Raw genomic sequence first — 144179 nt, 5'->3', positions numbered from 1 at the left:
TAGGCCTGGGTGTCCCTTTTGTTATATTCAAACTTTTTGATGGCACCAAAACGGTCGAACTCACGCTCCAACTGAGTAACGAAACGAATAAACAACAAACGAACCGAAACGACGTCACAAGGTGAGGGAGAAAAACAAACAAACTGTCAAAACGTCAAGAGGGGTAAGTCAGCGCTCGTAAAATATTTATGTAATTCGTCACCCACGAGGGGTATTTTCTTCAAAATGAAGAAGAAGACATGGTGCCCGATTTTCTGATGGCTTTGTACCGGACATTTCGGTCTATGTATTCGTCAATGGATCAATGCTCTTTTCTGATCGACGTGTAACATTGAAATGCATTAATGCAAGCAAAATAAAACATTTTCTGCGCCGTACCCAAAAAGTTTGCAATCAATTACGGCTCGTCTGGGTGGTAGGTCCTACCTGAAGTATTTGTAGATAGAGCACGGTATTCCTTCTAACATACGAATGGTGGTGTTCCAGAAAAGCTCGAATAGCTGGGATCATAAATTCCAGGAGTTTCCGGCTTGCTTGCAATCATCTCCTGCAGCCAAACACCATATGGTAAAGTCTTCGGCAGGATTTCCCAGTGAAGCAGCAACAACTTCTTGAATGTGTGATTCTGCAGTGGAAGTGCGAACCGGATGATTCGTCATCAGAAGGTTCGGTAGACGTTCCTCGTTCAACGGTATAGATATCGATCACATTTTACGGTCATCCGACAATTCTGCAACAAAAACATACTGCGTCAAAATAATTCTAATATTTATTTAACAGTAGGCACATATTTGGTCGAGTTTAAAAGAAATATTCATTTACCTACCTGGAAATGAAAAAACTTCCCCAATTTTTTGCCATCAAAAACACTCATGCAAACGAAAAAGACAGTCCACAACCTTGGAAATGACAACTGTTGTCAAACTGACGTGATTCGAATTGAGGGGCTTCTCAATGGTCGAGTGATTGTAATAATTGTAATCCGTCACTCCCCAGGGGTATATAGTGGTGCCCGGAAAAATGGCCACCCCTCCGTCTATGTATTCGTCAATGGTGCTACAGCGGAGTCAGCAACATCGAAGTGGAACGGACGCAATACGACACCCAACATCAGCAATATCCACCTGGACTACGTGACCACCGGAGGACCATCGTTGCTAGGCGTCAAGTCAGCAGTTTTAGGTACGAAGGCAGGGCACTTAGGCTTTGTATAGTATTCAATAAATCATTCCAGTTTCGACAGCGAAAGCGTGTAGTTCAGTTTAAAAAAATTTTAAAACCGAAATCCTCAGATTAGAAACTTAATTGGCGCAGTCGGCGCGGATAGTGAAAAAACTTGTACCGCAATCGAGCACCCGCGAGTGAACATCGTGGATTAGTGTCAAGTTCAGTGTCCGCAGAACCTTTAATTCAAAAACCAAATGTTGCGGCACTTGGCAACACGGCGTGATGGTTGGTGAATTGGGTGGACCAATTTGGTAGGTGAATTCATGGAAGGTAAAAATAAAAACAAACAAGATTGGAGGCTGTTGATTTATTACGGCGATGGGAAACTGGGAAACCTGAAAAGGAAATACAGTCAAACCTCCATGAGTCGATGTTCTATGACTCGATATCGACTCATGGAAGCAAATTATTCCATATCAAAAAATATTTTCTGGGTTACTATGATGGTACCTTCAAACAGTTCTCCACGGATTTCATATTCCTCATCTCGATTTGTCCTTGAGTCGATGGTCCCTTCAATATCGACTCATGGAGGTTTGACTGTAAATTGTTAATTAGAATTCGGATAAAGTGATTGAGTTGAATTAAATCGGTTGTTGCTAGTAAATTAGCGGAAGGTATTTTTAGAAAAGCTACTCGAAGGAGTGTATTATAAAGAAATGTGTATTTAGCTTACAAAATTAGAAGCGGAGTAGGAATAATTGGATTGTATTGGAAGGAGGAAAAAACTACTCATGTAAGTTGAAATGAAACACAAAATGGTTGACAATTATTAAAAACAGAATATTTTCGGTTTTGAGCTGCAACAACAAAGCTGCTACAAAAACAAGTTTTTTCGAGATCCGAACACCAAAAGTGATCTTTAAGGTGGTTATACAACAAAGCCACAAATCTGCCATCTTGGAAACCACGTGCTTTTTCTAGTGATTTTTCAAGAGCACGAATTGAGAGAACCAACGTGGGGATGAAAATCCAGATCGTTTGTTTACTCATGCTAAACAATCGACTTAATTTCACATTTACGAAAATTATTGCCGCTAGATTTAACTTTGATAATCAGTAGAAACGCGTGGTGAATTTGAATTCACCCATTACGCTGATGTATAATCCTTAAAATTTCAGAAGAAATAAATTAGTGATCTCTAAAGAACTCTACAAGAATGCCAACCGATCGACAACTGAACCAGAACTCATCTTAGATCACGAGCGAACATCGTGCAATCAAGGCGAGTTCTGTGCCGCTCTTCCGAACTGAACTCTTTTGAACTTCCCAACGGATTTTCAGTAGGAAAGTTGCGTATATATTAAATATCAATTTATGCTAATGAACAACATACATATTAATAACAAGATTATTCAGGCTGTGAACCATTCCACCGCTTCGTTTAACTTTTAGTTAAAATTTGACAGTTCGATGCTTATATCGCCGTGGTTAAAATAACCTCATCGAAACATGGTTAGATTTGACAGTCTGAAGTTAACCTTTGTTCATGAGAAAATTATGCCAAATCCATTTCGTTTCAAATAAGCATCAAAATCTGTCAAACCCAAATGGTTCGCTTCAGGAAAATTTTAACACGATGAGAAATAAACGCCCAAATGTCAAATTTTAACTAAAAGTTAAACGAATCGATGGAATGGTTCACAGCCTCAGAGCTTTGTAGTGGAATATCTTCACTTAGCATAAGACAAGAAGGTATTGCCGATTTCACCAATTTGAAGAGTTATGTGTAGATTGTGATTTGCGCTTCTTTTCTCACACTCACTTCTCATTTCAGGTTGATCGATTTTTGTTAAATACTGAAATTTACCCAATTATAACCCCCCAAGTAACCATTAAGGGTCTGTCTCAATTGGATAATTAAATTGAAATAAACTATAAAGTATTTCAATGTATCAAATAACCCCTCAACAAGTTACTGACAGATATCGAATCATTTTCATCGATGTCCTATTAGTTGGGTAGCACCAGCCATTCTTATAACGGGTGATTTTAATTTTCGAACTGTCACTTTTAAGTTTAATTTCCAAAATGAGACAGACCAAGCAGTTAAATCACTGTCGTTCTATAGTCGCATTAAAAATCCGTATCACATGCTAATAACCCCAAATTATACTCAAGTGCTGCTCGCTTTTGGCGAATTATTTGAGCTGATATAGTGCTGTTCCCCTATTACCTATTTTTCCGCCCTGCCAACAAATGTCAAAATATTTAGACGAGTTGGAAAGAAACGAAAAAATATGAAACGAAGAATATTTATTTATATCTTGATGTGTTCTTTCTTTTTTCTTCCCATTGAGGACTCGATGATTTTTTTGCTATTTATGTTTATCTCCGGGCTTGAACGCTAGAACACTTGGTGGAAGGATTTTTGGTTCAGTACCACTGAGTTTGCCATCATCCATCTCGAAATTGGTGGATCTTTTGAATAAGTGATAAAAACAGATGGTTTCCATCTGCCTTCATCCCAAGAGCAGGGAATGATGAAAAATAAATGTTGAAACCATTGAATCCGTAATTATGAAACTTTTTTGGGTTCATGGCGCCTATATAAAAAGTTCCTTCGGACTAATAAATAAAGCTTCAGAATAAATCAACAGAAGTATGAAACATTTATCCCAGGGGGGAAGACACTTGAATCATTTCTTAAATCATTCAAGAGATTTAAAAAAATCAAGAGATAAATGATTCGGCGGGTTATATCTTTTAAAATCTTTCTCGCCTGAAGATCGTTTTTTCAGTGTGGCGAGATTGTTTGGAAAAGAAAAAAAACAAATATAAACAACAGAGTTACTCTCGAAAAAGGTAGAAAGCGGCTGTCGTATTGTACCGGAACCAATTCTCCGGTGATGGTGACCCAGGAATGTCCCGTCGGATGCCTATCTGCACGAGGAAGCGCGGTAAGAAAATCTAAAATAACAGTTTGCACCAAAACGACCTTTGTTTTCAGGATGAACGACGATTCGTGGCGTATCTCTCCATCCTGTTTTTCCACGCTCCCCAAATCAGATTGCCCGGTCCGCCCACCTAAGCTCGCTCGCATTTATGTACCTGCCGGTCGGAAGACACCATTTTTCTAGGGTTCGTCCGGCATTCAACCAATCAAGCAACCTACTAATCAAAGAATCAAGCAATCAAACAAGGAACCAACCAATGAAACAAGCAGTCAAGCAATCAATCAACCAAAATAACCAAGCAATCAAGCAACCAACAAAACAAATTAATCACCAAAGACCAATCAATCTACCAGTAAGCTACCAATCAACCAATCTATCAAGCAAACAGCCAACTAATCACAACCAATCAAGCAAACCAACCAATCAAACATTCAACCAACTAACAAATCACAACCAATCAATCATCAAGCACAACCAACTAAATCATCAAGCAGCCAATATAACCAATGCTAAACTAACCAATCAACCAACCAACCAATACGCAACCAACCAATCAACCATTGAAGCAACCTACTCAATCAAGGTATGCAAACCAACTAATCAACCAAAACAAGCTAGCCACAAACCAATCAATCATTCAAGCAACCACAAATAACAATCTCAACCAACCAACCATCCAACCAATCAAGAAACCAACAACCAGCCCTCAAAATCAATCAACCAAAACCAACCATGACTAGGTAATCAAACCTAACGATCAGCAAGTAACCAATCAACCATCCAACCAATAAGCAAGTCTACCACCAACCAACCAACAATCAATCTATACCAAGCAAACCACAAAACAACCAATCCGTCAACCAGCCAACCAATCAATCAAACAACCATCCAACTAATCACCAACTGCAACCCACTAAGTCAAAGAAGAATCAACTAGAACAACAACAATCAAGCAACCAATCCACCTAATTAACCTTCAACCAAGCTAAAAATTCAAGCAACCAACCAGTCAACTAATCCAACAACCAACCAATTAAACAACCAATCAATCATCACAATCAACCAACTAATCAATCAAGCAGACAATCTACCAATCAACATCTTCAAACCTACCTAATCAAAGAATCAAGCAACCAACCAATCAATAAAGCAACAAAATGAAACAAGTTAACCAATAACCAATCAAATCAATCAACCAAAAACTGAAAACCAATCTAGTATATCATTCAAGCAACCACAAACAACTAATCGCAACAGCCAAACAACTCAAGCAATTATCCAACCAATCAAGCAACCAGCAATCAATCAACCAATCAAAACGACTATCAAGCCATTCAAGCAACCTACTAATAAAAAACCAACAATCAACTAATCAATCAAGCAACCAACCAATGAACAAGCAACCAAGCAAACAATGCAAAAATAACAAACCAATCAATCAATCATTCAAGCAACCACAAAACAACTAATCCATCAACCAACAAAGCAATCAATCAAGCAACCGATTTACCAATCGAGCAACCAACCATTCAAGCAGGCTACCAATCAACCATTCAACCAACTAAAAATTCAAGCTACCAACCAGTCAACTAATCAAGCAACCAATCAACCAATTAAACAACCAATCAATCATTCTCCAATCAACAACTAATCAGTCACAGACAATTTCCAATCAACAAATCAACCATTCAAGCAACCTACTAATCAAAGAATCAAGCAACCAACCAATCAATAAAGCAACCAACCAATGAAACAAGCAACCAAATAACCAATCAAGCAATCAATCAACCAAATAACCGACCAATCAAGCAACCAATCAATCTATATCATCTGCAACCACAAAACAACTAATCCATCAACCAACCAAGCAATCAATCAAGCAACCGATTTACCAATCGAGCAACCAACCATCTCAAGCACCAATCAATCAATTAAGCAACCAATCAATCATTCAAGCAACCAACCAACAATCAATCAACCAACCAAAGAACCAATCAACCAGTCAGCAAACCAATCGACCAGATAACTAATCATCCAATTAAGCAACCAACCAACATTCAACCAATCAAGCAACCATCCACAACTAACAAACAAAACATAACCATTCAAGCAAGCACCACTCAACCAATCAACCAATTACAACCAATCAATCATTCAAGCAACCAATCAACCAATCAATCAAGGTACAATCCAATCAACCAATCAAAATTCAACCAATCAACCAACCAACCAATCAAGCAACCAAATCCAACCCAACAATCAAACAAGCAATCAACTAACCAAATCAACGACAAATCCAACCAATCAATCTATATCATTCAAGCAACCACAAAACAACAATCCGTCAACCAGCCAAATCAATCAATCAAGCAACCATCCAACTAATCAACCAACTAAGCAACCTACCAATCAACTATTCAAGCAACCACTAATCAAAGAATCAAGCAACCAACCACCTAATCAACCAATCAAGCAACAACCAATCAACCATTCAACCAACTAAAATCAAGCAGCCAACAGTCAACTAATCCATCTAACAATCAAACAGCAACCATTCAAGCAAACTCACTAATCAAAGAATCAAGCAACCAACCAACAATCAAGCAACCAACCACCAATCACAATCAAGCATCCAACCAATCAAGCGAAAACCAACAATTTAAACAACAATCAATCATTCAAGCAATCAACCAACTAATCAATACAGACAATTTACCAATCAACCATCCAACCATTCAAGCCACCTACCAATCAAAGAATCAAGCAACCAACAATCAATAAAGCAACCAACCAATGAAACAAGCAACCAAATAACCAATCAACAATCGAACCAAATAACCAACCAACGAACTGATCAACCATTCAAGCAACCTACTAATCAAAGAATCAAGAATCAACCAACTAATCAATCAATTAAGCAACCAACAACCAACTAACAAATCAAGCAACCAACCAGTTAACCAATCAAGCAAGCTACCAATCAACCATTCAAGCAAGCTACCAATCAACAAACCAACACACCAATCAAGCAATCAAGTAACCAATCAATTAACCAATAAGCAATCTACTAATAAAAAATGCAACCAACCAATCAATCAAGCAACAATCCATCAACCAACCAATCAATCAACCAACCAACCAACCAATCAAGCAACCAACCATTCAAGGATACTAGCAATCAACCAACCAACCAATCAAGCAACCACTAAAACAACTAATCAACCAACCAATTAAGCAAGCAATCAGCATTCAAGCAACCAATTAACTAATCAACCAACTAAGTAACCAACCAACCAACCAATCAACATCCAAACAACCAACCAATCAATCAAGCAACCAATCAACCAACCAACTAATCAAGCAATCAACCAATCAAAGATCTTAGCAATCAATTAAACAAAAAACCAATCAATTAATTTGTCGAGCTGAGTCGATTAATGATAACAATATGGATTTTCGGGCCTTCTATCAAAAGTTCGTTTTGAAGTGATCTTAAAATTATGTATTTTAATTATTACGGCAGTGTAGGGCAACAAGGTCACCCAGTCATGCAAATTTATCTCCGTAAATATATCAATGATTTAGCGACAATATTATTTAATGTGGTATTTATTAAATTAGTTTAGTATCATATTTATCTCTATAACTCTCTTGCAGACTAGTGAACAACATTAATGATTTATAATATATTTAGACGTATATAATCGGAATATGTATTATAAACTGGTCATTTTCTTTTGTTTTAGTTTCATCCCTAAAACCGTACGCTGTAACTCTATCTTCTGTTTTGTGTTGAATTTGTTCAAGAGCACGTCTTTTCCTCGTTGGACTGCTCCCCGAACGCCATGAGTTGGATTCTATACTATCGAAATTCCCCAACTAGCAGATCGACCCAGACTGAAATCATTTTACCAGAGCTGTTGTTAACTGCCGCTGCTTACTTAAATAGCTCGATGCTGTCCGCTAACTTCGCTGTCTCGCGCTGTTTGTTTAACGCTAACCGATTTTTGTCTACCGTCTGGATCGATGTGCCCGCCTGGCTGTTGGCGGCTATAAAATCGTCCTTCTTGTGGATGTACGAATACGAATACTGAGGTGGGTTCCTAAATCGCACCAAGCGCCAACGAAAAATCACCCATTTCTTGCAAGTTTACGTGTAGCAGACCAATTGATCACATACCGTATCGGATATCCTTTCACCATATAACTGAGGATATGTATAGAACGAATTGATATGAAATCATGTCCATTTTATTCTACGAACAAAATATCACAAGTCAGTCAAAACGGCGCTTGGTGATTTCGCTGAACCCCGACCATATGTAGGTACAAGACACATTGTGTCTTTTGAACGCTCGGCACACGGCGTCCCAAAGACTCAGGTGTTCATTGGGAAAAGCGGTAAAAGCGTCACCGCGCCGACGCACACGCATTTTAATGCTTCGTGGGCATCGGTAAATGACTGGAATGCTTTGAAAATTAAAATTCAAACCAACCGAGTAATCGGATTATTACATATTCTTCATTTATGTTAGAAGTACAGGTCAGCTAATTTGAATTTATCCTTAGTAATTTTATTCAAGTTAATTTTGATATTAATTCAGTTTAACATTAAATAGTTATTAACCTGAATCACCTTTGATGGCAGACATGTTAAAAAGGTTTCAAAAGTCAGGTTTGTGGAATAAAATAATGAATTGAATCAAAATTTACGTTGATTCGTTTGGCGTCACCGAGAGCCTGTTCTAGACTTATTCTTCTTTCAAAGGTTATTTCATCCACGTATACCCACATTATTTATGTATAAGTGTTGAGCCCTGATGCTAAGATCATGAGCAGAACGGAGGTAGGCATAACTTCTAAATCAACCACCGCCATTAGCAAATAAGGATGATAGTGTTAATAAAACACGGAACACCTAGTCTAAGAGTATGAGCAGATTATTTGGGTAACATGTTGAACAGCTAATTTCTTCGCCTATTGTTGAACGACTTTCTTTCTTATGGGGTTCAACATTAGGCGAAAAATTCGTTCAACATTTCGAATACCTAGATAATTAGCACAATAAAATTTGGTGAAAAAATCGAAAATATCTACTTAAAATATACCTTCGAGGTGGTTGACGAATTTCTACCTTGGATCCTTGCAAAGGCTGATAATAGAGAGTGGGGCAGAATTCAGTTTTCAATCGATCATGGCCCTTATGAAGCAAGCTTCTGCATATCAAATCAGTGTCGATGATCTCATATACTCTTCCTTTATGTTACCCAGTGGATAAAATATTGAAATTATTGAGATTCGTTCTAGTAGATCCCTTATTGCAAGACAAGTGAGAAACGCACTTCACCACCGGTGGGTAGAGTATACCTTTATCCAACTATGTGCTTTAAGTATATATTAACACAAATAAGTTATAACATTTAATTGATGTTTAATGAGCACTAGTCGAGCCGGCAGACGTTGTCCATAGTAGGCGAAAATGCGCGTTGAGAAGTGCCTTTGCTAAATTTCCATACAAATCTTCATTTTAGTATTTCTGACATCAACTAACTAATGATTTTCTACAGAGGAAATATCATATAAACCGTGGAAACTATAACGAATGTAACTGCTGAAGGAATGAAGAAATCCATCCAGCCGTTTTCGAGTTATGCGATACGAACACAGACCATTTCATTTTTATTATATAGAAGATATATTACAGAATGTTTAAAGATTACGCAACTCTTAAAGGGGTAGGGGTTCTAAAATGTGCACTTTCATACGAAAAACCATTGTTTTTATATATACAAAAAACTAGAGGTAAAAATATATCAGGTTTCTGCGTACTATAAAAGGCATTTTCCTTAAAGAAAGTCCACCAATCACGTAACGTAAAATTTGCTATTTGATCACCTCTCCCTCTATCATCTATTTGTATGAATCCTCTAAAAATATATGGATCGTCACATCTGCACCTCCCAGCTAAACGTTACGTTGAATGTTCTTTTGAAGAAATGAATTATCATTATTATGAAATTGTGTTTCACTATGTTTAGGTGTACAACAAGTCCAATGCAATTTCATTATTTCCTTCGCTTTGATCGCCTTTGAAGTCCTTTTCAACAATGAATTACTAACTTATCCTAAAAACTTGGATAATTTGAATTCTGTCCTTTCTTTCTTGGAAGAAGTCTTATTTCGCCGGAGATACGGGTTTGACATCATAATTTGAACATTCATATGCTACACGGAAATAATTCTTTATATTGAATATATTTATCGCTTACATAAATTTTTGCAATTTAGCACCAAATATATGCAATTTGTACTTAACATAAATTCAATAACTGCATATTAGAGACCAACATACATTTTATTTGACTATAGATTATATTTGTACTTCGCTGGAGAGTGGTTATGTGTGCATTAATTAGAATCATGAATTAAATTAATGGATTTTTGCCAATAAAATGTGGAATTTTGTGTACTCTTTGCCCCACCGGTTCCTGCGTACTTTACCACAGTGCCAAAAATTATTTATAATGGTTTTGACTTTTGGGAAAACCAACCGGATTGTGTTCTGTACTGCAAAGTACTCTATACAATAGCTAATCGAATGGTATAATGTTCACCTGATTGAACGTATATATGGTAATGAAAACTAGTTGTGGAAACCCAATTATTTTTAGCAAAATGACCAAAAAGTTATCTAACTCCATATCTCCTTGTTGTTTATCCAAATCGTTTATCAATTACACATGATAATAGTTGGCCAGAATACCTGTCAAACTGATGCAGTACTGCTAGTTTATCTTTTTATTACTTCAAAAATTGAAAACGTACTTTACCCACGCGCACTCTGCCCTCTACTCTAATGTTAGTCGTGAAATTCGAAGGCATCATCTGTGGAAGTCGGGCCTATTGCAGAAAGAAAAATTCTAATTTTGCGGAGCAAAAGAAGAAGAACAGACCTAGTGTCGGAAACTTCAAAATGGCATGCACTGTAAAAGTGTTGATATTTCTTGATATTAAGATTATTCGAGAAATCTAAAATGTTTCTAACAATATAAATATCAAAATGCTTCAAACTATCATAAACTTGTTTAAAAATATGCGGCATGTAACACCTTTTAAAGTTGCATATTCCGTTGATTTTAATAATCATCTACATGAAAAATAAACCAAAAATTTTACCGTGCAACAAGTGATTTGACGTTTGCGGAACAGTTTCCGACAGTCGACCGTCGGACCCCGGTTCGAATTTTTCAATCTTCTCGCAATACTACGGCTTCAAAAGAAATAACATGGTCAAAATAGATTCACTCCCGAAATGCGTCATGTACCGAACGCTAATAAGACTGGTAGTCCTCACGGGACGAACTCGGACCATGCTCGAAGAGGAATTGCAGCACTCGGAGTGTTAGGACAACTTTGGCGGTGTGCAGAGGACGGTGTGCGGCTCGTCCAGTTCTACGCGAACCAGTATCCAGAAGGTAACCAAAGCCGGAAAGTACGTTGGACAGGGGCTGTTGCAAGAATGCCGGACAGCAACCGCAAAGATGGTGTTCGCTTCCGATCCGGCAGGCACACGAAGGCGTGGAAGCAGGAAGAGGTGGGCGGACCAGGTGTAGAATGAGCGGGCGTGTGGCGCAAACGTGGATGGAGATGTGGCCGGACCGTGTATTGTATGCGTCAAATTGTTGATTCAGTGTTATCTGTTTAGATGTTATCAAATAAATGAAATGAAAAAATTTTGAGCTTCGATATTCAGCTTTCACGTAAAATTAGAATTTTTTCTTTTCTCGCAATATTGCGAGTAAAAGAGAAAATTTAATTGCAGAGCTAAAGAAGAAGAAGTCGACTGAGTCAAACTTTTCAAATGGTATGCACTGTACGAAAAGTGTTGATATTTTGATATTAAGATTATTCGAGAAATCTAAATGTCAAATCATAATTATGACAAAATGTCAAACTACATAAAACTTGTTTAAAAAATATGTTCAACACCTTTAAGTGTATATTCCTTATTTAATAATAACATTATGAAAAATAACCAAAAAATTTTTATGAACAAGAACTAAACAGCTTTCAATATAGCGAATCAATCTCTCGCAAAATATATATAAAATAACAAAACACCTTGCATCATACACAACAAATTGGAAAATTTTGACAGATGTATTACGTATACACTGAAACGAAAGCATGGGCGGGATTTTACTGCGATCAAGCGAATAATAAAAAGATTTAAAAAAAATTCAAAAGATCCCGCATAATTAAAAAACGGTTTGTAATATTATTTACTATGGATATGAAATAAGGAAATTGTTAATATTTATATCATTGTCGATTTACAATGGTAGCTATATGATGATCTTGAACTAATATTATACAAAACTTCTAGTCTACGATGCCATGTGCAATAATTTCACAATATATTGTATTTTTACAATTTCTTATTTTCCATTCATTGGAGAAAAACGATGATAAAGTTTAAATGTCTTATAAGAGATAGTAACGATATGGATATTGCTATGATAATGTATCCTCTAAAGGCTTTCCATTATGCTGCCGTATGCTGCGATTACAAAAGACATTGAGAATCTATCTCTCCAATGATATACAAAGATAATCATTCAAGTTTTGAATCAGTGTGTGTTTGTTTTTACAATGCCTAAAGAATATATTTTCTGAGCAGCTGCATGTTTTTTTTTCAATGGAGTAAATGCTGGTTCAGGAGAACCAGCTAGTTTTGTTTAGTGTTGAATATAATATTTCTCGCACCGAAAAATTTAAAGGTGATAACGCAATTGCTTAAATGCAAATTTTACTAGCTCTTCCATATTTGACATCTTTTTACAGTTACCAATAGTTCCTGTCTTAACGCATTGCAGCTGACCTTCAACCTCGCTTGAAACCTTGGACAAAATTGATTTGATTATTTAAGCATGATTGTTCATCGTAAGTTTTGTTACATATATTATACCTACATATTGATAAGTGGTGTTTTTTCTTGCCTTTATTAAGTCAATGTGGATTTCTATCTGCACTCGGCTTTACGGATGCGGATTCCGGATGCCGGATGAATTTTGTCTCATCCCAATCCAATCGCTATGGATTCATCATTACACCATACACGAAGAGCTAAATAGTTAAATCTAATAAACTTCATAATACCAATACACACAAAAAAATCGTTGGTAAAATTAAAGAAACGTTAAAATTGAGAAAAAACTAAGTGATTTTCAGAAAGTATAGATTTTAAATCTACCAATAAAAATTGTCACCTCGATAACAACGTCAACAAGACCCGATTTTCAAAATAACATTTTCCTCTCAAAACTAAATGTGTGACATTAGAATCAACTAATGAGCTGTCAATAACGGAGTGTGCTTTAATGCAACAATTGGGATTTTTTCAATTTTACTTTACAAAGATTTATATATTCTAAATTAATATTATTTTCTTTTATTTAAGCCCTTTTTTATATTTGATAGAATGTTATTCATAATAGCAGCTGTTGGTTCTGTTGTTCCATGGAATCCCGCGCGCTGCACTGGAAACCGAGCTTTGCCGAACTGAGGTACCTGTCGAGAACCAGCAGCAGCAATTGCAATCGACCGACGACGAAACCACTATCTAAGGGATGAACTTATTTAGAATGAAAACACCCAGAAGTTCTGGACCGAAAATATATAAACCTCACTACTCCTGCACAACACACGGATTTGAAACACCATACCCGCCCGTCTATGGCAGCAAAATGCCTCTTCCTTTCGTGACCTGCAAAATAGTTTTATATCGCAATATATCGAAAAATTAATGAATAAAATTAAACTTACATGATTGTGATGTTGGAAATTATCTTTTCTTCTAAACTGTCACTGACAGATAGTCGTGAGCTGCCAGTTGCATTGTTTTATTCTGTAGTGTTCAAAAATGTGAAATGTTGAGGTTGATTTGATTATTCTCAACATTTTGTTCTGAGAAGTTTGACGTTAAAATCAGAACTTTGAACTGGAAAAATCTTCAAATCAATTAATTTTGCAATTCACTGAAAAGTTTTAGCCTTTAAAAATACCAAATTTCTCGTGTTCTTAAAATAAAATTAGAAAATGTTGGAATCCCAACTTTTTTCTCTGTATATACTATGATTGATAATACACATATGTGTTTTAAATAATAATAAGAAAATACCATTGCTCTTTCTACTAGTAGAAGATAGGGATACTGCTGAGTTTTTTCTTGTATCATTACATTGTATATATGGCAACTCATATTGTTTCCATATAGAACAAGGATTGTAACTGAACCATACCATACAATGTGGAGCAAAAATGTATTGAAAATAGCCTTTTTATATGGTAATTATAATAACGCCTATTACCCACGTTGTTGATTTTCCAACAGCATACCATATTTTGAAGACCATTTATGATGAGGTTGGTTTATCTTTAATATCAACAGTAATCAGAACAGTAGGGGTAATGTTATTTGTTGTCATGAATGATCTGACAAATGTTATGGTTATGGTTCAAGATTATGCGGATTTCAAATGATTGAAAAGATTCTGAAAAACTCGAAAATGAAAACGAATCAAATGATTCAAGTGTTCATCCTGATTTATCCGGTATTTTCCATGCAGTAGATTTAGTTTTCTATACAAATGTTAATCATTATTACTGCAAAGCATACATGGTGGCTTTAAAAGAATATCAGCTTCAAATTGAGTAACAGACATGTTGTAAAACTCCAGGTATTATTGTTATTGATTTCACCAAAACGCTGCAAATGATAGCTCTAAATTTGTTTCTTTATTCGGCTTGTATCACAGGGCTGATCAGCTTTCCATCAAAGCGTTATATACAGATATACAGCTTCTTTCACTGCCTGAAGTTTATACTGCCAATAAGCATTTGAAAACACATATAAGCTTATCAGCACTGAAAAGCTGATTTACGGTTTAAATAAGGCTATTAAGTGCTTAATGGTTAGCTGGGCCATTACTCGTTAGTCACATGTAAGCGTGTACACTAAATCGATTCCCGCCATGATTTGACGTCTGTTTGTTTTCAGATTGAGCACTCACACAAAATATTATACACGGAAAATCAAACTTTTGAGTGTATTGAGTGTGAGAAAAGATAACTATGAGAAAAAATCTCGTAAAACTCTTAAAGTGCAAAAGCGCAATATCCCGTTTAATTCCACCACTTGATTGTAACTTCCAAAATACGTATTTCGACCTCAACAGCAACCTTACTTGCAGTATATATACAACTGTGAACTGAGTCCACACACATTTTGATTCTTGAAACGTCGATATTCGTCGTTGTCAAAAGTGCATGATTTTTCAATAATTTTCTAATTCATGTACCTTATGAACTCTCGCTTAACTTTTCAAAAGGTCCTAAGTAACATTTTTTTCATGATTTAATTTGAATATTGCAATCAACATATTTCATGTTAATCTGTTGATTGCAATATTCAAATTAAATCATTAAAAAAATGTTACTTAGGACCTTTTGAAAAGTTAAGCGAGAACTCCATTATTTAAAGACAAATACAAGCAGACCCCACACGACGGAAAAAGTTTGACAAACTCTTGATTATTGAAGAAAAAGATTGATCGTGTGAGTGCGAACCCAAAATATTGAAGTAAATATTGAGGGAAATCAGAAAAGTTTGATATTCTTTTCAATATTTCCCCTCATCTCCCCCCGCAGTTTGCCCACAGGAGTCGATGACGGTTGAGTGTGTGCGTGTTTTGTGCGTTATACCGCTATTTGATTCATATTATTTCAAGAAAAAAATGAGTTTTTCTTCAGCTACGGCCATGCCGGCTAATCAGTGAAAATATTGAAGAAAAGTTTGATGAAAAGTTTGACGAAAAAAGTATTGTCAATATATGCCTCGTGTAAGGTCTGCTACAGACATTTTGCTGAGATTAATTCGCGAAGTCGAAGCAAAATTCTTCACACAAACAATGACAGTTCTTTATGGGTTTTTACAGTAGAGCAACAGAGAGGAGGAGATGGCGGCCATGTTTCACTCAAACTCTGACAGATAGCAATGGGATTTCCCATGGACTAAACCACGATGACGTCACGCGTCGATTTTCAGTAAGAAGAAAACCTCATCTGAGGGCAAAGTTTACAAAAAATGAACATCAACGTGAACATCCGGTGAACTAAAATCTCCGAATTCACTCAAATGTTCATCGGCCCGCAGCGGATGTCATTTTTTCGAGCGAAAAGAAGAAGAATCGTGGAAAAAGAAGACGCTCGTGGTTAAGTCCATTAGGTTCTGCAGCATGACGTCACGAATGAATTCGGTCCTCGTCAAATGAACTTTTTTGACAGTTCAGTAGTACTTTCCACTGACTCCGACAATTAGGTTCTGCAGCATGACGTCACGAATGAATTCGGTCCTCGTCGAATGAACTTTTTTGACAGTTCAGTAGTACTTTCCACTGACTCCGACAAGGATCGAGTTCGTGATTGGTTGGCTGCCCCCTAGTCCAACGCGAAGTACTACTAATCAGTCATCAGTTTGAGGTTAGATACAGACGCTGCAGAACCTAATGTTCGAGTTCGTGATTGGTTGGCTGCCCCCGAGTCCAACGCGAAGTACTACTAATCTGTCATCAGTTTGAGGTTAGATACAGATGCTGCAGAACCTAATAGGAGGGAAAAGCCAGAATTTGCTTCGACTTCGCGAATACAGACTTCTAAAAATTGTATTATGCTTCTCGAAACTTTATAGCATTTGGCTATTTCATCTCTGTCTCTCTCGATTGTGCGCCGCTAAGGTATTTGCCATATTGTGGTACCTTGATTACGGAAATGCAAAATATTTCATCACATATTACACATTGATTACCTTAATGGAATTATTACTACAGTATACTGATCCAAATGCAGTATAGTAGCAAATGTGAAAAAAATAAAAAGATCCCGTTTATTCTACACTGACAAAAATCCAATCATATCCATTATGTGTGGCACACATAAATTTTGACTATAGCATTTCCCACATAACGGCTATGTAAATTCGCATAGCATATATGTGGAAACACACATAACCGCTATTAACTAATAACCTTTATGTGGATTCTCCCATAGCGGGTGGTTATTAACGCACACATAAAATTTATTTGTAAATTTCTTTAGATTTTTGCCAATAAAAATGTGTGGATTTTTATTAGTGTACCAAAGCCTAACTATCCATCGAGGGACAATATTTAATATGTTGCATACCTTAAAAGCGAATGTGAAAAACCGCGCCAAAAGATCACATCTGTTTGACATTGCTTTGTTTACTTTTTGCATGGCGCACAACTCGGCGCACGGGAGCCGGCGCGTAACTGGCGCGCCAGGTTGCGGATTTAAGAAAAGAATCGCAATATCTGTCATCCCTGGTTTGATGGGCTTTCTGTCAAAAAGACCTGTCAAAGCGCGAGAGGTAGCATAAAAGCTCTTAATTTCGCATAATCCGAGCACTGTTGCTTGAATCAACGTGAAAAAGTAGTGTTCGAAGTTCAGTTCGTGAAAAAACTATAAAATAGCCCTAAAAACTTTCTATTTCCTTGTAAAACAAGAGAAATTATATTCCGATTACGCGGCTACTTTGGAATAGCGTGAAATTCTAACGTTCAAGGTGCAAATCGGTGTTGAAAATATCCTAAAAGTGGCCGAATTATCTTCCTCTTGTTCTTGTTCATAGGCGCCGAAGCTGTGTTTTTCTTCGTTCACCGAGGTTATGTTCGCGCGTTTTCATTACTGAAGGAAGGAGAAAGTTGCAACTGAAAAAAAAAACCAAAACAAAGGTGGTATCGATTGGGAAGTTTTGATTGTGAAGCGAGTCTTTTGGATCGACCATGTTTGGTCCCAAGCAGGGAGGATTCGGTCAGGCAAGTGCTGCCGGCGGCTTCGGCTCTTTCGGAACCAACACGGCGACGGCCAGTCCGTTCGGTCAGACGAACACCTTCGGAAAACCAGCGACGACGGGAACATTCGGGGCTGCAACCGCCTTTGGCCAGCAGGCCACACCTTCGCTATTCGGCCAAGCACAACCGGCCGGAGGAGGCCTATTCGGTGCCAACACTACTGCGGCGCCCGCCTTCGGGGCACCGGCCACCACCCAGTCGGGTTTCGGAGGTGAGTGACGTCATGGGGAGAAAAAAATTACTACGACGCAATAATTATGTCTTGATCGAGAAAATTCATGTTTACCTACCTGGGGGTGTTTTTTTGTGGCGAAAATGTCCAAAAGTTAAAGTACTATTCAAACCACAATAATTATTTTATTTTCAGCTTTTGGGCAGCCTCAGCAGCAAGCCACGTCTTTGTTTGGCACTCAAAATAACACAGCGCCGAATACGTCTTTGTTTGGAAGCAACAATAACAACTCCGCTTTTGGAGCGGCTAAACCGACTGGGTTCGGAGGATTTGGCCAACCAGCGGCCCAGACGTCGTTATTTGGCCAAGCAAGCACCAGTCAAACCACGACAGGAGGGTTTTTCGGACAACCAGCCCAAAGCGGGGGCTTGTTTGGAGCCCAGAAGCCTGCATTCGGAGCAGCTACTCCGATTGGTGCGGGAAATGGAACGGCGGTGGTCAAATATCAACAAACGGCCTCTACGGATACGTTGGTCAAAAATGGTCAAACGACAACCGTTCAGACTAAGCAGCACTGTATCACGTTTATGAAGGAGTATGAAAACAAGTCAGTTGAAGAACTGCGAATCGAGGACTATCAGGCCAATCGCAAAGGGCCGCAGGCTGGTGCGGCCGGAGGATTCTTTGGAGTGCAACCAGTGGCCACACCGTTTGGAACAGCTGCATCTCAACCGCAGTCATTGTTCGGGCAGAATACGACGTCTCAACCGAGTACGGGTTTATTTGGAAGCACGACCAATACGTTTGGACAGTCTACGGCACCGGCCTTCGGATCAACTCAAGCAACTGCCTTTGGTAAATCATTTGGAACCACGGCCACAACTACCAGCTTTGGATTCGGACAAACCAACACAAGTACTTTGGGAGGACTCACGGCCAATAAACCGGCATTTGGTGCATCGACAACCGGATTATTTGGTCAAACGGCACCTCCAGCTACTAATACTTTTGGTCAATCCACCTTTGGAGGTTTTGGAACGCAGAGTCAGACTCAGCCGACTGGAGGTTTATTCTCTGGAACTACTACGAGTACAGCTGGTGCTACTCCGTTTGGAGGTTTAGGAGCACAAACAACGCAACCTGGGTTCGGCTTTGGGTCAACCACGGCAACTAATACAACGGGAGGAAGTTTATTCGGCGCTAAACCAGCGAACACATTTGGTACGCTTCAGAGCTCGTTCGGACAAAATCCGACATCGACGGCCCCATCGTTTGGTGGATTTGGCACAACCACCAACACCGGAGGTTCTCTTTTTGGAAGCACATTCAACAAACAGGCAGCTCCGGGTTTTGGTATTAACACAGCCACCTCAACGGGAACCTTCGGAGGCGGTTTGAACTTTGCCGCAGGATCGGGATCTCTTTTCGGAAACACGGCCAATAAACCTGGCGGCATTGGCACTGGAACAGGTCTTTTTGGGAACACTTCCACTCTTGGAACAGGAACTGGTGCCTTCGGTTCTCTCGGCACCGGAGGTTTTGGTACAGGACTCGGTACTAACATGGGAATGGGAGTCGTTGGACAACCCACTCAAGCCGCGGTTCCCATCCACCAACAGATTCTAGCCATGGTCACGTCCCCGTATGGTGATAATCCTATTTTCAAAGACATAAAACCTCTGACCGGAGCCACGGCTGAATCACTTAAACCGACAAATCCAACAGCTCAGAAGGCAATACTCGAAGGTGCCAATCAACAGTTCAAAGTTTCCCCCAAAGTCGCCGGGAGTGGTGTTCGCGTGAAGCCCGTTGGGGCAGCCACTCTCTCGAAGAAGTCGTTATTCGAAGGACTCGAAGAGTATGACAGCACCTTAGAGGAATCTTTCTCGCTCAAACCAAACGCCAAACGTCTGATCATCAAACCGAAAGCTTCTACACCGACCATCACGATTCAAAATCGTGCAGGACAGCCAAACTCAATTAACGATTCCATCGTTAAAGAAGATCATGCCCCCAGAGAATCGTTTCACAACCAAATCCCGGTTCATCCGGTCGAGAGTAACAACCAGGACACGAGTCGCCGCGTTTCTTGGCTCCAGTCAAACGCTCTGGATAAGGTCCGACAGAACAATCGCCTCTCGGAAACGGTTCTGGAAACAACCATCAAAGAATTCGCCCCATCGTCTGCTGCGCAATCGCTCGTCAAAGAGAACACATCCATTGATTCCGGATCTTCACCGAGTGGATCGGGCGGCTCAATCGTCGGCCTGCAGCAACCGGCCAGTGGCGCTGGAGGTAAAGGCGAGGATGCTGGCCGAGCAGCTAGCAGTGGAAGTTCGCCGATCAACATGAACGATTCGCTGCTTTCGACGAGCAACCGGTCGTTCCTGAATGACACCACAGCCAATGCCACCGGAATAGGCGATCTTTCGCTGGCGTCCAACAGCATCCAGGAGGAGGCAGAACCGCACCCTACGGGAATCGTGTTGCGTCGTCCGGGGTAAGTTGATACTGTATCTGTTTATCATCATTCTTCGTTCGGTGCTTTCCCATTTCGCAGCCCTGCACATTTATTTTTCTCAACACTAGTTTTTGTCACTTACCCCTTTGCGTTTGACCCCCTCACATAAGAAAGGTTACATGGCACGTGAAATGTTGCGTAATATAAAGAACGTTGCGCGACATGAAAAATGTTACATTGCCTCTCCAACTTGATTCGATCCAATGGCTTTGTCATAAGGTCTGCCTTCTTGAGCTCCGTTGGCATGTAGCGGAGTTCGAAGATTTTCTGCTGCTGAAGATCCTTGGTGTAGGCGTACTTCGTGTCAATGTGTTTGGAGCTAGAGATGTCGTAAAATCCCGATTAATCGATTAGTAGCTAATGGATTACTCTCGATTCCTGTCGATTATTGAATCGATTGATCGTTGGATAATAATCGATTCAAAATTAATCGATTATTACAACGATGAATCGAATAATCGAAGAAATCAATTAATTTGCGACATCCTTATGATGTCGTGAAATTCTGATTAATCGATTAGTAACAAATCGATTACTCTCGATCTCTCTCGATTATTGAATCGATTAATCGTTAGGTAATGATCGATTCAAAATTAATCGATTATTACAACGATTAATCGATTAATCGAAGTAATCGATTAATTTACGACATCTCTATTTGGAGCGCCTTTTAAGATGCTCTGACTCAACGATTTTTATGCACGATTGATTATCTTCCCAGGCGATGATCGGATGGGGCGGAGCTTGTTTGATGTCGTTGAGCAACTTCCGGTACCACATTAACTGCTGACACCCATCAGCTAGCGCGATGAATTCGGCCTCCGTTGAGGACAGGGCGACACACGATTGTTTTCGTGTTCCCCAGTCGATGAGACCACCACCGAATTTCAGGAGAAACCCGGAATGAGATTTCCTATCGCCTTCGTCGCCGGCCCAGTCTGCGTCGACAAAGCATTCAGTTTCGCCAGATCCGGAACCCAGATGCAATCGATAGTCCTTCGTGGCCTTGAGGTATCGGAGAGTCCTCTTTGCTTCAATCCAGTCTCGATTGGTTGGCTTGGTGACATTTCTTCAAAGCAGTGAAACAGCCACGCAAATGTCCGGCCGTGTGTTCACCGCTACGTAGAGCAAACTGCGGTACGAAGCGTTTGTTTGTTGGGTAAAAGACCCAATAATGGAGGAGCTAAGCGCGTTCCAACACTAATATCTCGATTACTTTTATTCTATATTTCGTTTCCCTTACCTTGAGAGTGCATCCGAAAGCTCATTATTTCCTTTTTATTCAAAGCGTGCCATAATTGCATCAGAATCCCTTTTTGTTACCTGAAATCAATCCTCCAATTATTGGTACAGTGTTCCAATAGTTGCGATATTTTGTTATTCGTGTTCCTATAGTTGCGAATCCCATAGGATTTATATAGGATTCGCAACTATTGGCGCAAGGGAGAGAAAAAAATAAGTATTTTAAAGATACTTTACCAGTGTAAATGGAATTCCAATGTTGTTTTTGTCTCTATCGTGTTATGATAGGTCAACTCATTGACCGGTAATGTGGGTTCTTCTTCTTCTTCGTTGGCATCGCATCCCCCACTGGGACATTGCCGCCTCGCAGCTTAGTGTTCATTAAGCACTTCCACAGTTATTAACTGCGAGGTTTCTAAGCCAAGTTACCATTTCTGCATTTGTATATCATGAGGCTAACACGATGATACTTTATGCCCAGGGAAGTCGAGACAATTTCCAATCCGAAAATTGTATAGACCGGCACCGGGAATCGAACCCAGCCACCCTCAGCATGGTCTTGCTTTGTAGCCGCACATCTTACCGCACGGCTAAGGAGGTAATATGGGTTACTGCGTTTAATTTGTTGATTCCCCGCAAGCCGTACTACCGCAACTATAGGAACATCCACGACTATCGGAACTTTTACCCTAGTTCGTTCTCCTCCTTTTGCTTGGGGTACCTGGGGTGGATTGGTACTTTCGAAGGTTTTGCGTTCTCGTGTCCAAATCGACGTGCTAACTTCTCGATGTAGCTGGTTTGGTCTATGGTATAATGATCGCCAGCACGCAGCCGCACAAACAAAAAAATATATTGTAAATTCAACAATTTTTATTTTCGAGTGCTGTTTTGGAACATTGTAGAAACAACAATATTTTGACGGACTGAGCAGGGTCCGTTGCGCAGCAGAATAACGCGTTCGGTGACACAGAAATAACACACGCGAAACAAGAGAAATTATAGAACTATACTGCCGCTAACCGCAAGTCGAGCACATATTGATATGGACGCCATATACAGGTGTGCTCGACTTGCGGTTAGCGGCAGTATATTTATTTAACGGTTTTTGGTACAGAGTTTAAACACGTCTTGACGCGATGACTTTCGGTCGGAATAATAAGTTTTGCTCTACATGAGGACAAGTGTGGAGAGAATCCGAGGGGTGCGTCGATGCGGAGCTAGGTGCATTGCATTTCCACATATTTTTCGTCTAATCAAATCTGATTTTTGTTGAATTCAACAAATAAAATTATTAGCCGGGGAACAATAATTATTTTTGTTGTCTTGATACATAAGTATCATTGGGTTTAAAAAAACATTTCTCTGCGTGTAGTTCTATAGTATAATCACAATGCTGCCGTAATCTGAAAAAATAACGTATGCGCCATTTTACAACATGTTGTTATGTTTGCGATAAATTTGCATTGAAGAACCTCTTGATATTATCTTGAAATAATTAGTTTTCTTGCCAATTTTTATGTATTTCCTGTTTGCCAACCATGCTGTAACAAAAAATCAGAACAGAATAAAGTTAGATCTTGTAAAGCAGCGGTCCCCAACCTGGGGTACATGTACCCCTGGGGATACCTTCGCTGATCAAAGGATCAAATCGGAAGCCTCCTTACAAGAGGCTCGGAAGCCTCCTTACAAGAGGCTCGGAAGCCTCCTTACAAGAGGCTCGGAAGCCTCCTTACAAGAGGCTCGGAAGCCTCCTTACAAGAGGCTCAGGAAGCCTCCCCTTACAAGAGCTCAGGCCTCCTTCCAAGAGGCCTCGGAGGCCTCCTTCCAAGAGGCTCAGAGCCTCCTTCCAAGAGGCTCGAAGCCTCCTTCCAAGAGGCTCGGAAGCCTCCTTCCAAGAGGCCTCAGAAGCCTCCTTCCAAGAGGCCTCGGAAGCCTTCTCCCAAGAGGCTCAGAAGCCTCCTTCCAAGAGGCCTGGAAGCCTCCTTCCAGAGGCTCAGAAGCCTCCTTCCAAGAGGCTCGGAAGCCTCCTTCCAAGAGGCTCGGAAGCCTCCTTCCAAGAGGCTCAAGCCTCCTTCCAAGAGGCCTGGAAGCCTCCTTCCAAGAAGGCTCAAGCCTCCTTCCAAGAGGCTCAGGCCTCCTTCCAAGAGGCTCGGAAGCCTCCTTCCAAGAGGCTCGGAAGCCTCCTTCCAAGAGGCTCGGAAGCCTTCTCCCAAGAGGCTCGGAAGCCTCCTTCCAAGAGGCTTGGAAGCCTCTTTCAAGAAGCTCGGAAACCTCTTTTCAAGAGGCTTGGAAGCCTCCTTTTTAAAAGGCTTGGAAGACTTCTTTCAAGAGGCTTTAAAGTCTTTTTCAAGAGGCATCGAAGCCTCCTTTCAAAAGTCTTGGAACCCTCCTTACAAGAGGATTGGTAGCCTCCTTTCAAGAGGCTCGGAAGCCTTGTTTCATGAGGTTTGGAAATCTCCTTTCAAGAGACTTGGAAGTCTCCTTTCAAGAGACTTGGAAGTCTCCTTTCAAGAGACTTGGAAGTCTCCTTTGAAGAGACTTGGAAGTCTCCTTTGAAGAGACTTGAAAGTCTCCTTTCATGAGAGCCTCCTCCCAAGAGGCTCGGAAGCCTCCTTCCAAGAGGCTCGGAAGCCTCCTTCCAAGAGGCTCGGAAGCCTCCTTCCAAGAGGCTCGGAAGCCTTCTCCCAAGAGGCTCGGAAGCCTCCTTCCAAGAGGCTCGGAAGCCTCCTTCCAAGAGGCTCGGAAGCCTTCTCCCAAGAGGCTTGGAAGCCTCTTTCAAGAAGCTCGGAAACCTCTTTTCAAGAGGCTTGGAAGACTTCTTTCAAGAGGCTTTAAAGTCTTTTTCAAGAGGCATCGAAGCCTCCTTTCAAAAGTCTTGGAACCCTCCTTACAAGAGGATTGGTAGCCTCCTTTCAAGAGGCTCGGAAGCCTTGTTTCATGAGGTTTGGAAATCTCCTTTCAAGAGACTTGGAAGTCTCCTTTCAAGAGACCTTCAAGTCTCCTTTCAAGAGAGCCTCCTCCCAAGAGGCTCGGAAGCCTCCTTCCAAGAGGCTCGGAAGCCTCCTTCCAAGAGGCTTGGAAGCCTCTTTCAAGAAGCTCGGAAACCTCTTTTCAAGAGGCTTGGAAGGTTCCTTTAAGAGGCTTGGAAGGCTGCTTGCAAGAGGTTTTAAAGTCTTTCAAGAGGCATCGAAGCCTCCTTTCAAAAGTCTTGGAACCCTCCTTACAAGAGGATTGGTAGCCTCCTTTCAAGAGGCTCGGAAGCCTTGTTTCATGAGGTTTGGAAATCTCCTTTCAAGAGACTTGGAAGTCTCCTTTCAAGAGACTTGGAAATCTCCTTTGAAGAGACTTGAAAGTCTCCTTACAAGGAGCTTGAAAGCATCTTTTCAAGAGGCTCGGAAGCTTCTTTTCAAGGGGCTCAGAAGCCTTCTTTTAAGAGGCTCGGAAACCTTTTTCAAGAAGCTATCGCCATAGCTATCGAAGACATTTTGGTCAGTTCTCCCGGATTTGCTGAAAAAGTTCCGGATGGTTGTCGCGATCGAGCACATCGGAATTCAGTGAGATTCAGTATCGTGTACTGGAACTGGCGAAATGCCCCAGATTGTGATGGTGGTGCGAAGCCCAAGGCTGCACATATCAGTGATTATTAGTGCCCGTGGCACTCGGACGCCATTTTGCAAAATCGTTTGGCGAAAGCGTGTGAGCACGTTTCGCAGAAAACAAAAGAACCAGTGAGAAGAACATCGTCGTGCGGGTGAAATTCGGTTTTTTTCTTTCGGTTAAAAGTTGTGCGAATGTCCGACTCGCGAACACCTCGTGGCGTCGTGCGGGAGTTTACACCTCGAAACATATTGGATGCCCTGGTGGGTGAAAACACTGCAGATAAAAGAAACATAATGCCATTGCCGTCTATTGTCGAGCAAAAAACGGCGAAGAAAAAAAAAGAAGAGCAGTGTAGCAAGAGTGGAGAGCAGTGGAGAAAAGCCTGGAAGTTCTGTATGACCGGTGTGATATGTTACTGGAAAAGTTACTTCGGATTCAAGAATCGATAACAGAAGAAAACGTGAGCACACATTTACTGCATCTAAACTTGGAGACGTTGCGGAGATCTGCTGATGAATACGAAAAAAACCATGTAGTTCTGTCTGCATTGCTTTCAAAGGAAGACCGAATTGAACTACGGAAGCAGTACGCTTCATTCGAGAAGCTGCACAATCAATTATATGCTTGTTTGCAAATGAAGATCGAAAGAGTCGTGTCATCAACAGCATTGAATCAGGTAGCTATACAACAGACGCCGGTGTATGTGAATACTCAAGCACCGCAGTTACATGCACCATTCCCGACGTTTGACGGGAATCCCGAGAATTGGTATAGTTTCAAAATCCTTCATCTTCGAAATTCTTTGGTAGGCGATGCAAAAGATAAGATTGACCAGGGCATCGTTAATAGCAACGACTACAGTTTGGCATGGAAAATCTTGACAGATGCGTACGAAGATCGTCGATTGATCATGGATACACACATCGATACAGTTCTCGACATTCCAAAGGTTAGCAAGGACAGTCGGGGTAAGTCCATTTTGAAGATGGTTGAAATCGCCGTGAAAAACACCGATGCTTTGGAGAATCACGGGTACCCAGTACAAGGGCTATCCGAGCTGATTTTCGTGAATGTACTGTACAAGAAACTAGATAAAGACACACAAGAACAATGGGAATCGAAGTTAGGAATCGGAAACATGCCCGAATACACGGATTTCATAGACTTCCTGAGGGAAAAAGGACGCATTCTGCAACGAACGTCGCGCTCCCAACACAAACGTTATTACATTCTATACTTCCAACCAAGCAACGTCATATCGTTAGTCAAAAACAAATATCTCCCGTTGTCTCCAAATCTTTTATTCAAACCACGAAGGAGAACTGTTCATGTTGCAAGGCGGATCATTCCATCTACAGATGCACGAAGTTTCAAGAGCTGGGCACAGGTGAGCGGAAGACTATTGTGGCCAAGGCAATGTTGTGCTTTAATTGTTTCAAGTCTAAACACCGGGTAGCTGATTGTCAGTCCGACCAAACATGCAAGATTCGAGGATGCGGTCGCAAACACCAACAATACTCAACAGGAATCCATTCAGCAACAAACTATAGTTCCGAAGCCAGCGGATCAGGTAGAGCCAACTGAGCGATCACGTTGTGCGGTAGCGTTGGCGGTGTGAAGCGGCAAGTACTCTTGTCCACAGCAGAAGTGTTGATGGTGGGCCGCGATGGATTCGATAGCAATATCGTTACGGAGAAGCTAGCAGCTAAATTGAAACTGCAGATGCAGCATGTCGACCTACCTATAAGTGACCTAAATGACATTCAGACGAGGGTTAAGTACATCGTAAGTACAAGTATCCAGTGGCGTCGCGTAACCTCACTTTTTACCTGTGCACTGACCCAAAAAATGAAAATTTTGATATTTTGGAAAATAAAATTATCAGAGTCGTTTAAACTAATCAACATCTAGTTATTCTATGCATTTCCGCAGACCAATTCCTGAAACTTAAGTGCAGTGCACAGGTAGATTGAGGTTAGGGAAACGCCACTGCAAGTATCATATCCTGCGTTAATCAGTTTTCCTCGTCAATTCTAGACTTCCTGGTCGTGCCGAAAGTGACATCAAACCTGCCTGTCACAGATGTTGAATATCGATCATGGCCGCTACCTCCCAGCATTAAATTAGCTGACCCAACATTCCACACGCCAGGCGAGATCGATTTAATAATTGGCAATGAAATATTTTTCGATCTAATCAAGCAAGGACGCCTCAAGCTGGGAAACGAAACGACACTTACAGAAACGGAGTTGGGCTGGATTGTAGGAGGATCGGCACGGACCAAGAAGTCCAAGTCAAGCGCTCGAGTCTGTCAGATGAGTCATCATGATGACATCATAAATGTTGATGCAGATTCAAACATGAGTGTTACTGAAGCACTAGTCGAAGAACACTACTTTAAAACGCATTCACGCGAAGAAAATGGAAGATATATTGTTCGACTACCATTCAACGAGTGTAAGAAGAAGATGGGAGATTCGTTTGAGATCGCAAACTGGCGTCTGGACAAGCTTCTAATTACATTGGCCAAGGATCCACTGGAACGCGAACAATATTTCCGGTTTATGTCTGAGTATCATTCATAACGCCACATGGAAGAAATAAACGAAACTACTAGAGACGGATATTATCTTCCCCACCATGTCGTATTTAAAACAACGAGCTCCACTACGAAAATTCATGTCGTGTTTTAAGGTTCGACAAGGACGAGTACAGGATTATCACTGAACGATATTGTGTGTGTGGGCCCAACCGTACGAAGCAACTTGCAATCCATTATCCTGTGATTTGGCTCTCACCCGATTGTACTGAAGGCATATCCAAAATGTAGCGTTAGGTAATCCTGCATAAAGATGATCGCAAGTATCAAACAATATTGTGGATAGACGACAACGGTATGCGCAAGGTTTACGAGGTGAAGACAGTTACATATGGAGTGGCCAGCTCCCCGCATCTCGAACCATGAGCGCATTATGGGACGCCATGGTCTCGGAAAAATGAGCGAAAATGGAGAGCTGTTCGCAGAATTTTGTGGTAATAACGACATGGTGATCGGGGGATCGCTTTTCCCTCATCGACCGGCTCACAAGGTCACGTGGGTCTCCCGTGACGGCTCACGCTATGTTTAAAGGCAACTATTATGCAAAGTAAATGCACCTCGGATGTTAAGCCGTTAAACAATAGTTTTTGACCTCTAGTTTAAGGATCTGTGTCGATTAAAATATTTCATCGGTGAAATTTTGACTTTTTTACTATTTAAGGTAACATTTTTAACCTAAAAACCTTTGCTGATTTTTTTAAATTTTTTGAAACCAGTTATATAAAATCCAATTACAACTTTATGTTCCTGATGTTTTATGAAACATTTTCATATAAAAACATTTTTCATATGATGAAAATACTAAAAGTTATATTAAAATTACTGCCAGTTTTTAATGTTCTTAAGGTTTATTATGAACAGATCTGGAGCTTTCATTAGCCGTATGGTAAGATGCACTGCTACACTACAAGACCATGCTAAAAGTGGCTGCGTTCGATTCCTGGTCTTGTCTAGGATATATTCTCGCCTTCCCTGGGTATAAAGTATCATCATAGCCTAATGATATACGAATGCGAAAATGGTAACTTGGACTAGAAAACTCGCAGTTAATAACTATGGATGTGCTGAATGAACATTAAGCTCCGAGACGGCATATGTCAGAGTGGTTGATATAATGCCAATAAGAATAAGTATTATTAAATTTAAGAACATAATATCACTCTTTAACATTTCAAATCAACAAAAAATTAATATTACGAACTAGATCAAAGTAGTATTTATGTTCTGTATTTCAAACTTACGTCTTACTAACATCTGTATTATGTGACCACTGTTATATGCTACCACCGTGGATAACAGTTTACTTGAATACTGTTCGTGGTTATCTGGCATTTTGTAGTTTTGCTAGATAGTATAGAAGTTTCTGTGGATGGCTTCCGTTGTTTGCTTCGTATACTTGGCAAGGCCTCCCTGTGATGCGCTTAATTCAAGAACATGGAATTTCAAAATAAGAAATTTTTCAGTTTTTGGTAGCCCAGCTGCTATCCAACTATTCAAAAAACTGGTACAAAAATCTGCTATGGCGTCTGAATAGAAGTCCAACAATGTAACACTAATCAATCAACTACCTGTGGTAGACTCTCCAATATCTTGTAATAAATAACCATTGCATTATTTTCCTTTCAAAACACCCCGTTTAATTAAAAGACTTCGGCAGTAGCGCCCAGTAAAACCAAGTTGAGCGCGATAAGTTGCGTTGACCTCTGATATCCAGACTTCAGATTTGTCTTGATAGTTTTTTGCTACAGGCCCGAAAATTAGGTAGACCAATCCCACCAGCTAACGTAGCGCTGGAGGAGGGGTTTTCTCTAAAATTGGGTCATAGTCTCCTCCTTCCAGAAAATGATTATGAACACAATTGAAATATAATCGAGCATCTTTCTTGACCTGTCCAGTGTTAAATTCTGTTTCTATGGTAACAAAAGGACGGTGCAGGGTTGCTGGTTTTTTAATAGACACGTATGAGATATGCAGTTGCACAAAAATTCGCTATCGAAAAATGAAATGTATGTTCGGTGTCAATAGTATTTTTAGTATAACTTCTGCTACTTTCATCATATGAAAAATGTTTTTATATGAAAATTTTCCTTGAAGCGGCAGGAAAAAAATGTAGCGCCTGGATTTTACATAACTTCCTTCAAAAAAATTTTAAAAATCAGAATAGGTTTTTGGGTTGAAGATATCCCCTTAAATGGTAAAAAAAGTCAAATTTTCACCGATGAAATATTTCAATCGACACAGATCCTTAAACTAGAGGTCAAAAACTATGATCTAACGGCTTAACATCCGAGGTGCATTCACTTTGCATAATAGTTGCCTTTAAACATAGCGTGCGGCTTTACAGAAAATCAAATCGACCACATCTGCATCAGCCGAAAATGGAAACGGAGCCTTCTTGATGTACGGAATAAACGTAGTGCCGATATCGCGTCTGATCATCACCTCCTCATCGGCGAAATACGCCTGCGCATTGCGCGGATTCGTCGGCAGGAGGAAAGAGTTGGACGACGATTCAACACACGCCGACTGGAAAATGCCACGGTGAAACGGTCCTTCGTTGAAGAACTGGAGACGCGTGCTGCAGATATTCCGGAAGGTGGCAGCGTGGAAGACCAATGGACCGCCATCAAGAATGCCTTCATCGCCACCAGCGAGAACAATCTGGGCGAACTACGCACCCAGAGAAAACAATGGATCACCGATGAGACCTGAAGAAAGATAGAGGAGCGAAGAGAAGCCAAAGCCGCGATAGAGCGATCAAAAACCAGAGGAGCCAAAGTTCTAGCCCGCCAACGATACGCGGCTCTTGAGAAGGAAGTAAAACGCTCATGTCGACGGGACAAGCGAGCGTGGGCAGACTCTCTGGCCGACGAAGGAGAGAGAGCCGCCGCAACCGGGGACATTCGCCTTCTCTACGATATCTCACGACGCTTAAGCGGGGCAAAGATGAATGCAACGATGCATGTGAAAGACGCGAATGATCAGTTATTGACCGACCCAACTGACCAGCTGAAACGCTGGTTCGAGCACTTCGAACAACTTTTTCAAGTGCCAGCCAAGCCATCACCACCTCGGCATGATCTGCCTAGGATCCGACGTATAACACGCGTCAATACCGAAGCTCCATCACTGCTAGAGATTCAAACAGCCATCAAATATACTCTATTATCAATATAGTCCACTCTGGCTGATTTGAAGAGACAACGCAGAAGCGCCGCGGTGTCACAAAGGGCAACCAATGTAGTGAAGAGACATTTCGAGGGGTGCTTAAACGTATAATTCAATATGCAACATAACATTTCGAAATAATGTGCTAGAAATCATCCCATGATCTCATTTTGATATCTGAGTTTAAAAATAAAATTTAGAAAAATGTAATTCAAATTTACAAAAATTGTAAAATAAGTGTAATTTTTGCAATTGACGCACCCCTTGTCTATCGTTTTCCGGCGTCAGTTACCTTTTGTGACGCAAGATGGTGTGAATGTGCTGTCTCTTGCCTAATATATGGGGATTTACGAAGTGGACTATATTGTTAATATACTATATTTGCAGCCATCCAAAGCATGAAATCGAATAAAGCCCCAGGGGTCGACCGCATATCAGCCGAGATGCTCAAAGCTGACCCCATGACATCCGCTCCACTACTGCATCGTTTATTTCATAATATCTGGGACACCGCAACTTTCCCGGTCGACTGGATGCAAGGTATCTTAGTAAAGGTGCCCAAAAGGGTGACCTGACTGTATGCGATAACTGGCGAGGCATTATGTTGCTGTGTACCGTTCTCAAAGTTCTGTGCAAAATTATCCTAGCGGATTCAGAAGAACATCGATGCGACTCTCCGGCGCCAGCAGGCCGTATTCCGTTCCTGAAGATCCTGTGTGGGCCATATTGTCACGCTCCGCATCATTCTGGAGCAGGTCAACGAATTCCAAGAGTCCCTTTACTTGGAATTCAGCTTTCGACCGTCTCAATCACGAGAATATGTGGGGCGCCCTGAGACGTAAGGAAATCCTGAGAAAATCATCGGCCTCATCGAAGCACAGTACAAGGCCTTTTCGTGTAGAGTGCTGCACAATGGGGTCCTGTCCGACCCTATCCGGGTCGTAGCTGGTGTGAGGCAAGGATGTATCCTATCACCGTTACTGTTCCTCATCGTAATCGATGAGATTCTGGTAGGTGCGATTGACCGTGAACCAAACCGCGGGCTGTTATGGCAGCCTATAACCATGGAGCATCTAAACGACTTCGAATTGGCTGATGACGTTGCACTCCTCGCGCAACGGCGCTCTGATATACAGAGTAAGCTCAACGACCTTGCCGAGCGCTCCTCTTCGGCAGGTTTAGTCATCAACGTCAACAAAACCAAATCGTTGGATGTAAACACGGCGACTCCTTCCAGTTTCACAGTAGCCGGGCAACCAGTGGAGAATGTTGAAAGCTTCCAAGTAGCCAAATGGCGTCGGACGGCGGTACCAAGATCGACATAGGCGCACGGATCAAGAAAGCAAGGGCTGCCTTTGCGAGTTTAAGAAATATCTGGAAAAACAGGCAGATAAGTGAACGCACCAAAATACGAATTTTCAACTCTAACGTGAAATCTGTGCTGTTATACGCTAGCGAAACATGGTGTGTATCAGTGGAGAACACTCAACGGCTGCAGGTGTTCATTAACAGATGCCTGCGGTATATAATTCGGGCCTGGTGGCCTCACAACTGGATCTCAAACAATGAGCTCCATCGTCGTTGTCACCAGAGGCCGATAGCAACAGAAATTCAGGATCGGAAGTGGGGCTGGGTCGGCCACACTCTACGTAGAGGCGGAAACGAAATCTGTAAACAAGCATTAGACTGGAACCCAGCGGGACATCGCAGCAGAGGCAGACCCAGAGGCTCATGGCGGCGAAGCCTCAATAAAGAAATAAAAGAAGTCGACCGAAATCTAACCTGGCAACAGGTTAAAGCGATAGCCGGGCAACGCTCAGGATGGAGATCTTTCAAGTCGGCCCTTTGCACCACCGGAGGTGTACAGGATCCGTAAGTAAGTAAGCTCCCCGCATCATGCCACAAGAACTCTGGTCCAGTTGGCAACCGACGACGGTGGAGCTTTTCCGTTGGCTGAGCAGGTGATTCGTAATGACAGTTATATTGATGACTTTCTCACATGCGGGGAAAGTGCAGAGGTGGTAGAGAACATGTACAAAGAATTATCATCACTACTGCAGCGTGGTGGATTTGGAGTTCATAAATTTTGTACAAACGACCCAACTGTGTTGAACAACATTCCAGAAGAACTGCGCGAATCATACGTCAGCTACAGCTTCGAGGATACAGGTATCAACAACACAATAAAAACGCTTTGACTAATCTGGAATCCGCTCGAGGACTACTTATTCGGACGCTTCTAAGAGAGCGTACGGTGCGGTTGTGTATACTAGGTGCATCGCATTGGATGGAACAATTTCCGTGAAACTCATCGCAAGTAAGTCTCGCGTCGCTCCGATAAAACCTATGACGATTCCACGCCTTGAACTGTGTGGAGCTAAACTGTTGGCGGAGCTCGTAAAGAAAATAGCAGCAACAATGAAAATCAACTTCGACGAAGTGAATTTATGGTGCGACAGCTCCATCGTTTTGTGCTGGCTCAGGAAGCCGCCATCAGCACTGCACCAATTTGTTTCCAATCGAGTGGCAGCAATTGTTGAGATGACACAAGGATATAAGTGGCATTACGTTCAATCAGCCAACAACCCCTGCTGATGTGATTGCGAGAGGTGCTCTTCCAGAGGAACTTTTGTACAATGTACTATGGTGGAAGGGTTCTCCTAATCTTCAGCAAGCAATGCCACGAATGGATGAGCCTGAAATGATAGCAGAAATACCGGAATTAAGATCAAGAACAGTTTTAGCTGCAGTGGGAGGAGATGATTCAATCCCACTGAACCGTGTCAGTGACTATCGTAAACTGTTGAGATCCTGGGCTTACGTCATGAGGTTCATCGCCATTGTGAGATTCAAAAAACGTGAGGTGTCTAATATCAATGCTACCGAAATGGCCAATGCGGAACGAGTGATATTTTCGGTGGTTCAAGGCCAGGTGTTTGTTGACTTGTTAAAGAAACTACAGGAAGGATCGATGAAACGGCATTCTTTATCAAACTTGGCGTTATTCATCGGACAAGATGTTCTAGTCCGTGTCGGAGGTCGATTAAAGTATTCTGCGATTCCTCATGATGGAAGGCATCAAGTATTGCTACCAGATCGGCACCATGTCACCGTGTCGCTGATACGTAAACTGCACGAAGAGCATCATCATGTTGGCCAAGGAGGTTTGCTGGCGATAGTGCGTGAACGTTACTGGCCGCTGCGTGCGAAATCCATCATCAAAAGAATCATTTCTGGTTGCCAAACTTGTACTAAATATCGACTGAACATCAGTAGCCAGTTCATGGGTAATCTCCCGGAGCATCGTGTCAATCAAGCACCAGTATTCTCTCGAGTTGGTGTGGACTATGCAGGACCATTTTTGTTGAAGCCTGAGGTAAGAAGCACGAAATCTTTCAAAGGATATGTCGTCGTTTTTGTGTGCATGGCAGTCAAAGCGATTCATTTTGAATTGGTTTCGAACTTGACGTCTGAGAATTTCATCGCTGCCCTACATCGATTTGCAAGCAGGCGTGGCATCTCTTCTGATGTATATTCTGACAATGGTACTTCTTTTGTCGGAGCTAAGGGCATTGAAGGACTTGTTTGTAAATGAACAGCATCGCGCCAAGGTCGAAGAGTTCTGTTCTATCAAGGGCATCACTTGGCATTTTATACCTCCCAGAAGTCCGCACTTAGGAGGGATTTGGGAGGCCGGTGTTAAGTCGTTGAAATACCATATGAAACGAGTCTTTGGAGAAACACGACTGACTACAGAAGAAATGAACACCTTTCTATCTCAAACGGAGGCAATTTTAAATTCTCGACATTGTGTGCGATGTCAGAGGATCCCAACGATATGGCGGTTTTAACGCCTTCTCATTTCTTGATCGAATACAACAGAAAGGATTAATCGTTTAAAAAGGTGGCAGCACATACAATTAATACAACAACACTTCTGGATCAGGTGGTCGAAGGAGTATCTACATCATCTTCAGACACGTCAAAAATGACATGGCAAGATACGTCACTTCAGTGATGGAACATTGGTTATGTTGGTCGATGAGAACGTTCCCCCACAGCAGTAGCGTCGAGGAAGAATTGTGGCGCTTCATCCAGGTGACGATGGTGCGGTTAGAGTAGTAACTGTTCGGACTGCAACTGACGAGTTTAAACGAGCGGTTACAAAAATTCCTGAACTTTCTTGTGTTGAGTCACAAGCCTCAACGGGGGGAGAATGAATTGTTAAGTTTGTGATAAATTTGCATTGAAGAACCCCTTGATATTATCTTGAAATAATTATTTTTCTTGCCTATTTTTATGTATTTCCTGTTTGCCAACCATGCTGTAACAAAAACAGTAGAATAAAGTTAGATCTTGTAAAGGACAGACGTGTTCATTTTTCTGTTAAAGAGTACGATGAGTACTACTCGTTAACACCATTGTTTTTGAAAAATGGCATATACGTCACTTTTCCTGATTACGACAGAATGGTCCTAGTAGAAGTGAAACTAAGGTCTGTGTGATGTCCATCCAGTCTTGGCAATTGAAGCTTCCCTCTCTTCGCTCTTACTCTTTTTTTCTTGTAGGTATCTTTTTCGCATTTAAAAGACCTTTCCTTTCCTTCGCATTTAAATATTACCTTTCCTTCGCAGCTATTACACCATTCCCTCGCTGGATGACATCCTGCAGTTGATGGACGAGGAAGGCCGTTGCGTTGTGCCAAACTTCACCATCGGACGGAAAGGCTACGGTAATGTGTACTTCAACGAGTTGATTGACGTGGCCAATTTGAATCTGGACGAGATTGTCCACTTCCGTCACAAGGAGGTGATCATCTACCCGGACGATGAGAACAAGCCCCCGGTTGGGCAGGGTCTTAACCGCAAAGCACAGATCACGCTCGATCAGGTGTGGCCCCATGATAAGGCCTTGCACGAACCGATCAAGGATCCGCAACGTCTGGCGCGGATGGATTATGAGGGAAAGCTACGCCGCGTGTGCGATAAACATGACACCAGATTCCTAGAGTACCGCCCTGACACGGGAAGCTGGGTGTTCAAAGTGGAACATTTCTCCAAATACGGACTGAGTGACAGCGATGAGGACGAGGTGCCTGTGGATCCGAAAAAGGCTAAGATGATCGGTGCCGGAGACGATAAGCATGGTAAAGAAAAGGGAGCCATCCCAAAAATGTCGCTGGGAGCCACAGGATTGATCAATCGGGAAAAGGTCGTTGGCCAAGAGGAACTAAGTTATACGATGATGGTTGCGGATAATTTGGCACCGACCAGTCCAACAGCCGCATTGGCTCTTGGGATGGGTACGGATTCACACAAGTTGCAGCTGATGAAGGCTTCATTTTTCGTGGATGATGATTTCGACCGTAGGTCCATAATATCGGATATGACCGATGGTGGCCGAGACAGTCCCGATCAGATGGTTCCCAACAAGCCGTATTTCGGACTCGGGAGAAACCTCGCCAGTAGCTTGTACATGAGAAACGAGTCACCAAAAGTAACAGACGTTGAATCCATTCAGATGGATGATTATGGAACTCCAGCGCCACTTTTCACAACATCTACGAGTAAAAACTTCCAGGAACAACAAAAAACCAAGCTTGCCATTTTTTCGGAAATCCCTCGTCCGATCGGACCAAAATCACTCCCCTTGATCGTCAAGCCCCAAGTGGAATTGGTTCATTCGAACAGCATCGTAATACCTCTCCAAAAATCCGTACTCGCCAGATTTCTGAACAACAAATCGGATCTGGCATTCTTCCATGGGCGCAAATTCAAGGTCGGTTGGAGCTTCCCTTCAGCTTTGGTTCAGCTAAACACGGTTGAAAATTGCGCTTCCCTCAAAAGGGACCAAACAATGCATATTGGCGATCTGCATCGTTTCTTCGCGGGACGTACCAGCAATGACTACTCCCCGGCTGCACTGCAAATGCTCAGCATCCGATCGTCTGACGAAATTCCCCAATTCACTAAAACCGTAGAAGCGCATCTAAAGATTCAGCTGAAGTACGACACTGTTCGTAAGGTTCCTGGCAGTGATTGTCCGCATTACGTGGCCAATGGAAAACATGCAGCGCTCGCTGATCATTTGGATATGGCCCGATTGATTGCCACCGGTGGTACCTTTGAGGCTCTTTGCGTAGAGGTTTGGCAACTGTGCGCCGCACTGTGGGGAGCCCGCGAAGAGCTGGAAGACGTTGAAGAAAGCGCTCACATGAGCATCATGTTCCGACGCGATCTGTTTTCCGAGTGGATTGAGGAGGTCGTTACCGATATTAGCTCCAAGGAGGTGACAGCAACGTTGAAAGGCAAAAAACAGGATTATCTTGATCAATTACTAGAGCTGATTTGCACCCACAAAGTTCTGGATGCATGCGAGCTAGCATTCGAAAATAACGACATCAATCTCTCGATGCTATTGGCCCAGATATCCGGGGGACCAACGGTTCGTCAACTCGTGCAGCATCAGCTGAGCTCTTGGCAGGACGTTGAAGCGGATAAGTTCATTGACTCGCGTCGGCTTAAACTTTTTATGCTCATCGCTGGGATTCCGTTGTTATCCTCAACGCACGGAGCAATCAACATCTTCGAAAACCTTGGATGGCTGAAAGCACTCGCTCTACATCTCTGGTACCTTTGCTCACCAACGGCCTCCATCACCGATGCTCTCATCAACTACGAAAAGTCCTTCGAATCAAGTGAATTCTTCGCTCTACCACCAACACCAGCGTATGCTCCGCGAGTCAAACTTGACAGTCCTAAACCAATCCACGACATCCGGTTCCATCTCCTAAAACTATACTCCAAGCGTTCCCACCCGTTGGAGTCTCTACTGAACCCCGTCACTCACACGCCAGATCCGCTCGACTTCCGTCTATCGTGGTTCTTGCTCCAAATATTAGAAACACTCGGATACCGGCACTGTTCGGAACTGTCCCGAAGTCAACTGCACGTATCGTTCGCCAGTCAACTGGAAAATCACGGTCTGTGGCATTGGTCGATATACGTTCTGCTGCATCTGAGTGACCGATCACGGCGGGAGTTAGCCATCCAGGATCTGCTCTATCGGTACATACAACTGACCACGGACAACGACGAGCAGGACGAGGAATACCTCCAACGGGAGCAGTTCATCGTCGGAGAATTGGGCATTCCGGAGAGCTGGATCTTCTGGGCTAAAGCTGTACGGGCTGGATCGCGGTTCGATTATCATCAACAGGCACGGTTTCTGCTGAAGGCCAAGCAGTGGTCCCAAGCGCACGAGGTCATCATGGAACACATCGCGGCGGATTGCGTGATCAATGGTAAGCGCAAGGAATTAGCATTGTCAATTGTATTTAGATCGATTTTTCTATTTTTCCGGCAGACGATATTCCATACTTGAAGTCACTGCTAAATGAATTCGAGGACGTCAAACAAATTTCCAACTGGTCCATCAAGGGTCAAATTTTGAAGGATTTTATCGAGCTGAACGAGAAAGTAAGTGACCGCATATAAGGATAAAAAATTAAATCGTGAGTTCATGGCCTTGATTTTCTATTCTCCACAGTTCGACCTGATCCGGGACGCAATCGACGATGAGGTGGCCGAGGTCCGTCTCGAGGAGCTAAAGCCCAAGTTGTCTGACCTTTGCTCGGTGATAAAAATGTTCCCCTGTCCAACGCCGAAACATCGGCTGTGCCAGAGCGAAATCGCCCAGCGGTTAGCGTACCTGATAAGATCGTTCTTCGCGCAGGATCCCCGTATCAACAGCTGTGCGCTGATAAGAAGCGCACTGGAGAAGCTGCCCCTGCCACAGGAATACGCCAAAGAGGAATTGCGGCACATGCTGAGTGCGTTCCTGGTGGAGGACCTTCGGAAGCAGCAGTAAGAGGACTGAGGTTAGTCGAATACGTAGGTTTTTATTCGGTGGATCGCAACGAGATAAAAATGAGGACAACTAAACTATGCAGGTTATTCGAGATAGAGTATTTCTTAATTCACTTGTTCAACTACAATTCAAATAACAATTATGCATCTGGTTGTTGTTTCACGAGCACGCATATACCTTTAATTATCTAATTATGGCAACAGAAACGTACAATAGTTTAAAAAGAAGATAAAGTTTACAGCGCATTATTATAACGTTATTAGTTTGTTTATGTTGTGTCTGAAAAATCTAACACTGAAGAAAGAAGCAAATGAGAGTGTGCAAACACAGACAATTATAGTTGATTTTTGAATTATTAATGTTAAGCCTTATTCTAAGATTATTTGGAGCAGCAACTCCAAACTAAAAAACTATTTGTTTTCTTAATGAAATATGATGACTTGTCCCAATGCTAATTTAGGTTTCTAGTGCTGTTAGGATACCTTCGAAATACGTCGATTCTGCTGTCTGTCGTTGTCCTACCATTGACCTTCACGTAGGACTGTTTGGTGATAGTTTGCCTGTTGAGCGATTCCACGAACAAGTTGAAAATTTGTCCAGTTTTTGGGGAAGAAAAACGCCATTTTGAATCTAGCCTTACTTATGAGAAGGGCCTATGAAAAATGCATATGATACATCAACCCTCTTTTTACGGCAGTTTTTTTTACGTCACTTCGTTTTACGGCCTCCTTTTTACGGCACGTGACGTAAAAAGAATTTGAACATTATTGACATACAGAAGTAAGCCTATAAGAAGGCACTCTTATAAACCCAAAAAACAAAGTAGATGCTTTGTATATTCATCATTTGCCTTCAAAAATTGTTCCATTCCAGGTCATCCAAGAATTTCCTGGAGTCTACACGCGTAACCAAGGACCTAAGGTCTACAAGCGTAACGAAAGAGCTGTTATTTCTTTTTAAAAATGGTTCATGCCCTATTTGATATATTAAACTAAATTCCGTTCCAGGTCATCCAAGAATTCCCTGGAGTATAGGTCTTGAGGTCAACCCGCGTAACCGAATGGTTGCTATCCAATAAACCAATATCAATATGCCTTAAGTAGCCGTTCCTTTCCAGGTCATCCAAGAACTCCCTAGACGCCTCAGACCCCCGCGGTTTCATCCCAAGTATGTCCTCCGAGTATTTGTCTTTCACTTGCGTCTCAAATAATGGCATATGAGTTGTTCCAAGATCTCCAAATTGTCCTGGAGTTTGAATCAAATGTTCTGCCGAATCAACCAAGGCTTTCCTGATGTCCCCAGCCGCGGTAACAACCCAAATATGTCCTCCAAGTATTTGTCTTTCACTTGCGTCTCAAATCCAGGCATATGAGATGTTGTAAGGTCTACAAATTGTTCTGGAGTTTGAATCAAATGGTCTACCGAATCAACTAAGGCTTGCGTGATGTCCCATGCCGTGGTATCAGCTGTATTATGTTCTCAGAATATTTGTCTTTTACTTGCGTTTCAAATCCAGGCATATGAGTTGTTTTAAGATCTCCAAATTATCTTGGAGTTTGAACCAAATGGTCTACCGAATCAACCAAGACTTCCATGATGTCTCCAGCCGCGATATCAACCCAATTATGTCCTCCGAGTATTTTTCTTTCACTTGCGTCTCAAATCCAGACATATCAGATATAGTAAGATCTCCATATCGTCCTGGAGTTTGAATAAAATGGTCTGTCGAATCAACCAAGGCTTTCATGATGTCCCCGGCCGTGGTATCAACCCAATTATGTCCTCTGAGTATTTTTCTTTCATTTGCGTCTCAAATCCAGACATATGAGATGTAGTAAGATCTCCAAATCATCCTGGAGTTTGAATCAAATGGTCTGCCGAATCAACCAAGGCTTCCATGATGACCCCAGCCGCGGTAACGACCCGATTATGTTATCCGAGTATCTGTCCTTCACTTGCGTCTCTAATCTGAGCATATGACATGTTGTAAGATCTCCAAAATGTCCTGGAGTTTGAATCAAATGGTACGCCGAGTTTGAATCAAATGGTACGCCGAATCAACCAAAGCCTTCATGATGTCCCCAGCCGCGTATCAACCCAATTATGTCCTCTGAGTCTTTTTCTTTCACTTGCGTCTCAAATCCAGACATATGAGATGTAGTAAGATCTCCAAATCGTCCTGAAGTTTGAATCAACTGGTCTGTCGAATCAATCAAAGCCTTCATGATGTTCCCAGCTGCGGTATCAACCGAATAATGTCCTCCGAGTATTTATCATTCACTCGCGTCTCAAATCCAGGCATATGAGTTGTTCTAAGATCCCCAAATTATCCTGGAGTTTGTATCAAATGGTCTGCCGAATCTACCAAGGCTTTCATGATGTCCCCAGCCTCGTATCAACCCAATTATGTCCTTCGAGATTTGGTAGACTACTTGATTCACACTGCAGGACAATTTGGAGGACGTAGAACATCGCATCTTCATGTACGAAACATGCGTATGGGCGGACTAGAGTACTGAGGACTATTTGTCCCCACTCCAGGTCAATCTGGAGGGCCTGGAAGATCACATTTCATGTACAAAAAATGTGCTTGGAACACGCGAATGGGTGCATACCTGTGCTGGGGACATAGGGCAGATTGGAGAACCTGGATCATGTCATCTTCATGAATAAAATATGTACATGTGCTCGGTTGACACAATTGGGAACGGAAGTGACCCAGCCCAGGGCTAAAAGCCTCGCTAATGAAGATAAAACAAAATTGAACTATTTGGTTACTACTCTAGAGCAATTTGGAGGATCGCAAGTAAACTATAAATACTAGGAGAACATAATTGGGGTGGTACTGTTACTAAGGACATCATGCAAGTCGTTGTTTCTTTGGTAAGTAATCTAAATACACTTAGTGGACATAATGGCGTTGATATCGTGGCTGGGGACATAATGGAAGCCTAGAACAATTGAGAGATTTTACAAGATCTCACATGCCAAAATTTGAGACGCAATTCGCAAGCTATCCAAACTCCAGGACAACTTGGACATCTTACAACACCTTATATACCTTGATTTGAGACAATTGAAAGACAAATAGACATCATGAAAGCCTTGGTTGATTTGTTAGACCCTACCGAGCCTGAAGACATCATGCAAGCTTCAGTAGATTCGGTAGACCATTTAGTTCAAACTCCAGGACAATTAGGAGATCTTACAACTTCATACATGCAAGAATTGAAGACGCAAATGAGAGACAAATAATCGGAGGACAGAATCGGGTTGACACTGAGGCTGGGGAAACCATGGAAGTCTTAGTAGATTCGGTAGGCCATTTGATTCAAATTCCAGGACAATTTGGAGATCTTACAACACCTCATATGTCTTGTTTTGAGACACAAGTGAAAGATAATTCCTCGGAGGACATAATTGAGTTGATACCACGGCATGGGACATCATAAATGCTTTAATTGATTCGGTAGACCATTTGATTCAAACTCAAGGACAATTTGGAGATCTTATAACATATGCCTCATTAGTTAAGATTTGGAGAGATCTTACAATACCTCATGTAAGTTGCAAGTAAATGTATTTAAAAGTATCAAACGATCAATAAATTAAGTGAAATATACTAGAAATTTTAGAAAAAAAACTTTTAACGCCACATTCGGTTTACGTCCCCCCAATAAGTGACGTAAAAAGAGGGTTGAGTGTATTACCAAGAGAACCGTATTCTCGGAGCTAGCAAAGATTTTCGACCCACTCGGGTTGATTGGTCCGGTAGTTGTACAAGCCAAAATTTTCCTGCAAAATTTATGGAAGCAGAAATGAGACTGGGACAATTCGCTACCGGAAAAGCTACAGAGGATCACGTAGAAATTCCGAATACTGTTTACGAAATTCCTCATCCTGTCGAAAACGCCTCTCCATTAATCGCAACCGCTTAATGGCCGAGGTGAGTGATTCACCCAGGGCTAACTTCGAATACTTGAACGGCAGTCGTGCGATGAAGTGCTCATTTTCACCTCGTTTATGAGTATACCTTAACTTCCGTAATCTGAGAAAGTAACGTAAGCGCCAAAAATGGCGTACGGGTCACTTTTTCAGATTACAAAGTCAAAGATTGGGTGACTCCAAGGCCAATTCCATGGACTAGGGACTGGGTCGAACACTTTGGCGATGATACTCAGCACGTTTCGTTTCGTGTAATGCTGATCGTTCGAAAATCGTGGAATATCGAACTGGAATCTAAAGCAATCAGCATTAGGAAGCCAGGTCAGCCCCAAGGTTTTAACCTCTGCATTCTGGTCCCAATTTATTCTTTTTCTTTTTTTTTAAGCTTTGTTAGAGTGATTTTTAAGGTGTTAACAAAGTTCATCACTGCAATTTATTCTTTCAGCAACAGGTAGAGCCAAGTATTGCTTCGGGATACCCTTTAGAACTTATCCTGCTAACTGATTTAGCGTACGAGTAGCTAGGAACGGTGCTGATTTCATGCCATGGGTCTCCGTTAGCAGTTCAAATGTCGCAACTTCTTTCTGCGGTCCGAACAGTGTTTTCTATCATTTTAGAGGTGTGTCTTGTTTGTTGACCCAAATTTGACATTTTTTCAACATCTGCAACCACCATGACCTGCCGAAATCGGCTTCGTAGGATGGTCGACCGTAGATCGGTTGTACTATGGGCCCCGCAAATAGCGCATCATTTACAAGATGCATCAAACGCCACCCTGACCGTTGTGGAAGATAGACTTTCTTGATTGCTCCTTCGCTTATATCGGTTACCATTCGCCTATGACCTAGCTCCAAATACTCTTACAGTCTTTCAAGATTTTTATTTCTCGATAATCGTCGATCTACACTTCGAAGGCGTTTTTCTGCAATTTCCTTCGATTTCCCTAGCCGTATCGGAGCGACTTACCAATACAGAGTACTTGCACAACAAATTTCCTTCAATAACGACACTTTTCCAGTTAGCGTTGCCTTCTGATGGTGAGCTTTTAAGGCATGCCATGTTCCTTTTGCCGTCGTTTTCGTCATTTTCAAATTATGCTGGCTGTCCTTCACTAGCAACGCAGTAGTTGCTCTCACTTTAGAGTCTCCATCTTGCTAATCTTGTGTAGCGGGATTCGGTGGGACTCCCGGATCAACAAAACACCACGTTCCCTCGCGACGCATCAACATTTGAACTTTAAACAACTTACTTACTTTACTTATGGATCCTGTATACCTCCGGTGGTGCAAAGGGCCGACTTGAAAGATCTCCATCCTGAGCGATGCCCGGTTATCGCTTTAACCTGCTGCCAGGTTATATTTCGATCGACTTCTTTTATTTCTTTATTGAGGCTTCTCCGCGAGCCTCTGGGTCTGCCTCTGCTGCGATGTCCCGCTGGGTTCTAGTCTAATGCTTGCTCACAGATTTCGTTTCCGCCCCTACGTAGAGTGTGGCCGACCCAGCCCCACTTCCGATCCCGAATTTCTGTTGCTTTCGGCCTCTGGTGACAACGACGATGGAGCTCGTTGTTTGAGATCCAGTTGTGAGGCCACCAGGCCCGAATTATATACCGCAGGCATCTGTTAATGAACACCTGCAGCCGTTGAGTGTTCTCCACTGATACACACCATGTTTCGCTAGCGTATAACAGCACAGATTTCACGTTAGAGTTGAAAATTCGTATTTTGGTGCGTTCACTTATCTGCCTGTTTTTCCAGATATTTCTTAAACTCGCAAAGGCAGCCCTTGCTTTCTTGATCCGTGCGCCTATGTCGATCTTGATACCGCCGTCTGACGCCATTTGGCTACCAAGATATTGGAAGCTTTCAACATTCTCCACTGGTTGCCCGGCTACTGTGAAACTGGAAGGAGTCACCGTGTTTACATCCAACGATTTGGTTTTGTTGACGTTGATGACTAAACCTGCCGAGGAGGAGCGCTCGGCAAGGTCGTTGAGCTTACTCTGCATATCAGAGCGCCATTGCGCGAGGCGTGCAACGTCATCAGCCAATTCGAAGTCGTTTAGGTGCTCCATGGTTATAGGCTGCCATAACAGCCCGCGGTTTGGTTCACGGTCAATCGCATCTACCAGAATCTCATCGATTACGATGAGGAACAGTATCTAACGGTGATAGAATACATCCTTGCCTCACACCAGCTACGACCCGGATAGGGTCGGACAGGACCCCATTGTGCAGCACTCTACACGAAAAGGCCTCGTACTGTGCTTCGATGAGGCCGATGATTTTCTCAGGAACCCCCTTGCGTCTCAGGGCGCCCCACATATTCTCGTGATTGAGACGGTCGAAAGCTTTTTCGTAGTCAATGAATACCAAGTAAAGGGACTCTTGAAATTCGTTGACCTGCTCCAGGATTATGCGGAGCGTGACAATATGGCCCACACAGGATCTTCCGGCACGGAATTCGGCCAGCTGCCGACGGAGAGTCGCATCGATCTTCTCCTGAATCCGGGCTAGGATAATTTTGCACAGAACTTTGAGAACGGTACACAGCAACATAATGCCTCGCCAGTTATCGCATACAGTCAGGTCACCCTTTTTGGGCACCTTCACTAAGATACCTTGCATCCAGTCGACCGGGAAAGTTGCGGTGTCCCAGATATTACGAAATAAACGATGCAGTAGTTGTGCGGATGTCATGGGGTCAGCTTTGAGCATCTCGGCTGATATGCGGTCAACCCCTGGGGCTTTATTCGATTTCATGCTTTGGATGGCTGTTTGAATCTCTAGCAGTGATGGAGCTTCGGTATTGGCGCGTGTTATACGTCGGATCCTAGGCAGATCATGCCGAGGTGGTGTTGTGAAACGACCTCTGTCGGGAACTGAATGGACATTGGTCGGCCGGCTAAGCAACAATAAACGCCACAAAATTGATTACGTGTACAAGCATGTTTTATTTTCGAATCGTAACATCACTGCCCAGGTACTATCTTGCTCCCTACTCTCCTATTCTTCATCACCTGCATGCATTCTTCTTTTTTCTTTCCGCTGCTACTCTTCTAATTCTTCTTCGTGGCCTTCGGCCCATGCACAGGGTACTCACGTCCAACGTACGCTGACCAGAAGACAGCCATCGGATTCCGACTGCGCTCGAGCCTACCTGCCTCACGACGATACTCGAGCGATGCAATCAGCACCCTTGGATGTTGTGTCGACAGCCGTGCCCGTTACTCGTCTGATCCACGTGTCTCCCCAACAGCAGCCCCCACTGGGTATCAATGCACGCACCTCTGGTAATCTGCGAAGCACTCCCTTGGAACAGTCCCGATGTTGTCGTCCCAGTCGCGTATCGGGATCGTGGTAGGAATACCGCTCCCCTCGATTGCACCGGGAACTGGAAATCAAAATCAAGTAGAAAAAGAAAAGCCCTGAGGCATTCCTCAGGTTAGGCTCTGATAGTCCATTGTGTGGTCAGCAACAACTCACTTCTTTCCGAAGGCTTTTCTTCTCGGTGCTACCTGTGGTGTAGTGCCAAAGCTGCCTGTTGGTGTGGTGCCAGACGTGAGCTGATCAACCTGCAGCGAAATCATGTGGTGAAATTTTCAATTTCAGCTCACCTATCAACGTTTTACGGAATCACACTGGCGAATCGTGCGCGCCGACTAGAGAACCACCGGAAAATCGTCCGTACACCTCTGAACGCTCAACCTCTATGTTGTGGCGAGACAACGCGCGTGGTCACGAAATGATTAGCGAGCAATCTGAGTGGGAACGAAATAGCGAGTTTCATTATTTGATTCCACGTACCTTCGGCGCAGAACCAAGTGGATGAGCGTGCTGTTCCAAATTCTCGCCAATTAAAGCTCTCCCGGACTCCGTGTTTCGGCGTTCAATCAAATGATGGCACGTGTCGTCCAGTTATCCGCACGACGACGATAAATTTCCCTGCGCCGTTTCTCGTGCAGGTGAAATCTTCAACTTCGGTCACTTCGGAGTGTGGCTAGACCGAACAACTTTTGCCTGCCGACTCACTGTTTGCGGATAAGGTGTGTGTTCACCGGATGCAATGTTTCCGCTTTTCGCTATTGCGAGAAGATTGAAAAATTCGAACCGGGGTCCGACGGTCGACTGTCGGAAAGCTGTTCCGCAAACGTCAAATCACTTGTTGCACGGTAAAAATTTTTGGTTTATTTTTTCGGTGTGAATGTTGATTATTAAAATCAACGGGAATATGCAACTTTAAAACAGTGTTACATGCCGCTATATTTTTTAAACAAGTTTTATGATAATTTGAAGGCATTTTATCATATATTTATGTGATTTAGAAACATTTTAGATTTCTCGAATAATCTTAATATCAAGAAATATCAACACTTTTCGTACAGTGCATGCCATTCTTGAAGTTTCCGACACTCAGTCTGTTTCTTCTTCTTTGCTCCGCAAAATTAGAATTTTCTCTTTTCTCGCAATAAGCTTCCGATGACAGCTGTTTTCCGCTATGTTGTTTTCGATGTGCCCATGTGGTGTTTTTTGTTTTGTTTTTTACTTGTTGTACACGCTCAAAATTCTTTTTGGGTTTTAGATGTTAAGCTTGTACACGTTACTATTCATATGAATTACTGTCAAAATTTACTAACGTAACAGTGGTGATGGCCTGGCTGGCACTTGAAAAAGTTGTTCGAAGTGCGTTTCAGCTGGTCAGTTGGGTCGGTCAATAACTGATCATTCGCGTCTTTCACAGGCATCGTTGCATTCATCTTCGCCCCGCTTAAGCGTTGTGAGATATCGTAGAGGAGGCGAATGTCCCCGGTTGCGGCGGCTCTCTCTCCTTCGTCGGCCAGAGAGTCTGTCCACGCTGGCTTGTCCCGTCGACATGAGCGTTTTACTTCCTTCTCAAGAGCCGCAAGATCTATCCGCCTGTTTCAAATGTGGTACACGCTCTGTGTGACTCATAGAATAGATTGTGTTTAAAGCATAAGTTCTTGGTCATAAATAAATCCCGAAGTAAGTTATCATGGGGAATGTGATTGACAAATTAATCATTTTTATTTTCAGAATATATATTTTTCATGATTTTTTAAGTAACGTTTCAAATGCTTATATCTACGATAGAAGGGATAACCTTCCGTTTCTATTCAAGAACATTGTTTTGAAAGCACTTTAAATAGCACTTTTTTCTCATCACGGCGGTTGTAGTTAAATTTTATTTTCCCGTTTAAAAAATGTATAGTTCTAAACAGTTATCTTTGAAATCAATGCTGAAGCATACGCAAAAAATAAAGTTAATTTATTGAAATGTTTATGTTTACTCAATATAGCAGATAGTTGTGCAGTGCCTGTAATCGAATATGTACTGCCGTGAATTGCGTATGTATTTCATCTTTGCTGGGTTTCCTATTCATATGGGACAAATATGCGATTGAACATATTATTTAATTGAAATGTAGAATATGTTTGCTGTTAGAATTGCACAATTGCATGTAAGTCGATGTATTGTTATTATGTAAATTTAAAACAATTATAATTTTAGCGATTTTGTATTTTAAACTAGCTTTTAGATAAAGAATTAACCGGAATTAAAAAAAAAAAGTTTCTGCATGCGATTACAGACAATTTATTAATTAGCAAAACAAAGTTTTTAAATCTTATTTCAATCAAAGTAAGCTATGAACTTAAACGAGTCAAGAATTGCACCGAATTCATGGCAATGAAGGTCGAAAAAATAGGCAAAAAAACCTTTTCCTTCTAGTTGTGAAACACGAAAACGATAAAAATTCGGGGAAATATTCGACAGTGGGATTGCGATAGGGCAACAAATGACTTCTGGTAAACACGGTGTAACAGAATCACATTTTTTGTTCGACAAAGGTTGCTGCTGTAGAATACGTACATATAAAAGTGAAATAAAACCAAAAATACAACTGATAAAATTTTTACAACAATTTCAGGAAGACACTGGAAAAATAATTTCGAAACTTTTTTCTTCAGGATATTGCTTTTCTAACACTATGGCGTATTGGATAACGTTTATCCTAACAGTATTTTGCGATTTCCGCACTAGTAGTAAATATGAGGAAGTAATGTACGATAAAAGTACATCACTGACATTATGCCTAGAAATAATTTGTTACATTAAACATAAAAAGAAACTTACTTAGAATAAACTTTGTCTTTAAACTTATTGAATGAAATACAATGAGCTCATTCTCGTGGCTAGTCCGAGTCCGTTGATCCCATGGAATTGTTGCGTCCGTTGGATAACCCTTCTGTAAGTAGATGGAGAGTAATAGAATGGAATGTAGTGCAGTTCGCTTTGATGATGCTCAACATCCAGGGATTTTTCGGAAATCATTGAGAAGAAAATTGTGAAATTGTTTACGTTAAAGAATTTATTCAATTGTTCTTGGTGTTGTAAAAAGATTTTCTCATACATTCTATTGTACAGATGTGGCATCATCAACGAGTCAATCAATTGACTTGAACTGCGGACATATTTACATTCGGGATGATTTGTCGGTGTGTATTTTCATGGCAATGACTGTGATGACTGGTGATCAAGACCCGGTTTGTTATAACAAACGTACCTCTCCGCGAAATTTGAAGTTTGACAGGCAATAATGTGAAAATAAACGCATAATATTGACTAGGAGAAGGAATTCAGAATGTTGGGAAATTCAGCAGTCTCTCATAATAATCGATTTCTATCGTTCCACAACTCTCCATATTCAATCGACCATTTACCACTGCTGAGGTTTTCTACGCCAAATCCAAAAGTAATAAAAATTCGCCGAATCTTACCCGATGTTAAACACCAGGCCACTACGGGACAAATTAGAAGCTGAAGGTAGGTTCGATTTCTGGCAACATGCGTTTCATCCTATTTCGCCAACCTGATGTTCTTCGGGGTGCTTCAGATCGATATTTCCAAGACATTCAATGTGTTGCAGCAGTTGGGTGTTCCTCCAAAGTCCTTATCGAGAATCAGGACTCGAGAGCTTTTTTCCGGAGGAAGCTGGCGTGTCACAGAACCGTTCTGGCACTAACGCTCTTACTCGTCGCTATGACTTCCGCTCCTTACCCGCGAACATGCACGTTTTTGTGTATGCAGATGACATTTTACTGGTCATCGTCGGCAACACACCAGCCCGAACGCGGGTCAATTTGATGTAAGCGCTGTCCTCCGATGGGCTATTTCGGTAAGTTTTACCATGACCACAAGCAAATGTGTTAAAGGCTATGTCTGCAGATGCTGACATTAGCTGTCCGGATCCAGCCTTAAATCCATCCCGGGAGACTATCCCATCCCGTAAAAAAGGTCCTATGTGTGTCAATAGACCGGAGCCTCTCTTTCCCGCCTCACTTCCGCAACAAGAATAGAATCAACTTGGTTAAGACTTTATCAAAACCGCAACCAACAACAGGGGCTTCGGTTTAAGATTGCACAAGTCATCATCGATAGTCGTCGGCTCTACAATCAATCTCTACAATTACCTACATCGCCCAACGTATCCTTATCAACACGCTGTCTGCGACCTTCAACGCCTACGTTCATGCTGCTTCAGGACCGCTCACAGTGCCACAAAGCCACCCCTTTCGCCGCAGTCACCTCCGGAGATCACAGGATCCCTCTCCGTGTTGAAGGGACCGGATTCTGCGCACGATAGTCAGCATTGGTCCAGCAGAACGTCAACGGAGTTCTTGTGCAAGGGTAAACGGAAATCTCCTACCAGACACCTGAGGAGGTTAAGTCAGGTAGTTTTTTCTTTCTTCCTAAGTAATGGAGGGGGAATCTGCTCAACAGACATCCTGAGTTGGACGTCCAGGAAGTGCGGGGTTAGGGACCACCTCTCTGCAAACGAGGGAGGTAGGACTACATCCCCGACCCGGTAACCGTTTCCATTGTGGGCTGCGAAATGGTGAGTTGACATCTGGGAAGAAGCGACCAACACAGCTCTGGTCCTTACAAGTTCCAATCTCACGCTTCCACGGGTCTTCCGATGACAATTGACCGCCAGCTAAGGGTTGCGTACTTAGCTGGTAGTGCAGCCTGGGCACTGTTGTCCTTCTGACATCAGCTAGAGTGTGTGGGTGCGACCAACGGGACCATCGTCCCTAACCCCTAATCCCAAGGCGTTAAGCGACCCGTGCCGAGGGGATGCATGGCCAGGGGAGGTGAAATAATGAGCTAGGGCTTTAACGGAGCCTGTGGGATAACTGGTCACAGTAATTGTCCCTTACCGCGTCATGCTGGGCTCTGGCGTGGTGGACCTCTTTTCCCGAGCAACTCGTGGGACCAAAATGGAAAACCAAGTCAATTCTTCAATTAGTGGTAGTAGTGTAGGCGACAACCCCTTCGCAAGAGGTGGGTTGTTCAGGTCTCCGCCAGGAGGCCAGAGGCAATAGTCGGCAGCTCAGTGCGCAGCGCCAGCGTGGGTCACTTAACCTTCATCTCGGCTAAAAAAACGCCGGTAGAGGTTATTGACGGCCCATGGCTTGTGGAGGCGATGAACCCCAAAAACGATGGGCTTTCGGCCTTCGAGGTGGCGGCGGAACAGCTGGACGCCTAAATCGACATAGCATCATCGAAGCATAATATCAGTAAGGACCTCAAGAGGAGCTTGCAGAAACTTCGAAAGTCGATGCTGGACCCCAAGCTGGAGAGGGCGGTCTGGATGGCCAAGTGTAAACCTGTGAAATCCGTGGAGTCGAGGTCTACCCAGACTGAGGCCCAAGGATTCGCGGACTCGGGCAAGATCGAATCGACCGAGGGCGTGCCAGCGAAGACGGTGGTGCCGAAGTCTACCCAGACTGAGGCTCAAGTATTTGCGGGTACGTCGGGGGTGACTGCTCCAACGGAGCAGAGACAAAAACGGGGAGACAGTCTCCAGGGGATGAGCTCCCTGGGGCCGCTCCAAACGCGGAGGGTTACTACCCCGAACAAGGGTAGTGGGCTGGGAAGCAGAACCAGCCAGGTACCTCAAAACTGGGGAGGAAGGACCTGGAAAGGTCCATCCACCCAGGAAAGACGGTGGTAAGGGTTACGACAGACTGAGAGAGCTCCTCAGCTGCACCAGACCAGGGAAATAGAGGGGATGACGCCTCCTGGACCCTGGTCATGAACAAGAGGAAACTGAAGACGTCAAGGCCCGAAAAGAAGGCCCAGGCGAATGAGGGTAGCAAGAAGTCTAGGGTAGGCGCCAATCGCTCCAGGGGCGATGCCCTAGTCATCAAGACGGACGAGGCAAAGTACTCGGACGTCTTGAAGGCGATGAGGAGTGACGTCAAGCTCGGTGAACTCGGCGCCGACGTACGTCGAATAAGACGCACCCGGACGGGCGAGATGATCCTCGAGCTGAAGCGGGGCGTCTCGCAAAAGGGCGCCGCCTACAAGAAGCTGGCGGAGGAAGTCCTTGGCGAGACGGTCAAGGTGAGGGCACTCACGACGGAGGTGAATCTAAGGGTTGAAGACCTGGACAAGATCACCGAAGTCGAAGAGCTCGTCACGGCATTGCGGCAACAGTGTGAAGTAGAGACGCCCACCGCAGCCGTTCGGCTACGGAAAGGTCCGGCAGGGACGCAGGTAGCATTGGTTCGGCTATCTGCAGCTGACGCCTCAAGGTAGTCAAGTTAGAAGCGTCAAGGGTGGGGTGGTCGGTATGCCCTGTGGGCATATACGAGCAACCTGAAGTTTGCTTCAAGTGCCTGGAACCGTGGCACAAGCAATGGGACCGCAAAGGCCCCTGACAGAAGCAATCTCTGCCGACGCTGCGGATTGAGGGACATAAGGCACAATGCTGCACGAACCTCCTATTGTTTGATATGTTTCAGCAAAGCTGTGAACAGCAAGCACCCATGGGGTTCGACGCCCAAGCGTTTAAGCGTGCTGCAAAATCACAGTGCAGGTAACGCAGCTGGCTTGCTCGGCCTCGCCCAAGTGTTTGGTGTGCGCAGGTTTAGAGGAAACGGCGGAACACGTGTTGTTCGTGTGCTCACGTTTTCGCGCAATGCGTGACCACATGCTTGCCACATGTGGTCTGGACACTATCCCGGACAACCTAGTTCGGAGGATGCAAAGATGAAGTTGGCTGGAACGCCGTTTTATCGGCTATCGCCAAAATCGTCTCGGAGCTACACAGAAGGTGGCGCGTGGACTCAAGGATGGCTAGTTCAGGCGCAAATAAGAGGTGGTCCAAGGGATCGGAGTCGGCTTCATGCCGGTCATGCTCTGTGGTCGAACTCGATCCTTTTATCGAACAAGTGGCCGCGTGAAGAACAGCATGGTATCGTCGATTTCGCGGGGTCGGTCAACCGGGCGGGTTCCGAGCCCGAGGATCGAAAGGGGTCCTCGTCAAGGCTGGGGCAGGCGTAGGCACCGCGTCGGCAAGTCCCTCTGTGTGCTGGCGAAAAGGCCCTATCGCAGAAAGGTCAATTTGGGGTGCACGCGGCATAATCATTCTTGATACCAGTCGTGCAGAGGTAAGCAGGCGCGAAATCGATCCTTCCCACCTTTCGAGGACATAGGGCGTGATAAGGCCATCTGGAAAACCGGCAATGCGCTGGCACGATACCATGGTGTTCTTCTAAAAAAGCGAGTCACGATGTTCGGTGCTGTAAGGACACGCAGCTAACCTCAAGGGTGCGTTGTGCACTGGCCCCCCTTTGAAGCATTACTTTCTGGTTGTACCGAAGGGACTATGGGCTTGGCGGCAATGGAAACGGTTTAGCGGGTCGGGGATGTAGTCCTGCCTCCCTCGTTTGCTGTTGGAGGTGGTCCCTAACCCCGCACTTCCTGAACAACCCAGGATGTCTGTTGAGCAGATTCCCCCTCCATTGCTTAGGAAAAAAAAAACGCAAACCAACCAAGTAGGATGAGTATTTAGTATTGTCCGGCTCCTACACACTTGCTTCATCAGCAACGGTGCTCAATGAAGAAGAGTTGTGTGAGGTTGTGCCAGTTGGTCGTCAGATCCCGACCCGACCACACAAGCGAAGAGAAATCGCCACTCGAGTTCAGTACATTCAAAATTAATTGCCTATATGCCGGGTATTAAGCCCCTTCGGTGGGCTTTGATCCCACGACCCGGTGCTGGTAATTTGGTTTCATCAGTACCCACTAAGCTGCGGAGGACGACGGAGGTCCATCGTAGCTTAGTAGGGAAAGCACCTGTCTAGCGTACTGGGGTCGTGGGATCAAAGCCCACCGAAGGGGCGGTTACCCTCCAATACCTTTTCCGAACTAAATCTATCACATGTTGTACATATGCATAATCGAGTTTCAGACATAGTAATTAATAAATGAGGTTATATGTTGTTCAAAATTGGCCCATTCTCACCCCTCACAGGGGGTGACATAGGGCCAAATACAATAAAGTTCAGCGGTGACGATGTCTCGATTCAATCGCTCATTAAAAATAATTGCCTACATTACTGCTCTTACCAACTATGTAAGGCAAATCATCCAAAGGCTTGGCCCAATCTCACCCCTTTTTATCGTGCATTGCTCGTTGCTACGGAAAACCAGAACCGCTATATAAAATATCCATAAAACTCGATAAAACAACAGATTATCGTAACATGATAACCAGGTATCCATCGATCTAAAAGCTAGTTAGGGGCCTTTCACAAATTACGTAACGCTAAAGGGGGAGGGAGGGGGTCAAGACGAACGTTACGATCCATACAAAAATATAAAACCTTCCATACAAAAAGTGTTACGAGGGGAGGGGGTCCAAAATCACCAAATTCAGCGTTACGTAATTTTAGAAAGAACCCATGTATTAGATTTGTAGGGCATTACTGACACTATTTTAATACGGGTTCATCAATAGTTTTACATTCAAATTCCAAGCATTATGGTACGAGTACAATTAGTTCTTGTAATTTGTTTTCATCCTTTCATTACTGCAATGAAGATTGATCTATTATGCAATATATAAGGTTTCAAATTGACTCTGTAAACACCGTCATACAACTTCTTTCAATTGAAAGATTGAGCTTCGACGTTGAACTGGCGTTAAATACCTCAACTGAATAAGATTGATTAGATCGCTGCTAGTAGTTACAAAACACGTGGACAAGTTTTTCTTAATGGAGCAGCATAATAAAAGTAAACGTAAATTTGTGAGTATTCCAAGTTCTCGTGGTTGAAAGATGGAAACTTTTGTAATGATTCGACCTTTTGCCGGTAATATCCCACAGATGATAGGAGCTGAATTCATCTACATTGTCCTGGAAAAGCTAGCAACTTGTCTGCACAGACTCTGGGAAACAGAACAGCTACCGAATGCGGGAATGAAGGGTCATATGCCTCATCTACAAAAAATGGCGACAAGCTGTAATGTGAGATCTTTCATGCGATCACCATCCCAAATGTCACCTACAAAGTAACATCCAAGCTCATCTTCCGTCGTCTGTCACCAATAGTGAATGAGTTGGAGGCGCTCGACAATGGATCAGAACTTTACTATACGGCTAATCCTTTAAAATTCCGTTAATATTAGGTCCCAACGCTAAGGGTATGCGATAAGACACCTTTTCCTAACGAAACGAAACGAAACGGAATTTAAAATGTCTGTGTTGATTCGAAACGAAACGAAACGAAATATATATTTACTTTCGAGACTTCGAAACGATACAAAATCAACGTCTATTTAATTCGAAATTTTCGAAACGAAACGAAATTTTAATTTTTTCGCGGAATTTTTATTGAATTGATTTTACATTATGTACGCAATTCTGATTTCATTTTCTCAAAGTCTAATATCTGCTTTGCGACCAATTGAATTTTGGTAACAGAAGAAGCAGTATGTGGTAACTAACCGTTCACCATTATTGGCGATAAGGCAATATCCCAGCATTTGTGCCGCTTTCAAAGGAATTCATGGGGTGGGTGATCCCGAACCTGATCAATTTTATATCAGTTCAGCTTTATATCAGTAAGTATGTATATAAAATATAGGAAATGTGGGTTCTTTTTTTCTTATTTAAATTCTATTTAAAACCCTATTTCATTTAGGACTTTATGCTGTGATTATGCTGAAGCATACTTCATATTCATTTATCAGCGTGGTTTTTTGGTATTGAGCTTAATCAAAACCAGAATATGAAAATATAATATGCGCAGATAGAGAATTGTTAATAGCACACATTTGCGCTCTAGATAAATCCCCTTTTTAAAATGCCCAAAGAACCGCCGGAAATATGTATAAAGACAAGCATGATTTTTATAGATTTTCATCATGTTTGAGGATCGAAATCTCGATTTGTAGCAATTCGATTTGGCTAAAATTTCACTAGTCACCTGTTTTCAACTTGAACTTTTGATCTTTGAGTGCATTTGAAACAGTTCTTTTAATTTTGACCGAATCTGGAAATAATTATAAAGACACCACTTCTTTATATGGGGCTCCATACTACAGAACAGTCTTTATAATTATTGCCAGATTCTATTAGGTATAAGGTTAGGTATTAGGTAAGAAAATATGCATCATTGAATGAAAATTCATGTCATTTTAGGCCTACTGGCAAAAAATCAGCCCAATCGAGTCACCAAGAATCGAGATTTTGACCTCTCAACATGGCCATTTTGTATGAAAATCGAGCTTGTCTTTATACTTATTTCCACCAGTGTATGTCTTTCAGATTGCATTTCAGAAATGTTATCGCAAAGTTTTTACGGCAGCAGTTGCCAGGTATAAAGAAATAATTTTTCCTTTCTCATACAAAAAGTTGTACCAAAAGGCTACCATTTCCTTCCAAATTCAACCTTTTTCGGAAACCCATAGAGTAGAGTGGGGCAAGAGTGCGCGTGGGGTAAGAGTACGTTTTCGATTTTTTGAAGTAATAAAAAAAATAAACTAGCAGCACTGCATCAGTTTGACAGGTATTCTGGCCAACCATTATCTTGTGTAATTGTAAACGATTTGAATAAACAACAAGGGAGATATGGAGTTAGATAACATTTTGGCCATTTTGCTAAAAATAATTGGATTTCCGCAACTAGTATTTCATTACCATATATACGTTCAATCAGGTGAACATTATACCATTTCGATAACCTATTATATAGAGTACTTTATGGTACAGAACACCAATCCGGTTAGTTTTCCAAGAAGTCTAAACCATTACTTGAATAATTTTGGGACTGTGGGGTAAAAGTACGCAGGAACCGGTGGTGCAAGAGTACGCATATGAATCTTCAAGTTATGATGTCAAACCCGTATCTCCGGCCGAAATAAGACTTCTTCCAAACTGTAAAGATTCACAACTAAGAAAAAAGGGACAGAATTGAAATTATCTCAAGTTTTTAGGATAAGTTGGAAGTAGTTCGGTGTTAGAAAGGACTTAAAGCGAACAAAGCACTGAAGCGAAATAATGAAATTGTATAAGGACTTGTTGTACACCTAAACATAGTACGAAAACACAACTTCATCTAAATAATAATATCATTTAATCAAAAGAAACATTCATAAATTACGCAACGTTTAGCTGGGAGGGGTTGCGAGATGTGTGATGATCCATATAATTTTTAGAGGATTCATACAAATAGTGTAAGATAGGGGGGGAGGTGTGATGAAATAGCCAAAATTTACGTTACGTGATTGGTGAACTTTCTTTAAGGAAAATCCCTTTGTGTACGCCACGCAAAACCTGATATATATTTTTACCTCTGTAGTTTTTTATATATATAAAAACAATGGTTTTTCGAATGAAAGTGCACAATTTTAGGACCCCCTCCCCCTTTATGAGTTACGTAATCTTTAAACATTCATTGCTCATTAAACATCAATTAAATATTATTAACTCTTAATTGTGTTTGTATATACTTGAGGCACATGATTGGATAAATGCGTACTCTTACACCCGATGCACTTTTACCCCACCGGTGGGGTAAGAGTGCGATTTTCACTAATCTTGCAATAAGGGTTCTACTAGAACGAATCTCAATAATTTCAATATTTTTCCACTGGGTAACATAAGGGAAGAGTATATGAATCATCGACACTGATTTGATATGCAGAAGCTTGCTTCATAAGGGCCACATGATCGATTGAAAACTAAGTGCGTACTCTTGCCCCACTCTACTCTAGTCTTATATAAAAATCAACTCGAGGAACCAACCTATTGTCTTTTTGTCCTTTTGTTTATTGGTAACTTCATCAACAGACTATGTATAGCCCCAATGATGGTGGTATTGAACTAAATATTTACAAGATACAACTGTACTTAAGCAATGATAACAAATAACAGCAACTTCACTTACATTATGAATTAGAACCACGACATATAAACATAATTACATATAAAAATAATTACAACAAACAAGAAAAAAAAACAGCAAAATGTACATGGAATATAATATTAATTACTACGTTTACAGGAAAAACTCTGATTTTTCAAATGCTCTGAATTTTATACCTTTCGGCCACGTTGCAGGCTTTAAAGCTTGTAATTTGTATTTGCTACTAACAGAAATTTTAAACGAGACATAATCTAAATTTTCAAACATTTGTCTTTTTGATACTAGTTTTCTAATACTAATCATACTCGAAACAGGAATTTCAAGACATTCTCGAACTAATAATTCAATTTCACTGTCGGCAGTATTAGGCTCAATATTCGACATAAACAACGAGAACATATCTTCTGAATTGCTTTTGATTCGTAGAAGCTTCATCCATCACGTTGTCGGCACGGTAGACTTTAGTTCCATTCAAAAGACTTCCTCAGGTTGACGATCCAGCAACAGGAGTCGAGTGTACAACTTTAGCCTGCATTTCGAAACGAGCTGGGGTTGCCATAATCAGTAGTGCTTTCAAAATCTCCTCCATCTTCGACTTTAATTCCAAAACGTCTGACTGAACAGATTCAATGACAGTCGGCTCGATACTATCAGTTGAAATATTGTACAAGGCATCGCGTTTGGTACGGAAGTCCAGTAAGCATTCGTCGCACATCCATATAACTTTTTTTTGTTAATAATGCGCACACAGTTGCGGCTGATGGTGTGAGAGCACTTATTGCACTGCATTGTTTTCTACTGAAAAAGATTGCCAATTGCCCTTTAACGTCTTTATAATGGCGAAAAAAAACAGTAATTAATCAAAAACTCTCGTTTCACGATATTCGATATTGTGATCGCCAACTCGATTAAACGATTAGAAGTGTCGTTTCGGGCGGCACAGTATTTTTTGCGTAGTTTTACACGAAAATTAACTGAATTCCGGGGAAGCAAACAGGAGACAAACAGATGTTTCAGCGGAACAACAACAACCATTTGAAAACATCGTCCTTGTTTATGTGTTTGTGCATATGAGGCATGCAAAATTGTTGTCGAATTTTCATCCTCAACCGACTTCAATTAAGTGCAAGAAACAGCTGCTATGAACAGTATTAGCCGGTTACGCCCTTACAGTTAATTGGAATGCTCTGTATCTCCGTGAGCGTCACGGGAAAGGAATCTTTGGTTTGTTGAAAAGATAATTCATATGAAGCCACCTTGGTAAGCGACTAAATATTTATTGTGAACGAAGTTATTTTGAAAACTCGAAGACGAATACCTTGGTTCAAATCAAACCAACACACAATCATGTGCTTCGTTTGATGTTTTCCTTAGGGCCTTCCTAACTCTTAAACGGCGCTTAAATCTGTTTTAAGGCATAAGAGGTGAAGAAGTTGGGCTTTAATAAAAAAAAGGCGCTCTAAAAATACTTTACAGTGGCCTCAGGAATCCACGTCACGACTTTGCATCTTTGACGAAGTTGTACTAGTCTGATTCATATCTGATTTACATATTACACATTTACACTCTGACCCTGATGTCTTAAATATTGAGTCGGATTACTTTTGAAAAAATGGGATTGAATAGTTAAAAATATTTTTCGTTTTCTGTTGATATTTCTAACAAAACACCGAAGACGTTTTATAGAAGAAATCTGAATACGTACATATTTGTCGACTCAGAATGGGATTTTGTAGTAGAAAAAAATTGTATAACATTAAGTTTTGAAAACAGCTTTATGATTTTGTTCAGCGAGACAGTTTGTTTTTACAGTTTTTTAAGTCTAAATTTGTTTCGAAATTCCGCGGAATTCCGTTAAATTTCGTTATAAGCTAGTTTTTTCAAGCGAATTTTTTGTAATTTTACGAAACGAAACGAAATCAATAAATCAGATTTCGCTATGCCCAAATTCCGCGAAATTCCACGGAATTTCGTTTCGAACCACCTGAAACGAAATTTTTCGAAATACCGCATATGCTTACCCAACGCCCATCTGTTTATCAATTTCAATGCGGCATACGACAGTATAAATCGCATAGAGCTATGGAAAATTATGGGCGAGAAAAGTTTTCCCGGAAAGCTTATGCAAGACTGATTAAAGCAAAATTGTGAGACAATATTGGGCTGGAGTGTTCGCGTCCGAATCCCGCCGGGGTTATGAACCGGGGTTCCTTGTGCAACGATAGTTGGACTGGTGGACAGTGGGGCGCAGTTGTATAGAAAAACGCAAATTTCGTCCGATCAAGTGAGATCAAGGTTTTTCTGAATCGTTTTGGGACCCCAATCAACTGTGCAACATATGGGCTCGATTGGTTGCAACCTCGCATGCCGCATCGCGTTTTAAATTTACATGGAGATTAGTATGGGAAAACGTACTTTTTTACATTATTGCTCTTAGCGGCAAATTATTGTCAATCACGCGACTCAATACGTTAGCATATAGTCTGGAAGATGCCGAAAGACTTTGTCAAAGAAGGTACGTAGCTGGAAAGTCTACAAAAAATGTTATTATGTTTTGAAAATTGATTGTTTAAACCATATGCACGAAATCAATGCTTCTGCCAGCACTACCGGACAACCTATGTTTATCGAAGACCAAAACCCATCTTCCTTCTCATTGGATTTTTTCTTTGTGAAATAATTCCGGATAGCTCCCATTAGCTCTAAAGCCCTATAAGATCAATTATTTTGAAATAACACTCAATTAAATTATTGGTCTACGTAGTACGGCAGTGCTGGCAGAATAAACGATTTTTTGCATATGGTTTGAACACTCAATGTTCGAAGCGTTATAACTTTTCGTGGACGTTCCAACAACGTAACTTCTTCAGCAAAGTTTTTCAGCATCCTTTGGGTTATACTTTAGCGCAATGTGCCACTTGGTTTATGATGAACGGAAATCTCTAGTAGTAGAAATGCAAAAATATACGTTCTCCCATACTAATTTCCATACAAACTTCAAACGCGATCGGTTCCAAATTCTGCACAGTTGTTCAGGACCCAGAATGGCCTCGAAAAACCATTGATTTGAAAAAAATGAACATGATGCCCCACTCTACTGGTGGTGTATGCTCTGAGGACAATGTAAATGCTAGTGGACGGAGCCCACGGGGATACCTTCGAGGTGGTTGAGGAATTTGGGCTGCAGAAGAGAGGGCGGTCAAGAAAGATTCCAACTAGTGCATCATGTACAAAGGGCTCTAAGACCAGAAGTCTTCTACGGACATGAAACTTGGACCATGCTCGAGCAGGACTTCAGGGGTATTTGAGAGATTGGTGCCTGCCTAGAGGTTCATGAGAAGAGAATGGCGTGTGGCGGCGAAGGTTGAACCACAAGCTCGCTGTCAAACTGTGTAATTCAGAAGGTAGTTAAAGCCGGAAGGGTAAGATGGGCGGGCATGTTGAAAGAATGCTAGAGAGCCTGTTGGATACATACAATGGTTTTCTCAGGAAATGTTTTCTTTAGCAGGAATTCGCCTTACAATGTTTGTTTACAAAATAAGTTACGCCCAAATCGAAAATAATTCCCAGTATTAGCTAAATAAGTGAAATAAAATGATGATTTAGATAATACCCAAATGAGACCCGTTTGTCACAGTTTTTTTCTTTAGTTCATAAAAATACCATTCTTCAGAACAATCGATTTTACAACGATCAAAGGTAAATTTTATTTGAAATTTTTGAACAATGATAAAGATATTCAATGTTAACCATATCATATTGCATATGTATTTATATTCGTTACTAACTAAACGATAGAGTTACACAACTTTCAGTCTTTTATTTTAAGCACAGATAATCATAAAAATCATACTACCAATGATCTGTCAAATAAATATCTAATTCGCATAAACAAAGCGCTATTTCGCAGTCTTAACTCTTCTAAATTTTCGAGCTTATCAGGAAAAAAGGAGAAAGCAAAAATAGAGCATTATCGCCTTAATCTACATGACATAAGGTTCGTACTTACTCTGCACCCGGCGAATGCTGGTGAGAAAGGCGGCCAATTTCTTCGACCCTTCCGGTTCGGTGGTGCTATTGCGGACCAGTTCTGTGGCCACAACCTGGAACGCATATTCGGCCACCTTTGCGGCCAATTCTACGGTAGGCAGGTGAACGGTTACCGGGATGCCCGTTCCCTCGACCATTTCCTGACTGTTGGCTTGCGCGATTGCTCTCGCCTTCTGTCCGCAGCTCAACGTTTCGGATGAGAGCTCTTTCTTTATGAAGGCCAGCTTGCCTAAAGGTGGCGATGGTGTGAGACGCGGCAATTGCTGACCCGGATGACGTGACAGAGTGGCCACTTTAGCGACTTTCTTGCCAGGCGGTGCCTGTAAATGGGTGTCGCTTTTTCGCTTGGCTGGAGCCAAGCTTTCTTCCTCTTTTTGCTTGTCACGCTTCGGGCAGCTACACACTTTCAGATGCAACGATTTTTTACCTAAAATTTGGCCTTGGGAATCCTCCAGCGTGAATATTATTGCCGTTGCCCGACGGTTTATAATCCTACAGGAGTTTTGGCAGACAAACTCCAGCGATACATTCAGCGCTACTTGTTCCTGGGTGGTCAAACCCAGTGGAATTATGACGGCTAAGCGATCCTTGAAGGCGACACCGTTCTCAGTACCAACGTACCGAGTGGACGGGTTGAAACAACGCATGACATGCGTTTTCACCTCGTCGGCCAGTTCTGTAATTGCGAACACTTACTTAAACAGAAAATTACATGGAATTAATGTCTGTTGGATACTTACTCGGGTTGGTGTTATCGCTCACTCGATGGTTCTCGCATCTGTACACCGGCTGATGCATGTCTTCCGGTGCCGAGCAAACCATCATCGCTCGGATGTAGAGCTCCTGGTGGGCCAAGGTTTGGTACGAAATGTTGAACGTACAGGCCTGGCCCATCTTGACAAAAACTTTGTTGAGACGAGAAGAAAACATCCAACTAGATTTGCCACTAGTTTCCCCATTCAGGTCTACGTTAAAGTTATATACCGGATTTTCGACTTCGTCCAACGTCGGGGTGCGATCCATATGATCCAGCAGGGCCGCCACTGCCATAACTTTCTGATCAATTGTCGGTTTGCTCTCCATGTCCTGATCGCAGGATTCTTCCAACAGCGAGCCTATCGCCTCGAACTTGAGCGTCTCGTACTCTGGGTAATCAAACAGCGTTACCCCGTCCAGATCCATCATGAGTTCGTTAGTCTGTATCAATTTAAATGGAATTAGTGTGGTGATTATCAAATAAAGAGATTTTATAGTAATGAATCTAATTCTAAATGTGAACCTCAAAGAGGTGCCTATTTATCTCTATGCTAACCCTAGGTCGTGTATGACCCTACTAAAGAGTTCAAACGATAAGGGCTCCGACCGAAGATAGTTTTCTTCTCGCCGCATCTAATAGTAATAGAGCATCCAACGTGGTTGGAAGCATTTAATTATAACAACCTAGACCAAACCGCGAGTCTTGTGGTTCGTTAGTGTATAAGAATAATGAGAAACTGTATTAAAAAACAATCCGTAAGCTTTACAATAAATGAGCCTTCCAAATAAACGATAGATTAAAAAAATCGATTCTTACGAAAATTTCTTATCGATTGGTGGAAAAAAAAATGAAAATCCGTTGAATAATGAATTACTTATCAGCTATTAAAGTCAATCATTTTTTTCGTGACGCTCAATTTTTAAACTTGTGAAGTGTGCAAAGCAAGACCATGCTGAAGGTGTCTGAGTTCGATTCCCGGTCCCGGTCTAGGAAATTTACTCGACTGCCCTGGGCATGGAAGTATCATCGTGTTACTCCCATGATAGGTATACGAATGGAAAAATGGTAATTTGGCTTAGAAAGCTCGCAGGTAATAACTGTGGAAGTGCTTAGAGAACACTAAGATGCAAAGCGGAAATGTCCCAGTGGGGGATGTAATTCCGATAATAATAAGAAGAAGTATACTCCTGGATTCGTATCGAAAACACCCTTCAAAAAATTAAATATGCTATCAATAGAAAGCATGCACAGATGCCTTATTATTTGAGAAATGATAAGAATGTTTAATTATAAAAGAGCTGGAAATGGATAATCATTAATCACATAATCCACTGAAAATTCAGAGCTATGAGACCTAAACCTGAACATTTCCGTAGCTTAGATTTTCCACTTACCGGGATTTGCACCAGTTGAGCAGCATCACATTCCTCACTGGAATAAAAAAGAACGAATCTATAGTAATCTGTTCTGTGTTGCGCAATTGGTCTCGAATGATACTTACACTGGCTGAGCCGGATCCTGGTGCTCATAGGTCTGGACCGTCATATCTTGGGAATCGACCATTTCAAAGTTTTTGCGTACCGTCACGTAGCAGTTATTTTGACTGAAAAAGAAAGAACACGTGTTCGTTAGAACATCGACCAATCGCGAATTCTCCCATTATCCCAAACGAATGATGCAATTCGTCTATCACTGAATGAAACTTATTCTAATCGTATGCTATCAGCTAGGTGTCAACGCGAATTAATGTACCTTTCACTTGCAGTACTGCAAGTACTGCACCCATCAGGCGAAATCATTGTAATAAAGAAAAAAAAATTTTCCCACGCCCTGCTATATCAGTGGAGCGATGCGCTTTAATTTTCAGTTATCGGACAGGCCCTCTTCACTCGACGGTGACTAATTTGGAACTGCTCGCGCGCGCCGCCGCCGATCCTTTCCATCTTCATCTTATAGGATATTTGTTACCTACTCTATCTTTGTATACAGCGAATCAACGATGGGAAGATTAAGAAGCGTAACAAAAAAAGGGAGGCTCGCTCCACATGATTAGTATGATGCTTGGTCGTATGCGTGGAGGGTTAAGTTGAAATACGACGTGGTGCGGTACCTGATGCTATCCACCACAGCTGATTCCTTTTCTACATTGTTCCACTTTATCAGTGCTTTATATGCTGTGCGTGTATTTAAAATAACTACCCTTCTGATTATGTGTGTTTCATCGTTGTTTATAATGGAATATGATACAGAAACATAAATACATCGTCGTTCTGTTTTTTTATTCTGTCTTTATTTATGTGAATTTTTAAATCTTAAGTTCTTCACTCGTCGAAAGCACCGAGGCCAGAGGCACTTGGCACTTGAAAATTCAGAATGGAAATAAAATCCCGCAAATGTTCAAATTTATACGACTAACCGTATATACAGATTACAGAACGCCTAAAAATAAATTGAACAAAATCAAAAACCTGAAAATCATCTTTGGAACCTTTAAATTGTTAAAAGCAGTATTTTCGTTCAATGCTGCAGTAAAAGACCAGAGAATTTGTGGCTGTGCAAATGAGGCGACAAAAATGGGATTGGGAAATGCGAACCACTCCCCCTAACAGATATCCTATAGGCAGGGCCGGGGGGGCCGTGGCCCCGGGCCCCCACAAATCTTATGTACCAAAACCAACCTTTTTTGTACATTTCGGGGCCCCCTTCCGGCTCAATCCGGCCCTGTATAGGTATCCCTGGGAGCTTGATACTTGGACATCGGCAGACATAATGTTGACAACATTACAGACGTCGCAGGTTATTTGGAAAGGGCTCCCGCCGAAGTTATGCGAGAGCCGGTTCGATTCTGACCATGCCGATGTGGTCCCCTTAACTTTCCGAAGCTATTCGGAAGAAGTGACAAATCTTGCACGGGTTTCCTTATCCAGGTTTTGACGTCACCTAACAGGACGGATGGCGTGACACGCTGGCCCTGATATCCAACTCTGGCAAGGAAATCTGCCCTGATGTTTCCAGGCACACCGCAGTGCCCAGGAATTCGAGCGAAGGACGCGTTCGGTATGTTCGCTAAGTTGTTTTGGATCCAGGGGTGCTTAGGCTCGTCGCTCTGGAGTGCGGAAATGACGCTGGCTGGCAAAGTCAGACAGTACGAGGATGGGTTTCTTGGACGGGTAGGCAGTGGCGATGAAAGCCGCGACTGCTTCAGCCGAGAAGATGCCGGATTCTTTCGGAAGTGGTTAAAAAACATTTTCTCTGGGAAATCCTTCAGAAAAAAGTGGAAGCATTCCTGTAGAACAGCGATTCTCAACCTGGGGTACCTTCACTAGTCCCAGGGGTAGGGTGACCATATGGTATCCTAAAGGAGGACATGTCCTCCTTTTTCATTAAAAATCAAATGTCCTCCTTTTGCATTAAAATGCCCTCCTTTTTGGAGATTTAAAAAAACAGTTGAATTAATAACTTTTTTCTGTAGAAATTCTTGTAAATTAAACAATACTGCAACAGAAATCTAGGGTAAATCACTACTTGGGCCTATGGACCCGGTTCCCGGCTCACTGCACAGAAAACTAATGATTTATACTATTTGGAAGCCGTAGGTTTATGATTGATAATTTTTAAAAAGTCTCCAATTTATCTTGCACAATACTCAATATTTGTCAACCACTTGTTTTACTCCTAATTGATCCAATTGTAGAAAATAAAAATGTAGATTTCAAAATTTCGCTCTCCGTTGCCACACCACTGAGCCGGGTGATTCTTTCACTTTTACAAAGCAGTATCATCAAAATAAACACCTACCTGAAAGTAGTCACAGTGCTCGATACAACCATTGCTTGACGCTGTTAATCACAACACAATAATTATAAACAAACGCACTTCAATTCTTATTTAAACATATTAGAATACATTTTAGAATGTATCCTCAAACCGAACAAAAAATCACCTCGGCCTAAGAATTTTTAGCCGCACCGTGTATGAAAATGATCATTTATCGTTAATAGGAAAACTGTCTAATACGTTGACGCTATCATGTTATTTATAATTCTCTCGATTTCAAAAGGTGAAAAAAATATTGTTTTTAAGTATTTGGAAGAAATTTGGATGAGTAAATATATCTTCTCAACCAAATAAAAATGATTATGAATAATACCATCTGGCATCTTGTTGTCGTGTAATGTGCATATTTTTGTTTACGTCGCGTTTTCTACCGTCCCGAGAGAGAATGAGAATAAAATGTTGAGAGATTGAGTGAAATTTTGCTTGGGCAGGAACTGGTTTTTGTATGCCGGAATAGGAATCGCTATGACTGAAATGAGTGCTGCACCTCGTTAATTTAAATCAAATAAAAGCGTTTTTGAACGATATTTAGCACGAATAGCTATTTTTTAAGCAGAAGTGAACCCCATTGCAGTATTATACAGCCCACAAAGTTCAGGAAAGTTGCTTCCTGTCATAAATATCAATAAAATAATGCAGTGGTACGCATGTTAGGCCGGGAATGGGGTAAGAAACCCTATACGCAAGTTGATCGTTGTACACATTTTTGGTTTTTGAATGAAATCGTTGTTAATATCGAAAATTCAATGCTCGAGTTAAAGTAACACATGTCGACGATAACAGAAAAATCGGAATTAGGGAAAATTCAAATGCTTCTTATCGAATTGCATGATCGCATCGAATATGTGCGGCAAAGTGCAGCCGCCATGCCATGCCAGAATTAGAGATAGGCGTTCAGATCCGGAACCGTTAAACTGATCCGGATCTTCGAAGTGAGTGAATGATTCGTAGCACGCTTATTGAAAGATCCTGTTCACTAGATCAGCGAATTATCAAAGCATTTGTATCAAAATGACAGAATAACAGGTTTATTGTAGGTCTTCTACACATGTTATATATGCTAATGAGCGAAAGAAGGGTGAAATTATTGCCTGTATTGGTCAAAAGTGTGGCCCATTATGACAACCGTTTCCTCTTTCTGCATTCTCCTTACGTTATGTTCCAAACATCAGATCCATAAGAAAGATCCGGATCATTAAACTGAATGACCTAGATCTGATCCGTTCAACGAAATGGTCCGTTTTGCCCATCTCTAGTCAGTAGTTTCTTTAGTGTAAATCTGAACAGTTTTGAAATTCTTCAGTTAAGAACTTGGTGACACAATTAACGATATCATTCTCATTTACGTGCCTTGAATTGTGATTCTAAATGGCATTCTAGAAAAAAAATCACTGGTCTAATAACCTGAGTAGACAAAAATAGCTCAATAATACATGACAGGACATTGATATGATTGATATAAAAGATAAAAGATCAGACGTCAATATCTATATTTTGCACTAAAATATCATGAGAAGAGCAGGCTATGCTTTTTGTAAGAAGTGATCAATATCATGTGCCATTAGTTTAATCTTATCCATAGCAAATCTTGAAATTTAAATGATATTTTGATGATTTTTTTGATATTGTTGCCTGTTCATGACTTCTGTCCAGGGAGCATCTTGTGCTCGGATCTTATATAACCTAATGTTCAGTCAGTTATCTATTGACAAATTTTAAGAATTGTTTGCGATGAGCTTTTCTTGTTAATATGCTGTTCATTGTTGATTTTAAATTTAGTTGGCGCTAAAACCATCTTACCATTACAAAGAAGGTGCTTGCAGTTTTATTATATATGATTGGAAATATTTCATCTGGAGATGTAATGTTAATAAAGTAGAAGATGTCGTATCTATCCACTAAACCAAGGTTGCATGTGCTAGCGAATAAGTGTAAGATGGAGGCGATATAGGCATATGTCTTTATTTGAGTTCATGCAAAGTGTACGTATACGATCTTACGATCGATACGATCTCTTGTTTGCTGGATTATTTGTGGTTCTTACAAAAACTTTTTTCGATAAAAATTAGTGTGCAAAACTCTAACAAATATAATATTTTTGATCATATAAAAAAACCAAAAATCGATCGATAACTTTATGTCCTCCTTTTTAACCAAATGTCTTCCTTTTTCCCTACGATTTCGATGAATTGTCCTCCTTTGGGAAAATTTCATATGGTCACCCTACCCAGGGGGTACCTCTAACAAAAATGCGTTAGCGCGGATGTACACGGTAATATCAGAATACTCATTTTAGGAGTACTTTTTAATCATATTTGAGATTATTGCCTATACGTCAAAAAATGCGTACTTTTAAAGCATTGGTGGAGAATATTTTTCACTCTTTTCTGAGAATGTATCCGAAATAAAAAATGCGTGAAAAGTAGTATTTTAGAGAAAAGAAAATTCCATAACAAAACATAACCAAGTTAATTTACGGCACCAGCGGTGAGTGAGAAAAAATGAAAGTTTATTTAAAAAAGCGACTAGTGAATAAAATTAACGCTGGAAGGATAATTTCGTGGAGCTGGTAAGTTTATATACTTAATTTGTTTCATGTTCTGTAATTGAAAATATGTATTTAAAGGTCTTCCCAATTTAGGATCTGATGGCTCACATGCCCAACAATGTATCTGAAGGACATTGCTAAACAGGTGCGTTTTGCTTTTGAAGTTGGAGAACATGCCTGGGAATTAAATGATTAAATTATGCTTCCTTTTGCAGCTTTATGTCAACCTCCGTATCTGTGTCGTATCCTTCCAGCACATCCAGGTAGCAGAGGCCGACTACAAGAAGCAGAATTGATCGGAAATCCAGGTATTCAAGGAACGAAGCTCGAAGCATGTTCGGGTTTAAAATCAAAAAGTTTTCTCGGGTAAAAGAGCTGGAGAAGGGAGAGCGGAAACCCCGTGTGGGCCCCTGAGCTAATTAGATCCAGTAGAGGTGTCTTCGAAACCCCTGAAGTGTTGCAGAAGTGGAGACGTTTGACATTGGAATACTACATCAAGTGATGAGCCCACTGCATAGATTCCGGTATGTGGATTCCGGACGGCATTAAAGTCCCAAACGTAATACAGCGAAACGGAAACGGCAGGATTTACCAGAAAATATATGGGCTGTAAAATCTTGCCGCTTCCGTTGCCATTCCACTACATTGCGTAGGGGGCTTGGAGGACAAGGACAATCATTTGAATCAATAAATATGACTGTATCAAAGCTCTCTTCTATTCTATAGATAGTAGAATCTATAGATGAGCGAAAGCATGGCTGAGTCGATTTTTTTGCCCGTGCACACGCGCATATGACGTCACAGCCCTTAACGTTTCCATTGAAATCGTGACGTCATGCTCGTTTGGAGACACGTTTGACAGTTCGTTTGGAGACAGAGGATTTATCTTCGCTCATCTATATATTCCACTATCTATATTCTATTCTTATTACCTGGAAATAAAGAAATCGGCTTCCCTTTTAGTAGTAAAAAAAATCATATGAAGAGTAAAAAGTATACATTTTTATTATTGTTATTGGTAGTAAAAAATACACATTTTTTAGTTTGGAAAAGGGAGTAAAAAGTACGCATCATTTGACGTATAAGTAATATACTCATAAATGAGTAAACAAAATATACTCCTTTAATGCGTAGTTCCACTTTTCCAGCATTATGCGTACTTTATAGTCCTAAGAGAGTATATTCCGGTTACCGTGTAATACAACTCCAAAAAAAAACTTATTTAAACAGTTTTGATTATTGTGTAATTTTTCATTTCAAAACTTTATATTGTACAGAATATGCATGGCGATCAGTAAATCAAAACCTATTGAATCTTGCCCACAACAACCAGTACAGTGTATGAAAGGTTGTGGGACAAAATATGATAAGGACAAAACGTCTAGTGCCTAAAATCTTGAACCTAAAAGTTCGAAAAAGTGTTGTGCTGAATCATTCTCAGACGATATTGATTGCAATTTTCATCTAACCAGGAAGATTAGCTTCTTTTTGAGAGGCTCAGAATCCTTCTTTCAAGAGGTTCGGAAGCATCCTTTCAAGAGGCTCGAAAGTCTCCTTACAAGAGGCTCGAAAGTCTCCTTTCAAGAGCATGAGCATTATGACCGCACACCGCACAATTCTACTCCGTGATTGACTAAACTTGCGAAATTGTACAGAGAACACAATAAATGGGGCTTGGGATTAGCGACCCATTCTCAATGTACAGGTTTCGGGACCTCAAATAATATCGGGACCGATTTGCGATTTGGGCGTAACTTATTTTGTAAACAAACATTGTTTTATTGATTCCGAAGAATACAAGCACTTTTCTCCAAAACTAAGTGCCTTACCTGATAGAAGAGAGAATATTCTGTCAGATACATACCGTGGTTATTACAAGTTTCACAAGTTTCATTACTCCAAAATATGACCCCATGCAAAATTTGAGCTCCATCGGACATGATTTAGGGGTGCCTAAAATTCATCAAAGTTTTGAAATTTTTACCCATGAAAATTTTTCCAAGGGGAGAAACAAAGAAAAAGTAGAATATCTAATTTTTGTTTTTGATGCCACATGACTTAAAAATGCATGAAACGTCGAGATCTGATGTTACTTCAAACATTTTTTTTGAAAAAAAAAATCGATTTTTTCTCTTAGAACATTTTTGGGAGAAATTTTTTCAGACAATGAAATTTTTTTTCATCGGATTTTAACACCGGACGATACGCTAATGTTTTCGTAGCCAAAAATTTTCCCCTATGCAAAATTTGAGCTCAATCGGACATGATTTAGGGGTGCTCAAAATTAATAAAAAAAAGTGTTTTCTCGTCAGGGGAAATTTTTTTCAAGCGGCTCGGAAGCCTCCTTTTACGAGGCTGGGAAGCCTCCTTTCAAGAGGCTGGGAAGCCTCCTTTCAAGAGGCTGGGAAGCCTCCTTTCAAGAGGCTGGGAAGCCTCCTTTCAAGAGGCTGCCCAAGTAACAATTTCAAGGCTTCATAGATTTATTTAAGTTTTTTAACGGCTTTATCGCTGCTTTGCTCAATACCGCGAGATTAGCCTTATTGGAAGACTTGTAGCTATCTTCAAAATCATAATAAAACGTTCAATAAAACTACAAATGTCAAATGCTTTATGAGCTTATTAGGGGCCTAATGATTATCTTGAGGACTCTAATAAAACCAATTTTGAAAACTGCCATAAAGCCGAATATATTGGTCTAAGACTCGTCTTACGCATAACCTAAATAAAACTTAGTAGTTTTAATTAGGTTTATAATGGTATTGTACAAGAACATAATGTTTATGTTGAACTTCGTGAACTATGGTCAATCGAATGGCTAAAAACATATGTTTCTGTTCCATGTTCCCCAAATATTTTAAACAAAGAACATAAAAAATACATAAATTTTCCTAACTGAGCATTCGCATATTTAAGATTTTGTTGTTTATTGGTCAAATTCCACTTCTGAAAATGAAACAGATAATAAAAATCAAACAATCTATATCCTTTTACTTCCGGTAAATTAAAATGGTATAAATGCGAATACACAACGAATGGTGCAATGACTACGATTCGATATAGAAAAGCTTTCAATAATATGAAATTTGCATAACTGTAATAAAATAACTGTGGAAATGCTAATTGACCACAAAGTTGAAAAGCAAGCCAAGTTCCAGTTGAATATAGAACGATCATGAAAAGAAATGATCGTAAGGAATCGATTGCAGCAACTTTCAGCAAAATACTTATTGTATTTGAAAGTTATGCAAAATGTTATTTTGGCCGTCAAAATTGCCCATAGTGTAGTAGCAGCCATGCTGGAAGGCGTAAATCTTTTGCAAAATCTCTTGAAATGCAGCGATTATTACTAATGACAATTAGTAATAATCGCTGCATTTCAAGATGATTTTCAAAATTTGAAGCACTAGAAATGTTTCCTTGCAAATCGGAATGCCACCAGAGGAAAAGGCAGCATATCGATTTATTATCTACACTAATTAATTGGCCGTAAATCACTGAATTACGACGGCGCACTTGAAAAAACTGATTTCCTTACCTGTTTTCACCAGAAATTCGAACGCGCAGAAAAATTTGCACGCACGCGAACGAATTCTGGGCATCCAATTTCCAATAATTTTATTTTCATCCATGTCCGTGATGTTGTTTTTAATTTCATTCTTCCATTTCTATGATTATCCTTTTTCTTCAAAACAATAACAAAAAGCTCCACGGAACTGAAATTCCCTTTTTTGACAGCGGTTTTATGGAACTCTTATGAATAACCTTAAACCTGCTTTGAAGACGATTTCAAGAGTGGTCCACTTAGTCATAACATAATCTTGTAGCGGTCATCAAGAGGTTGTCATGTAGATTTGAGTTTTATTAATAGTCTTGAAAATTTGCTCTCCAAAACTGCTAATAGAGTATGATAAAACTAAAAATGTTACTTGGGCTGGGAAGCCTCCTTTCAAGAGGCTGGGAAGCCTCCTTTCAAGAGGCTGGGAAGCCTCCTTTCAAGAGGCTGGGAAGCCTCCTTTTAAGAGGCTGGGAAGCCTCCTTTCAAGAGGCTGGGAAGCCTCCTTTCAAAAGGCTGGGAAGCCTCCTTTCAAGAGGCTCGGAAACCTCCTTTCAAGAGGCTCAAAAGCCTCCTTTCAAGAGGTTCGGAAGCTTCTTTTTAAGAGGCTCGGAAGCCTCCTTTCAAGAGGCTCGGAAGCCTCCTTCCAAGAGGCTCGGAAGCCTCCTTTCAAGAGGCTCGGAAGCCTCCTTTCAAGAGGCTCGGAAGCCTCCTTTCAAGAGGCTCGGAAGCCTCCTTTCAAGAGGCTCGGAAGCCTCCTTTCAAGAGGCTCGGAAGCCTCCTTTCAAGAGGCTAGGAAGCCTCCTTCCAAGAGGCTGGGAAGCCTCCTTCCAAGAGGCTGGGAAGCCTCCTTCCAAGAGGCTGGGAAGCCTCCTTCCAAGAGGCTGGGAAGCCTCCTTCCAAGAGGCAGGGAAGCCTCCTTCCAAGAGGCTGGGAAGCCTCCTTCCGAGAGGCTGGGAAACCTCCTTCCGAGAGGCTGGGAAGCCTCCTTCCAAGAGGCTGGGAAGCCTCCTTCCAAGAGGCTGGGAAGCCTCCTTCCAAGAGGCTGGGAAGCCTCCTTCCAAGAGGCTGGGAAGCCTCCTTCCAAGAGGCTGGGAAGCCTCCTTCCAAGAGGCTGGGAAGCCTCCTTTCAAGAGGCTCGGAAGCCTCCTTTCAAGAGGCTCGGAAGCCTCCTTTCAAGAGGCTCGGAAGCCTCCTTTCAAGAGGCTGGGAAGCCTCCTTTCAAGAGGCTGGGAAGCCTCCTTTCAAGAGGCTGGGAAGCCTCCTTTCAAGAGGCTGGGAAGCCTCCTTTCAAGAGGCTCGGAAGCCTCCTTTCAAGAGGCTCGGAAGCCTCCTTTCAAGAGGCTCGGAAGCCTCCTTTCAAGAGGCTCGGAAGCCTCCTTTCAAGAGGCTCGGAAGCCTCCTTTCAAGAGGCTCGGAAGCCTCCTTTCAAGAGGCTCGGAAGCCTCCTTTCAAGAGGCTCGGAGGCCTCCTTTCAAGAGGCTCGGAAGCCTCCTTCCAAGAGGCTCGGAAGCCTCCTTCCAAGAGGCTCGGAAGCCTCCTTCCAAGAGGCTCGGAAGCCTCCTTCCAAGAGGCTCGGAAGCCTCCTTCCAAGAGGCTCGAAAGCCTCCTTCCAAGAGGCTCGAAAGCCTCCTTTCAAGAGGCTCGGAATCCTCCTTCCAAGAGGCTCGGAATCCTCCTTCCAAGAGGCTCGGAAGCCTCCTTCCAAGAGGCTCGGAATCCTCCTTCCAAGAGGCTCGGAAGCCTCCTTCCAAGAGGCTCGGAATCCTCCTTCCAAGAGGAGACCGACTGGCAAATAGCTTACACAACCTCACTTGATCAGTACTGTTGCTCATTAAGAATGTGTATAGCCGCCAGACATTCTAAATACTCACGCTCCTCTAATGTGGACGTGTACTATACACATGTGGAAGTGTTGGCTTGAGAAATGGATTGCAAGTGATTTGACTATGCGTCCAATTTGGGAATCTCGAGCTCGTTCAGTAGCCGCTAGGTTGCGAAGGCCGACGGAGGTCCTTCGTAGCTTAGTTGGTTAAAGCACCAGTCTAGCGTACTGTAGGGTCATGGGTTCGAGTCCCATCGAAGGGAAAGTGGCTACCTCCAATACATTTTCCAAATCAATATCTTCCACATAACGTACATATTCACATATGAGTTTTCATAACATTGTAAATTAACGTCCAAGTCGGGTGGTTTAATCCCCGGAAATAGGCAATTAACTTCGATTGAACTACAAGAAGCTTATTCATTACGTGATAAGCAAAAATCGAGATAAAACTATTTTCTATCATCAGTTATCGAATAAGACTGAATAATAATAAAATAAAATAATTGAACACCAAAAGCCAAACTAATTTTGATATTTTTATTTTGATATCATCTCAAATACACCCGATTCTTTTTTTACACGGGGGATGCGTTCCGTGGTTAAAAAAGTTTCAGTTCAAAATTTGAAAATCCGTGTAAAAAATGTTTTATGATTTCTCGACAAATCATGCAAAATGGAGCAACTTTGCAAAACTTTTGTATGGGATTTTTTTACACGGCCGTGTAAACAGAATCGGGTGTAAATTAAAACAAAACAGGAACTTAATTAGATATTTTTCTGATATCAAGATTCAAGACTTACAGAAAATAACTAAATGATAATTAATCTAGTTTGTAAATCTTGATATCGCATAATATGTGTTCGATCAAACGAGTAACTAAATAAGATATCAGAATTTTGATATCACTATATGATCCATGAATCAAAATAATATCGAATTGAGATATTTTTTTTTTGTTTTTGCTCGATATAGTGATTATCATAATGAATACAACATAACATAATATAACATAACATAACATTAACATAATGGATACAACATTTAGTTCTCAACTTTTGATGTGATTACTAACTCGACCACAGGGTCATCAAAATTTGATATTGCAAATGAAAGTATCAAAACATCAAAATAAGTTTTCAGGTTGTCGTCCGAGAATTCCTGCGGTTTATTCTCCACATATAAAAATATAAGAATATAAAAACACATTCTTCATGCCTGCTGTATCCTAACGGAACTATAAAATCTTTACTTTCGCCTCTAATGCTATCATGAACATGTACGTCTAAGTTTGGAAGATGATATTAGCATTTCCATATCATTGAATGACTTACCCAATTTACTTTTTCATAAATTCATTAAATTGATTACCACTGAGTATGGTTACTGCGCGCGAATTATCCTTGATTATACTGACTTTTGGCGCTAAAAATGCCCCTCAATTGAACGTCGGGATTAGCTCTATGCGTGTATTTATTCAAATCATCAAACGTGTGTTCAGTTTTACGATTATTAAATAAGTTGTGATATTCAAATAAATTCTCACTGACTCATATTCATTCTGAGAATTGACGGTACAGAGCCAAATATGAATATGTTTAGAAGTGAAGTGAATAATCGAACATTTAAAGCTCTGATCTCGGTAAATAAAATGAACAGCGATTCCTTAATTTTCTCCAGGACAGTAACACAGTTTGCTGTCTTAAAATGTAGCTTAACATGGTCAGGGTTCAGCCAAACCGCACCAAGCGGCTTTTTGACTGCCTTGCGGTATTTTGTTCGGAAAAAGAAAACGGACATCATTTCATATCAATTTATTCGTACATTTGTTGAAGGATATCCACAGTTATGAGGTTGAGGGATATCTGATACGATTTATGATCAATTGAATATGCTAATTGAAAATTTGCGTAGAAAAAAGGGCATTTTTTTTGGCTCGGCGGAACCCCGGCTACATGTTCTGTCTACAAAAAAATTCCGGATTCAAATGTTTGTATTTGGAAAAAAAATTACCCAAAATTAATAGAAAATATGCAAAAAAATTAAAATCCTAAAATAAGGCAAATCAAATATACTCTCTTGTATATTCCTATTGGGTGTTTATCTTTTAAACAAAAAGGACTTGTGCTGCGAGCTCATACAACATCAAATATCGGTGGTCAAAATGAAATGTAAAACTATAAACAGTCGCTAACCTATAACTTCAAAATATTGTCATAAGACGCACCAGCACTATTCTGCCGTAATCTGGAAAAGTGACGTAACAGTCATTTTACAACATGCATGCTTTCCATTTTTCTGTTAAAGAGCTCGATGAGTAGTACTCGTTAACACCATTTTTGGAAAATGGCGTATACGTCACTTTTTCAGATTACGGCAGTATTCCACTCAACTGCACAACCCAACTGTTAACTCCACAGACACGCACCCCGACCTCAACTCAACAGCAAGGCCGCCCCAAGTGTCTCGCACTTGAATTGAGTCAAGTACGAGACAAGACAGCAAAGACGGCCGCATCGCTGAGGCCGACATACGTATCCGCAAAGCTACAATCAAGTTGCGGAACCAACTGTCGTATGACAAGTGAAGATATTCCACTAAAAAGCTGTCAATAATAGTCTTATTTAAAATGTTGTACAAGTAGTACAAATCGGAAAGCGCTCACCAAATTTGTGTTATGATAAGAAAGAAATTTCATCGTCAAACTTGAGGTAGTGATTCTTGAAATATCCATTGTTCATCATCATCTGCTACAAGCAAAGAGCATTCTTCATAGAACTTTTTTTTTCGTCTTGATTTTATTTAAGCTTCAGCGAATCGAGACGATGAAAATGATGAACTCCTAAATTAATATTTACAAGAAAAAAGAAACAATTTACTGAATAAATAAAATTACGATTACTGTCGCAAAACTCACAACCCGCCATTTAATTCTCAACCATATCGAACAGATCCTCTTCGCATGCTTTGCTCAGTGTGCTTTTCGTTCGATATATGCTTCGATCCGCTCCTCCTCACGGTTTCGAATCGGACTCGACGTTTACGTACGTCTCGATTTCCACTATTTTCTAAAGTTTTTAATTTTAGGGGTATACACAAAGATACTCTGCTCAACAAGTGGTAGCAAAGAGGATCGCAATAAATCTTCTATTCGCTTTCTTCTTCAATGTTTCTCAGCTTCCTTCGCTGAATGGATCCTATATCCCTAAAGAGCGACAACCTTTCCGTAGTTTCTCATGTTTCTTACTTCGGTTTTGAGTTCTATGCTTTGTGCTATCATTCATAAAACAAATCGGCTAGTAGCGTTAAATAAATTGGAAAATTATCAAAATTAGGAAAAGAAGATGCTGCGAAGACAGGATCATGCCCTTGAAAAGAGAACAATCTAATTTCACAGGAAGATGTCTTCGTACTCAGCCTGCATGACTTATGCTTTTGGAATAAGAATTTGGAGATTCATAATCATTCATTCGTCAGTCAAAATACAAAATTGACCTGATTTATGCAATGTTGCAGTTTTGCGTTCAGGTGGTGCAAATGGAGAAGTGTGGGAAAAGGTATGCTTGTTGTTTCCTTTGAGACGAGCCTCTTGGAACCGGTTTCAGCAGCCAATGCTGAACTGGGATGCTTATTCTTTTTCTTACCATTATTTTTGTTTCTCCATAAACTAACCTCATCCTTTATGTTCATGGTTGTTTTTAATGCCGAAACTTTGTTTCTAACATGTAGTTATCATTATTTAAAGATAATTTGAGTTAACCCCAGCAATACTTACAAACTTAATCAAAACTGCTAACCGGATCACGACGAAAAATGTCCTTAGATTCTTGGAACTGTGCTACCGTCTGCCACAGCGTACCTCTTGCAAGACAAACCGTCCAAACTGGGGTTTATCACCAAACATCAAACAAAAAGTATTCACTTTCGCTACTTCCAAATGCGGGTCACAAGTTGAAATAGTTTTCACTTTCAAAATTACACAAATTTCACAGAAAAATCACAAAATATTAGAAAATAACAGCAACCAAACAGCCCGGACCGACTAAGCCGAAAAAAGAAGACCGAACTGACACTGAGCTGTGTTTCGTCGTTTTTTAACTTTGACAGATGAATGTTGCGTAGCTTTTTTGTTTGTAGCACCTCCAGTGTTGCCACATTACACTGAATCTGAACATTTTTTTTGCAATATCATCCCAGAAAACAAAACGTGAGTTGTTAGAGACTTGTTAGATGATGTTTCGTGCGATTGCGATTGGCGCTTTGTTGTTGCACGAAGAAGAAGAAGAAGCAGAAAGATGATAATCGAAAAAATCTCCACAGGAAACCATACGAAGAAGTTTTTAAAACTCTTCTCAAAAATTCTAAAAGCAATTTTATTAAAAACGGTAAGCAGTACGGGATTGGACTTTCCTTCTACTGTATAATAAACACAATATTACTATTCGAAATTTTATTTTGTGATATTACACCTAATACACAGTATAAGAAAAGTCCAACCCCGTACTGCTTGCCGTTTTTAATTAAATTGCTTCTAAAATTTTTGAGAAGAGTTTTAAAAACTTCTTCGTATGGTTTCCCGTGGAGATTTTTTCGATTATCATCTTTCTGCTTCTTCTTCTTCATGCAACATCAAAGCGCCAATTGATTTGAGCTATTTGAGATATTTTGTATTTATTTTATTTGTCTTATAAGACGAGGAAGTAACTTACTTGATACTTGATGGGCTACAACTCTTCGATGAACCTACGCCGAATGGAGTATCCTTCTCCACTGGACTCGATCCTGGGCCAATCGCTTCCAGTCGCCCTGAACATTGAGCGCCCTCAGGTCCTCTTCAACTGCAAAAAGCCATCGTGTACGCGGCCTTCCACGAAGCCTGCGGCCTCTTCCGGGTTCTCTACTAAATATTATCTTCGCTTGACGTTCTTCCGGCATACGAACAACGTGACCAGCCCACCGTAGTCTGCCGTGTTGTATAAACTTAATAATATCCAGCCCTTTATACACCTGGTACAATTCGTGATTCATGCGACGCCGCCAGATACCGTTCTCCTGTTTAACGCCTAGTATTGTCCGCAGCACCTTACGCTCAAACACTCCGAAAGCTCTCCGATCAGCCTCCTTTAACGTCCATGTCTCATGGCCGTATAAAGCCACCGGAAGAATCAGAGTAGTATACAGCGCGAGTTTTGTTTTCGTTTGCAGACTACGGGACTTAAGTTGGTTACGAAGTCCGTAATAAGCCCTATTTGCAGCTGCAATACGCCTTTTCACCTCGCGGGTAACATCATTATCGCACGTTACTAATGTTCCAAGATACACAAATTCTTCTACCACTTCAAATTTTTCACCATCCAGCACTATTTCGCTACCACCACCACTAATGAACCCACGTTGATTGCCAGCGACCATGTACTTCGTTTTGCTGGTATTGATCGTGAGTCCAATCCTCGCTGTCTCCCTCTTAAAAGGCGCAAAAGCCTTTTCCACGGCACGGCGATCAATTCCGATAATATCGATATCGTCCGCAAATCCCAGGAGCATATGCGATTTTGTGATAATGGTACCGCTTCTTTGCACACCAGCTCTCCTAATCGCTCCCTCGAGCGCTATATTGAACAGTAGGTTCGAGAGTGCATCACCCTGCTTTAATCCATCTAAGGTAACAATTTTTTTTTGAATTTGATGGGCAACAGCTCTTCGATGAACCTACGCCGAATGGAGTATCCTTCTCCACTGGACTCGATCCTGGGCCAATCGCTTCCAGTCGCCCTGAACATTGAGCGCCCTCAGGTCCTCTTCAACTGCAAAAAGCCATCGTGTACGCGGCCTTCCACGAAGCCTGCGGCCTCTTCCGGGTTCTCTACTAAATATTATCTTCGCTTGTCGTTCTTCCGGCATACGAACAACGTGACCAGCCCACCGTAGTCTGCCGTGTTGTATAAGCTTAATAATATCCAGCCCTTTATACACCTGGTACAATTCGTGATTCATGCGGCGCCGCCAAATACCGTTCTCCTGTTTACCGCCGAGTATTGTCCGCAGCACCTTACGCTCAAACACTCCGAGAGCTCTCCGATCAGCCTCCTTTAACGTCCATGTCTCATGGCCGTATAAAGCCACCGGAAGAATCAGAGTAGTATACAGCGCGAGTTTTGTTTTCGTTTGCAGACTACGGGACTTAAGCTGGTTACGAAGTCCGTAATAAGCCCTATTTGCAGCTGCAATACGCCTTTTCACCTCGCGGGTAACATCATTATCGCACGTCACTAATGTTCCAAGATACACAAATTCTTCTACCACTTCAAATTTTTCACCATCCAGCACTATTTCGCTACCACCACCACTAATGAACCCACGTTGATTGCCAGCGACCATGTACTTCGTTTTGCTGGTATTGATCGTGAGTCCAATCCTCGCTGTCTCCCTCTTAAAAGGCGCAAAAGCCTCTTCCACGGCACGGCGATCGATTCCTATAATATCGATATCGTCCGCAAATCCCAGGAGCATATGCGATTTTGTGATAATGGTACCGCTTCTTTGCACACCAGCTCTCCTAATCGCTCCCTCGAGCGCTATATTGAACAGTAGGTTCGAGAGTGCATCACCCTGCTTTAATCCATCTAAGGTAACAAATGACGTCGATATTTCATCCGCAACCCTTACACTTGATTTCGATCCGTCCAACGTTATACGAATCAGCCGTATCAGTTTCGCCGGAAAACCAAGCATAATTTGCCATAATTCATTCCGTTTCACTGAATCGTACGCCGCCTTGAAATCAATAAACAGATGATGTGTCTGCAAGTTGTACTCCCGGAATTTATCAAGGATTTGTCTCAGGGTAAACATTTGATCCGTCGTTGATCGGCCCTCACGAAAACCTGCTTGGTATTCGCCGACGAAGGACTCTTCAAGCGGTCTCAATCTGTTGAACAGAATACGGGACATAATTTTGTACGCCGAATTAAGGAGGGTTATTCCTCGGTAATTGGCGCACTCCAGTCTGTGCCCTTTCTTAAAGAGAGGGCAAATGAGGCCGTCCAACCAGCTAGCAGGCATTTCCTCGTCTTCCCATATTTTCGACATAATATGGTGCAGAACTTCGTAAAGCTGCTCACTGCCATGTTTGAGAAGTTCAGCCGGGAGCTGGTCCTTCCCCGCAGCCTTATTGTTTTTCAGCTCTTTGACAGCTTTTTTAACCTCATCTAGTGTAGGTGATTCCACAGCTTGTCCATCGTCGCTAATATTTATTCTGTTCTCTGATGCACCGTCACTTCCTCCATTCAACAAAGTCTCGAAGTGTTGCTTCCACCTGGCAGCCACTTCAGTTTTATCTGTCAGCAAATTCCGTTGTCGTTGGTCGTTGCACATGACGGGAGATGGCGCTGTCTTTCTCCGCACGCCATTGACAGACTCATAAAACCTCCGCATATCGTTCTGCTCCATTTTTTCCTGCGCCTCACTAATCACTTGTTCTTCGTACTCTTTTTTCTTCCTGCGGTGGGTTCGTTTTTCGGCTGCTCTTGCTTCCTTGTACCGATCTCTATTCGATCGGGTACCTGACACCAACATCCGGCTTCTGGCAACGTTCTTCTCGTCTGTCACTCTCTGGCACTCCACATCGAACCAACCCGTCCTGGGTCGCCTCTGTGCAGTGCCTACCACTTCTCGTGCTGTTGTGCTCACCGCTCCATGGATCGACTCCCATAGATCGTTGATGTTGTCGCTAACGTTGATTGCACTTATCCGTTCGTCGAGCTTCTGGTGGTACTCAGCCGATACTCCTTCCGCCGACAATCGCTGGATATTGTAACGCATCGTCCGCTGTGATCTTTCGTTCGATACAGTTGACAACCGTGATCGAATTTTACTGACAACGAGGTAGTGATCAGAGTCAATGTTCGGACCTCTGAATGTCCGCACATCGATAACATCCGAGAAATGGCGCCCATCCACCAGAACATGGTCTATCTGGTTGCAAGTTTCACCATTTGGGTGTCTCCAGGTGTGCTTTCGGATGTTCTTTCGTGCAAAGTAGGTGCTACTGATGGCCATCCCTCTGGCAGCAGCAAAATTTACTAGCCGTAGGCCGTTGTCATTGGTAGCGGAGTGAAGGCTCTCCCTACCGATTATGGGACGGAAAAAGTCCTCTCTACCGACCTGAGCGTTAGCGTCTCCGATAACAATTTTCACGTCATGCTTTGGGCACTCTCCATAGGCTTTATCAAGACATTCATAAAACGTGTCCTTCACGTCGTCGGATTTATCGTTTGTCGGTGCGTACACGTTGATAAGGCTGTAATTGAAGAATTTGCCCCGTATCCTCAACACACAGATTCGTTCGCTAATGGGTTTCCACCGCATCACTCGCTTCATCTGCTTGCCCATCACTACGAAACCAACTCCATGCTCTGCTTTTCACCGCCGCTGTGATAGATGTTATACTTGAATGCAGTATTGGTCGTGGGGTCCACGGCTCGGAATTCACGTTCTCCGGATCTAGGCCATCGGACTTCTTGAATAGCAGCCACGTTCACTCCAACATTCTGCAGTTCACGAGCCAGAAGGCTCACTCGTCCAGGTTCATTTAGGGTCCTGACATTCCAGGTACCGAGTTTCCAATCATAGTCCTTATTTCGTTGCCGGGTCGGTTGCCAAAAATAACGTTCTCTTTTTCTTCTATCTCCATTTTTCGTGGTATATGAGAGGCTTCAGTAAGCTACCTTACCGGGGTCGCGTTACCTACATCGCGATGATGGGGCTGCCACCTTAGGTATAGCTGACGCGATACAGCATTTCGTTAATCAGCCGCTGGGTACCAGGCAGACGCTGTTTGAGCCGCACCTCCTGGTGAACAGACGCTCGAGGCGTACCTTCTCACTCTAGCTGATGTCAGAAGGACAACAGTGCCCAGGCTGCACTACCAGCTAAGTACACAACCCTTAGCTGGCGGTATTTTGTCATCGGACGACCCGTGGAAGCGTGAGATAGGGACTTGTGGGGACCAGAGCTCTGTTGGGCGCTCCTTCCTTGATGTCAACCCACCATTTTGCAGCCCATAACATGTACCTGAAAAATAGTCACTCTACCCTTCAGAAAGCATACTTCATAAACTCAAATGTTTATGCAATAATTCCCGTCAAACATTGTATCTCGTTTTATTGTATCAGTCGATCATTCGGCTTATTTAAGGTCAACTTTCCCGAAGAACCCATATTTTTTTAAGCCTCTAACTATTTTTAAAATCGAAAACAAAAAACGAAAAAGTGTTGCACGTGTGGACCGGCCTGAACAATTCACCCGATGTTCGTTTAAAATCGGGACAATCTTTAAAAAACAGAGCTTTTTCGATTTTTTTTTTTAATTTTGAAAATACTTAGAGGCGTCAAAATATGGATTCTTTAAGAAAGTTGAACTTAAATAAGCCAAAGAATCGATTGAGCGAATAAAAATGTATGACGGGAAAGGTCAACTGAACGCTGTTGCATGAAGAAGATGAACAGAGATGTTAATCGAAAAAAAAAAAAATAAACGGGAATTTAACTCATTACGTTAGCAGTACGATCATAAAGAAAGATTGTCGCTTTCGCCACTGGCTAAACATATTTTATTGTCTATGCCGGTCATCGCTGAAACGTCGCCCAACCAGCGAGCGCTTTCCAGTTTGGTGCTGTAGCGACGCATTGAATTTGCCTGCGTCGCTGGAGCACTTATTGGAAAGGGTCGCCAGCGACCAGCGACGTTAAAGTCGAGCAACGTAGTTGAGATAAGTTCATAAATACATGTTCTTGATTTTATCTGCATCGACAATACTGGCGAGGGTAGACCGCGCACATAATGTCAACAAAAATCAATTCGTTTTGACAGTTATGTATTCAACACGCTTGGGAACGAAAACAAAGGGAACCACAGCAACAATCTTCCTCTATACTTTGTTACCTTTTCTCATACACTCAAAATTGTATGTAGTGCAACATCATAAAATAAATTTTAAAATCTAAATGATGTGGTTATTATCCGTCAATATAGACCAACCTGATCAGCGCATGTGGGATTATTTCGGATAAAAGTAAAAACAAACCAATCCAACTACCCTTTTCAGTTAGCCTGTAGATGAATGGGCGAGTTTATTGTTGTTGCTGTTTTTGCTTTAGTAGTTGTATACAACTTAACGAACCTAGTAGATATCCTGCTTTCTAATAAAAATCATGTTAAATGGGTGTATGTGAGTAAATACAACTTAGGATCTAGTCAGAACATAATAGCGCAAATCTTTTTTTTATTCGTATTACAGTAAAATAGCGATAAACAAATTCACAGAATTTATTGAATTGGATTTTGTTTTGTATGTAAAGAAGCGTATTTAGTATTCAAATCAAAGTCCGTGTCCACTACATCCTCGGCCCTGGAAATCCGAAGTCTGCGCTTAACAGTACCTATTAAAGCCTAAAGCATTACTTTTTTTGGATAACTGATTCTCCCAGCTTTCCTTGTTTTCCTCTGCAGCTTTTCAATGAAGCTCATTTTTCACCTAAAGTACCAGTTGTGAATAAATAAGGATTATTGTTTCCATTTGTTACTTTTGTGTTTCTACATTTACACAACACATTCTATCCTAATCGGTTTCGTTCAGAATCTTACGAAAGAAATGAAGCAGAACAAATTCGACCTTCTGTTATCTTCTAGTAGGAATACACAAGTTCCATCTATGACTTAATTTCCATTTCGTTACCCTTCATGTCACGCTTTCCATAGGACTTGAGAAAATAGTACACCCTTAAAATTAGTTTCGCTCAACCGAAAATATCACTTTCAAAAAAATTCCTTACATAAACAACGAATAGTTACAAAAAATAGGGCGTTTCCCAACGCGAGCAAATAAATCCCCAAATGACACACATTTATATCCACAAACACAAACATACCGATATCTCGCTTACCCATCTACCACCTGCTGGTCAGCGAGGTTCTTCCTCACGTGTGCACCAGCCCGCGAATGTCGTTCGTGTTCGGCGACTGCAGCATCTGATCCGTGCAGATGTCCGACCCGTCCAGCATTTCGTCGTCAACGTTATCGAGGAAGTCACCCAGAAAGTTCGCCGACTCCACCGTCATATCCTCCAGGGACTTGACGTGTTCGCCAACCACTTCGAGGGCCCGTTCCAGATCCTGATCCTCCTCCTGGGTGGACTCGAATGTTGGCGCGTTTTGCTCTTGTTCTGGGGAAAAAGGAAAATCAAATTAAATAATTCCTATTAAATAGTCAAATTTGACGATTTTTTTGGCATTCATTTTAAGGAGGCGTAAGCCTTATAATTGACCTTTCACGTCAAAAATTGTTTCTTGTTTTATTGTCTCAGGGTCTGTCTCATTTGGAGAATTAAACTGAAATTGAACTTAAATTGACATTTCAATAATTTATTATCGAATAACCCTGCTCGCAGAGCAAGATTACTTTTGACAGATATCGAATCATTTTCCATCGATGTCCTATTGGAATTGCTGGGTAGCACCAGCCATTCTTATAACGGGGTGATATTTTAATTTTCGAACTGTCACTTTTAAGTTTAATTCTCCAAATGAGATAGACCCTCAATCGATTCTTTGGCTTATTTAAGATCAACTTTTCCGGAGAACCTATATTTTTGGAAGCCTCTAAAGAGCACCTCCACGGGAGTCCTCATCGCTATTCTTATTATAGCGCTTCCTCCCGAGTGCTATTTTAGGATAACGCCCCATCTTCCCACCGGTGGTTTCTGTTTTAGGTATAGTGACTTCGTAAACATATTGTGTTCTTACCGGGCGTTGCTAAAAGTAGTCATCTTCTTCTTTAACTTCTCTACATTCCAATTGGAACTTGGCTAGCTGCTCAACTATGTATTATATTTATAAGCATTTCCTCAGTTATTAATTGATTGCCAACCATTGCCTGAGTATGTATTTTGTGTAACAACTATGCCCAAGGAGCCCACTCGAAAACATCCTTGACTGAAACGGGAGCAGGAATTCTACGCTTTTGCTCGCAAGGCAAAAAAAATCGCAAAAAAATCTATTCTGAGGGAACTGCGAAAGATTCTTAATAGAACACAAAGATTGCTGGGAAACTCCCGGAGAATCTGCCAAGTATCCTAGGGGAAAAGACGGCTTTGGCAGGTTTTGTTCTATTATTATCAGGGGGTTTTTGTCGACCACATTTTTATGAAATTTGGCAACAATATTCTTTGATATGCAAAGTATGTCTAGGCCAAATTTGGGCAAAATCAGTCATTATATACCCCCCTGACAATAATAGAACAAAACCTGCCAAAGCCGTCATTCCCCTAGATGAATTTCCAAAACAAAACAAAAGACAAACTTGCGGGTGATTTTCTGGAGGAACTACTTGACCCTAAGGGTCTGTCTCATTTGGAAAATTAAACTTAAAAGTGACAGTTCGAAAATTAAAAAATCACCCCGTTATAAGAATGGCTGGTGCTACCCAGCAATTCCAATAGGACATCGATGGAAAATGATTCGATATCTGTCAAAAGTAATCTTGATCTGCGAGCAGGGTTATTTGGTAATTATTGAAATGTCACTTTTAAGTTTAATTTCAGTTTAATTATCCAATTGACAATGATATGGAAATGCTAATATCATCTTCCAAACTTGGACGTACATGTTCATGATAGCATTAGAGGCGAAAGTATAGAATTGATAGTTCCGTTAGGATACGGCAGGCATGAAGAATGTTTTTATAGAAGTCGATTTGAAAGCGAGCGGAGGGCAATATTTGTGATGGCACATATCGCACGACCTTCCTTCTGCCAAGCTCCCGTATGAAGGGGGAGGGAAGAATATCAGTGTGGAATCTGATATATCTCCACTGGCAAAAGGAAGGTGGTTTGACTTGCTCATATGCCATCGCGTGCGGAAGGATTTGCTATCGACGAGTACTGTCTCCAAATTTCTAATATGACATCAGTATTTAGTAGAATAGGATTTTTATTGCACAGTTCTGTTTTCTCATTGCGTCCGTCTCGTCGCAACCAACTTGGCTGCCTCGGAGAGAACAAAGCAGAGAAAGGCACTGCTGCTGTACCGTCGACCAATAACAGCTGAATTGATGGATGCCCCCACCAAGGGTAGTACACTAAATTAATGATTTCGTGTGTGTTACTTCTACGTGAAGTTAAACGATTTACAATGATATGGAAATGCTAATATCATCTTCCAAACTTGGACGTACATGTTCATGATAGCATTAGAGGCGAAAGTATAGAATTGATAGTTCCGTTAGGATACGGCAAGCATGAAGAATGTTTTTAGATATAATTCTATTTGAAAGCGAGCGGAGGGCAATATTTGTGATGGCACATATCGCACGACCTTCCTTCTGCCAAGCTCCCGTATGAAGGGGGAGGGAAGAATATCAGTGTGGAATCTGATATATCTCCACTGGCAAAAGGAAGGTGGTTTGACTTGCTCATATGCCATCGATAGCAAATCCTTCCGCACGCGATGGCATATGAGCAAGTCAAACCACCTTCCTTTTGCCAGTGGAGATATATCAGATTCCACACTGATATTCTTCCCTCCCCCTTCATACGGGAGCTTGGCAGAAGGAAGGTCGTGCGATATGTGCCATCACAAATATTGCCCTCCGCTCGCTTTCAAATCGACTTCTATAAAAACATTCTTCATGCCTGCCGTATCCTAACGGAACTATCAATTCTATACTTTCGCCTCTAATGCTATCATGAACATGTACGTCCAAGTTTGGAAGATGATATTAGCATTTCCATATCATTGTAAATCGTTTAACTTCACGTAGAAGTAACACACACGAAATCATTAATTTAGTATCCAATTGAGACAGACCCTAAGTATACGTAAAGGCTATATGATCGCTCCAAAAACAAACTTTTTATAGAAGGCCCGGAGACCCATAGTGTTATTGTAGATCCAGTTGAAAACCGAAATGAGCTCTCGCGACAATCGCATTTTCTCCCATTTCCGGATGTCGCAACTACATCGCGAGTAGTGCGCATCTATGCCACAGCCGTGCGCCATAATGCGCACCACTCGCGATGCAGTTGCGACTTTCGGAAATGGGAGAAAATGCGATTGTCGCGAGAGCTCAGTTCGGTTTTCAACTGGATCTACAATATATACCGATCGACTCAGCTCGACGAATTGAGGTGATGTCTGTGTGTGTGTGTGTGTGTGTGTGTGTGTGTGTGTGTGTGTGTGTGTGTGTGTGTGTGTGTGTGTGTGTGTGTGTGTGTGTGTGTGTGTGTGTGTGTGTGTGTGTGTGTGTATATGTGTGTGTGTGTGTGTCTCTGCGCACCCACCCAAAATAATGTCACTCATTTTTCAGGAGCTCGCAACAAGTTGCATTCGACGCAGGATACTCTCCCATTGTTCCCTATTGAAAATTGGTCAGATCGGACTATGGGCTCGGAAGTTATGGCCAAAATACCACTTTTATATAGAAAAAAATGTCACTCATTTTTCAGGCACTTATCCTTACCCGATTTACTCGCAACAAGTTGCATTCGACGCAGAATACTCTTCAATTGTTTCCTATTGAAAATTGACCAGATCGGACTATGGGCTCAAGAGTAATGGCCAAAATACTAGTTTTATAATGCACGAGAAAGGCACCATCACCGCTAGGTGGATTATTCAGGGTTTGTTCATACATGTCAGAATCAGTGTTGGTAAAATCATTCATAAAACTCACTCATCGAGCTCTGTCGCACGAGCGAACTCGTTTCACTTTTACCAAAGTGACGTTTCACAAAATAACAACTCTGTATGGAAATTTAGCAACCCAGTATGGGGCGCTAAATTTGGAAACTCACGGCTAACTTTGAGTTCCGTTCTTATTTTACATTCCCGTTTAGATACCTCCGGTGTAAAAGTGAGTCCCTATAAAGGGCCCGGAACTAGCGATAGGGACCCAGATGGGGACTCCCGTGGAGGTGCTTTTTAACTATTTTAAAAATAGAAAACACGAAAAGAGCTTCACGTGTGAATCGGCCTTTAAAATTCACCCGCTGTTTGTTTAAAATCGGCCAAATGTTAGGCCAATTTTGAAAAACAGCACTTTTTCGGCTATTTGTTTTACATAAATTGACCTTTCCCGTCAAAATATTTTATTCGCTCAATCGATTCTTTGGCTTATTTAAGGTCAACTTTCCCAAAGAACCCATATTTGTTGACGCCTCAAAGTATTTTTAAAATTTAAAACAACCCAAGTAACCACCAAGCATTAATTATTTCATGTAATCAATCACAGATCAGCATATTAAATGCTAATTGCATTAGATCAGTTTTAACGATATAAAGATGCATTTATTCATGAACTGTCAAGCAACGATACACTACCGTGCACGCACCATACTTTGCGCAGTTAAGGAAATTCAAAATTTAATCAACTCGCACAACTTACAAAAAGTAGCTATCCGCCTGAAATAGTTTCCATGCTGTTGTATTATTATCATATTAATGTTCGAGAACTAAATTTGGTGCAAAAATTTGTAATAAATAGTAAATTGAACTTCAAAGCAGACCCCTTATTATATGCCTAACTTTGCGCAAATAGCTTGGAAAATTTCTAACACGAAGCAAGCGTCTATCATAGAATTTTTCAACCAAATTTTATTTTTTCAACTAATACTACTATTACAAATCATGTTCATTCCATTTGTAGGCATATATGAGCATATTTAAGAAAATGAGGATGCCCGGCATCATTTTCTCATGATTCGACATACTTAGTATGTTTTCACGTCTGTTGGTGTATGTACAGCCTCATTTATGTACATTGACCACAGCTAACAAAAGTACTTTTCTGTTCAAACCCTTTTCCGATGAGGTATATCATAAATGTTGAAAATATCGAAGAAATACGAGTTGTGCGCAAAATTAGGTACACTGTATTAAAAAACGGTTCCTAACATTGCGCATAATATATTTTAACGAAAAATATAAATAACAAACCAAATTCTCATTAGATGGCTTCAACAATATTATAATTATTCGATCTATGTGTAATAAGATGTCACCGAATGTAAAAATTTACAAAAAATACCATTTTTCGGGTAGACCGTCACTTGTCCAATTGTGCTAAGAACACGTCATTTTGATCATTTTCACTGTTTTCAGTACGAATTTCAACTATTAAAATAAAAAATCTGTCTTTTAACAGCGGCAAAATGCGTGCGCTGTTATAATAACGTGTATATTGTGCTGACTAGTTGTAATTATATTTCGAAATTCAATTTAAACGCATTCTATAACAAAAATAATCGCATAATGCGCAAAGTTAGGAGCTGCGCAAAGTTAGGTGCGTGCACGGTACTTCAGCATCACGAATGCAACGAAGCATTACTTATGTTTTATTTCAACATGTCAAAGTAATGGAGCATTATTTCGGTCGTAAAAGGGCCTTTTTCCACTTTAAATCAACTTTAATGGCTGTATTATGTGCAAGCATATATAGCTCCATGGTTACTTGGGAAAAATCGAAAAAGTGCTGTTTTTTTAAAGATTGGTCCGATTTTGAACGAACATCGGGTGAATTTTTCAGGCCGGTTCACACGTGCAGCACTTTTTCGGTTTTTGTTTTCGATTTTAAAAATAGTTTGGTTCTTTGGGAAAGTTGAGCTTAAAAAAGCCAAAGAATCGATTGAACGACTAAAAAATTTTTATGGAAAAGGTCAATTGGCCAAAAAATCGTAAAAGTGCTGTTTTTCAAGATTGGCCTAACATTCGCCTGATTTTGAACGAACATTTGTGAATTTTTCAGGCCGGCACACAAGTACAGCACTTTTTGGGTTTTTGTTTACGATTTTTAAAATAGTCAGAGATTTTATGGGTTCTTCGGGAAATTTGACCTTAAATAAAGTAAAGAATCGACTGAGACCAGGGTTCGCAGAAATCGCCCTATTTGATGATAGAACGCATTGTTCTCGCTCATTTTATGTTGGGGACCATATCATTTTGCACAGCTGTGTAAAACAAGTTGAAATGCATCATCAGAACTGGTGCCCCTCGCAATTGGGGCTTTTTAAAAGAAATTTATCATGGGGTAATAGCCCCCCGAATCAGCTCATTATTGTAACAGCTTCCGAAAAACGTCTCTCACGGTATGCTACCTATCGCGAGTGTATACAGACATGAGTGAGAGATTTTTTCAATCTCTTTTGGATTCAAACCCTGAGACAATTAAACTATTATAAACGGGAAAGGCAAATAAATTACTTTTTAAAACTTACCGCTAAAAAGTAACTCGTTAAATGCATCAGCTGGCAACTGGCTCAGGACGTTGTTGAGATTTCCGATCTCGAAAGGTATTTCCTCTGAAAATACAAGCAAAATCAATACTTTCCCCGCTTAGTTACCTACCACAAGTTCGCCCGACTCACCTATCACATCCGGAGCGGCCATCAGTTCCGACTCGGACAGTCCCCCAACACCAGTGTCCTCGGAGCTGGCATAAGCTGAACTGTTCTCGCATATATTCAACAGATCCTGAGTGGTGGTCCCGCTTAGCATTTGCTGCACGTGCTGCTGATCAAACCCGACCGACTGCGACTGAGGTTGCTGCTGTTGGTGGGCGCCAAAGTTCAGCATCAGATCGTGATTCCGCCCAATCATGTGTGGCTGTTGCTGCTGTTGTTGTGATTGAGATAACAAATGCTGGTACGTGGTCGCACTGCCAGCAATCGGTTGATTCTGCACTTGGCGCAACTGCTGGCTCAACGGAATGTGGACGTTTCGGTTGATTGTGGACTGCGATGGGACCATTTGTACTACACCGGCTGCTGTGGGGTTGCTTTGAAGCTGATGCTGCCTCTGCTGAAGAATGTTGCTTCCCACTGTTTGTCGGATGGTATTTGACTTTTGAACAATCTGCACTGTTCCAGAAGCCCCAGTCACGGTTCCGTACGCTGGTGGAGGTAATGTCGGTTTCGAATACTGTTGTTTATATTGTTGCTGGTGAAGGGCAACTTGCTGCTGGAGAGGCGTTAACTTCTTCTTTTTGCTCTTTTTCTTGGCCTTGTCGGTCGTCGGAACCGAACCAGCTGTTCGGGCCGATGTCGCAACTGGCTGCTTTACAACCGGCTGCTTCTTCTTGAGGGCGGCGTTCCCGGTTCCAGGTTTCTTCAGTAATTTTACTTCGGCGGACATTTTGTCATGATTATCGTGCTTCCAGGCGTGCTCCCGACAAAGGATCAGTTCGTGACTGATGTCAAACACGGGCACCCTGCACTGACTGTTGTCGGAGAACTTGGCAGTGCACTGCTGGAACAGGCGTTGCTCGGTATTATCTGTTATATGCTGATAGCAGTGGGTTGTTGCCAGTAGGGCCACCTGGTTGCATCCTGATCGCTGGCATTTCGGTTGCTCGACACCACTAAATATAAAAAAAACTGATTAGATTTTATCAAAAATGGACCAAACTTATATTCTTACCCATTTCGCTTTAAAGTCTGCTCCCGATGGTGGTCCATCTTACTTAGCATCTTTTCCACATCTCGATAGCGCTTTCTTGCTGGTAAATTACCCCGCAGCTTTTGTCCGTTCCAATATTGCACAGTTTTACGTCTGAGTTGTGCTCGTTTTAGCTCCAGCCTCTCGTCGCGGCTCAGTTTTTTCAACTCCGAGTTGCCTTCACCCGAAACATCGAGATTCAGCTGGTGTAACTTACTGTTCTGTTCGTCGTGCTTCTTAGATCCGGGTTTTCTAGAACGGCACATGGCGGCCGCTATACTTGTGTCCACCTCAGAGCTGGCGTAAACTTCATTGAACCAAACGTCCTGAACGCAGGGAGCTCTGGACAGCGAGCTGTAGTTTACTGATCCAGGAGTGCAAATATCAAACACGTATGAGTCCGGGGCGTGCCATTCGCGGTTAATTGGGATCGCGATGGCTCCTGGCGGTTTCCACTTGGACAGTCGAACAGTGGCGGGTTGTGGTTTGCTTTCGCTTGGCTCTTCCTGTTCATCCTTCACTTGCGACGCAGGCAATATCCTTTCGAGGGTCTCGTGATGCGAAGAACGACTGTAGGATCGCTTCATACGCTTAGCGGTGGGGCCTTGCTGATTGCTTTGGGAAAATTTAGCTGTGGTCGTACGATCAGCCTGCGAGGGGCGACCTTTTCCCTGTGACTTCGGCGTGGACGGGGCGGTAATGCTGACAGTCGCCGCAGGTATCCCAAGAGCAGTTTTGGGGGTTGTTTGGAGAACAGAGAGTGGCGAGTCATTTGGAGGGGGAGGAGGAGGAGGTGGTGGCTCTGTTTTGATCTCATTTTTGGGAATAATGAAGGAGGGGATCGTAAAGTCGTCTTGGGGTGGTAACGGAGGAAGAGTGGGTGCAGAAGGTTTCAGAATTGACGTGGGAGTTCGTGGATTTTGGGGAATGGACTTGGACGCAGCAAGAAGATTCGCGGAAGCAGCCACTGTTGCAACATTCGTTGGAACATTCAATGCAGGTAAGGGAGAAGAAGGTGGCGCTGGAACTGTCGTTGTGGCGGTTTCGAGACTCATTTGGCTTGACGGTGGGGACGGCCGTCGAATGTTGATGGCGGTCGGGGTCGGTGTAGTTTGTCTAGCTGTTGGAAGAACCGTGCTGTTCGTATTGATGACCTGTTGTTGCGGCGTTGTTGCCACATTTGGGATTTTGTTCAAAAGTGAAGGATTCTGTCTGGCGAGGGTGTTCCGTAGGGCCGCTATGCTGGCAGGATTGGAAATGTGAGTCGCCGCAGCTAAACTATTGCTGCTGTTTGGGGTGTGAAGAAAAATCTTCCCTTGCGGTTGAGGTTGGATCAGACGAATCTTTGTAGGCGATACCGACTGAATGGGAACCGGTGGGGCAACAGTGGTATTGGCTGGGGGAGGACCCAGCAGACTGTTGCTGGAATGATTGAGATATCTTCGAGCATCAGGCGTTATAGTTGGTCTGCCTCCGATTGGCTGTTGCGGGCTTGGACTCTTTACTATTCGTACAGTTTGAATAGCAGCTGGCGATACATTCGGAGATTTGCTGGCAAGTACACGCCTGGAGAACTTTCCTGTTTGCTGTGGAGATATTTGAACCTACGAGAAAAAAATCATAAAGGCCACTATTGAACTTTATCAACATCCTTTAAATCCTACCTGTAAGGGTTTGGTGAATACTGTTGGGGATGATATAGCGGTGGAGTAGCTACTAGTGCCGGTTGTCGTTGACATCGCTTTTGAATGTGACGGTTGCGATGCACTGACGAACACTTGTGGACTTTTCTGCACGATCGTTGTCGATTGTGGAATTGATACCGTCCGGAAAACAGTGCCCCCGGAGCTGGTAGGCATTGTTGCAGTAGTACTACCGTTTAACCGCGACTTGGCAAGGGATGCAACGGTTGACGCTGCCGTGGACTGTACAATGGACACTTTGATAGGCGTCACCTTGGTATTCGGTCCAGAGGTACGATGCTGCTGGAATAGATTAGGCGAGCATTAGAGACAAATGTCAGCTGACAGTGGTACATATTTGAATTAACCTGCACGACATTGTGGTTGCCACTGCTGATGTTGTTGTTGCTGGTAAGCAAACTGGTTCCAGCCTGAATGACGGATGTCGCTGGACTTGTGGCAGGGGCGTTCGCAGCAGAAGGACTACTACTTACAACATGTGAGTGCTTGTATAGGGATGTATTTGCTGGAAGAGGCGCCGGCTCCGTGAAAGCATATGGATCTTCCTGGACTCGAGACGCCTGTTGACATGACATGACCTGAGCAGTGTACGATGTCGGAGAAAAATCTCCGTCAATCGAGGGGGATCCGGGTAATCTTTTGAGGATTACTTCTTTCTTTCTTCAAGAACACCTGAAAAGATATTCAGAGAAACAAAAAAAAATGAATAACTCTTAATTAACTCTAGGCTTCAGGAGTAACTAGGGACAGATGAACAGATCACAGGGAACTTTGAACGCGTAGATATTTAAGAAAAAGATAGGTGACTCATGGTGGATACAATACAAGGGGTTCTATTTTTAGTGCTGCAGTCATAATAAGCTCTGGTAATCTGGTAAAACCAGCTGCAGCCTATCTGCGTTGATATAATTCCCGCAGAGCGTTACGTCTACCTGACAACACGTTTATAGGCTCCGCACTAAGATCTCCTTAGATGCAGACGGACCGAGATCTAACTTTAGGATCCGAAGGGTCGAAGGGTTTCGTAGTGATATGTTCTCATAAAATTGCAATTCCTGCACTTGCTTTTCTGATTCACGGAATATTCAAATGTATTATGTATTGAAGGCATTAATTTATAGCGAACATTTGAAATAGAAACATTCAATGAATTATTGGCAGTGGCTGATCTTCTACTCGCCGCAGCCACATCCAGGCGCTATAGTATATGCACAAAATAGCCAGCAAGAGTTAACCGCCAGAAATTTGTATGGCGAAAGACATCTAACGCTGGTTTTCTCAAAATTAGGAACTTTTCATGAAAAACTATTTGGTACCGGTTATGGGGGATGGTGTCCGCTACTACGCATACCAAATATTTTTTCGATTGAAGTGCTTAATTTTGAGAAATCGTACCTTAGATGCCTTTCGCCATACTGATTTCAGAAAGTTAACTCCTTGTGTGCCGCTGTAAGCACGCTCAAAGCAGTCGATTCATTGCTAACAACTGATGTGTACCAGAGTGGATCTAATTAAGAGTGGCGACACTGTCAGAATTGGAACAAAATTCATCTGTCACTCCCATACAAAATCGCGTTCCAAACGAACAGAAGACCTGTCAAATGCGGCACATGTCGTCACTCTTAATTACATACACTCTGATGTGTACCTTAAAATAATTTAAATGTACATTCCGTGTATTTTATGGCAACATAATTTATAGCGAACGGTAATGACCGATACCGTTCTAATAAATGTTCCGGCGACTGTCGGCCTCTTTCAACACGAACCACCAAGCGAGTAACATCTCCTTTCTACAACAGCTCCGAACCCTTCCAAGTATTATTACACTTTTATTAATTGATCGTTTCCTCCGCGAGTACTCTCCATTCGGTTCCGTCTACCTCAGTCGCTCTTGCCGGTTATAATATTGGCGACGAGGAAAATTTACGAAAAGTGCCCGTGTGAAAAAAAGTGCTATTCCCCGGGTGATTGCCGGATAGACTTTCTTCGCTAGGAGTGTGCAGTTTTGCCTCCGGGCGGAGCGCGATTTAAACAGTAGCGGCACAAAAAGTTTAGACTGGTTGCAGAGCAGGTGGTAGATATCGGAACATTTCCGACGGTTTTTCCGGAGAAGCGGTATTGGTAATGTATAAAGGGATTGAAAAAGCTAGTGAAAGCACGTTGTTGTGCTAGTGAAACACCATTTTTGTGGTGTATGAGGTGTATGATATTATATATTCAGTAGAAAACCGAAATATAGCCGCTATCGAAATTGGATTTTTCTCGCAATCCATACGTCAAACCTAATTTCGGAAGTAGTGCGCTGTATAGCACATCACCAAATGAAAACAGCGCACCACTTCCGAAGTTAGGTTTAACGTATGGATTGTGAGAAAAATCCAACTTTGTTAGCGGCTATAATTCGGTTTTGCACCGAATTGATAATAGTGATTTCATTTCATCGAAACAAAACAAACGGGAACACGGAGAAAACTTTTGAAAAAGATTTTTTGTTTGAATAAAAGAATTATTTTTCTTTTTATTGTGTTCGGTCGGTGATAAGTATGCTACATTAAAAATACGCCTATTGTTTTATTATTTTAACAGAAGGTTGGAACAACAAAAGAAAAGTGAAAAGTTTTTTTGAAACTATTTAGTTAGAGATTAATAAGTATTTTTTCTTATTTATATTCCATACAGATAGCGGCGATTGCCGACGGACAAGTTTTTTACCCCTTGGGATTAAAGTCAGTGGAAGGTACCGGAGCACAATAAATTCTCGGGTTTGATATTATCGAATTGTGGTAAGTCGTTTTTGTTTCGACAGAGTGTTTATTTCTTTTATTTGAAATTTTTAATCAGTTTAATGTGCAAAGTGAATCATTTGATTTTGGATTACATTGTTGGTGAAAGAGTGTATTGTGTTGAAACACAATTAAACAAAAAGTCGTTTTTCGCATGAATGGCGGATACGCCTTAAATTGAAACGGTTTTAATTTATTCATTTGTTTTATTTTTTCTCGCTTTTTGGTGAAATATTTCGGTTTTATTTTTCTTGATAATCAATGGAAGTGTTTTGCTTTTGATAAATTGTGCGCAAATTATTTAAAACCAATTGAAATATTTAATTTAGGGTGCTTATATGGTACCATTTTAACAAATTATTTTGAAACATTTATCCGAATTATTTTGGGTTTATTATTTTATAAAATTTTAATTATTGGTTGGTTTTAATATCTATAGAAATTATGTCGTACATAGCATCAAACATCGATCCGTACCGTAGGGGACAATCTTTTGCATCATGGTTTAAGCGGTTAGCTAGAAGAGCTAATCGAAAAACTTAAGCGAAAATTGGACAAAATGGATTCAGCCTTAATCCAACGTTTCAAATTCTATTGTTGGAAGTCGTGGTAACCTTTTTCAACGCCTGGCAAATTTAAATCAAGGGCATGGTCCAGTGAAGAGCCGAGTAGGCTATAGACACTTTCCAGGTGATGACGAGCGCAATGCAAAACCCTATAATAGGTACAACAATCGCGTGAATCATCTTTTGGAGACCGGACTGGTTAGACAAGAGCGGCACCAGGAACAACAAAGGTGGTACCAGGATGCAGTGGTTCACCCGGTGGAACCGAAAAGCGATGAGCAACTAGTAATCGACCAACGAGTGTGCTACTATTGTGGAGTTCGAGGACATGTCAGAAGGAGGTGCCCGAAGCTGGAACATTTCAAGAAGGATTCAATCAACAATATTAACTTTGAAAAAACATGTACGATTAATGACGATAATTTGTCGAGTATTATGGGTTGTTGGGAAGACAAAAGTGATGATTCGGATCCATGTGAATTGCAGTGCATGCATGTTTCCTCCATTAACAAAAGTCATCCATGTTTACTAGAACTGGATATTCAAGGCATCAATGTGCAGATGGAGATTGATAGTGGTTCCGACGTTTCCGTGATTGGTAAGAACAGGGCTGGTAGCGATCAAAGCTGATCAAAATAGTGACTTTAGTGACCAAAACTGGCAAAAAAGGGACCAAATAGTGACTTTCATCTGCAGAAAAAGTGACCAAATAGTGACTTTTAATTTGCAGTGATAAAAATGAACTTTTATTTGAAGTTAATAAAGCTGAAACAATAAGTAATTTTCAAAAATTATGTCTCTCCTTTTGGTCGAAAATTTCAATTTGAAGGGGCAATAAATTCCAATTACTAAAACATTTTTTAACAAATCCTATGAAAAGGAAATTGACAAGTAAAATCTGATAAGTTTGTTTTATTTGATTCTTTTTATTATTTTCTTTTTAAATTTTCCTCCCCATTCACCACTGGAAAAGCACAACTTTGAGGCAAGTCATACGGAATAATGTGCAATAATATTTATTATGGATTCGAACTTATTCAAAAAATCGTCGCTTGTTTGTAAAAATAGCAGTTTTTATGACAGAAATTTATGATTAATTTTTAGACATAGATTTAATTCGACTCACATAGTTTTTCTGAAACCCAAGAATTATTTCAAAATCTAAAGAATTTTCTCAGGACTTTAAAAAGTCTAAACAAGAAGTTCGAGCTACCAACCAACAAATTCACGATTTTTCTCGATGGAATATCCAAAGTTTATGCAGTTTAAATGTACATCAAAATATATTTTGTAAAATTCTTAAGTATTTTTCTGAGCAGATGTCGAGAGACCATTCATTTTGCTCCTTACAGAACACTACAAATAAATCAATATTTTTTTACATGTGTAGCTACACATAAAACATGAAGATAGCACTAACCATACATTTTATTAGCGCCTAATTGACTTTAAAACTATGCACATACGCTTAATGATCCTAAATAATAAACGACAATTAGGTTCCTTATCTAAAATATGTGTGAGAACTAATGGTAAAAATCCATAACATCTCACACATAAACTACATTATTGTTGCTGATATTATTGATCTCTCTTGGAACTCATCGAAACAAAGTGATCGTCGACCAGTAGAAGCGAAAAAAAAATGGCGAGACTGAGACGAGCTGAAAAGTATCCAGGTCACATTTCGCACAAAACTGACTGTTTTACGAAGTTAATTTAAAAACAACACTTCCGACTGGGTGCAAAATAATTCTTGCCGATTATTTCTGGGTAAGTATAAGCTGATGTGAAATGATGTTCGCAAACAAATTCTGAGTATCAATTTATTCACTCCCTAGCAGGTGTACTTATTTCGTGGGCAGCATCTTCCAAAAAGGAGCGCTCCTAACGCAACTATTCTGGACCTTCCTGCGTCACTCCGAGCGGCACAAATCATTCCAATCAGTGATAAGCACTCCTATGCAGCTTTGGTTCTGCTGTTGACTAATTTTGTGGAACAGGAAAAATTGTTCTTCGACACAGGTTCCGGTTACATGCCAGGATTGCACCCGAAAATGTCCGTGAGGTTATGAAAAGATTTCCTGCCATTCATTTCGATCTACTACGATGGAGTATCCTGCTGCTGAGAAGAGCAGCATCTGATGCAGGAGCCAACTGGACTCGAACCGGTTCAAATAAAAAAATGGCACGGAATATCGTTCGAGAGATTATTCCTCTTGCATCGCTTTATTTAAAGGTAAAGTGCAAACATGATGAGATGTTGTACAATTCCTGAAATACATTTGACTTATTTGAATTAAATTTCTCTATTTCAGGCATTTATGGATGGCACTTGTACTCCTGAGCGTAATCCTCTATGAGCAAACTAATATAGACAACGGATGGCGAATGTGATCGAAAAGTGTTGTCCCTCCCGAACAGGTGTATGCCGTGGTGTCCCCGCCGCGACAACTAGAAGTATTCCAATCGGGACGGTTGTGTTCACTACTTCCTTCTGCATCAAGGCGACTTCATCGATTATGTCATGGATTTCTGCGCGCTCGACTAAATGTGACTGGGAAATCAAAATGCTTATTGTGATCCTGAGCACCCGGAGTCTTCATCAGGTCCAGTGACCTGAGGAGAATCGCATAGTGTTGTTAGTAGTAATTTTCAAATGAACACCGAAAACAAATACATTTGATTTGTTCTGCTTATGCATAATGAATAAATAATGAAAAATAAATATTTTTTTATTAATAATTTGTATTGATCGATCAAGATAATTCCCTATTGCAATAGCTAATGACACCCATTAAGAATATCAATTAATAATAATATCTGTCTTCATGCAACACATCTGCAATAATACATAAGTTGTATGTGCATCACTAATAAAAATTTCATAAAGAGTACACATAAAATGTATTGGATTGAGGCTATTGCAAATATCTATATAGCCGACACATAAAATGTATACAGATTTTTTCCTCAGTGAAACATTACGGAAAATAATCTTTCTATAGGGAATCCTTACACACTCAGTTTTTATTCCTGCAGATCGGCAAAAATCCGCGCAGCAAAATAAGTACTGATATCCCGGCAAAAATGATGTAAAAAAATGATAGAAATTTCAGCAAGTGTTATATCCCATCCCATAGATCGGATCGCTTACCAAAGTGAATCCAGATAAATTATCGTTTGTAACTCAAACGATATCCTATCCCAAGACAATCGTGGAGATGCAGAGGTATACTCGGTCTCTATGTAGTAGCAACGAGAGTCGAACTAGCAATCCTGCCATTCCTATATGACCGTAAGGACGTGGCCGGCGCCGTTATTGACTTTAAATATTTTAGCTCCCGAAACGTGTACATTGAAAATGGGTAGCTAATCCCAATCTCCATTTATTGTGTTCTCTGTACAATTTCGCAAGTTCAGTCAATCACGGAGTAGCAACTACGAATTGTCCGGTCATAATGCTTATGCTAATGCCTTTAAAAGAGGTTTTTAAAAATCAGCCGAGTCAGCTATTGGCTTTGTGAATATATTTAGATTCTCAATCCACTGTGCCCCTCCTGCTTTCATTATACTAAGAAGCTATTTTTGGCTAAATTCGATGTTCCACTTGAAAAAAGTTCCAATAGTTTGATAGTGGTAAACGGTTCTCGATTGCAAATTGCTGGGAAAGTTGTTGTTTCGGTGGTATTTCGGAATATAAAGGCAAAATTGAAACTTCTAGTATTGGATAGTGATCATGATTTTATTCCTTTATTTGGGAGAACCTGGTTGGATGTTTTCATTCCCAACTGGCGTAATAGTTTTGAAAAACAAGTAACTGAAAACAGAATAATTGAAAAACATAACGACTTAATGAATTATGTCAAGCCTAAACTGATGTTTTCATTAAAGATTTTTTGACTCCTATTAAAGGTAATGAAGCGGAATTGGTTTTAAAAATTGACACACCTATTTATAGGAAAGCATTTGACGTTCCCAATGCAATAAGGGATAATTGTGCTGATATTTGTTTGCGATTCCCATTGGAGCAGTCAGTTGCTGATTTGGAAAAGATTATTAGTGCTTGTGATGCTTCTGCTGTTATGGCAGAGCAACCAAAACAGTTGATTAATACGAAATGGATTTCTTCCTCAAAGCTTTTTGATAGAATACAGCAAGGATTGTTCTACTACAAACATCACGTTCATTTATTGAACGTTGATGGCTTTTCAAATTGGATGGAAGTTGAATGGATGAAAAATAGAACGGAATGTAAAAAATTGATAAAACTACTGTTAGCATATTTGGCTAAATTTGGGTTTCCAGACAGAATGTCAGGTAACAGTCTGTTATTTAATCCTCATGACTTCAATAACTTTTTTGAGAGGCAAGGAATATGGGTTTTGGACAGTTCGCCGTATAATCTTGCTATTAATGGCAAGAAGGAGAGAATACTTCGAATGGTTAAATATGTAATGAGCATGATTTTACTTGACCCAAAATACCTTAGAGCAAAACCGGAGGACCTAGTTGGACTGATTTTAATAAATTTTAAAAATGTTATGACGATGGAAGGATTTATTTCTTCTCAGAAAGTTTTAGGCTATACTTTCAAATTGTTAATCTATATGATTAATGTAAAGCAATACAACAATAACAGTAAAGTACCATTAATTAGCTGTGATTATCTCAATGATGAATTAATTACTGGATCTACTGATGATATTGGCAAAAAGCATAGAAAAGATCTTTTGGACAGCCTGATGGCTGATGATGCCTTATGGTACAAGAACAGTAACCCTCAGGATAAATGGTTGTATGCTAACTTATTTGTAAAAATATTTTACAGACTACAGTTGGAGGCGGAATGACTGCCATGGCACTCCGAAGTCAAATGAAGGCCGTTGGCGATGCGCGAGTCCGGAGATGTTAATCGATGATGGTACATGTCGATCCCTATGTCGATGATCCCGATCCATTACCACAACGAAGAACGCGTGTCAGCGAATAGCCCTTCCGGGGATTCTCGGAGTGAGCATTGTGAAGGTTCCAGTCGCCGGTCAAGCCGCATCGAAAGAAGAATAAGTAAATCGAATTTGGCGCTCGATGGCCTGCCAAAGTATTCGAAAAGAAGAAATTATATCAGATGTGATCGAATAATTGTTTGGTAAATATTTGAAAGTTACGTTTCCTTCTCAACTCTTATAGACTATCGAAAGTCTTGAAAAAGGGAAGGATTGATGTGTACCTTAAAATAATTTAAATGTACATTCCGTGTATTTTATGGCAACATAATTTATAGCGAACGGTAATGACCGATACCGTTCTAATAAATGTTCCGGCGACTGTCGGCCTCGGCCTCTTTCAACACGAACCACCAAGCGAGTAACATCTCCTTTCTACAACAGCTCCGAAACCCTTCCAAGTATTATTACACTTTTATTAATTAATCGTTTCCTCCGCGAGTACTCTCCATTCGGTTCCGTCTACCTCAGTCGCTCTTGCCGGTTATAATAACAACGTGTTGTGCTTTAATCAACAGTTACATCGAAATTGTACGCTTCGTGGTAATGTAGTGTTAGTGTCAACCGGCATTTAATCAATATGGTAATACCACATTAGCACCTAATTATAATGGTTTGATTATTTTCTTAGTTGCAAAACTTTCGTATTTTTTTTCAGAGTCAATAGACATTGCATGTCAGTCTAATGTTCTTAGAGCATAATATTCATAGAAAGCAGTAAAAACGTATAGCATCTTATATCCAAAATATTTTTAATGTTCAGCTTCATGTTTGATTTTGTACAGCCTATTTCAAAGAATATCTTGTTGAAGCATTACAAATTGTCGCATTGCATAATTATGTGAGGAAAGACACAATTAAATCGTTGTTTGTAGCTTAGACAGAGAACTTAGAAATGAAGTAAATATATCGTAAATCCACATCATAGTCATTCGTATTGCTTTTCTAAAAAAAATCCGCAACTAATTTGAACACAGCTTAACCCGAAGACCAAAATCTTTGTTTCCGAACGTACTCCTTATTTTCCATGTAACAAGTTAAAAAAATCCTATAATTATATTTTATAAATATCTTATCTTATAAAATATCTCATATATATACCTAATATTAGGTACTTTTCACTCAAATCGAAAGTTTAGTATGGGAACCCAAAATTAAGTGTTTTTTTCTTGAAATTACGTAAAATTCTCCTAATATTAAGTAAAATATACTTAATTTTAAATAGAAACTAACCAAAAGTTAGGTAAATTTCACTCAACTTTTTTAAACATGAGATTACTTAACGTTGGTTTCCCACACTTTACTGCCCTTGTTGAGTGGTTTTGCTCTTCATTTTATGACAACAAAGGGAAGAGGGAGGGAGATGCAAGAGAAAAAAAAAATACCTAAAATTAGGTACTTTTTTCTAACCGTGTAGGGTAGTTGTGGCTTGTGGAAAAATATACTCAATCCAGTTGAAACCCGAAATCGGGTGCTAGCGAAGTTGGATTTTTCTCACAATCCGTACGTAAAACCTAACTTCGGAAGTGGTGCGCTGAATAGCGCTTCGCGATATGAAAACAGCGCACCACTTCTGAAGTTAGGTTTAACGTACGGATTATGAGAAAAATCCTACCTTGCTATCCCCCAATTCCGGTTTTCAACTGGATTGAGAATACTAAACTAAAGATATTTACTATTTAAATTATTGATTACAGCCAAAATCACAAAGTATCAAAAAATTACTATTTTTTAATGATTTGTAGAATTTTTAAATACAATTCCAAATCTCTTGAGCATGTCTCGAGCAACATGTGATTAGGGCCAACAATGCGGAACCGAGAATAATGAGGTTCAAGTTTTCTAAGTCTAATTTAATTCGTTGATTAGCAGTAGAATCTTATTTTAATATAAAAACCAATATTCATGACCCACCTAGTGATACCTTTCTCGATTCAATTGTTGGGTTTCGCAGTGTGACACATATCATAAATAATTGTCTACTGCGCCGGAGACGAACCAGCCTAGGGCTGAAAGTCTCCTTAATAAAGACAATAAAAAAATTGTCTACCGTACGGCTCTTGCAAACGCTGTATATCGAATCAGCCAACCAACCAATATAGTTCAGCACACCATTTTCTTCATAACTTTTGAACGCAATGTCGAACCGTGATTATTTTCAATAATGATCAACTACGAAATGTCTCACGTCGAATGCAACTTGTTGCGAGAAAATCGGATAAAAGCTACTGCATGAACAATTGGTTAATGTTTTTCGGTTTTCGTGTGCACATACACACAGATACACACGGCCAGACAGACATTTGTTCAGCTCGATGAGTTGAGTCGATTGGTATATAACACGGACGGTCGGATTTTAAACGAAATCGTTTTTGGAAATCAACCTTTACAAGCATGATCAAACTGTTGAAGTTAAATTAGATTTTAATTTTAATTACAGGATTCGCAAATTTGAGCATTTTCTTGTTTCATTTCTATTCACAATTTTAGTTTGTTTTCCTCCTTTGACTTCCGCCTCAATTGTCCTCTTTGACCTTTTCTATCAATTAATTTAACTTTTCATTTATTTTCTCAATTTTTAGCGTGTACCTGTCTGTCCTACTGACATATAAACGTCGTTCGTCTAAGGCTCTGTCTCGTTTGGAGAATTAAACTGAAATTAAACTTAAAAGTGACATTTCAATAATTATCGAATAACCCTGCTCGCAGAGCAAGATTACTTTTGACAGATATCGAATCATTTTTCATCGATGTCTTATTGGAATGGCTGGGTAGCACCAGCCATTCGTATGGCCGGGTGATTTATTCAATTTTCTAACTGTCACTTTTAAGTTTAATTACGTTTAATTCTCCAAATGAGACAGACCCTAATTATCGTCTTATTCTTCCGTGCACACTTAATTTTGACGTAGGACTTACGTCTTTCTTTACTATTTATTTATTTATTATCAGACTAAGGCCGGAGTAGCCTGTGCTGCACATAAAAGTCTTCTCCATTCAGCTCGGCTGCACTTCGCCAACCACGCAGTCTGCGGAGGGTCCGCAAATCGTCCTCCACCTGATCGATCCACCTTGCCCGCTGTGCACCTCGCCTTCTTGTTCCCGTCGGATCGTTGTCGAGAACCATTTTCACCGGATTACTGTCCGACATTCTGGCTACGTGCCCGGCCCGCCGCAGTCTTCCGATTTTCGCGGTGTGAACGATGGATGGTTCTCCCAACAGATGCAACTCGTGGTTCATTCGCCTCCTCCACGTACCGTCCGCCATCTGCACTCCACCATAGATGGTACGCAACACTTTCCTTTCAAAAACTCCCAGTGCGCGTTGGTTCTCCACGAGCATCGTCCAGGTCTCGTGTCCGTGGAGAACTACCGGTCTTATAAGCGTTTTGTAGATAGTCAGTTTGGTACGGCGGCGAACTCTATTCGACCGGAGCGTCTTACAGAGTCCAAAGTACGTACGATTTCCAGCCACTATGCGCCTCCGAATTTCTCTGCTGGTATCGTTATCGGCGGTCACCAGTGAGCCCAAGTACACGAATTCTTCAACCACCTCGATTTCGTCACCACCGATAGCATCTCGTGGTGGGTGGCTTACATTGACCTCTCTTGAGCATCTTCCTATCATGTATTTTGTCTTCGACGTGTTGATGACTAGTCCAATCCGTTTAGCTTCGCTTTTCAGTCTGATGTAGGCTTCCTCCATCCTCTCAAAGTTACGTCCCATGATATCAATGTCGTCAGCGGAACCAAATAACTGGACGGACTTCGTGAAAATCGTACCACTCGTGTCAATCCCTGCCCTTCGTATTACTCCCTCCAAAGCGATGTTGAATAGCAGACACGAAAGACCATCACCTTGCCGTAACCTCCTACGCGTTTCGAAGGGACTCGAGAATGCCCCTGAAACTCGAACTACGCACATCACCCGATCCATCGTCGCCTTGATCAACCGTATCAGTTTATCCGGAAATCCGTTTTCGTGCATTAGCTGCCATAGCTGGTTCCGATCGATTGTATCATATGCGGCTTTGAAGTCGATAAATAGATGATGTGTGGGCACGTTGTATTCGCGGCATTTCTGCAATACCTGACGTATGGCGAACACCTGGTCTGTGGTAGAGCGTTCACCCATAAATCCCGCCTAGTACCCCACGAACTCTCTTGCAATTGGTGTTAGTCGGCGGCATAAAATTTGGGAGAGTACCTTGTAGGCGGCGTTCGGCAATGTGATTGCGCGGTAGTTGCTACAATCCAGCTTATCGCCCTTTTTGTAGATGGGACACACGACACCTTCCATCCACTCCTGCGGCAGAACCTCATCCTCCCAAACCTTGGTAATCACCCAGTGCCTCACCACCGTGTTTAAACAGCTCTCCTGGTAGTTGGTCAATTCCAGGGGCTTTGTTGTTTTTTGGCCGGCCGATCTCCTCCTGGATTTCCTGGAGATTCGGAGCCGGAAGTCGCATGTCCTGCGCGCGTGCTCCTAGGTTCATTACTATACCGCCACCGTTGTCTGCCATATCGCCATTCAGGTGCTCTTCGTAGTGCTGCCGCCACCTTTGGATCACCTTACGCTCGTTTGTAAGAAGGTTCCAGTTTATGTGTTTATGTCCAGTTTATATCGGGCTGTGGCACGTGGCTCTTACGTGAACGGTTCAACTTCTCATAGAACTTTCGTGCGTTATTCGCGCGGTACAGTTGTTCACGGTCTCGATCTTCCTGCTGGCGCTTTTTCCTCCGGAAACACAGTTTTGTCCTGTTCCGCGCCCGTTTGTATCGTGCCTCGTACGCCTTCGTGCGGTGTTGCAGCAATCTCGCCCATGCTGCATTCTTCTCCTCAACTAACTGCTCACATTCGCCGTCATACCAGTCGTTTCTCTGATCCGGAGCCACCGTGCCTAGTGCAGCGGTTGCGGTGCTTCCAATGGCGGATCGAATATCTCTCCAGCCATCTTTAAGAGACGCTGCGCCTAGCTGCTCTTCCGTTGGGAGTGCCACTTCCAGCTGCTGCGCATATTCTTGGGCTAGTCTTTTTTTTTTTTTTACAAGGGAGAATGCATTTACACACTAACCCAGTACACGTGCATTGTAGTTGCCAAACTACCACACGGAAGTGTACTGGAGTGTCGGACTCGACCATACCGGTAATACCGACTAAACTCCCTTGGGCTCCACCATCGTTTCCCCAGGAACTACCTCGCAGTACTACTTCTGGGGGACGGCAGTACTAAGCGTACTCACTCATTATCGCTCACACACAGGCACTCGTCCCACGCGAGACTGACTTGGGTGCTCGCACCCCATTCACTCCATTTGAGTCTTACTTGGATGCTCTCCCGGACGCTCCGCTGCCATGCCTCGAGGTGTCAATAGCGGTAACTGCCTGGGCCTACAGATATTGCGCTACGACACTCTGCCTCAGCACGAGCAGATCAATCACACCACTGCCGAAGCAGACTATACGCTACCCTGCCGAAGCAGGGACACTCCCCATGCACCACATGTGCACAACTGTAGGTGTGTGGGTACAACCCACTGCTACCCTGCCGCCGAAGCAGCTTCTCCAAAGACCATTCGCTCCATGTGACCCTTTTTCAGGTGCTCACTCTAACACTCCACTGCAATGCCTCGAGGTGTCGATGGGATACCTCGACTCCTGCCTCAGCATGTGCAGTCCATACTCAGACTTCTGCTGCGCTTTGAGGTGACAATAGCGGCGGAGACACGCTATGACACTCCTGCCTCAGCACAACCAGATCACTCACTCTGCCGAAGCAGCTCACGCGCTACCCTACCGAAGTAGGTACACTCCACAACTTATTCTAACACTCCACTGCCATGCCTCGAGGTGTCGATAGCGGTATGTGGGGACTAATCAACGATACTACGCTACGACACTCTTACCTTAGCATGTGCAGTCCATACTCAGACTTCTGCTGCGCTTCGAGGCTGCCATAGCGGCGGCGACTCGCTATGACACTCCTGCCTCAGCACAAACAGATCACTCACTCCTGCCGAAGCAGCTCACGCACTACCCTACCGAAGTAGGGACACTCCACATGCCAGTTGGCACTCCTCCCTGGGCTTGTGCTTTTGAAGCGGCACACAGTCGCTTTGATAGAGTCCGCTTACGGGCACTTGTGGTTTTTTGGGAGGGATTTTAGCAGAGCCCACTGCTAAATCCCACCACGCCCTAGGCAGTTCTCCCTGACTCGCAGACAGCTGGGGAGGGGTCGTCAAGCCCTTGGACATCATGCTGTCCCTGCTGTCCCTGCTGCCCCCCTGCTGCTAGTCTACAGTCTTGTAGCCGCCCAATGTTTAGCCGCGGCGAACGACTCCGACTCCGTTGATCACCGTCGATAGTTTTGTGCGCAGACATACTGCAACGAGGTAGTGGTCGGATTTAATATTCGCACTGCGGTAAGTGCGTACGTTCGTGATGTCGGAGAAGAATTTACCGTCGATTAGAACGTGGTCGATTTGGTTTTCCGTTACTTGATTAGGTGATTTCCATGTGGCCTTGTGGATATTCTTGCGGGGAAAGGGCTGCAAAGTTTATGCATCGTTGGCCGTTGTCGTTCCGCAGAAACGTACTCGAATTATAACCTCGAATATATAAACTCGAATTATATGGGCAATTTAATTGCATTAAAAAGTAAACTTTTTACTTATATCTACTTCATTAAAAATTTTGAAGATTTTTGAGTGTAACTTGACGAAAATTTATGTTTTCCAAGGTACATGTCCTGAATTCCCGGTATTCCCGCTCTTTTCCCGGTGATTTCAATTTCCTGTCTTTTTCCCGCTCTTTCCGTTTTTCTAAGTTCGGTGGCCACCCAGTATTAGGTGATCTCCATATGGCCTTGTGGATATTCTTTCGGGGAAAAAGTGCTTCGAACTACTATTCCATGCGAGGCTGCAAAGATTATGTATCGTTGATCATTGTCATTCGATACGGTATGCAGACTGTCCGGTTCGATCACCGGTCTGTACATTTTATCCCTTCCTACCCGAGCGTTCACGTCGCCAATGACGATTTTGACGTCCCGGAGTGGGCGTTCATCGTATGTCTGCTCCAGTTGTGCAAAGAACGCTTCGATACGACTACGACTACAAAGCAATAAGATTGATATAAATGCCTAAATAAACTCAAATTTTTGTTCTTCATCTTACGTCAAATTTTATCTTCATTTGATCCCTCAGCATATTTTCAAGCATACTTTATTATTAAGGCGCGCCCTTACATCTACATCGCTTCATGGACCAATAATAATCGGTTTCACTCGCTACATATACCGCCAGCCACAGTAAGCAGAAACCCAACATCATTCGCGTATGCACGAAAATAGCTGCTCAAAGTTCTGCTGCTGGAAATGAAAATGATCTACCGAACGCTGCACGGTGCGACGCCGGTGACAGGATGAGAATCGAGAACAAACTCGGAGAGATCGTCGACGCAACGCGCGCGCATGCATTCAGCAGAATAGCGCCTATCGGTCAGCGCACACCACTCAGACAGATACAGCCGGTGCAAAGTTTAGTCATATGCCTTGCTTGCGTATCTCACTACGCGAGAAGCGGGTCGCATTCATGCATAATATGTATTACTACCCTATGGAAATGGACAGCGCTCGATCGCAAGATTACTGAAACAATGAACCATCGCGCAATATTAACGATATCAACAGCTTTACCCAGGGGTGGTGGCGAATCATTTTTATATAACATATCCAATATCCAAACAATATCCAATCAAACGGTTTTATCACTTAGTAAAACGTATCCTGATATCAAAGAACACACATCTAATTTTCATTGAACAAGAAGTATATGACGTTTATTATCAAGTTACTGTTTATCAAACTGCTCGCCGTCTGAGTAGCCTACTACCAGGGCCGTAGCGTATGGTTTGATGGGTTGGCCCTCGCCAAAGGCGCCATCCCTCAAGGGTCATAGAAAAAGTATAAAAGTATATTATTTAAAAAATTATTTATTTATTTAGTTATTTAGAAACATATCGTTACGAGTTCAATGAGAAGAAGAGGAAACAGTTCAATATACGATGAGCAGTGAAACCTTGCTCAAATAACAACTTTGGTTATCATTTCTTTACCCAACGTGAACGTATTCCAAGACACAGGTCCCTTACTGGGTATATGATGATTATATCAATCCTTTTTGGGGGGGTCCCGTGGCGTAGTTGGCTACACGTACGCTTTATAAGCGAATGGTCATGGGTTCGATTCCGTGGCGTTTTGGGCTACGCACCTTACCGTCGAGGCTGCTTGATGACGACTGACAACTTGTTCTTCTCGGAGGCATTCCTCCAACGTTACCCGGAATAAATGGCAACCGAACAATGCAACGATCATTGTATACACGACAAAAATTAAACCTTTTATTTGCAGAGAGCCAGGTTACAGAAAGTTTATTAATTTAAATCTAGCGTGATTTTTTAAAACGTCGTAAGTCTAAAAGAGAGACTCTCTTTGTTTACTTTCTCTTTCGATTATTACGAATCCATACTACCAATTACATCGGATTTTTTAACAGAGATCTGAAGAAAACAGCTTTGTCTAGCGTGTTGAGGTGGATATTGCAATAAATGCAAAACTGGCTTAGATATAAGTGAAAGAGAGCGTAATGAAAGAGAGTCTCTCATTTGGACATACGACGTTTTCAAAAATCAAGCTAGAAATATACATTTGCATACATGGTTTGCTAAGAGCTAATTTTCAGTTCATTGTCTGAAAGCAATTACTGCCCAATTTGTTTTATTGTGGCCGCCATTGTGCTATTTGTATATTTCATTCATAATTTTTAACTCTATCTTTTCCACGGCGGTACCCCGTTTAGCATAATGCCATTTGGCATAATGCCGTTTGGCACAATGCCCATTTTGCATAAGGGCCGTTTGGCATAATGGCTATTAGGCATAATCTGTATGCGGTGTCAAATTGAAAGGCATAATGGCCATTTGGAATAACTAGTATGCGGTATCGAATTGAGGGCCGTTTGGCATAAGGGCCATTTGGCATATTCATATGAGTTGATCAATAAATGACCATTTTGCATAATTCACATCATATTTGTATTGCTACAATACGGTAAGGCGCTAAATAGACTTCAAAGCTTGTACAACAATTTGCGCTACAAATTCCACGGTAATCCATTTCTTGGTGTATCACACCGCGATCATTATCAATGCGCAGTGTTCCATTCTGGGGCTGTCCACAAACCACGTAGACCGAAATTTCACATTTTCACATAATTCTCCATGCCGGTTCTAGTTTGTAGAAAACCGAGGAATTTTCGAAAAATTTCGTGTTGAAATTCCGAGAATGTCAAGTCTACATTCCAATAAGTTTTTCGTGGAAATTTTCGTAGAAGATCCCGATTAATAATCTTCAAAGCTTCCCGGTATTTAAAAGAACTCTCCGTGAAAATTCCGATGCTTTTCTTGAAAATTCCATGCAATTTCCCATTGAATAATCATCCGTTGAAATCGAAAGAATTTCCTTATAAATTCCAAAACTATTCCCGTGATTATTCTGAGTAAATTTCCGTGAAAACTTGGAATTATTTCCCGAGATAATTTTAAGTTTAAATGGACATTCCGAAATATTTCCCATGGAATTTTAAAATGGTTTCCTACATTTTTGCAGATTTGGAACAGTTTCCTGAAGAAATTGAAAAAAAAATCCTACAAAAAAATGTCTATATTCCAAAGACTAATCCGAATATTTTGCGGTGGAAATTATTTAGAGAATTTTCAGTTGTAATTTTGATGAGTTTCTCGTAAAAAATTCGAATATTTTTTTATGAAAATACAAAAGCTTTCTTACAAAAATTGCAATTTTTGCGGAAACTCAAAGAGTTTTTGATGAGAAATTCAAATAATTTCTCGTGCAAATTTTCAATAGTTACTCTAGAAATTCCGAAGATTTTCCATTGATTGTGAGCGTAATATGATGGTCCTGGCTGTTTCAAAGTGTTACGTAATAAGCTTTCATCGCAGTGCCGAAACCGTGGTTTTCGATTATAGTATCGCAGGTACAATTTTACAACGTGTGGATCATGTTAAAGATCTAGGCCAACACGACGGATGACAGGCTAACTTTCAGACGTCATTTTTCAACTACGATCAACAAAGCGCATCGCCAGCTTGGTTTTATTTTTAAAATCTCAAATGAATTCCGCAATCCTTTACTTCAAAGCCTTATGGGCCAAACACAATTGACACGTTTGCGTGCGTTTTGACAGTTTTCCCATGGAAAAACTGTCAAAACGCACGCAAACGTATCCATTGTGTTTGGCCCATTATACTGCTCATTGGTACGCTCTCAACTCGAATTTGCTTCTGCTGTCTGGAATCCATATCAAGCTGTTTGGACTGCTGTGCAATGCAAGTTCGTACGATATGCCCTGCGCCATCTCCCATGGACGGACCCGCTGAATTTACCACCGTATGCTGATCGCTGTAGTCTGCTGGGGCTAGATACTCTTGATAAGCGGAGAAACGTGGCGCAAGCCGTTTTCATCGCCAAACTTCTGTTATCCGAGTACAACGTGCCAGATTTGTTGGCAAAAATTCTATTCTTATTCATGATCCCTTCGATCTCAAGATTTGCTCTTCGAAGAAAGGCTTAACACCAATTATGCTGCCAATAGCTACATTGTCGCTATGAAGTGAAGGGTTTCTCGTGGAAATTTCGGGGAATTTCCCGTTGAAGTGCGACATATTTTTTCGTGAAAAATATAAAGAATCACTCTAAAGAAATTTCCGACGAAAATCAAAAGATATTCTAGTAGAATCTGCAATAAAATCCAAGTGGAAATTTTGAATTTTTTTCATTATAGAATACTTCGGAGAATTTTCCTGCTCAACACAGAAGAATATCCTGGGGAAATCCATATAGTTCTAAGCCATAGTTCAGACTATTACATCAGTGAAACTCATAAGATTTTTCTAGAGAAATGAAAGAGATTATTTCGATAAAGTCTTGCAAAAAAATCTGGGAAGATCCTAAAAAAAATCAAACAATAGTGAACCTTGCACATAGCTGCTTTATCAATTGTTTTTCAAAAAAAAAATCTACGTACACTTTTTGTAAACCTCCCCGTCCCCCTTCGTAGACTAACGTAGACTTTTTCGAAACCCCTCCCTCCCCCTCAAGAATCTACGTGGTTTATGGACAGCACTCTCCATCATTTGGCGATATACCATTCCGCTGTTAGTGCTATTTTGTGGCGATCCATTTCGCGGTGAACCGTTTTGCGGCCAACACCCGAGCAAACGCGAGGATTTGAAGAAGGCAAAATGCTTGGCAAAATGACACATTGCCCTTATACAGGGCAAATGTGAGCATTTAAAGAAGGCAAAACATCTCGTTTTACCTTAGGGAACGTCCACAAATTACGTTACAATCGGTGGAGGGAAGGGAGGGGGGTTGACCGAAGTGTGACAGTCCATACAAAATTTTCAGATGTTTCATACAAAAAGTGTGACATAGTGGGGAGGGGGAGTTGAAAATGCCCAATTTTTGCGTCACGTAATCAATGGCTCTCCCATTATACCGGGCAAATACGAACAGTTAAAGAAAGCAAAATAACACATTTTGCCTCATATCAGACTAACGCGTACACCGCAAAACGGTACAAAGCAAAATTGTGTATATATCTTGCGGAAGACGTATCTCTCCCAATTTACTTCATCACCATATCGTTTTCACTTCCTATAATTTACCCTTCTTTGAAGCGCGAGCAGTTCTTTGTTTATTTGAATGAATTTTCGAACTGACTATTTGTTGAAAGCCATTATAGCAAAGTTCATTCAATCATTAACCTTGACGCAAGAACGCTTAAGTGTTTCCAAGATTAGAATAACGACTTAAAATTTGGTATTGCATATGAATCATGCCAAACGGAAATTAATTTGGAATCATATGTAAATTATGCCAAATGGCCTTTATGCCAAACGGCCTTCAATTTGACATCGCATACAAATTATGTCAAATGGCCACTATGCCAAACGGCCCTCATGCCAAAAGGTCATTATGCCAAACGGCCTTCAATTTAACTTCATTTTATATTGGCATTACATCCCCACACTGGGACATAGCCGCCTCGCAGCTTAGTTTAACCCTTAAAGGCGCAAGGCGATTTTTTTAGAAATCGTCGGAAATATTTTTAACGTAAATAACCATTGAAATTATTAACATTAAACGTATTTTCGGTTTGTTGTTTTAAAACAACATTGCGCATTTAAGGGTTAAGCACTTCCACAATTATTAACTGCGAGGTTTCTAAGCCAGGTTTTGCATTCGTAGGTATATCATGAGGCTAACACGATGATACTTTCATGCCCAAGGAAGTCGAGACAATTTCTAAATAAAATGCGGTAATGATGCTTCTCGCTTTGTTTTAACTCATTTTGTATTGGGGACCACACACCTGTGAAGAATAAGTTGAAATGCATCATCAGAACCAGTGCTCCCTGTGTTTGGGGCTTTTGTTAAAGAAATGTATCATGCCAAAGCTGAATTTAATTTATCCAAAGCGGACCTTGATCAACCCAAAATAGAGAATATTGAATTTACTCAAATTTGGGTTATTGGGCTGAGCAACCTCGGTGAGGTGTTTGCATCTTGCTCTAGTTTTGATAGCAATCATGGGAAAGAAAGGGAAAACTACCCAAATTTGGGTAAATTTTGTCTGCGATATTCTCAATAGTGCGTATATTGAACTCAAAGTTTGGGTTGATTAATCTGTCCGTGTGAGGTATTATAGCCTCCCGAATCAGTTATTTATCATTGCAGCTTGCGAAAAAAGTCTCTCACGGTGTTACATATCGTACATGTATAAAGAGCTGATAAGTGAGAGACTTTTTCATTTTCTTTTGGATTCAATCCCTGGCAGAGAGTAATCTGCTTCGACAGTATTGTGGCTGAGTGAGAGCGAGGAAACCCAACTGTTACACAGCGGAGTCTATTATAGGTTGAGAGGTCTGTCCATGACGATTCGAGGTCGTGGGGCTGGCGCTTCAGCTTGCCTGTGATCATCCTAGTAATAGTCATATTAGCCTTTGCGTTTCCACCGGTATGGCAGAACAGGGGTGTCGTTTATTGCAGGTTAGAAACGGCACCACCTTGAGTGAGGATTTGAGAGAACGTTTTTCGCTTAAGCAGCTCAGTGAAGCTGATTAAGCGAAAAACGTACTCTCAAAGGAACTTTTGGTTACTTGGGTGAGGACTACCTGGGTGGTGAGTGGCCATCAGTGAGGAGTCTCCTGTCTCATGTCTCTGCTCCTGATGGGCGTGTGTTGATCGAGTATTGTGTAGCACTTGTGATTATATTGTGTTGTGCTCTGAGCAGGGTTGTAAATTTTCGGCAGCACTGGATGAAGGTGATGTTTTTTTATATCATGTTTTTATTTTCTTCCTGCTTTGAAATCAACCTCATATTCCCGGAGAGGCAGTAAACAACAGAACTCACATCACCCACTGCGCCGCGAAGATGAAATTTACCACAGCAAAATGTACACATTCACCCAGCAAATTGAAAAAAATCACCACGCGTTTAAATGGGCCACTCACAGTCATACGGTAAGGCGCGAACTGAGCAGCTAGTCAGAGCGACTTGTGAGTGGCTGAATGCGAAATTGAACGGTCGGTGTTGGAAATGATTTTTTGGCTGCACCCAGTCGCACTCACCACGGCGGCGATGTAGGCGACTGCCAGGGATATAGCGCAGCTGTCAACCCCATACAGATGCACCGTAGTAAACATGAATTTGACATTTTTGGAAATTTTGACAGTTTTGGGCATTAGGGTCTCGCCGATATTTCTCACCAACACGAACGCAGGTTCGTGGTTGCAAACAATCCCATTTGATTTTGCCGTGACAGCTGCTCGTGGTTGCAAACAAACCGAGTAAAAGTGTGAGTGAAACGTGCGTGTACGTACACGATCGCTGAAAGCCTAATTCTGACATTCTCGGTTTGTGCACGCTTAATTCAGTTGACCTTTTTCCATGAGTTTCAACGGGGTTAACTCCTGTAAATGACTCGTTTTTTTGGCGTGTACGTGAGTGCACTATACACGACTCAGAGGAATAAATCATTTTTAAGTCATAAATCTGTGTAAGTCAACGAATAAAAGAGTAAACATATTTAGGTATGTATTTTATGTTTGCTTCGGTGATTTTGACTTTTGCTATACCCCTGGCGACTGCAGATTATACTGAGATCCATGTTTTTCACTGCATTGACTGTGAAATATTTCTACCCTGGCTCTGAGTGCATGCTGAGTAGTAGTGGAGACGTCATTAACAGGGTGGCAACTCATATTCAAAATCAAATAACATTTTTATCAAATTTTCAGGATTATAAAAATACTTATACAAACATAACATTTAGGGTAAAGTGCCCTATAGTGCACCCCAACCAATAGTGGACCCTCCAGCCATTTTTGCATTATTACAGCACAATATAAACATTTTGCTATGAAATTCCATCGGAAGTACCTATCTTACAGTCCTATGATTTGATTACATGCATTGGAAATGCTATGGAAAGTGAAATTAGATGATTTTTTACCATTCTATAAAAAATAAACACGATAGTGTCCATTATAGGAACATTTTGGGGAGTCCATAATAGGGAAGAAGAACGTCCAGAAATGGAACATAAAAATCAAGTGTCGCCTATAGGGAAGCAAATTCCTATTATGGACCTAAAGGGCGAATTCAGGCAGACTTTAAAATGTTAATTTCAAGTTTCATTTATGTATCGTGAAGAGGAGATGCAGAACTTGGTATTAGATATCAAGCAGAAATAATATGTTGAAAATGTCTACTATTTATGACAGGAAGAGCAAAATTCCGCTACTAGGGGTCCACTATTGGGCATTTTACCCTAGAAGCCGATTTCGAAATTTCCGAAGAAATTCTTAAATTTCTCCAAGAATTCTTTCGGTAATTCTCGCATTACTTCGAAAATTAATTCAGAAATTCATTAAACGTTTTTAAACGTGCCCCATTGTGCTAGTGTTCCGGCTAAAAGGAACAAATTCTATCCTTCTCAAGTATAGTTTCTCTTTTATTCAAGGATGCCAGATGATATTTTCAAATATCTTCTCAGTCGTTTGAAAATGTCTTCAAATGTCTTCAATATTAAAATTTTGATTATCAGCGAGAAATTTCAAAATCCAATAGGTATGTAAATTCAATAATCTCCTTGTTTTACTGATGTGGAATAATGTTTTTTTTTTACATTCAAATTGTTAGAATTCAAGAGAATATTCTGTAAAATTTTCACAAGACAGTGCATAACGAGTTTTCCCTGGATTTTCTACTGAGTCTTTGATCAAAATTCCACCGGATTTTTTAACTGAATTTCCACGTGGAATATTTCCAAGTTTCTTTTCAAAAAAATCGTTGGAGGGATTCAAAATTTACCGTGAAGTACTTGAAGAAACATCCAGGAAATTTTCTGATGGGAACTTCCGGATAAATTTCTGGAGCAACTTCCGGATAAACTCCTGATGTAGCTTTTTATTACTTATACGCATTTCTTCTGGATGGAGCTTCTAATTACTTCTGGAAGACTGCTGAAGAAATTTCCCTAGGAATTTCTGTTGGAACTTCCAAAAGATTTATTGAAGGAACTTCCGGCGAAATTTCTGAAGGAACTTAAGAAGGAATTGCTGGAGGATTTTCAGGAGGAATTCTTGAAGGAACTTGAGAAGGAATTTCTGTAGAAACTTCAGGATTAATTCCGGATGGATTTTCCTGATGAATTGATGAAGAATTTTCCTGAGGAATTCCTGAAAAAAAAAATTTTGTGGAAACTTCCGGAGGAATTCTTGAAGGAGCTTCTTGAGGTATTGCTGCAGAAATTTTCGAAAGAAATCCTGAAGGAAATACCAGAAAAATTTCATAGTTTGCTTCCGGAGGCATTTTTGTAGAATCTTTTGACAACATTCTTGGAAAGTCTTCCAGAGAAATTCCTAAACAAACTTCCGAAGGAATTCATGGAGGAACTTTCGAAGGGATCCCTGAAGGAGCTTCCGCAGGAATTGCTGGGGAAACTTTCGGAAGAATTTCTTTCAGAACTTCCGGAGGAGTTCCTGGAAGAATTTCTGGAGGAATTTGTGAAGGAACTACAGGAGGAGTTAACTTCTGGAGGATCTTCTGAAGGAATTCTTGGATGTACTTTCGCAGGAATCCAAAGGAATTCCTGGAGGTTTTTTGGGAGACATTCCTGAAGCGTTCGGACAAACTTCTGGCGGAACTTCTGGAGGAATTTCAGAAAGAATACCAGCACGATTTTTTGGAGAAATTCATAGAGGAATTATCATTCTGGCGTATTCTGTATTCTGGCTTTGCAGAGAATACACTTCAGACGAATCTTCGGCGTTTTGATGGGGGAGTGTTAAATGCGCAACGTCAACTAGCGATCTTACTACGCCCCTGGTCTAATCAATCGCAGATTTCAGCCACACCTAACGACTAACAAGAGGACTGACTAACGCTTGGCTATACCCAATGACTGCGAAGAGGATTGAACAATGCTCGGGCTGCTGAACGTTCACCATCGAGAGATTGAGTTGCGGAATTAGCAAGTTAGATCAGTTTAATCCATGTGTGAATCGTTTTTGCTATTGAGCAATTTATTTCTTGAATTTGATTTTGATTTTGAGTAGATTTTTTGTCGTTTACTTGTAGTTCCCACTAGTACTGGGTATGAATAATTAAACTAAAGTGTTACAAATTTAATTAATTACCCTAAATTTACCTTAAATAGGACAGACGACTAAACTAGAGAACATAGCGAAAAATAACCTGAATTTCTTTATGAGTACATAAAAATAAGAGGTAACTGAAATATTTATATCTAGCCTAACTAAGAATACTTGGACTAATCAAACCAATTAAAAACTGTAAGGTGTCTACGGTTCTATTTCGAAATCGAAGGTTGTGGATGGAATTATATTGTTGGAATTATATTGTAAGTGACATTGTACAGTTTTATTAATCTAAAAGTAATCACACTATTCTAAGAAATTGTAAGTCTTACAATAAAGTCTTTACAACCTCTAGAAGCGTATTTCTGTCGCCAACACGCTCTTTTGAAATGTTGGAGCCGAATTTCGCGTTTAAGTTTTGGAGGATTTCCTTTATTTCTTCTTATATAATAATATATTATATAATATATTATTATTGTTGAAAAACGAAGCAATTGTGAGTCCTATCCAGTACGACCCAGACAACGTTTACGTAGAGTACCTTGGACCTTAGCAACAAGAGTTGTTATAAAATTTTCTCATTCCTAATTGAACCTCCATTCAGTTAAAACCTGTTCACATTAAACGTTATTGTTCCTGTTAAATCCTGCGTTGTTTCTCGTCTCCAAAGCTCTGAACATCAACAGGTTATGGGTGACCAACGTAAAGAAGCTGCGGTGCACGGAATTCAACAGTTTTCCGGAAAAGGCTACGACGTCTGGCAATTTCGTGTACAAACTTATTTGGAGTCGGTGAACGTGTGGGACGCTATCGTGAAAAATGTACCGACATCGGCCGATGAAGCAGAAAAGTTCCACCAAACGGATAGGAAGGCCAAGGCGATATTGGTAGGGTTTGTAGCGGATGAGTATCTAGGCTGCGTTCGGGACAAAGGCACGGCTAAAGCAATGTGGAAAAGTCTCGAGGTAAGCAATGTGGAAAAGTCAGCAGGTAGACAAACTCTTATTAGGAAGCAAATAGCAAGATTGCACCTAAAGGACGGCGCCTCGGTTCGGGTTCATTTGTTGGAGTTTGAAGATTTAATCCGTCAACTGCGCATGGCTGGATCGAAGCTTGAAGAGAGTGATGTTTGCTCATCGCTGGCTCTCACGCTTCCGGAGTCTTATGATGCACTGGTGACAGCACTGGAAAATCTACCATAGAACGAACTAACCTATGAGGTAATGAAGACCCGTCTGATTGATGAAGAATCAAAGCGAAATGAAAGAAATTATACCGTAGAGGACAAGCCAGCAGCGTTCATCGGAGAAAATCAGAAGCAAAGTAATCGGTTTAATGGAAAATGCCACGTATGTGGAAAAAGAGGACATATGAAGAAAGATTGCAAGAAAGCTAAACGAAACGCAAACGAAGCATGTACTTCAAGATCAGTTGTATTCATGGCAGATCGTAAAAATTCGATACGAGACAGCGTCGGGAAGATTGTGTTCAAGTTGGACTCTGGATCAAGCGACCATCTCGTAAATTCAAAATTATTTTCTCATCCCTAAACGCAGCACAACAGCCGGTGATAATCAACGTTGCTAAGGATGGACAATTTTGGAAGCCAAGCAGGTTGGAATCATCGAAGGAAAAGTAATCTGGGAGTTCCGTTGCATGTCAAGGACGTGTTGTACGTACCAAGCCTCCGAGACAATTTGATGTCAGTCACGAAGTTAACAAAAGCAGGAATTGAAGTCGTGTTCAACAACAAAGGTAGCTATGTTGAAGTTTAATGGAAAATCTATTGCGACGGCTTATCTGCGAGGTAATCTGTACGAGCTTGAAATTGAAGTCCCAGAAAAGAAGCGAACATGTGCAGTTCGGAGATAACCAATCTATGGCATCGAAGACTAGGTCACCTTTGTGAAAATGGTATGAAGACGATGGTGCGAGAAGATTTGGCCGAGGGACTTCAATTCAAACCTGAGAAGCTCAAATTTTGTGAAGCCTGTGTTCAAGGTAAGATGTGTCGAGAACCATTTGATGGAAAACGAGAAAGAGCAACGAGACCACTTGGAAGAATCCATTCGGATGTCTGTGGACCAATAGAGCCTGCATCCTGGGATGGCTACCGTTATTTCGTGAGCTTCATCGATGATTATTCGCATTTTTCAATGGTGTTCCTGTTGAAGAAAAAGTCACAAGTATTTGAAAAATTTCAAGAGTATGAGGCTACGGTAACAGCCATGTTCGGTACATCAATATCGAAGTTGACAGTCGATCAGGGTCGTGAATACTGCTCTAACAATCAGATGAAGTTTTACAAGGCTAAAGGTATTCAAATAGAGACGACGGTAGCGTATTTCCCCCAACAAAATGGGGTGGCGGAACGATTCAACCGAACACTAGTGGAGAAAGTTCGTACCATGCTAATCGACTCAAGAATGCCCAAATCAATGTGGGGAGAAGCTGCTTTGACCGGTACGTTTTTACTAAATAGAAGTCCTACATCGGCGTTACCGGAGATCGAAGTGTGCCGTGGTCGCGAGTGAACGTGTTTTTTTTTTCTGCGTTGCAGCTTCCGTCATTTATTCTGTTTCATTTCAAAATGACAGAAAATTTTAATTTTGAATTAGAGGACTATCTAAAAAGCCTTTAAATCAGCATGGTGTTTAAAAGGACAAACTGATTTGCTTTGTTATGTGTGCCGCGCTCGCGAAGATTGAAGATTGGACATCATCAGGATGAATGGCTGGTCGAGGGAGAAATTCGATTTTGGTGAGATCAACCCAAATACCTTTAGGATAGCTGTATAGCTAGATAGGTCTTTCTTATTGTCTTCTTTAAATAGAGGTTTCTATACGCTTATTAATTCAGAAGTAAGGGAAACTCCATTAAGCTCTTTTATTTAAAAATTTGTTCATTGCTTCGTCGCTTTTCCCATCACCTCTAATCTTTCCTCGTCCCGTAGTGTGATGTATGGATGTTTCCTAAGTGCATGCAACAATGCATTTACTAACTAAACATGCCTTTGCTTTTGAGGCAAGCTAATTCTACTCAAGCGCAATAAATTACTGAAAGGTGAACGAAGGTGGAAAGAAATTTAATATTAAATGTTGTCATTCAAAACCACACTTTTGACTCGTACAGACAATAATTTCAACCCACTCTCGCTCTCAAACGTACAACACTTTTATATAAAATCTACAATAAACTTATAATATTGTCATTTCCTTACAAATGGTTAGATAATTTGCTGATCTGGTGAACCGGATCTTTCAAAAAGTGAGCTTCGAATTATTCACTCACTTAGAGGATCCGGATCATTTAAACGGTTCCGGATCTGAACGCCCATAGCCGTTGACATAGTGGTCAATCACTATCCCTAATTGCAGATTAGTGCGTAGAATTGATTGAATTTGCTCCTGCAAAGTTTTTTGCGAGTTTGCCCCGGTTTGTACACAGCCGCAGTACCATTATATTTTAGCTTTACAAAATTTTATTTGTGGATAGGTCCAAATCTTTAAACGCTCGAACATGAATGAACCCTTTAAGTTGTAGTTAATGTACGTGTTACAAGAATGTTCATAATATTTCATGATTTTCATAATTTTTGACGGGTTTAATCTAGATAACGAATGCAGGTAAGACAAATATGAAGCAGTGAAAGTAAGTATCTAATATGGTATATTTTGATGGTCTGATTTCACTTGTTTTTCATCGCTTTATTCATTCATTTTTTTCCAGAAGGCAAGTAATGGCGGAAAAAAGTAAAAGAAAAAAGATCAGAGTGCGTTTTTGCCTTTCATGTATTATTAGATATGCAGATTGTTCGCGAGAATCAGAAGTTTTTGATCTGCTTGTGCGGTCGATATGTGAATAGATTTAGGCTGTGAACCATTCCACCGATTCGTTTAACTTTTAGTTAAAATTTGACATTCCGATGGTTATTTTCTCATCGTGGTTAAAATTTTACTCCGAAGCCGACCCATTTGAGTTTTGACAGATTGATAGTTATTTGGAACGAAATGGATTTGGCGCCAATTTTCTCGCGAACAAAGTTTAACTATCGAACTGTCAAATCTAACCATGCTCCGGAGCAGGGTTATTTTTAACCACAGCGAAATAACCATCGAACTGTCAAATTTTAACTAAAAGTTAAACGAATCCGTGGAATGGTTCACAGCCTTAATTAATCGCAATCTTGAAACATGCCTCAGAGACATTTATTTAGGAGTATCAAATTCTCTGTCAGAATTGAGTAAAAAAAAGTAAATCATGTTTGTTTGTTACTTGAAAGACAAATGTTCAGCATTCAGAGGTCACGTACAGTCGTGATTTATTCAGTAGGCAGAACGATCGGCCGGTCATCACATATTGTCGGCGTAGCACCAACTTAGAATTCGGAAGTCGGGACTTCCGAACCGAACTTTCTTCCGAAGTTTTATTTGTCAAACTAATTGATGCGTTGTTTAGCGCATCTTTAGGCGAATCCAGCGCACTACTTCCGAAGTTGGGAAAGTTGCCTGTATGTGGAGAAAAATCCAACTTCGGTATAAAAAGCGGTATAAATTTATTCCGGATAGACAATAATTTGTTTTGCTTTGTGCGGTTAGCAGAACGATCGCCCGATCATCGAAATGTTGTTCTGCTTTGTGCGGGAGAGTAAAATAATTAGAAAGTGAAGATTCAGTTCGCGTCAGTAAGCAGAACGATCGGCTGGTCATCGAAAATGTTGTTCTGCTTTGTGCGGTTAGCAGAGAGATCGGCTGGTCATCGACAATTTTGTTCTGCTTAGTGCGGTCGGTAATTAAAATAATTAGTGTTCGTTGGGACCCTCCTTAGCCGTGCGGTAAGATGCGCGGCTACAAAGCAAGACCATGCTGAGGGTGGCTGGGTTCGACTCCTGGTGTCGGTCTAGGCAATTTTCGGATTGGAAATTGTCTCGACTTCCCTGGGCATAAAAGTATCATCGTGTTAGCCTCATGATATACGAATGCAAAAATGGTAACTTGGCTAAGAAACCTCGCAGTTAATAACTGTGGAAGTGCTTAATGGACACTAAGCTGCGAGGCGGCTCTGTCCCAGTGTGGGGATGTAATGCCAATAAGAAGAAGAAGTGTTCGTTCGATTATGTTCGATTGATCAAACTACACGCTATACACGGCATACCGTTTACCAAAACGAACCCTGCTTCAATACCTACCCCATGTATCCAACATCCCAGTGAATTCTCGTGGAAGTGTAGATGACTCGTCGGCTTCCATCAAAGCGAGTATCATGTCAACATTCTCCTACCCATTCCTTAATTGACCTGCATTCGGACACGGCCGGCGCTGCTATTGCTTAATATTTGGGTCACCAGTTCTTACACATTGAGGATGATGTTAGTCCCAAACATCATCTGTTGGTTCTCTGTGTAATTACTGCCGACCTGGCAATAACGGAGTAGCAACCGTGGGCGGTCAATCATGCTCATGCTCATGCTCATGCAATAGAAGTCCTACATCGGCGTTACCCAAGAATCTCACCCCGGCTGAAAGATGGACAAGTCAGAAACCAACCTTGAAGAAACTAAAGGTCTTCGGCTGTAAAGCATTCGCATGGATTCCGAATCAGCAACGCAAGAAGCTTGATGCAAAAAGTCGAGAATTGGTAATGATTGGATATACTGCAAACGGATATCGCCTGTTTGACAGGAATTCACGGAAAGTTGTCATCGCACGGGATGTAAAATTTAACGAAGATAGTTATCCGTATGCATCAAACCGTGATAAATCAGAAGATATTCCTTTGAAGATCTTGACATCGTCTGATCAAGAAGGGGAAGATGAAAACAATATCATAGCCGTTGAGCAGAACGAATTTCCTGTAGAGGAGATTGAATGTCAAGTTTATCCAGCAAACAACAGCATAGCTATCGCAGAGAACGAACATCCTGTAGAGGAGATTGAAGGTCAAGTTAATTCAGCTGAATTCGATGAACAATTACCCACCGCGCTCCCTTCGCAACCAGAACGGGACAGCAATTCAAATGAATCGTCCACGAGGCGCAGCGAACGGGAGCGCAAGTTTCCGGGTAAGTTACTGGATTATTTAACTGGTTTTGAAGCAACTGCTGTTGGCTCTTTACCATTCTCAGATGTACCGCAAAAGTTCAGTGAGATTCAAAACTACGATGATCATGCACTGTGGATGAACGCTGTGAAAGAAGAGCTTAAATCAATGCAGGCAAATCATGTGTGGCAACTGGTACAACGACCTGAAGGCGTCAAGCCCTTGAAATCCAAATGGGTGTTCCGGTTGAAGGAGAATGAGCATGGTCTAGCGGTGCGACACAAAGCGAGGCTAGTCGTAAAAGGTTTCTTGCAACGTCCTGGCATCGATTATGAAGAAACTTTTGCTCCTGTAGCTCGTTTGGCAACAGTTCGTGTAATACTCGCAGTGGCTGTACGAAATGGCTTCCATCTGCATCAAATGGATGTGAAGACGGCCTTTCTTTATGGCAACCTGAAGGAGGAATTGTACATGGAAGTACCGGATGGGGTCAAATCAGCACCGGGAACCGTCTGCAATCTAATGAAGTCAATATATGGACTCAAGCAATCTCCCCGGTGCTGGAAAGAAAAATTCAATGCGATATTGTTAAAGCTCGGATTTACAAGATCGAAAAGAGATTATTGCCTGTATACTTCTACGACCAAAGGAGATGAAATCTACTTGGTACTGTATGTGGATGATTTATTGATCGTGGGAAGAAACATTCAAACTATAGAAATGCTGAAGCAACAACTGTCCCGTGAATTTGAAATGTCGGATTGCGGTGAGGCAAGGTTCTTTCTTGGAATGAAACTCGAATACAACCGACAAAGAGGAATTTTGAAACTGTCTCAGGAAAGGAATGGTCAAAAGATTCTGAATAAATTCAACATGACGGACTGCAACGCATCGAAAACTCCTATGGAAAAAGGATTGCAATTGAGTCGAACTGGAAATCAAACTCGAGAACCCTACAGAGAACTTCTTGGAAGCTTAATGTATCAAATGCTTTGTGTTCGACCCGATCTTTGTTTTCCGGTTAGCTACCTAGGACGTTACCAGCAGAATCCAGTAGATCAACATTGGCAGGCTTTGAAGCGCATCGTGAGATACCTGAAGGGGACTACCAAACTCGGTTTACTATACAATCGAAACGAATCCTCATCACCGTTAATCGGATTTGTGGATGCAGACTGGGCGTCGGATCAAGAAGATAGAAAATCTGTGACTGGTTTTGTTTTCAAGGTGTTCGGATCAACCGTATCGTGGGCAAGCAGAAAACAAGTAACGGTATCCACTTCATCAAGTGAAGCGGAATATGTTGCTCTTAGTTCCGCTGTCAGTGAAGCGATTTGGTTGGGTGGACTCCTGGAAGATCTAAACTGTAAATCAAAGACAACATCAATTCCAATCTACGAAGATAATCGTGGTTGTATTGGACTGGCAAAGAACATGGAGTCGAAACGGATCAAGCACATCGATATAAAACACCATTTTTTGAGAGATCATGTTGCGGCTGGAACAGTGAAAATCGAACCTATTGGAAGTGCAGACCAAGAAGCTGACATTTTCACGAAGTCATTGGATACAGTACGATTTCATGATTTACGATCAAGACTTGGAGTAACCGATTGAGAAGGGGTGTTGAAAAACGAAGCAATCGTGAGTCCTATCCAGTACGACCCAGACAACGTTTACGTAGAGTACCTTGGACCTTAGCAACAAGAGTTGTTATAAAATTTTCTCATTCCTAATCGAACCTCCATTCAGTTAAAACCTGTTCACATTAAACGTTATTGTTCCTGTTAAATCCTGCGTTGTTTCTCGTCTCCAAAGCTCTGAACATCAACAATTATAAACTTCCAAGATAATTTGCACTGAATTCTCGATTTCAATTCTCCGATTTTCATCTGAAATTTTCCCTATTTTACACGAAAAATGATTTGAATTTTCACTGAAAATTCTTTTAAAATGCATGGGAAATTCAAAGAGTTTTCCGAATGATATTCAGAGGAATGTCACATGGAAATGCCAAAAAGATCAGATGAATTCAGAAGGAATTTAGAAAAAACTGTTTCCAGTTCAACGGTTGAATAGATTAAATCAAATCATAGAAGAATTCAGTCTGCCATAAATTAGATCGGTCATTCCAATCCGATGTAATGATCGAAATACCTTTTTACAGACACGTGAAAAACGCCGCCACCGCCAAGGAAAATTCAAACGAATACTGCCATTGGGAATTTTTTTACAAGCGCACAACTTAAAGTTAAGTACATCTGAGGACTGAAATGCGTTGCAGTTAACAACCGACTGGTTTGAATGTATTTTTATGTTTGAGTTTCTAAGCCCGAGACAAAGTCTATCATAACTTTTGTTATATTTATGTTTCAAATTCAAATGAGATTCAAATGTCTTCAAATTGAAGCCTTGTCTTCAAATCTGGCATCCCTGCTCTTATTGCCCCAAGAATTCACTGATAATTCCCTGATTTTTCCAGGTTGACAATAATTCCCTGATAATTCCAGGTTTTCTAGATTTTTCCAGGTAGGATACAGGATATAAATACTACGATAAAACTTTTTGAATAGTTTTTTTACATTTTACCGGAATTTTTTTTTTTTTTTTTTTTTTTTGTGTCTTTATTAAGGAGACTTTCAGCCCGAGGCTGGCTCGTCTCCGATTTACCGGAATTATAGGCAGTGTAAATTGACAGGCTTACGTACGATTAATAAATAACAAATTGTAATATATTTGTAAACGATACCCAGCAGAGCTCAGCGTTAGGCATATACAAGAGTGCGGGTACTACTTCACCTACGCTACAATCATACTTTACCTCCAGCCCTGCTATTCACGCGCACAGACACATGCAGCACTGCGCAAACCGGCTCAAGAAGTCACATTGAATGAAAGGCAAACGAAAATACAAGGCTGTTTGGATTGAAACTGAGTGTTGTCGCAAGAATTAAAGCATAGCAACTTTCGCGCATTTGATTCGAGCGCATACAATTTTGCTGACGGTGGAAAATTAACTAAAACTGAATCGTCGTGAAGTCTAAATATTTGATTACTTCCGAACACAAATCGCAACACTATTCATAGGTACCCCCCTCATGCATCGTTTCCATTCGATTCAAAAGTACCTTATAGCGAAGACGGCAACTGAACGCGGATTAGCAAACATTTAATCGTGGAAAACAACAATAATTACCTATTCTAGGTGCATTGCATTGTAGATTAGGTGTTGACTTAGTAGCAACTATTCATACGCAATTCCCTGCTTCTGGATGCTCATTTTCGTGAAGGGACAAATCCAAAATATTTCCTCTTACCTTCCTCTGATGGGCCGTAGTTCGGATGTTACTCCAGTTCCCAGCAGGGCCACACAAACCCAACGGAGGTTCTCGTCGGCAGAGGAAAGCGGAATCGTTTGTTTCGTTTGTTATTTTTGTTGTTGCCTCTTGCGTTTTTTCCCTCGTCCGCGGCGTACTCCACACACTCTTCCTATGACGATTCTGCTGCTGCTTCTGCCACTGAATCGACAAACCAATTTTTGTCTGTAGATCGGAAGGGCAAAAACTGGAATTCGTTCGGACGCACTCGCGCGGCCACGGTTTCACCGGAATCCAATGTTAAACGCTGCACTGACTGTCACTCTACACTTCGAACACAAATTCACTCCATTTTGGGGCACATTTGTGGACAATATTTTGCAAAATTTGTGTCCTATTCTGAAAATTTTCCTTCTGAGCTGTCAAAACTTTGACAATACTTTGGTGAGTTACGCGGGAGTGCATCGGCACTCGCGTAAGTTTTTGACAGATACCCAGCGAGATGAGTGGATGAGTGCGATGAGGCTCTATACACGGACTTACAAACTGACCCATAAATGGGTTTGTTTGAGGCGAATTTTTACCACTGAAACTTAAAATACACTGTTTGAAAAAAGTACTTTATTTTAGATTTGTTTGCCTATCCAGCATTTCGCGCACGGTTATAATAGACGGTGATGGCGGCTTCTGTGGGTTTCAGTGTTTCCGTCCCTGTCACGCTCGTCCGGCTGAACTCAATTTTGGGTCGATTTAACTCAAAATAATATCTTTCTCCGAAACGTCACACGCTGAGTAATCAAGTTTTATGAATTTGAGTGACTGTTACTCAAATAAATACAAATAAGTGGAAAACTAAAATTTGAGTTCGCTGTGAAAAAATGGTGAAGTCTGCTTGCTAATGGAGAAGTCCGGTGATGAACTAGAATTGAAATTAAATTATTTGGGCCTGAGGTACAATTTATTAGAATACATACTTTATAATTTTTGGTTTGATCATTTCATTTTTCAATTTTCAGATATGGTCATTATTATAGAGTTTCATAGAAAACGAGAAAACGAAACAGATTAAAGCAACGACTAAACAATTTGAAGAGTGGTTCTTTTCGGTAAGTTTCAAAGAATTTTATGATTTTTTTGTATTATATAAATAATGTGTGATACATTACAATATGCTTTGATTGCGATTAAATTGATTGATTTCAAGACTATTATTTGTTTTTCTACAGTTTATTGGTTATATCGTGGATCTGTATTGGCCTGAATCCAGACTCTGAAGGCTTCGGATTTACGGCAGGAACATCCTCTCAAGACAATGAAAATCCAGGTGAAGATGAATACTGGATACTGCGCATATCAGAGACATCGCGAGCTTTTAAGGATTCGGGCACTTTCCGAAGAGAAAAACATCCCCCCATAATCTGGCCAGGCCGATATTACATGCTTCCAGTTCTTCGACTTCTTGTCTAAATAAAAATACCTTTATAAGCTTTATATTATTGATGTGTATTATAAGTATTATGTAGCATTTATATAGGAAATAAAATGTTTCTGAACTGGCACCAAAATCATTGTTAATATAATTAAAAATAATCAAAACTTTTTTTGGCATGACAACCTCAAATTCATAAATATTCGCTTTTATGAGGTGAGTAAATGTAACTCAAAATAAAATATCTTCTGAAGTGACTCAAAATTGAGTTACGGGCCATTAACTCAATTTTGTCTTGAGCCAGTTTTTCCGATTTTGAGTTAATCTGACCCAAATTTGAGTTCAGCCGAACGAGCGTGTACTGCTTTGACATCTGGCTTGGGTTTGACGTTTTGATGAACCTCTCCTCTCATCCACGTAAAAAAATTTAATGTTGTTTATTATTAAGATTTCTTATACTTTTTTGCCAAAGCAGGCGCTTAATGATGTGTATAAGAAAAGATTTATACATCACATTAGTCACATACATTCCAAAACTTATACTTTTTATTAACTTATGAATGTTATTAGCTTTTTGATATGGGATCATTCATTAGGTGGCATAATGAAGAGTATAAGTATTTTCGAATGGTTTTTTGCCATAACATATCAAGACAAAATTTTCAAAACGACTTATCTGCTTTTGTAAACAAAGATTCAAAAGACGATTTGACGAAATGATAGCTCTCCCACGCAAACCAACACCACCAATAGGTAGGTGAAGGTTTCCGCTACCTGTTGATGGTGTTGGTTTGCGTGGGAGAGCTATCAGTTTCGTCAAATCGTCGTTTGAATCTTTGTTTACAAAAGCAGATAAGTCGTTTTGAAAATTTTGTCTTGATATAAGGTTATTTTTTTACGTGTCCTGGAACAGGAGGAAAACGGATTGTCAAACGTACAGGGACGGATACACTTTGAATCCCACAGAAACGGAAGCCGCCATTACCGTGCGCGAAAAGCTGCACGTAAAAACATTTAATGTTATTTATCTATATAATAAAAATGAAATGGTCTGTGTTCGTATCCGCATAACTCGAAAACGGATAGATGGATTTTATTCATTCTTTCAGCAGCTACATTCGTTATAGTTTCCGACGGGTTTTTATGATATTTCCTTAGTCGAAAATAATAAGTAAGGTTGAGTAAATCGTGAAAAACTAAAATAAAGATTATTATGGGAAATTCGCATGGGCAGTTCGCAACGCGCATTTTCGCCTACTATGCAGGACAACGTTGTTGAAATACCCAGGCGCAGCAGACACGGTTATATTACCGACAGACCGAAACACTGTAATACCCGGGAATCGCGTGATACGGGAAGAAAAGTAAAAAACTTATGTGCTCTTAATTAACCATCTTCCTTTAATAACAGACTAGTACGGACTGAATAACATAAATAAACATACATAGTCAATACATACATCAGCAGATCTGCTTCGTCAACTTTAACACACATACACTCACGAACAGCTGTTAACAGCATCTAGGAGAGCTGTCACTATATTATACCAACACTCCTCCTTAGTGCAGCCCTTTTTGTCTTTATCATACCACTGTCACCACTCCTCCTGGCCAATAAACTCCTCACTCCTTCAAATAATACAGGCCACCATTCTTCACATCAACTGCAATCACTGTACCTCGATCCAAAATATGGCAATCCTCCAGACCAAATTGTACACAATAACCTTCCTCAGTGATCCGGCTAACTGATAAAACATTCCCGGACAATCCAGGCACGTACAGCAGCTCCTTAAGTTTGATCTCCACAGATGCTCCTCCTGGTTCACGTCCAATGATTTTTGCTGTTCCTCTTGCTTTTGCTGTTACCGTTCTGCCATCTGCTAATGATACTTTCTCTTTCCAAGGCAACGCATTTATGAAACTTTCAACCGAACTCGTCATGTGCTTTGTATTGAAATAGGCAGAGTTGGTAGTAAAACAGGTCTGGTTTGTGTAACGGTAACAATGGAAGTGACATAATTTTATTCTTTCAAGTTCTAGCCTACTACAGTAATTGTTATTAAATGTTGCTAGCTCATAGCGCTCGGTTGCTATTCAACACCCCTTCTCAACCGAACAGCCTTAACTTAGTTCTCAATTTCTCAAACGGTCCACGCGCCAATCCTTTAGTGAACAGGTCTGCTAACTGCTCATTTGTAGGTATATAGTGTATCTTGAAAAGTCCCTCTTGTAGTTTATCCCGAATAAAGTTGTAGCGGATGTCCACATGCTTCATTCTTTTATGGTCCCGTGGTTCTTCGGCGATAGAAATACATGACTGATTGTCTTCAAATAGCGGTACAGCATGTTGTAATTTGATTCCAAATTCCAGAATAAGATTTCGTAACCAAATTGCTTCACATATGGCATTGCTAAGTGCAACGTACTCAGCCTCCGTCGAAGAAAGGGCTACTGTATTCTGCTTCCGGGTCATCCATGAAACTGTCGCATCGAAAACTTGGAAAACGTTTCCAGAAATTGATTTACGGTCATCTGGATCATTACCCCAGTCAGCGTCAGCGTATCCCTTGAGTGGTTCTGAATTATCGTTCGCCTGAAATACTAAGCCATGATCCACAGTTCCTTTCAAGTAACGAAGAATACGTTTGAGATGAATCCAGTGTACATTCGTAGGTGCAGATTGAAACTTGCTGAAATAGTTGACGGCTGCACTGATGTCCGGTCTTGATGAAAGTGCTAGATATGTCAAACATCCTATCAACTCACGGTATGGTTCAGAAGTGACAGGTTCATCTTGACGTCTTGCTAATTTATAGTTTGCATCCAACGGCGTAGATATTGGTTTGCATTCACTCATACCAAAACGTCGCAACAGGTCCTTGACATACTTTGGTTGACTTATCTTCAAAGTTCTTTCATCTTGATCTCGATCAATCTTTAGACCTAGGAAAAACTTCAATTCTCCAACGTCAGTCATTTCGAATTTTGATGCGAATTTATTCTTCATATCTTTTATCAAGTTCAAACGGTTAGACACAAGGATGATGTCATCGACATAGAGAAGAATATATATCCTTGTTTTCTCCACGAGTATAGGCAGTTATCCAAATTTGATCTTTTGAATCCAAGCTGCAACACAAAGTTGTGAAACTCCGAATTCCAGCTTCGAGGAGCTTGCTTCAGTCCATAGAGTGATTTCTTCAGTCGGCACACAAGACTTGGATCTGTTTTCCCAAACCCCTCTGGTTGATGCATAAATATTTCCTCTTTCAATGTTCCGTTGAGGAACGCGGTTTTACATCCATTTGGTGGATATGGTACTTCATTTGATTTGCCACTGCTAATAGCACACGTACTGTTGTTCCCTTGGCTACTGGTGCATACGTCTCGTCATAATCGAAGCCTTTCTTCTGAGAATAACCCTTGGCAACCAAACGAGCTTTATAACGGTCGATATTTCCAGCTTCGTCTTTTTTGATTTTGAATACCCATCGACAATCGACAATATTCTTTCCTTGGGGTTTCGGAACTAGCTCCCACGTTTTATTTTTATGCAACGACTCCAGCTCACTTTTGATGGCATCCTTCCAATGGTTCCAGTCGTTCCGTTTCTGCAGCCCAATGATCGTACTTGGCAAGTCATCCACGAACGTTTCAGCATTCAGCGCAAAAGCCATCGTCGAATCAGTATAGTCGTTATTGGATTTACCTGAGAAACATTCTGCAGCAGTAGATGCTCTCGAACCGGTAATAAAATCTAGTAACTAGTCCGCTTCGCCTCGTGAGTGTGTTTGCAGAGCAATCATCACGTTCTGATTGCGAAGGGAGCGCGTCGTTTGTTGAGTCATTGATACTGTCCTCGTCATCAGAAGTTAGGTAATCTTCTACTTGTTCATGCTCTTCATCAGTTTGATTATTTGTCAGTTCCACAATATCTTGGTTATCAGGATTTGGTTGCAATTCTTCAACTTCTTCTGATATTTCTGATTCCGTATATCTTTTATATAACATCTGGTGTTCATGTTGAGTACCACATTGGCTCTCATCGAATATCACGTCTCTTGATATGAAAATCTTCTTCTTGCGTGAATCCCAAATTCTATATCCATTCGTGGTGTAGCCGACCATGATGTTTTTCTCCGATCTCGAATCCAACTTACCACGCTTCTCTTTTGGTACTAAGGTGTACGCCACCGACCCGAAAATTCGCATTTTATCAATATTGGGCTTCTTGCCGTACCATGCTTCAAATGGTGTTATTTTGTTTTCTAGAGCTGATGTCGGACTTCGATTACTCACATAAGCTGCAGTTAATACTGCCTCGCCCCACATGGATTTAGGCAAACTGGCATCATAAATCATTGACCGCGATTTCTCCAGCAACGTGCGGTTCATTCGTTCTGCCACGCCATTCTGTTGCGGACTGTATGGGACGGTTGCTTCAATGCTGATTCCTTTCGAACGACAAAACTGACGAAATGATTTGCCCACATATTCTCCGCCGTTATCGCATCTCAATCGAGCTATCCGGGTACCGAAGAAAGCAGTAACACGAGCATAATATTCTTCAAATTTTTAACCAGTTAATTTTCAAGTTTGTCGTAGTAATCGTTGACAAACATTCATCGTTCGCAACAAATGCCATTTCAAATTCCTTCGCAATATTAGCTCCCGATTTGTATTTACGATTCACTTTTCTTCCACTTTTCCAGTGTTCTTGACGTCCAGGATCGTTTGATAAGCCGTTTTCTGGACATTCCGCTCGCTTGTGGCCAAATTTGCCGCATCCATAGCACTTGAAGCCGCCCATCTTCTTGCCTGCAAACGCCGAATCACCAACGTGTTCTGTATTACCAATCTGGCTAGAGTTTGCTCGCTTGACCTGTTCGTCCAGAAGCCTTTTCTTGACATATTCCAGGGTCAGTTGTTGAGGTTGGATCGTTTCAAGTGCTGTGATTAGTGCATCATACGATTTTGGAAGGGCCAGCAGCAGTTGACAAACAACGTCCTCTTCCTGTAAATTCACACCTACCGCCCTCAGCTCTCTTAATATCTTCTCGAAACGCAGTAAAAACTGTTTCACATCGTCAGATTCAGAGTTTCAATTCTTGAAATTGTTTCTTCAAAATCAACTTTCCAGCAATTCCAATACGTTCGAAAGCGTTCCGCAATGCATCCCAGACGTCCTTTGCTGTCTTCTTGTCTTTGACATATTCTAATTGGTCTTCCGCGATTCGATGAATCAGTAGGTTCTTACATTTCCTATCCAGGGCCCATCGCGCTTCGAGTTTCTTCTTCTTTTCGGCACGTACTTCGGGAGTGTCCGTCGCAAGATCCTTCGCAAACTCTTCATCGCCGATGGCCTTCGTTAAGCAACCTAGCATGTTCTTGTCTTCCATAAGAACTTCGATCCGGAACTTCCAATTTCCGAAGTTTGTTCCATCGAACAACCAAAGCTTATCTTCCGTCATCTTGATAAGTTTAGACACTTGCTAATAATGTTCCGATTACAACTTCCTTTTCAAATTGACCTGGGCCCATAACCTATTGAAATAGGCAGAGTTGGTAGTAAAACAGGTCTGGTTTGTGTAACGGTAACAATGGAAGTGACATAATTTTATTCTTTCAAGTTCTAGCCTACTACAGTAATTGTTATTAAATGTTGCTAGCTCATAGCGCTCGGTTGCTATTCAACACTTTGTACAGCCAGTGTCGATAATCCATCTCTTCTTGTTGACTGCCTGGCTTCCTGTCGTCGTCGTGAAGCACACTCCCAGACTACTTCCACTGCCTCCGTCCGAATGCTTTGCGTTCATAGTCTCCACTTTATCCTGCTGGTACTTGAGGAAGATTGGGCAATTATACCGGAAATGGCCAGCCTGTCCACAACAATAACATACACGAACTCCTCTATGGTTTGCCGCATGAACAAAAGATCTCATCGCTTTCTGTTGACTATTCTCATTACTGTGCTCGCATTTCCTCCGCCATTCATCCAAAAGTTTTCCTTTCACATAATCTAGTTTCAAGTCTTCTTCCGGACGTCCTTCTAATGCTGTTACTAGCGGGTTGTAGGACTCCGGCAAACTGGACAGCAAAATCGCGACCACCAAATGCTCTTTCAAACTTTCGCCCATTCTGGCTAAACGGTGCACCATTTCCGTGGCTGCGACCAGATGCTCAGACATGTTTCCACCTTCAGTCAGTTGCATTGAACATAATCGTCGCAAGACATGGATCTTCTAAAACATCACAATGTCCGTTCCGAGGTCCGTTCTACAAAATGAGCGACTGCACAATACACGACACAACGGTCGGCCGCTCCTCAAACGAAACTCTAATTCAAGCTCTTCACACTGTCTGTTTAATATGTTCTTTTCAACACCGTCATCCCGAAAGCAACATTTTTCACCTCTTCTATGCAGTACTCTCACTTGTCGGGAACCAAAAAAAAAAAATCTCGAAACGATAATAATCACATATCACTCAAAAAAATGTCTTTCCGAACAGACACTTTAATTACACTTTCTTCTCGAAATCTGGGCCTCATAACCTGTTGAAATACCCAGGCGCAGCAGACACGGTTATATTACCGACAGACCGAAACACTGTAATACCCGGGAATCGCGTGATACGGGAAGAAAAGTAAAAAACTTATGGGCTCTTAATTAACCATCTTCCTTTAATAACAGACTAGTACGGACTGAATAACATATAAATAAACATACATAGTCAATACATACATCAGCAGATCTGCTTCGTCAACTTTAACACACATACACTCACGAACAGCTGTTAACAGCATCTAGGAGAGCTGTCACTATATTATACCAACAAACGTCTGCTGGGTCAACTAGTTATTAATATTTCTTATACTTTTTTGCCAAAGCAGGCGCTTAATGATGTGTATAAGAAAAAACTTATACATCGCATTAGTCACATACATTCGGAAACTTATACTTTTCATTAACTTATGAATGTTATTAGCTTTTTGATATGGGATCATTCATTAGGTGGCATAATGAAGAGTATAAGTATTTTCGAATGTTTTTTTGCCATAACATATAAGGTTATTTTTTTACGTGTGGATACATCGCGTTTTTGCTTCCTCGTATTTACGCGGACTCGATTGATTCTAATTTTTAAGATATTTTGCTTGAAACCAGCAAATTTCCTCTCAGTGTTCATTGTACATACACCTTACGATTTTCTCACATCGATTTATATCATTACAGTCGCGATTCGCTGGTTGGGCCACGACCTCGACCCAACTAACGAATTCCGCGGTTTTTTAGTTGGGCCAACTGACAGCCATTTGAACACGTGTATTTCGACTTGAACATCACAAATGATGTCCAGTGAAGCCCAATTCCGATTTCCGTGTTTACATTGATTTTTGACGCAGTGCCCGTTCGATTATTGCAAAATATTTACATTGCATTTAACGAATGGCATTCGATAATTGCAACAACTGACAGATACCAAATCGAATGTCAAAAAAGCGAAGGGGCATATCAATGTTTATTTTTATCAATGCCCATCAAAGTGGTTTAAACGAATCGACGGATTGCAGGTATGTGAATAATAGATTGCATAATTCCTTAATGATTTACGATTTCTTAGGCTTAGATAGCAAAAAGGGTAAACGATCAGCAACAATAAGATGTGGTTCTCTTTCAGCTCAATTGCAATTGGATGCAAACAACACTCTCCCCAATAGTCGAGATCTGTCCTGGCCACGTCCTGGCGAATGCTGAGGAAGGGGAAGGATGGTTAGTTGGACACCTACTTAAGAAAGATGCAGAGAACTCTACGACCTCTCATAGGTGCCACGGGAGGTTTTGGGATTATGTGGAAGGTTATTAACAGCAGGAATCGTTTTGGTAGAACGTGAAACACAGAAAGAACTAAGATAGAAATACAAAGTAGGAAAGGGGCGAGCCTGGAATTGAACCCACGATCTCCTGCTTATAAGGCAGAAGCGGTAGCCACTAGACCACCGAGCTCATCAATTGTCACTATTGTTCCAAGGAACACAAATTCTTCTACCACTTCAAATTTGTCACCATCTAGCACCAGGGGCCCTACAAAGCAAGACCATGCTGAGGGTGGCTGGGTTCGATTCCCGGTGCCGGTCTAGGCAATTTTCGGATTGGAAATTGTCTCGACTTCTCTGGGCATAAAAGTATCATCGTGTTAGCCTCATGATATACGAATGCAAAAATGGTAACCTGGCTTAGAAACCTCGCAGTTAATAACTGTGGAAGTGCTTAATGAACACTAAGCTGCGAGGCTCTGTCCCAATGTGGGGATGTAATGCCAATAAGAAGAAGAAGAAGATCTAGCACCATTTCACGTTGATTGTCAGCGACCATGTACTTCGTTGTGCTGGTATTGATCGTGAGTCCAATCCTCGCTGTCTCTCTCTAAGGTACAAAAACCTCTTTCATGGCACGGCAATCAATCCCGATAATATCGATATCGTCTGCGAATCCCAGGAGCATATGCGATCTTGTGATAATGGTACCACTTCTTTGCACACCAGCTCTCCTAATCGCTCCCTCGAGCGCTATATTGAACAGTAGATTCAAGAAGTGCATCACCCTGCTTTAATCCATCTAAGGTAACAAATGATGTCGATATTTCATCCGCAACCCTTACACTTGATTTCGATCCGTCCGACTCATCTCTTCCAGCGGTACCAATCTGTTGAACAGAATGCGGAACATAATTTTGTAATTTTGTACGCCGAAAATCTGTGTCCTTTCTTGAATAGAAGGCAAATGAGGCCGTCCAACCAGCTAGCAGGCAGGTCTTCTCATATTTTCGACATAATATGGTGCAGAACTTCATAAAGCTGCTCACTGCCATGTTTGAGAAGTTCAGCCGGAAGCTGGTCCTTCCCCACAGGCTTATTGATTTTCAGCTCATTAATAGCATTTCTAACCTCATCTAGTGTAGGCGACTCCACAGATTGTCCATCGTAACTAATATTCATTCTGATCACCGATGCACCGTCACTTCCACTATTCAACAAAGTCTCTTCATAGCTACCTGGTGAACATCATCAAGGTGCCCTCAGACATTCCAGGTCTCAATCAGCGGAGCGAGTTCCAATTCGCACAACATCGTCGGGACGCCCCCATGGCAGTATCATCGGGCACCTGCTTTTCAATCTGTTCACCTCCGACATGCCAGAACCTCCAGAAGGTGGCATTCTGTCTCTGTTTGCAGAAGACACCTCCATCGTCTAGTAAGGTAGAGTGATCAGAGCGCGTGGCAAAACCCCAACGAGGCCTGGATGTCCTGACAGAGTACCTCATCAGCTGGAAGATCTGTATCAACGCGGGCCAAGACCCAGATCATCTTTTTTTCCCCACTCTAAATCCCCTAAACTTGTTCCGCCTGGGGACTTCAAAATCATCCTAAATGGCATGACTGTGGAATGGGCCACTGGGGCTGACTACCTTTGGCTTGACCCTCGACAGCAAGCTTATTTTCCGTCAACAGGTTGACAAGACGGTGACGAAGTCTACTACTGTACCCTTCGATCAACCGTCGGTCGTCATTATCCCTGAAAAATAAGCTTGCTATCTACAAGCAAATCATCCTCAAATCACTCTTGCCTACGCAATGCGGTCGGGTCTGAGCTTGACGACCGACTGGCAAATAGCTTACACAACCTCACTTGATCAGTACAGTTGCTAATGAAGAATGTGTATAGCCTGCCAGACATTCTAAATACTCACGCTCCTCTAATGTGGACGTGTACTATACACATGTGGAAGTATTGGCTTGAGAAATGGATTGCGAGTGATTTGACTATGCGTCCAATTTGGGAATCTCGAGTTCGTTCAGTAGCCGCTAGGTTGCGAAGGCCGACGGAGGTCCTTCGTAGCTTAGTTGGTTAAAGCACCAGTCTAGCGTACTGTAGGGTCATGGATTCAGGTCCCATCGAAGGGAAAGTGGTTACCTCCAATACATTTTCCAAATCAATATCTTCCACATAACGTACATATCCACATAGGAGTTTTCATAACATTGTAAATTATTGTTGTTATTGATACACAATCGATTTTTTGGAGTGCTGTAAAAATCGACTTTTTAAATCTTCGGGGGAAATTGTCCCCTCTCCAAGAACTTGCTTTGATAAAATTGGAAAGGTGCCCTCAGATTTTTAAATATTTTTGCTTCAAAATACGCGGAATTTTCGAATTGCTGTGCGTATACATGAACGATTTTTGTTGTTAAATTCGACAGCAAATACAATTTTAAAATTAAGGGGAGACTTGATCTGATTTCTATGATATCTACAAAATAAACATTTTTCCTGCCAACCCTTCATCAAATCTGTCAAATCTACAAAAAAATTAGAAGCCTGAAAACAGATTTATATTTTTCTGATTTTTTTCGCCAAATTTTTGTATGGGTTGCTAATGGGGGATCAAGTGTCCCCATATTAAGGCAATAACTTCAAATCCAAATATCCTAAAACTTCGATGGAATGTTGACATTTTCATCAGTACAGATCATTAAGCATATTTATGGCTTTTTGCTGTGAAAAAAAAACGAAAGCATTTGGTCATTGTTATGAAAAGTTGTTTAAATTTTGCGTAACCAATAAAAAATCTTTAGGAAGATCAAAACATACAAACCGCCCTGCAGAGTAAATAAGGTTGTCAAAAAAAAATAATAATCACCACATAAAGCTCATTTGTCTAGAGGATCTATACTAAAAAATACGGTAGAACAAAAATACTTTAGTTCTCGATAAAACAGGGGGTCATCAAGTCTCCCCGGGTATCAAGTGCAGCGTGAACAATTGCTCATACAAATTTTCAAAAAAGTGTGTGAACCTTGGACATTTACCATATTCCCATCCTCTCAAAATTGACCACGTGGAATATTGACAGACCTTTTGGGTTCCTATAAGTATAATGACAACGGACTACATTTCTGAATATCGGATATAATGAACTGAACCAGCGATGACTGTATCAATGAGATTCATTAGGTTCAAGCGGCCGATCATAAATCTAATTATTGTCTGATTCGAGAGCCCCAATAGAAATTATCAATAAGTGCGGTACCATTCGATATCACTAACAATGCCCAAAAGAACGAAAAAGCTTAAAAAATAACCTTTAAAAATCAAAAACATTTAAAAATAATCACATATCAATACAACTAACCAACCTCAAAGTTCTTTGATTGCCGAATATACTAAATAGCATCCTCGACCCCAACAACAGTCTAGTTTGCTCCGTGCGGTCACGTACGCACCGTGTGGAACGAAAATTATGCGCAGAGCATAACTACGCCCCAGAAGCGAACAGCAGATGAAACGAATGAAAAGAACAGCCAACTATACTATGCTCACGGACTAATAGGCATTAGGCATCTACCGTCTGCATGGTTCTCATTATGATGCTGCCAACCCACTAACTTCTTTTCCACGCGCTGCTATGTTGTGAGATGTTTGAAAACTGCTTTTGTCGCTTTAGTATGGTGCGAGTTGACCTTTATATTTCATTCAGGTTTAAGACCACCATCAATCAACAAACGGCAGCTCCATAAATTACTTATCAACAGCCTAATTATTGCGCATTTCTGAAACTTTTTGTCCACAGCTTTCCACCATACCCGCTGTTTTCTCTGAATAGTTTTTTTTTTATTATCTATTATCGATACCGACGGCAAAATAACCTGGCAGGTCTCCATATAAATTCACCGGCATAGACTCCGCAGGTCCGGTACGTGTGTTTTTATAAAAAGTTGGTGTCATTAAGGTATCCAATTGTGTTATTAACAAAGGTCGTTGCTAAAGAGCGATCGAGTAAGGGGAGGCATAACAAACAGTCGGGTGCGAGAGAAAAATATCGGTTACGAAAGAAAGTGCCACTGACCGGACCATATACCTACTTCGAAATGCTGTTCGCATACACAACTTAATCGCGAAAACAGAGTCCATTGAACTTTATTAGCTGTTTATATGACGAATGATATTGCACAATAGATACTACAATTGATGGGACATTATGTTGATGGGTCATTTCTGAAGATAAATAAAAATGTTAAAAATTATGATCAAAAGAATCATCAACTTTATTGAATGCTCTGATGTTATGGAACGCTATATAGTCTGCCTCACCCGAACTGACATTCGCAAGCAGAATACTACACTCCCAGAAATAAGTAAACCGTGCAGCCCTGTTTCCCTTCCATTCCGACCCTCCTTAGCCGTGCGGTAAGATGCGCGGCTACAAAGCAAGACCATGCTGAGGGTGGCTGGGTTCGATTCCTGGTGCCGGTCTAGACAATTTTCGGATTGGAAATTGTCTCGACTTCCCAGGGCATGAAAGTATCATCATGTTAGCCTCATGATATACGAATGCAGAAATAGTAGCTTGGCTTAGAAACCTCGCATTTGATAACTGTGGAAGTGCTTAATGAACACTAAGTTGCGAGGCGGCAATGTCCCAGTGGGGGATCGGGATGTAATGCCAATGAAGAAGAAGAAGAAGTTCAATATTTACTCCATACAAAATGATGGGCAAAACTACCAAGACATGATTTTACTATTATACACTTTTATTGATCTTATTTTGAACTGAATAAATTATATTTTCCTGTATGTTGATTCAAAACTAATTAGAAAACGTTTTTCATTGTTGTTATAGGCATCAAAATGGCCCTTGTAGAAAATGTGAAAAATTCATTTTCCAGAAATAGGTAAAAACATATATCTATACCATAAGTTCTATGTTCTATGGGTCTGTCTCATTTGGAGAATTAAACTGTAATTAAACGGAGACTGGGGTCCTGCAGGGGTCTGTTCTGGTAATAACCCTGTTTCTGGTTGCCATGAATGGGGTCTTCAATGGCCTTCCTAAGAACATCTAGATCTTCGTCTACGCCGACGACATCCTACTTGTGGTAGTCGGTGACACTCTGGCGCGAACGCGTATCCGAACCCAAGCAGCTGCTAGTGCAGTTCATCGGTGGGCCTCGTCGGTTGGTTTCACCATGTCGGCCGGAAAAAGCGGACATGTGTGCAATGGACGGAACCGTCTCTCTGGCCCTAGTCTTAAGATAAACGGACAGCCGATTCCA

At 41.3% G+C, this 144179-nt stretch overlaps 3 protein-coding genes and 2 long non-coding RNA genes across 9 annotated transcripts; 3 read left to right on the top strand and 2 right to left on the bottom strand.

The window, feature by feature from the left end:
* The first annotated feature begins 17594 nt into the window (after positions 1 to 17594).
* On the top strand, positions 17595 to 39486 carry LOC134219902 (nuclear pore complex protein Nup98-Nup96). Its single transcript, XM_062698803.1, has 6 exons — positions 17595 to 17767; positions 17834 to 18267; positions 18424 to 20728; positions 35993 to 38661; positions 38724 to 38836; positions 38907 to 39486. Exons 2-6 carry the CDS (start codon positions 17988 to 17990, stop codon positions 39225 to 39227), a joined length of 5688 nt encoding a protein of 1895 aa, XP_062554787.1. The 5' UTR covers positions 17595 to 17767; positions 17834 to 17987; the 3' UTR covers positions 39228 to 39486.
* Positions 39487 to 49303: 9817 nt separating this feature from the next.
* Positions 49304 to 79066, bottom strand: LOC134219885 (cellular tumor antigen p53-like). 3 transcript variants are annotated; one of them, XM_062698794.1, is made up of 6 exons: positions 78759 to 79066; positions 64721 to 64822; positions 64614 to 64650; positions 63203 to 63659; positions 62422 to 63138; positions 49304 to 49437 (listed from the first exon to the last, which is right to left on the bottom strand). In XM_062698794.1, the coding sequence occupies exons 2-6, from the start codon at positions 64780 to 64782 to the stop codon at positions 49385 to 49387; spliced, it is 1326 nt and encodes a 441-aa protein (XP_062554778.1). In that variant the 5' UTR covers positions 64783 to 64822; positions 78759 to 79066; the 3' UTR covers positions 49304 to 49384. The 3 variants fall into 3 exon arrangements, with proteins under 3 accessions (XP_062554778.1, XP_062554761.1, XP_062554769.1); XM_062698777.1 differs by lacking the exon at positions 78759 to 79066 and adding an exon at positions 64972 to 65120; XM_062698785.1 differs by lacking the exons at positions 49304 to 49437; positions 78759 to 79066 and adding exons at positions 62095 to 62346; positions 64972 to 65120.
* Positions 79067 to 85070: 6004 nt separating this feature from the next.
* Positions 85071 to 130074, bottom strand: LOC134219864 (uncharacterized). 3 transcript variants are annotated; one of them, XM_062698755.1, is made up of 7 exons: positions 129635 to 130074; positions 95520 to 95844; positions 95134 to 95454; positions 93452 to 95073; positions 92401 to 93392; positions 92251 to 92334; positions 85071 to 86205 (listed from the first exon to the last, which is right to left on the bottom strand). In XM_062698755.1, exons 2-7 carry the CDS (start codon positions 95745 to 95747, stop codon positions 85961 to 85963), a joined length of 3492 nt encoding a protein of 1163 aa, XP_062554739.1. In that variant the 5' UTR covers positions 95748 to 95844; positions 129635 to 130074; the 3' UTR covers positions 85071 to 85960. The 3 variants fall into 3 exon arrangements, with proteins under 3 accessions (XP_062554739.1, XP_062554754.1, XP_062554745.1); XM_062698770.1 differs by having other exon boundaries at positions 95134 to 95451; XM_062698761.1 differs by having other exon boundaries at positions 129514 to 129651.
* Positions 100087 to 100977, top strand: LOC134208000 (uncharacterized). Its single transcript, XR_009978461.1, has 3 exons — positions 100087 to 100297; positions 100366 to 100763; positions 100843 to 100977. It is a non-coding gene; the product is annotated as an uncharacterized LOC134208000 (long non-coding RNA).
* Positions 130075 to 130371: 297 nt separating the features above from the next.
* LOC134207999 (uncharacterized) lies at positions 130372 to 131417 on the top strand. The gene is made up of 3 exons (XR_009978460.1): positions 130372 to 130585; positions 130651 to 130740; positions 130861 to 131417. It is a non-coding gene; the product is annotated as an uncharacterized LOC134207999 (long non-coding RNA).
* Positions 131418 to 144179: the final 12762 nt, after the last annotated feature.

Source organism: Armigeres subalbatus, chromosome 1 (assembly GCF_024139115.2).
Source record: "Armigeres subalbatus isolate Guangzhou_Male chromosome 1, GZ_Asu_2, whole genome shotgun sequence".
NCBI lineage: Eukaryota > Metazoa > Arthropoda > Insecta > Diptera > Culicidae > Armigeres > Armigeres subalbatus.
Note: the sequence above shows the minus strand (reverse complement) of the source record. Positions and strands in the feature narration are given on the sequence as shown.

Coding starts and splice junctions, on each gene's coding strand:
- LOC134219902 (XM_062698803.1), top strand. CDS start 17,988: ATGTTTGGTCCCAAGCAGGGAGGATTCGGTCAGGCAAGTGCTGCCGGC. Junction 20,729..35,992: donor ATCGTGTTGCGTCGTCCGGG/GTAAGTTGATAC, acceptor TTTCCTTCGCAG/CTATTACACCATTCCCTCGC. Junction 38,662..38,723: donor GGCGGATTGCGTGATCAATG/GTAAGCGCAAGG, acceptor TTTTTCCGGCAG/ACGATATTCCATACTTGAAG.
- LOC134219864 (XM_062698755.1), bottom strand. CDS start 95,747: ATGTCATGTCAACAGGCGTCTCGAGTCCAGGAAGATCCATATGCTTTC. Junction 93,393..93,451: donor CAGACTTTAAAGCGAAATGG/GTAAGAATATAA, acceptor TTTTATATTTAG/TGGTGTCGAGCAACCGAAAT. Junction 92,335..92,400: donor GGCCGCTCCGGATGTGATAG/GTGAGTCGGGCG, acceptor TTGTATTTTCAG/AGGAAATACCTTTCGAGATC.
- LOC134219885 (XM_062698777.1), bottom strand. CDS start 65,018: ATGATTTCGCCTGATGGGTGCAGTACTTGCAGTACTGCAAGTGAAAG. Junction 64,651..64,720: donor CAGGATCCGGCTCAGCCAGT/GTAAGTATCATT, acceptor TTTTTATTCCAG/TGAGGAATGTGATGCTGCTC. Junction 49,438..62,421: donor CAGCATTCGCCGGGTGCAGA/GTAAGTACGAAC, acceptor ATCTACTTACAG/AAGGGTTATCCAACGGACGC.